The sequence below is a fragment of the Ictidomys tridecemlineatus genome, chromosome 5 (assembly GCF_052094955.1).
Source record: "Ictidomys tridecemlineatus isolate mIctTri1 chromosome 5, mIctTri1.hap1, whole genome shotgun sequence".
NCBI classification, from domain to species: domain Eukaryota; kingdom Metazoa; phylum Chordata; class Mammalia; order Rodentia; family Sciuridae; genus Ictidomys; species Ictidomys tridecemlineatus.
In genome coordinates, this window is record NC_135481.1 from 112,653,574 (window position 1) to 112,775,984 (window position 122,411).

Here is a 122,411-nt window from a genome sequence, read left to right on the forward strand (position 1 = left end):
AGTCAGGAATCACCGCGCCGGGGCTAATTCCTGTCCTCTGACCACTAGTTGGAGAAAGAAGGGAGGTCCCGCTCCTGGACCTTTCCTTACACCAGTCCCCCCTCCCCTAACTAGGATCCTACCCATTAGAATCCTACTCCAGGTTTTCCGACTCCAGGAAAACCTCCAGATAACAGTGGCTGAGACGGGTAGGACTTTATTTCTCCCTCTCAGAGAAGATGAGAATGCTCAGTCCAGGGCTGGGGCCGCGCTCCAGGGCGCAGTGACCCGCCTCCTCTGCTGCTCTGCCTTCCTCAGCAAATAGCTTCTGCCTCATGGTCCACAAGAGCTACCTAGTTTCATTTTGGCTGCAACCTCAGGACGGACCCTGAACCAGGAATGCTATCAGTTTCTGACCCACAGAAACTTAATATTAAACAAGAAAGAAAAAAAAGAAGAAGAAGAAGAAGAAAAAAGAAAGAAAACCTCATTGTTATTTAAAGTTGTTAAGTTAGAGGTCTTTGTTATGCATCATTGTGAGCTAATGCTGTGTGTGCAGTTTTGCTTTTTTCCACTTATTCAAGAGTCCTGAGCCCCAACCTAGGCATTCATGGATGGATCCCTATTGTTAAAGATCGCCTATCCGGATCCCGGTTCCTATGGAAACGTCCGTACTCTTGCAATGGGCAAGGCTCACAGTAGGACAGTGGTCCTGTTACACAGCTGGAGTTCTGCTTCCAGAGAAAAGCCCGGCCTCTGGCTCTCCTGGTGGACAAGCCGGCTTACAGATGATGAGCTGCTAATGCTTAATCACTGGCCTCTCGTCAAAAATGTGGCTGTTTCCCAGAGGTCACTGTTGCAAAGCCTCTTTCCATTCCCTCACTCCCAGTCCTGCCAAGAGCAAGGACCACGGCCAACCCAGCCAGCAGGGCCTGTCTGAGCCCCTGCCTTCTGCCTGCAGGGCACTGGTGGGGTGCCTTCAGGGGGCAAAGAAAGGAAACTTCCAGAAAGGTATCTCCTTGTACCCAACCTTTACGAACATGTTGTCAGAGCAACTTGAGTTACACCTCTAACTCATGGCCTCAATTTTTTTTTAAATAATAAAATAAATAATATCCTTTACTATAATTTGCCAATCTTGAGTTTTTCTTGTTGGTTTTTTTTTTCCATTTGTTTGTTTATTTGTTTTGTACTAGAAATTGAACCCAGGGGCATTTTACCCCTGCGCCAGTCTTATTTATTTAGCTATTTATTTTTGGTGCCAGGGATTGAACCCAGGGGTACTTAACCACTGAGCAACATCCCCAACCCTTTTTATTTTTTATTTTATTTTTTAACTTTGAGACAGGGTCTTGATAAGTTGCTGAGGCTGGCCTCAAACTTGCGAGCCCCCTGCCTCGGCCTCCCAAGTGGCTGGGATCACAGGCGTGCACCACCATGCCAAGTTCCGCAAGGACTTTTTAAATCCCCACTCAGAAACGTATTTATATGCATCTTACAAAAGCCGACACACCCTGCACCAGTCATTCCTATATGCGGTGGGCCATTTTTGTCAGAGACTGTTCTAGAAAATGTGGACCAAGAGGTTGACCAGCAGCACCTGGAGGGGTCAGGAGAGGAAGCCGCCTGCGGTTGCCCTCCGAGGCAGCCAGGCCCCCTCCTGGGGCCCGTGAGCTTGGTGTTCCTAGGCCTAGTTCATAGGAAGGAGCGTCAGAACCCCGAGGTTTAGACACAGGAGCATGAGCAGAGCCAGGGGGGTCACGCAGCTGGCCACCGCAAGACCCCTTCCAGGACGGCCCTGCCCTCTCACTCTCTCCTCAGCCTGTCACCTCACAAACAGAACTAAAGTGGGTCAGAGAAGAGAGTAACTGTCGCTGGAACCTCTTTTCCTTGCCAAAGTCCAAACTCCTATTAAGACTAGAAGTTCCTACTGTCCGGCGCAGGACGGGAAGCTCATCGCAAGGGAAACCAGTGTCCAGGAGAAGAGTGCTGGGAGAAAGAAAAAGATTATTCAGAGACCAGAGAAGAGAGAAGAGGGGGCTTCTCCACTCGGGGTGGGGGGCTTTAGATGCAGGCTGGGCTCAGTGACGGGGAACGGAGGCTGATGGAGGAGGAGCATTCGCACTCTTCTGGGATTGGCGAAGACCTTCCGGGAACCCAGGCCACCTCTCTTGGTTCCTCCCAGGTCTGTTGATTCTGGTCATGATGGCTGGCATGTGTCTTCAGCCTTAAGAGCCCCGGGTGGGGGCCAGGGGAGACTAGGCATGTCTAGGTCAAGCGAAGCCTAGGGTATAGCTGAGTAGACTCTGACCCAAAGGTTAAGGCAGCCAAGGAGAAAGGCACAACATGGAGACAGAGAGGCCAAGCCTCCGCTCCTGTATTCCAGTCACCCACAGATGTCTGCAGGCCTGAGTGAATCAGCGACTCCAGGAGAAGCCCCCCCAGGTCCCTGCAGCCGGGTCATCATGGCCACACCTCGGTCCTTTCGCCTTCCTCTCTGCATTTCCTGATGCTCCCAGGCTGCTGCAGACATCCCTGTCTCTTGGGGGCATGGCAGAGGACACGAGTTAATATGCCACAAAGCCTAGCTGTGCCTTTGAAAGGCCTTCACCCTGAGGCTACATCCTTCCTCCTTTCCTTGGTTTTTAAACAATTCTTTTCTGAAATTATAGTGAAAATAAACAGGTGGGTGTGTCTTCTAACATTCTCATTGAAGAAATCAAAGCCCTCCACCTCGCCTGGCCTGGGATACTCCGGAGTTTGGAGACGGCTGTCCTACAGGGTGAAGGTGAAGTTCCCAGGGGTCATGCTGCCTGCCTGGCCTGAGCCAGCAGAGGTTCCTGGGGCTGAGGCTTCTGGGGTGGCCTCCAAGCAGCTCTGCTGTCCCAAGGTACTGCCACTGGCCTCACCCTCTCTCCCAGTCCTCTGAGGTCCTTGCCCACACTGGAGGCCACCTTCGAGGTGCATGGCAGGCTGCTGCACTGCCCATGACCTGGGCTGTGGTACCCACCACTAGCCGGCCCATCGCACTGTAGCAGCCAGGCACCAGACTCCTGCACCCACTTTTGATTGTTGAATGAATAAATAAACCACATGCCCTGGAAGTGCCCTCCCAGAGGCCCTCCCAGCTCTGCTCCTCGGGGTCTCCACCAAGACAGAACCTGAGTTGAGGACATTACATCAGCAGGTACAGGTCTAACCCGTGCTGTGCAGGCCACTGGCTGCATAAATCTCACAGAAGCTCCTCATCAGTAGCCTCCTCCCCCACGCCCATGGGAGACCTTGATGGTATGAGATCCAACATGGAAGGCTCTGAGGTCTTGGGGAAACCCGCAGATAATGAAAAATGACTTCTGCAAGGGGACGCAGGAACACTCCACAGGGTGCTGGAATGGAGTGTGGGGACAAGGACAGTGCAGTGGTGCAGCTGGCCCCAGGCAGTGGTGCTGGGGTCTCCATCCAGCAACTGCAGGCCCAGGCCTCCTGCCACACTCACGTGTAACCAAGGCCTGGTTGCCGTTGAGGAAGACACAGGTAAATGAACACATTCTCATTTCCACGCGATGGGTCTGACCCCAGCAAAATGATAAAGACATAAGTCAGAACTTGACCCACTCATCCGTGATGGGAACGACTTTGCTGCAGATTCAGATATGTTTTTGGAAACTGGATTGTTTAGGTTTTGTGCTTTGAAATCATAATGGCTACAGCGATGGCAGGACAGCTTTGCTGAAGTATAATGGACAAACAGGAAGGGGACAAGTTGAAAGCATACACTTTGAGAAGCCTTGATGTCCATACGTGGACACACAGGAGCCCACCGCCATCATCAACACGAGGAACCTATCTGCCAACCCCACGTCTCCTCGTGTGGCTTTGAGTTTGTGGTCATTTCTACACAGAGGTAATGGGAGAATGTTCTATTCTCATTTCCATATCCATTCTTTTCTTCCTTCCTGAAAGATTCTTGATTTTTTGATCAGGTTTTAATCCCCCCTCCAACATGATCCAGGAGAAAGGCACCCCAGAACCCTAAGGCCAAGTTTGAATCCTCATTAACCTAAGCCGGTAAGTGCATGATATTCTCTTGTTGACCAGGGCAGGCCTGTGACTCAAAGTGACCAGTCATACTCCACAACTTCTATTCCCTGGGCAGGAGGGAGGCTTTCCCCCTTCCCTGCAGAATGAACCCAGGGAGTAGGATCCCAATTGCCAGTAGAAGCTACCTTGGAACTATAGGAAAACTGGGATGAAGAAGGAGTCAGCTCTGAGGTCAGAGCAGAGATTGGAGCCCACCTCAGTGACCAGTGACTACACAAAGTCCCTGATTATTTAGCACACAAGCCTGCCCATAGCAGACAGCATCCCAGATGGCTACTCAGGATTCCTGCCTCCTGCTCTCCATGCCAGTTAGACACCCTTCCCTTGGGCGTGAACAGCATCAGTGATTTGCTTCTAACCAACAGAACAGGGCCAGGGTGAGGTGGTGTCATTTCTGTGATTTGGTTCTACAAGGCAGAGACTTCTGTCTTGCAATGAAATGCATTGTCTCAATTGGCTTCTCGGCTGCCCACTCTGAGGAATCCAGGGGCCTTGTTGGAGAGGCTCTGAGGATGGCCTCCAGTCACCAACCAGGAAGCAATGGAGGCCCCCTCTCCAACAGCCCTCAAGGAACTGAACCCTGCAACAACCATGTTTGGAAGCACAGTGTCCCCCAGCTGGGCATTCAGATGAGACCCCAGCCCTGGCCAGCAGTTTGATCACAGCCTGTGAGAGACCACCAGATGGTTACTGGGGCAACTATCCATCCTGTGCCAACACTCACAACACAGGGACTGTGATGCCTATCACCGTCTATCCTATCCTCATCCCCATGGATAGGTGCCAGCAAGAACAGGGAAGAAGCTGCTCCTTCTGCCAGAGTGAGCCCCGGCTCACCCCAGACCCTGCTCAAGACAGGCAGACATTTTTGTTCCTGCCTGATTTTGCAACAATAGCACTCTCTTGTTCTCTGTTTCTCCAAATACTCAGGCAATGGAGAGGTGGGAGCTTGCTGGGAATCAGAAGAACATGGAAAAGCCCCGGAGAAGCTGTTTTCCGCTGATCTAGTTTTGCAAAACAAAATATCCCAAACAGTAACCTTTTTATTATAATTTACAATTTTACCAGTCAGGAATTCAGGAAGGGCTCATCAGATTATTCTTCTATCCCACGCAACATTGACAGCCGGGACTGAGGTGCCCTTTCCTCCCTATTGAGGAAGGGCAATCTCTGCTGTCCTTCTGGGTCTGGTCACCACCTCACTCCTCATCCTTTGGGCTGAGGACAGTCACAATTTCAGGGTCATGGCAGTCTCTCAGATATAACTGCCTACACGTTTCTTTTCTTTTCTTTTTTTTCCTTTCATGGTGCTGGGGATTGAAGCCAGGGCCTCAAAAATGCTAGGCTAGCACTTTACTATTGAGCTACATCCCCAACCTGCTACCTGTACATTTCTTAAATCATCCTAATCAGAGGAGCTATTTGTTTCTTGGGAGACCTGACTGATACATCAAGGGCCTTTGCCATGGTACAAATCATAGCCAATATGTATTGAGCACTTACTATGTTCCAAGCACTGTCTAAAGCACCTCACCTCCACTTCATTAGCTCCTGTATAAGGTAGGCACAAAAGGGAAGGAGTTTGGGGGCCCCAGTAACACCAGATTCTCGCTTCTATACAGGAGTCCATGTATAGAACGTATGAGATCCATGGCTAGGGAAGAAGATGGGGGGTCGGGAACTTGGGAAGGAAAATGGGATTCAGGAAGTGGGGCAAGGACAAGCCTGGGTTGACATCACCCCAGGGTGCACCAGAGACCACACCTAACAGCACCTGCTCAGGTGTCTGTAATCTTGGCAGTTGTCAGTAACAGGGTTGCCTTGGGGCCTCATCTGGTGTGCACCTGAGGAACTTGGGCTTCTCAGAGGAAGGTGAGCAGTGAACTTCAGAAGGCCTCCGTGGTGACGTGATAAGAGCCTAGGGTTGGTTCCATGGGACCCACACTTTGAAGGACCTGCTCTGTTGACTCGGGGAGTGGAAGGAAATCTATTCCTGGAGAAGACCAGGTTACTCGTGTCTAGATCAGCCTAGAGGGCTTTCAAACCCATTCCAGGTGCGGTGGTTGGATACACCCCTTCTCTGGGGCACAAGGAGATCCAAGAGTGGCTTATAGGCTTGTCTTAGGAACAACAAAGGAATCATAATGGTGCCCACCTTATCTGTGCTCATCACTATTGCAGATGAGCACACTGAGGCTCTGGGAAGGGACTTGCCCAAGGCCACCCAGTTAGAAGGTCTTTGGGTTGGATATGAACATGGGCCTGTCCTCAAAACCCATTTCCAAATGGGAAGCTACAGGCCTGTTGAGGGATATGGTGCAGGGAGGAGTAGACAAGCCAATGGCATCTGGCCATGGCCCAGCCAGGGGTCTGAAGGGATCTGGGCTACAGAGGGGGCAGCGTTGTGGGCTTTCGCAGTCAGGGTGGTCTCCTGGAGACCATGCTTTTTGTGCCTTTTTAAAAGAAAATAGCTTTATTGGGTTGCATACCATACAATTTACCCACTTAGAGCGTATAATTCAATGGTTTTTAGTGTAGCCACAGAGTTGTGCAACCAACACCACAATCAATTTCAGGACATTTTCATCACCTCCCCCCAAACAACCCTGTAACCATGAACAGTCATTCCTCACTTTCTCTTCTGCTCCTAGTTTCTTTGCAACCACCAGTGACTGTCTCTGTGAATCTGCCTGTTCTGAGTATTTGCTTAGTCAGTTTTCAAGGGTCATCCATGTTGTAACATGTTATCAGTGCTTCTTTCCTTAGGGATGGCCAAATAATATCCTCTGACATAACGGCACCACCCTGTGCTCACTGCTCATCAACCAAGGGACCCTGTCACTTCCAGGCTTTGACTGCTGGGAACAATGCTGATATAAACACTTGTGTGCAAGTTTCTGTGTAGACGAGTTGTCATTTCTCTTGGGTATGGACCTGGGAGGGAGTCACTGGATCACAGGACAACTCTGTTTTGCCTTCTGAGGAACTACCAGGCTGTCCCCAAACCTCAAGGGCTGCACCATGTCACACTGCCACCAGAAGGCTCCATTTAACAGAGGGGTGGTGTGTTGCTGGCATCTAGTGGGTAGAGGTGAAGGGCACTGCTAAGCAACCCACCACAGTGCATCAAGTGGCCCAACAGCAAAACATTAACTTGCCCCTGCTGTCCATAGTGCTCAGGTGGAGAGAAACCCTGCTTTAGAGGGACTGGATTCCCTAAGGTCCGGTGCCACCCCATCACTCTGGGAGCACAGCAGACTCAAAAGGGGGCATTTTTTGAGTGCTTGAAGGGAAGTCTGGGGGGGGCACCTGGGTTGCTGAGGATGTCACCTGCTGGCCTTCTCCCTCTGCCAGCATCTAGGTGCCCCGTGGCACAGATGAGTCATTGCCAGCCTTGTTAGATAAGGAGCTCATAGAGGAGAAGGGATAAAGACAAGACAGAGGCCACCTGTCAGAGATGCCAAGGAGGCGCCCTGCCTCCGGTCTGAGGCTGTCCTTGAATGATTTCCAAACCCTTCAGACCGGAGGCAAAGCCCTGGCTTCCCGTGGGACCAAGGAACTCCGCTCCAGGCCTCCCCACCTGCCGGCAGAAGTGGGGCGGGTCGGAGGGGAGAGGGCCTCCTTTCCCAGCCCAGTTGGGTTCATTTAGGTTTCCCTCTCCGGAGCCCGCAGGCTGCCCGGGCTGCAGCCCCAGCGGGCGGAGGCGGCACCCCGAGACTGGGCGCCGGCGCTGGGCGCCTCTGCCCGGGCACCGCCCGCTGCCAGGCCCGGCCCCGGGGGCGCGGCCGCCCGGCTTCCGTGTGCCCCAGGGGGCCGCGAGCCGCCGCCGAATGGCTTTTGACAAAAAACCCTTGACCACCAAGGCCAGCCTCTTCCTGAAAGCCCCGCTCGCTGCGATACAGGAAGTGGAAGGGAGCGAAAGCCCCAGAGCGCGGCGGCGGCGGCTTCCCGACTCGGCGCGGGGCTGGCGGCGGCGCCGGCCGGGGCCCATCCCGAGGGCCAGCGCCAGGGACATGTGGGCACCGGGGCCACCGCGTTCCGCGCCTCGCGGCGCCTGAGCCCTTCCCAGCACCGTGCCCGAGCTGCCGGCGGCATGATCCGACGCGCCGGGGCGCCCGCGCGCGGGGACCCCCAGGGGTAAGTCGGGGCGGGCGCCGCTCTCCCGGCGGGCTGCTCGGCCTCCCCACTCCACTTCTCCGTCCCCGGGAGTCCTCGGGCTCCGAGAGCCTGCACCGCGCACCTCGGACCGTGTGGGAACCCAGCCGCGGCCGAGGCCAGCCCGCGGTTCCTCGGGGAAGGGTGACTCTGCAGCAACCGACGACTTGGCTGAACTTTTCAGCCGGGACACCGGGAGATCAGCACACGCTCGCGGCCGGGCGCCGGGCTTTCTAGGGTTGCGCCTCTACCTGCCAGAACCCCGGCGCCGGTGTAGACGCGGCTGTCCCCTCCGACTCCTGCCTGGTCTGAACTTTGCGTGCGAGTGTGCGCGGCCAGGGCCCCTCCAGCCTGCAGCACCGCAGCTCCGCCTGAGCCCCGGGGCGCGCCCTTGGTCCTGGGGTCCCTCCGAGCGCGGGATAGGGGCCCCAAGGCCCCCGCAATTTCAGGCGATCCTCAATTTCAACTGATCCGCTTGCCGGGACAGAGGGCCCCCCATGATCCCCTCCCCCGCTGAACTGGCCGGGCCTGGGGCAATGACCTTTGGACGGGACTTTGCCGAGCCTAGTGGTTGGGGAGGGTCCAGGGTGCACCGGGTGGGTATGATCTTGCAGGGCCCTGGAGCGGGGGACACAGCTTTGAGCGCATAAAGCTGAAAGGTTTGGGAACCGACTTCCCAGAGGGCTCCCTAGCGTCTGATTTCACCTCCCCCTCGCCTGCCCCCACCTTGCAATCTCATGCATTAGGGTTGCGCTCCGCAGAGAAACCTGTCGCCTGATCCATCCCAGAGGGCGCCCGGGAAGCTTCAAGTTTGTTAAGGCAGATTCCTGGGAGAGCCTTTTGGAATCTTTTTGGGTGCCATGGTCCATGAGCGCGTCTCGGTTTGAAAGTCCCGGGTCTGTTTCATGATGGACACCCTGCCGCTGCCTCCTCTAGCCTTGTGACCTCATCTCCCAGGGCCTCAGTTCTAAGCCCAACAGAAGAGTTGGGCGGATCTTGTGCATTCCTAGATTCCGGGGACAGCTGGAGGTGCGGACCCCTTGGGTGGGAGGGACTGGGAGTGCCTTGGAGGGGTCCTTAATCTCTTCTGGAAGCCTCCCTTCTTCTAAACTCCTTCCCTTCCTCCACTGCAGCCCCAGCCCACAAATTCTGGACCCTGAATGCTTGCTTTTCCTTGGAAGCCACCCTGCAAAGACAATACCATCTTGTGGGAAGGACTGGGGATTCCAATGGGGAAGGGGCCCCCAGAGGCAAGTGTCTGCCACACCCCAGATTGCAGGGTGGAATTGGCCAGGATCTGGGAGGAGGGAGGACAAGTGGCTGGGGCCTGACCTTACCTACTTCCCATTTTTCCCAGGGATGACTTAGCCTGACCCATTTCCTCTTACCTTTCATTGCTCTTTACCTATTCAGTTATTTAGCCTGTCTGTGCTTCAGTTTACTTCATGAGACTATGCAGTATTAACTCCTCTTTGCTGTTGTTTTAAGTATTAAATCCAGAGAAATGGTGTAGCACATTGGCCTATTGGGAAAACCCTCAAAAGTTATTGTAATAAAAAGGTGTGATCCTCCTTTTGCTCACTTGGACTAGAGAGCTTGCCTTTCCCTCTCTGTAAATCCAACACCACCTGCTGCATAGGATTGCTTCCTGGACTGGATGAGTTGTATTTAAGCAGCTGCCCACAGGCAGCATGAGGTTATTGTGCCATTTCAGAATGCACCTGCTCAGAGCTCTGCCTGGTCCATCCTAAACACTCTTGAGTTTTGGTTTGCTGCTAACCATGCGGCTCTATTGCAGAGGGATCTTTTGGGTTGGAAGGGTTCATAGGCAGCATCTTCTTTAACCTTGCCCCAGGCAAAGGAATGCCCTTGACAACCTTCTTGAAATGCACTTGCTTAGCTCTAGTGACAGAGGGACAGCCTTTCCAACTGACAGAAGTCTAGGAAACTTGAGCAGTGCAATCTGTCTCGTCTGATTTCTACCCTGTTCTTCTGATAGGAGCCTGATCCTTCTTGACCCTCAAGTACTACAGTGCAGTTTGGGGGTATGACCCCCACATTCATTGCTCCTTATTGGCATACCCCAGACGTTACAGTACCCAAAGATCAGGAGGCAAAAACTCAAAGGCCCTTCCCCTCAAGCCACTCAAGGTGGTATCCTGAGTCCTTGGTGGCATGTGTCCTTCCACCCTGCTGTTCCAGAGCCCCTCCTTCCTTCTGGGGGGAGGATGCTCGGATAACTAGGGAATGCATCCTGCCTCACCTCCACGGGGCTAGGAAGCTGCCACTTAAGTGTTGGTCCCTGGAGGATCTTTGCAAGTCAACCCTTCCTACTTCTTTTTTAAAACATTGGCTAGGCAGAGAGAAAATGCAGACAGGTTGCCTAGTGCCCTGGGTGCAGAGACTTCCTCTCACCTTTCAGACTCTGCCATTCATTCAATATTCATTTAGCAGTCTGCACTGGGCAGGGCTGGGCCCAGGCTTCAACCATGCCCCTGCCCCTGCAAGGCTGGTGTTCTACCAAGAAGAGACAGAAAGTCAGCCTAGGAGGTGTGGGGAGCCCAGGGGGACATTCTGGACACGTGGGCAGGAGCGGCCACAGCGTGGACAGGACATTTAGCAGAGGCCTTAAAGCAAGAGCAGTCCCGGGGGGATGTGGCTGGCTGGGGAGCAGAGAGTCAGGACAGAGGGAGGTGGGGCCCCAGAGGGCCGGAAAGGCTTTGGTGGGTTCTCTGAGTAAGCCAGGGCCACAGGACAGTTTGCATAGAGGGTGACAGACTGTAGGTGGAACGGAAACAGAAGCGGAGAGACCTGTGATAGGCCTTGAAGGGCCAGGAGAGGCCAGGACGAGGTGGGCAGTGGTGACACCAGACAACAGAGCCTCTGGATTTGCCGATGGATTCCAGGTGACATGGAGGGACAGAAGAGCTGGGAATGACAAGCGAGGCTGAGATGGCTAAGGGACCGGGGCTTCAGGGCTCAGATGCCCAATGGAGTGGAGAAGTCACCTGAGACCGTCTTCTCATAGAGGGCATTAGGGCCAGTGGTTTGGGGCTCAGGGGCGACCTGGCTGTCACCCCACGCTGCCCCGCCATGGCAGGCACCAGGTGCGTTTCCACAGGTTTGCTGTTGGAGTGTCTGTGTGAAGTTTCATCTGCAAAAGGACCCGCCTTGGGAAGAAATGTGCCCGTCACAGCCCTAATCCAAGCCCCCAGTGTCACAACCAGGGAATGGAGACCCCGCAGAGAAGAGTGGAACTCAGGTCCGGGCCTGAGATGGTAGGGGGGTCCTGCCAAAGCCCTCCGGAGCCCTCCCATCACTCCAGGCGCCCAGATGGGGCTCTCCCCGGGCAGGGCCAGCGATGATTCAGTCTGAGCCATTGGCTCAGCTCTGCGCCCTGACCTGGGCCTCCTTGCTTTTAAGGTCTGGTGTTCCCACGTGTCCTTCCAGACCCTGAAGGAGACTCTGGCCATAGCAGCGAAGGCTTCTCACCAGCCTTGGCCCCGAGAAGCTCCAGTACATCCCCCGAGAAGCAGCTGAGAGGACAGGGGAGGCGGGCAGGTCTGCTTGTGATGAGGGGACCCAGCCCCTCTCCCCCTGAGGCCCTCCTCCCCCGTACCCTGACCTGGGCCTGGAGCCCTATGCAGTGATCGTCACTGAAGCCACAAGTGTTAAAAGCTGAAAATCCCCCCACCCCCTGCAGCCCCAGGATGCCCTCCCGTTAACCCAGGAGATCCCCAGATCCACAGTGGAGGCCCCCAGGACCTGGTCTCCAGGAAGCAGAAGGAGGCACCAGGAGCCTTCAACCTCCTCCCCTGGAGCTCCATGTGGCAGACAGGGTCCCAGCCCCGCTGCAGGGCCTCCCGGCCACAGGCCAGAGCAGCGAGGAGTAAGAAATGAGTGACAAATGACCACAGATTCTTCCCTCTGACACTGTCGTGGCTAGTGAGTCATCCCTCTGCGCCTGTCATCTAGACAGTGACTACTGAGGTGGGCAGCCGGCAAGGAGGGAGGGGGAAGGCAGGAGAGAAAGGCCCAGCAAAGGCCCGGAGGTGGGGCAGTGGGGGACAGGGCCGGGCAGGGAGGGCACCTGGGTTGTGGACCCGGAGCTGGGTGACAGGTTGCTTCCCAGAGGGCCTGACACCAGTCAGCTGGAAAGTAAAAGCTGGCTGGGGAGATGGGTGAGCGCGGCAGGGCATGTGAGGGCCGCCCACGGCGGGGTCCTGGGCACTCTAGGGACGGGGCTCTGTGCCAGAGAGATCCCAGGGAGGGAAGTGACCCAGACAACCCCTTGCCCTCTGGTTTGCCTCCTCTGCCAGCCCCCTGCCCCCTGTTGGGAGGGTCATCTTTAGGAAGAAGGGGCCACAAGTCATCTTGTTCTTGGGGGCCACTCCATGCTGATCTGGTGGCCAATTCTAGAGTGTTTGGTGATGTCCTATTACCCCGAGCCTGCTATTTGATCTGAGAACCAGGAAATGGCACTGCTCCTGTCCCCAGGGGCATCTAAAATGTGGAGGGTCCCCAAGAGCCACCGAAGACAAGAGGGGTCACTTCCACGCATGCACCACACTGCTGGTCCCCACCCGCTCCCTGCAATGAGCCCTTTTGGTGGCAAGGTTCCCGCTGGTGAAGACAGAAGGTGCTCATGCCAGGCAGCGGGGGGAAGCCTGTCCCCCGAGGCCCCCTGGTCACCCTGAGGTCTTATTGAGAGGCCTTTGGGGAGCCCAGTCTAGCTCGAAGCCACCCACAGCTCACCTCCTCTGTCCTCCCCAGTTCGCCACCTCACGCCTTTGCCCATGAAGGTCCTGCAGGCCAGGGTGACCTCTGCACTCCTTCTGCCCCTTTTAAAGGGCCCACCTCCTCCGGGAAGCCCTCCACCTGGGCAGGCTCATGGGATTCCTCTTTGGGGAACCTGCATAACTTCTTTGGCACGAACCTCTTTTTTCCTAGCAAATTTAAAGAAGCCAAAACCCATTCAATATCACATCTTCCTACTCAGAATGTAAAATTCTACACACGAGTCAGATCTCCCGTGTTCATATCCTGTGTCCTGCACACAGTCGGCACTCAGTAAGTGCCTGTGGGCTGTGATATCCTGAGTGGAGTCTGAAAAATCTCCGAGCCAGTTTCTCTTTTGTGCCTCAAGTCCCCTGAACTCTGGAGGGATTTGTAAAGCTGCCCAGACCTGGGGGTGGGGAGCCCAGCAGCTCCCCTCTCCAGCAGGTGGTGACCCTCCAAGGCCACTGCACCCCCTCCCCCAACCCAGAAGGAGGAGGAGGATGGCTGGTCACCCAGGGAATTGAGTGGGGACCCTGCTTAGCCCCTTCTTCCTCTCCCAAATGCAGGTCTCTGGGCCACTGAGGAACCAGGAATCTAAGGGCGTGTGTGTGTGTGTGTGTGTGTGTGTGTGTGTGTGTGTGTGTGTGTACACAAGGTGCCCACACTGTCCTTTCCTGGAACTGTCCTTTGCTGATTAGGAAGATGCTTGGGGAGCTGGGTGCTGGAGGACTGTCAGTAGGGACTGGAGGAGATTCCAGGGTCCTGTGCCCTGTGGTGTTGGGGATTCTTTTCCTAGGCAGTCTGTCCCTCTTCTCTCTGGCCTCAGTTTCCCACGTGAGGACTGAGCTCGAGATCTCGGGGTCCCTGCTCTGTCTGACGTTCAGGGATTCCCTGCAGGACCAGCCCCCAGGCAGGCGAAGGGTCAGGGGTTGAAGTGCCGCTGCAGACGGGCAGCCTCTTCCCACCATGCTGGAAGGGCAGCCTGAGGAACAGTCCAGAACACCTAGGTACACTTTTCTCAGAAACAGAGACCCGGGAAGGAGACTTCTGGGTCATCTCCCTGACCCAGGACCTGGAAGGACACATCTTTTCACTGCTGTGGGTTTATTTTGAAGACTCTTTTTGGAAAGCCTGTTTGTTTGGTAGCCCCCTACCTTGGGACAAGGCCCAGGGCTTCCTGGGACAACCTGCTGACGGGACGTGGGTCGGGGTGTCTCCCGGGAGGGGGGCCTTGGTCTGGCATTGAGGAGGCCTGGAGCAGTGAGTGGAGCCCCATGGGGACATGGAGACGGGGGACTCGGTGGTCGCCTCGGGGCCTCCTCTGGTCCCCCCCGGAGGCTATGCAGAGGCGAGGTGCTGCCAGGCTGAGGGAATGGGCTCCCTGCAGCTGTAGCCTCCCTCCAGCTGCCCCTGTGCAGGTGGGGCTGGTGACCCTGACCTCTTCACAGTGTCACCGGGTGAAACCCAGGGTGGCCGCTGAGGAGGGGAGCCTGCCCCCAGAGCAGAAAGGAGGCTAGTGTTCAGGAGAGCCCCGCGTCCCACCTGGCCAGCGGTTCCCGGGGGCTCACGAACCCCACTCAGCAGAATTTGAAAGAATGAACGGATCTCCTGCAGAATGTCAGCTCCTTCTAGACTAAACGGCCTGGGGAGCAGCTGGGGTGGAAGCTTGGGTACTTTGGAAGCGGTGGCACACTCCCTTAGGACCCAGCCTCCAGGACACGGCCCCAGCCTCCCGTCCAGGGACCAGGCCAGGCCAGAGGTCCCCAGCGCTGGCTCCATCCACAAGCCTGGAGCCCGTCAGCAAGGATTCGAGGAGAGGGTGGCAGGAGTGGGGACCCTGAACCCACCAGGAGGGGACACACAAGAGGGGCCCTTCTGCAGGACGTGCTCCCCGTCCTACCACTGATTCTGAGCAAAGCCAAGAGCTTTTGATTCTGTTGTTAAGAGATGAGACTTCAAACGCCCAGCTCCTGACCGTCGTGGACAGGCGGTGTCTGGACGGATGGAGGAGCCTGTTCCAAAAGACCAGGGAGGGGAAGAGGAGAGGGGAGCCCGGGGGAAGGACAGGGGACAACAGTGGCGGAGAAGCCCTGCCCTCCTCCACAGGCTTCCCAGGGCTCCATGACTGGGTCACCAAAGGTCTTCCCCATTGTTCCAAGGGACCTTGCGTCTTAATTCACAACCTGATGGCCTCTGGCTAAAGGTTAGGCTGCCAAGAAAGAATTCACTGAGGACCTCTTTCCCCAACCTCCAGGTCCCCGGTTTCCTTACTCTCAGTGTCACAGGCGGATCTTGTAGATGTCTCTAGGATGTTGCAGTTCAAAGCAAGGACAGTTCAAAGCCGATGGCATCTGAAGGTCACATTGATTATGTTTGGATCTTTCTGATCTGGACATTTTGGACAGAGCATCAATCTGAAATGAATGCAGGCATTTTTTTTCCCTTGGTGAATGTCTTCCTCACCTAAACTCCTACCCATCTGTCCATCCATCCACCAATCTACCAACCCTCCACCCATCCATCTACCTGTCCATCCATCCACCCATCCATCCACCCCTTTCCTGAACACTTGGACTTTCAGGAGTTGGCTCTTTAGAGGGAGGTAGGAGAGAGGTGCACATAATCAAAGGCAAGGGCCCCCTGCAGAGGTGCAGAGCTCTATCACACGTGGCTGTGGTGATGGGGAGGACTCCCTGGCAGAGGTGGCATTCACAGAGACATCGGGCAGGTGCAGAGGAGGGAATTCGGGGAGGAGGAGGGCCCTGAGTGGGAAAGTGGGTGGGACAAGTGGGTGGGGCCCTGCTGAGCCTGCCCCGGGGTAGGGAAGGGTGCTGAGTGTGAAGGGCCTGGCCACACGGGGAAGAGTGACCTACTTACCTTGGTGACGGAGCCCACAGGCCCACGCCTCACTTGGAAGCTCAGTGACCCTGGGCAAGACGCTGCACTTGAACCTGCCGTGAACCCTTGTCCTCTCCTAGGCAGGGGGTGGCCACTGCCTCCCCCGGGTGTTGTCAGAGCACCTGAGATGGTTGCTCTTAGCTCTTTAGGCTCTGAGGCTGCTGAGGCCTGTGTGTGTGTGTGTGTGTGTGTGTGTGTGTGTGTGTGTGTGTGTGGACACTATTGATTTTAAAAATGAGGCGTCTGTTCTACACTTGAAAAGAGTTCAAACACAGAGACACAAAGTGGAACTGAAAGCACTGAGCACGTTTTATCTCTTGGGATCTGTGCCTGGTCCAGGGTGCTCTGTTCGCCTGGTTCTCTGCCACCTTGCCCCGTGTGCGCTGTGGACATGCACTGCCCACCCCCGTCGCCACAGCCATCGTGAGTGATCCCGTCAGTGGGTGGAGCTGCCTAGTCCTGTGCCTGCGTGGACTCCTTGGTTTCCTTCCAAGTCTCCTGTCTTAAATGAAGATCCTGAATATCTCTGTGGGTCTAGGGTTTGGGGACCACTTCCTTGAGATGGGTCACCATCATGGAGTCTTTGAGCTGGAGGGTGGTGCAGAGCCTGTGCATTGGCCCCTGAATCTTAGCTAGGTATAAGTTTTAGCCAAACATTTCCTGATTTCCTTAAAGCGAGATGTGGCCTGATGAGCTATCGGTGGGGAGTGCAGTTTGCTTGAAGATGCCTTAAAGTGGAAGGGAATGTCCTTCTCTTTCCTGTTGACTTGAATGCAGAGATAATGGTGGGAGCTAAAGCAGCCATATTAGACTCTGAGGTAAACTTAAGAGTAGAATCTGTACAGCGTGGGATAACAGTACAGTAAAGGTCCCAAATACGTCGGAGCATCATTTTACCAAGAGTTTTATATAGGAGAGGAATACATTTGTATCTTGCTTAAGTCACTGTTATTTTAGATTTTCTGTCACTTCCAGACAAACTTAATTCTAACTAACAGAATGTTCTCTCGTCCAGAGCACCAGACACGCCTATCCATACGTTCTCATTTCCTAGTGGAGGTGGGAAGGAGGAAGAGAGCAGAGAGGTAGTTTTGCACTGACAGGCTCACGTTTCAGGGATTAGTTTGCAAATCTTTTTTTTCATGTTGCATGTTTGTGAGTTTTAGATTTCACTAGAAACTTCCGCCTGTTCATTCCGCGTGTTTGTGACTCCCAGATCCTGTGCTTTGATGATCAAGTAGCCCTGCTCTCGCCCAGCCTTGGCTTCCCTGTCGGTGCTCTGGGTCCAGAGCTCTCCTGGGCAGACCGTCCCTGTGTGGATGTTCTGCGGCTCCTGGGAGCAGGTCTCGGACACACCTGGGGTCTGCGCTGTGGCTGTGTCCTTGCCGGCTGCCCCCTTGTGCTCAGGACCCTCTCTTCGCTGAGTATTACTGGGGGCCAGGCCAGGCTTAGGCTGACCTTCAGTGGCCACCTCCCTTTGGCCCGGACTTGGGAGAGGCTTGTCCTGACCTGGCTGGGCCTTGACCCCCCTTTCCGGGTAGAGCAGTCTCATTCTGAGCCCGGAAGAGCTGCTGAGGTCCGGGAAGGGCTGGGGTTGTGTGTGAGAGGCCCAGTGTGGCCTGGGATTAGGCAGGGTGGGCTGTGTCCACAGGCTGGGCCAGGGCCTTCAACAGGGCTTGAAGGACAGGCGGGGGTCCTGTTTCCGATGGCTGGAGCAACGCCCGCCCTTGCTTACCTCGACAAGCAAGGGTTGATGGGAAATTGAGAAAAGACAAACGGACACACAGAGAGGAAGAGCTGGGGCCAGGTGGGACCTCGTCCCCCGAGGGAGGAGCAGGACCAGAGCTGGCTCAGCACGTTATTCTATAGGTTTTGCCATCGAAGCTTACTTATGACAAAATTTCAGTAAAGCAGAATTCTCTGTCCCCGGGACCTGGTGTCTGGGCTCAAGGTCCCGACTGGTACAGCTCCGCACCGGGCCTCACCCTAGCAGCTGGGCCATCTTGACCTGCACCTTTGCACAGGAAGTTCCTGGCACAAACGCAGCCATGAGTCATGAGAAAGCACGGCTCAAGTCACGGCCCTCCACTCCTGCTCCAGCAAGAGTTCATTGTCCCAGAGGCCCCCGACCCCCGGACCCCCAGGCCCCCTGCTACAGATGAGTCTGTGGCTCAGAGACGGGAAGTGGTTTCCCCGAGGCAGGCCTGGGTAGGCCAGTCCTTTATGAGGCCCCAGGGATGAGAGCCTTCACTGGCTGCCACTCTCCAGCCTGTGGAAGGGGCTGAGCTCTTTCCTTTCTCAGGCCTCACCTCCACCTCCTGCAAGAAGCCTCCTAGGCTATATGTCAGGCCTCTGGGCTGTCATATACCATGGTTCAGGTTGTTCACTGCTCAGATGTACCTGGCTGAGAAAAAGGCAGGTGGGAGCAAAATTTCATGCTTCTGCAGAGCCATGTGACATGACAGCTGTTGGAAGAGGGTCAGGGGCTGACCTACACCACGGCGGAGTAAAGAGCATATTTCTCTAATCTATGCAGAGGTGCCATTGGGTGGTCAGGGACGCTGGCCCTTGGGAGACCCACCAGCACACTCTGCCTGGCCACTGGTCCTGCAGCAGCCAGCTCGCCCGCTGTGGCTGGTGAGACCGTGAGGCCCCTCGGCAGGGCAGTGACTCCTGGTGGAGAGTGGGCTGTGGCTGCCGGATCAGCACCCTGCAGGGGCAGATGCTGACCCCAAGGACACTGTGATGAGTGGCAGTCGCTAGGGCCGGTAAGGAACACCCAGAGCAGGGCGGGCAGGTGCTCATTGGGTAAGCATGTTGCAGGTTGGCGCCCAGGAGAGGGCTGAGGAGGGGCTGCCTCAGGCCAGAGGGACCCAGGAGAAGGGCAGGAACCCACCGGTGGCCTGAGAAGCAGGGTGGGCCCCAGAGGCCTGTGAGCAGGGGCTGTGGCTGGAGAGGCCCTCTGCAGGGCCAGGGCGGAGCCAAGCACCACGAGGCGTGGCCGAGCCGTTCCTCCAGCCCTCGGCACCATGTCCCGGAGAGAGGCGCCCCTCTGCCTCCAGGGTGCTGCCAACAATGACCGGGGACCCTCAGTCCCCTGGGATTCTCGCCATTCAGAGTGACGAGGCACCGACTGTCTGAGGTCACTTCACCAGGAGCTCTTAGTTCACCATCCCAGGTCCCTGGGGGGTGGATGGCAGTGCCCAGCTGACAGGCAAGGAAACCGAGGTCAGCAAGTGGCTGGACGGAAGAGCTCAGGTGGAGTGACAGAGCCAGGCCCTGAATCCAGGTCTGTCCAAGGCCAGAGCCTCTGCTTAGCCGCCTGCGGGCATCTCAGTGCTACTCCCTGAGGCTCTGGGGCTGCTGCAGAGCCCTGAGATTTGGGGGTGCCTGGACCCTGAAAGGCCGCTGCTGGGACCTACACAGGCTCCCTGGCCTCCCCAGCCTCCCCGGCCTCCCCAGCCTCCCCAGCCTCCCCAGCCTCCCCAGCCTCCCCAAGCTGACCTGATGCAAACAGGCACCAGGAAGAACCTGGGAGGTGCAGAAAGGTGGGGCAGGCCCGACCTTGACCTCTGCTGGCAGCCCTGACCTTGGAGTCCCTGGAGGACATGTAGCTGGGTGGTGTGCAGTGTGCCCTGCAGGCCCCAGGACTCCTCCTCATAGCTGGGCAGCTTTACCACCATGGACGTGCCCTTCTCCCAGCCCCAGGGCAGGAAGTCCAAGATCAAGGTGAAGGTGGGTTCAGTGTCTGGAGAGGCCACTTCCTGGTTCAGGGACAGCCCTCTTCCTGCACAAGGGGTGCTCTGGGCCTCTGTCCTAAGGGCACCACCCTCATGACCTGGCCCCCCGAGGGCCCCACCTCCTAACTCCGTCACGCTGGGGGACATACGTGCACATTAGGGGACACAGACCTTCAGTCTGCAGCAGCCAGGGTCCTCAGCTTCTCCTGCCTCCCAAACCCCACCGAGGTTGACGCCAGGCCTCACCATGGAGGGCCCAGCCGACTGGCGGGGGCAGTGGGCCGCAGGTTGATGGGGAACGGGAGCCCAGTGGTGGGTTTCAGGCCAGGGGAGGCGGCCTGCCGGGGGCTGTGCCAGGTGGGCCTGGGCCAGGAGGCGCCCACCATCAGCCTGAGGCACACACGTCACCCTGATCCCCCAGAAGAGGAAATGTGGTCACAGCAGCAGTTAGGTGGGCCGCGGGTGGCTCAGCGTCACGGGGTCGGGGGGAGGCATCACACCTACAGGGTCAGGTCAGGGCTGTGTCCCTGCTCCTACCTCCTGATGCTGGCAGTATCCCCTGGGAGGGTGGCCTTGGAGAGCCAGGCTGACCCCCCTCACGTCCTGCCCTACGCGGTCATTTTCACCCTCCTGGCAGCCCGTGAAGCAGGTGGGGCCAAGTAACCTTTCTCTTATTTTACTGCTGAGAAGATGAGGCCCAGAGAGAGAGGGAGACTTGCCCGAGGTCACACAGCAGCCTGTGCTGTGCGTGCTCCTGGTGGGGACTGAGGACTCACCCAGCTGTCTGAGCCCCAGAGCTTCTGGCTCCTGTTTTCCCAGCCTGGTTCATCCTGGGGAGGAGGCCACCAAAGCAAGGCTGGCCTAGGATCTGGGTCTCTAGAAGCCAGGGGACTGTAGGGGACAAGCCTAGGAAGGACAGGGTCTGTGCAGAGCCAGGCTGTGACTTGTAGCTAGCCTGGTGGAGCCACTCCCAAGAGCAGGGGCCATCAGACACCAGGACAAATGACCCAGGGCTGGAATTTCCTTTCCAAAGAATGTTCCGAATATAGCGACGGTAATGGCCATAACACCCGGCATGCGTGGAGCCTTAAAGCCATTTCTTTTCTTTCTAGTTGAAAACAAACCTGGCAAGTACACACACACACACACACACACACACACACACACACTGAAGAGATTGGAACAATCGAAAAGTCCAGGCTTGCCACGTCCAGTGTGGAAGCCAGCAGCCAGGGGTAGCTATTTTACACATCGCATGACATCGATTTCAGTAAGATGACTTTGTCGTGTTCCGTGGGCTCAGTGGCCACATGTGACCGAAGGTGACTGTTGGACGGTGCACATACAGAACGTTTCCATCGTCGCTCAGATTCTGTTCGGCGCACTGGCTAGAGTGTGAACTAGGGAAACCCACCACCCCCAGAAATGAAGTCTGGAGTCAGTCTAATTCCTTCAGCCTGCGTGGTGTCTACCTGAGAGATGGCCTTCCTCTGCTTATACATCCTCTCCATTTAGAGGATCCTGTCGGATCTGCGCTGCTTCTTGAGCCTGTGATCACGAGAATATTTCAGGAAACTGAGGCACAGGGAAAGCCAACAGGCCCCAGTTGGGGCAGGCGGCCGGTTTGCTCCCTGGGTGAGGCCTGCTTGTCCAGGGGGCTGGGGTGCAGCCAGGCAGCGGGGCTCCCTCCCCATCCCTGCTCATCCCTCTGTATCGTCGGGGAGGCCCCGGCAGAGCCATGAGTCTCGCTCCTGGGTCACTGGTCTCCCATTTTTATTGTGTCCCTGAAATTTTCCCCTGTTGTTTTCTGATAACAGTAATTAATGATCATAAGAGCAGGCTGGTTGTTCAAGTTCGGTGTGTTGCGAAAAATGTAAAAGAGGAAGGAATCTCACTCTTGGCCCTCTGAGCTGCCATCGCGCCGGCCTCTGCTGCCACGCAGAGCCACGGTGGGCACCGCGGTTCCTGCATGTCCTCGAGGTCCACGGGGTCTTCCTTCCCATGACCCCTCCCCCGGGCTCTCACGGGAGTGTTGAGATCCCCCAATTCCCTGAGCTGCTGAGAGTCTTTCGGGGGTTTGGTGGCCTTTGGACACCCTCTGGGTGACGGACCGCTCGCCCACTTTCCTATTGCAGTGCTGCCTTCCCCTTAGCGATGGGGACGAGTCGCGCATGTGACCAGGTGCGGAACTGGGCTCCTTGGTGGCCAGACGGCGCTCCACACCTTCCAGGGGGTCCTGCTTGACCCATTCACGCTTTGGGTCCAGGTCGGGATGTGTGGATGTGTGAGTGTGTGCATGTATGTGAGTGTGTGCATGTCGGTGTGTGAGTGTGTGCATGTGTGTGAGTGTGCATGTGAGTGTGTGCATGTGTGTGAGTGTGCGTGTGTGTGCATCTGGGTGTGCATGTGTGTGAGTGTGCATGTGTGTGTGCACTGTTATAAGTCTCTCCATCATCAGGTGATGTTGGTGTCCCTCTGTATCTTCTGGAAGCTTCTTTGTTTGGTCTCCGCCTTTCTCTGCACAAGCTGCTAGAGATGCCGTGGGTCTCGTGTTCCCCACGTGGGCACCCCGTCACCCTGGTTCACACCCAGGCCGGCTGCCTGCTACCTCTGCAGACTCAGTGCTTATGTCCCTAGCTCGGTTTCCCCCTCTGTGGAATGGGGCTGATACCAGGGTTGCCCTCTGGGTTCCTTCTACAGGGCTAACTTATTCCTGTGTGAGAGCAGTTAGAGTGATGCGTGGCCGCAGGACACAGTAAGCCATGGGAACATAACCAAGTTCTTTTTGAGTAGGTAATATGTTCATAGGATTCAGAATAAAAATATATAAAGAAAAAGATGTACAGGAAAAATGTATTCCCACCTTTGCCGCCTCCCCTGCCTCACTAATGGTTTCCTGTGTCTTCATCCAGTTGTTGTTGTTTTTTTTTTCTCAATGCAGATGCAAACAATTCTTTTTATTTTTTTCCGAAAAGGGAGTATGAACTTCATACAGGTCTGCACTTTGCTTTTGCCACTCACACACCCTGGAAGTCTTTCCATATCCATGCACAGAGCTTTCTCATTTTTTGCAGTTGCATAATCTTCCATTTGTTTACCTGGTCCCCAGCTGATGGACATTTAGGTTGTTTCCAATCACTTCTTCTTTACCGACAATGCTCCAGTGAATCCAATGAGCACCACGTGTCGTCCTCATGCGGGGTTCTGTTTATAAAGACAAGTCTCCACAATCGCAGGGTCAAAGGGCTTGTGTGTTTGCAGTCCTGGTTAGAAGTTACTGATTAGCCTTCCATGAAGGCTGTGCCCTGAGCATGTGTGACAGTGACATTATTTCCGTACTTTTTAGTCAGTTGAATATCTAAAGTTGCTTCCTCCAGTGGTACTAATATTTCCTAACCACTCAGTGGTTAAACGTCTTTCTCTTGAACTCCCGGCCTGCACCAGGCCGAGCACACGATTGCAGAGGAGCCAGGCGCTAGAACACAGAGCGCAGGGAGGTGGGCCAGCACTGGGCGGGTTCTAGTTTTTCACAGTGTAAGTCGCACTGCAGGGGACAGCTCTGCCCATTAAGCTTTATTTGCATTTTTGCAATATCTCCTTGCGGCAGGGTCTAGGAGGAAATTGGCCTTCCTCCTGGAGTCCTCACTGAAAGGGGCCCAGAGTCCTCTGAATCGTTCCCCCACCACCACCCCCCAGCCGGCTCGTCGGCACCCTGAGATCCTGCTACGGAGAACTTTTCTTTTTCAGAGTTTTAAGTCATTTTAATTGTCCTTTGAGCAGGCAGCATAGTTACAAGGTTCAAATTCCTACAAACAGGTATGAGGGAGGATTCTCGGTCCCACCTGTTGCCCTGCCCCCCTGGGACACCCCTCGTCCTTGCCCATCCCAACAGGCCTGCGTGACAGATGTGCACAGGGCCTCTCGTTGCCCTTGGTGGTTCCTGGGCCCTGAGCCTCCAGCTTCAGTTCTGGCCATGTTTGTCCCCCACATTCTGTCTTCTCTAGTAACTTCTTCACGTTCAGTGACATTTGGGGGGTCTTGGGGGAGCGTGGACAGGATGATGAGTTCAACGGGCATCTGCCCCGTGGTGGGTGCCCTAATTGCACTCAAGTCATTGAACATTGCTAGGCACAAGGGTCCTGAGCCCTTTACAGCAGCCACATTAGGTCCCCACTGAAGATGTATGCAGATTGAGGCTGAGAGGTAAGATCACCTGCAAAGGCCACCAAGCTGACACTCATTCAGGCTTCCTGGTTTTCAAGCCCTCACTGAAACCACTAGGCCACACAGCTGTTGTCATACTGGAGTCCTCACTGCACACAGCACTGGGGACAGAACTGATACCATCATCTGTGAGCTGGGCCCCAACATGAGTGGACTGTCTGATCGAAGCCTTGCAGGGTGGGTGGTCAGCAGGCCTGGCTGAACTAGCCAGGTGTGGGCTTTTAGAAGCTGGGACCTGTGAGCCAAAGGAGGCTCTAGAGGGAGGTAGAAGGACTCAGCTCAGGTCCCCAGGATGCTACGGGTGCCCAGGCTGTCCAGCAGAGACCCAGGTGAAGACAGAGCAGCCAGGTCAGAGGCCACAAAGAGCCTGAGGCTGTGCGCCCTTAGTCAGGGCATCTGAGAAACAGGTCCGGGGACAGGTGAGGCACAGTGGAGCAGCTGCCAGAGGGCTCCACGCTGAACCAGCGCTGCAGGCAGGACTCAGGGAAGAGCAGAGCACCTGGCTGGGTCAGGAAGGCCAGGCCGGGGCAGGCAGTGCCCAGCAGCCACTCCGAGCAGCAGAAGGCCTGTGGCACACAGATGTGGAAAATTTGGAAGCCTTTGACCTGCGAGGCCCCTTGATGTGGGCTGTGACGTGTGAACCCAGAGAGCCTGACCCGGCCTCAGCACTTCCGGGCCCAGAAGACCTGTTCAGAGTGATTTCCGCTGAGAGGCTGTGGGCAGGGCGCAGAGCCGTCCAGGTTCCTGGGCTAACCCACCAAGGACCAGGCCTCCAGGTGCCCCTGGGCCCACCTCGTCATGGAAGGCATTTTGTTTTTCTGCGTAAGGAGAAACCCCGGGAACCATCTCAGAACAGGGTTTTCCGAGCGCTGTACAAAGAGGCCAAGCGCCTGTGGAGCGGCCGAGGCCTCGTGCCGTCGTTCAGCTCCTGGAACCAGGCTGCAGGCACTTGCCAGGCGTTTGTGAGGAGGTTTCTCAAGTGGCTACTTTTCCTTCACCCCCATGGACCTCTGGTCAGCCTGTAGCCGCGGTATGGATCCTGTATGTACCCAAGCCTGGCCAGGGGTGGGAGGGGACAGCAGCCAGGGCTCAGCGTCACACTCGTTCAGGAAAAAGGATCTGGCAGAGAGGAAGCCACAGAGGCTGGCCTGGCCGCCCGCCCTCTCCGGCTCTGCCCTGGGGCAGGGCCAGCCTGGCTTGGAACAGGAGCCTCGGGTGGCCCCTGGCCAAGGGTCTGCTGAGTCAGAAAGTCGTGGAATTTTTAGTGCTGGAGGGAGCCTCAGCCCGGCCCTGACGCTGCCCTCCCTGCAGAGCCCTGCGGCCATCTCTGGCAGGTCCCCAATCCTCTGTCTCCAGGGCGACCGTCTCAGCAATACCACCAAGAAACGGGAGTCCACGCGGAAATTCACCCTCCTCGCATCCTGGATCCGGTTCAACCCTCTCATCTTACAGACCAGGCTGCGTGCGGAGAGTTGCGCAGGGGCACGTGGAGAGCAAGAGCGGCCTGTGGTCTCCTGACTGCAGCCACAGCGCCCCTTGCTCTGTGCCACCCCTTCCTCTGTGCCACCCCTTCCTCTGTGTCACCCCTTCCTCTGCAGCGCCCCTGCTCTCCCAAGGAGCTCAGCATTGGCGCTGCTCATCTCAGACACCTGCCTTACCTCCCTTTGTCTCCACAGTGTGATCCCATCCTCCAATCCAAAGCATTGTGTAGCTAGGGCTGAGGGTGTAGCTCAGTAGTAGGGGGGTGGCCTAGCATGTGAAGACCCTGGGTTCAAACCCCAACACTGCCAAAAAAAAAAGAAAAAGAAAGAAAGAAAGAAAGAAAAGAAAAATGCCCCAAGTATTGTAGCTGTAGAAAGCCCAACACTTTTGTAGAGGATGAGTGTCCAGAAGAGATGGCTACATGCCCGTCAGTGTGACAGGTCATCGCCCTGCCACGCTTCAGAGACGCAGAGTCAGAAGGATGCACAGCATGGTCAGAAGCACAGCAATAGTATGACAAGAGGACCCAAAACTACTCCGTAACTTGTAGTCAGTTGATATTTAAAAATCTGACAAGAAAATTCGATAGAAAAAGAATTGTCTTTTCCACACATGGAGCTGGAACTACTTGATATCCATATGCAAAAGAATGGAGTTGGAGCCCTACCTCACACCACACACAGATTAACTCAGAATGGAACGCAGACCCAAAGGCAAGAGCTAAAGCCAAAAAACTCTTAGTAAATTTTCATGGCCTTGGAGTAGGTAATGGATTCTTACGTGTGCACCCAAACTATAAGCCACCGAAGGAAAAAGACACAAATGGGACTTGACTGAGATTTAAAACTTCTGTGTTTCAAAAGACACTCCCAGGAAAGTGAAAGGACAAACCACCATGGTGGCCCACGCCTGTAATTCCAGTCACTCTGGAGGCCGAGACAGGAGGATCAGAAGATCAAGGCTAGGCTCAGTAAGTTAGTGAGACCCTGAGCAACTTTAGGAGATAGAATCTAAAAATAAAAAAATACCACTGGGGATGTGGCTCAGTGGTTCCATACTGAGTTCAATCCTCAGTACCCCCCCCCAAAAAAAATAAGAGTGGAACAAATATTTGTAAATTAAAGGCACTCAACATTGATAGCCATCAGGGAATTGCAAATCAAAGCTGCAAGGAGATGCTGCATCACACCCACTGGAGTGCCGACCATAAAAAAAGACAGATATAACAAGGGTTGGAACGGTATGGGGGTGTTAGAACCCTTATCTGTGGCTGGTGGCAGTGTCAGGTGGCACAGCTGCTGTGGAAAACAGGAAGTCAGTTCCCAGATGTCCTGGCAACTCCATGCTGGATATATTCCCAAGGGCACTGAAGACATCTTCCATGCAGAAACTTGCACATGAATGTCACCAGCATTATTCGTAAAGTCCCCAAAGTGGAAACAACCCACATGTCCATCAACAGCTGAATGGACAACTTAAATGTAGTATGATTTGTCAACTAAACATTGATATGGAAGCCCTGATCAATTCTGCTGGCCCCTCCAACACGGATGGGCCTCGAAAACACTCTGCCGAGTGAAAGAAACCGCACATGAAAGACCACGTATGTATGATCCCGTGTAGAGGAAATACCCAGAGCAGGCGGATCCGTAAAGACAGACGGTAGATTCCAGGCCTGGGGTGGGGTGGGGGATCGGCCAGCAGGAGGAAAGGGGGGGGTCACTTCCCGTGAGGAAGGAGTTTCTTTCTGGAGTGACGAGATTGTCCTAAATTCCCTGTGGTCATGGCTGCACAACTCCACAGCTGTATTAAACATCACCGAAGTAGACATTGGCCGATTGCTGGGGACCGTGTGTCCACATCCAGTCCAGTGTCCCTCAGGAAGGTGGTTGGTGAACCTTACCTGTGTGGGAGAAGGGGCTGTTCCACCTGGTGGCCCGAGACCCCGGGGTGGGAGGTGCCCATGCCCTCTCTACCTGGGCGAGGAGCTTTGTGGGGACAGCAGATTGTCCTCAGTAACCAATAAAGTGTAGAAAAGCACACGAAGCAAGATTTCAGGGGAACTGGCTTCATCTCAGAATCGATTCTGAGAATTGCTTCTCCGAGTGGTGGCCCTGCAGGCCACAGGCTTGTGTCCCTAGAGGCCTTCAGTCAGATGACGGGGCGTTTCCGCCATGGGACCCGGCGAGCCTCGGCCACAGGGCTTTGGCTTTCACTCGAGGGTCCAAATGATGGGTTTTCCCGACAGGTGCCTTCGCACACCCTCATCCAAGCCAGGTGCTCCACGAGTCTCTCTGGGAGCGTCCCCTCTACCTCCATTCCCAGGGAATTCCTGCCCTGCTCTGCCCCGAGTCCCTTCAGCCTTGCCCTCCTCCTAGAGCTGTCCCCAGGCCTGCTGTCCTGCTTGGCATTTGTCCCTGTGGTGAGCCAAGTTCTTCATTTGCTTTATCCCGTTTGACCCCCACACCACCCTTGAAGCAGGTGGCATGTTCCCCCCATTTCCCAAAGGACACTGAGGCTCATGGGGGAGCATAGTTCCCTGGGACCCTGGGTCCCCCAACCCAGAACGCGGATGCATCGTTCATCACTTCGCGGTTTTGGAATGGGGGGGGGCTGGCCCTCCCTGCGTGCCAGCAGCCCACGGGTGCCCTCCTCTGGCATCTTTGGCTGGAACCAGGAACTTCAGGGTACAGTGGCCCCTGGCATAGCTGCTGCTCTTTGGCCTGAGCACCACGGCTGCCACAGAGGAGAAGCCGTCCCCAGGGACCTCCCCTGGCTTCTGCCCTAGAGCACTGTGGCAGCATCAAGATTTCCCTAAAAGTCTCTTGGAGACCAAGTGACCAGGCGGGTCTGTCACAGGGCGGGAGGTCCCAACGCAGGCCTCTGGGCTTCTCAGCTGGGAAGCTCCAGTGTGCTGGAGACGGTCCCGGCAGAAGCAATAGGCCCAGGTGACGCGCTCCGGGCCTTGGGAGGATGTGCGTGTGCGGCTTTCTGTTTTATTCTTTGGTTGAATATTTCCAGCGGAGAGAAGTCCAGAGGAAATCGGAGAACGCCCTGGGCAGCTTGGCCCAGCCAGTCTTGCAGAGCTGGGTGGGGCCTCCCATCCTGTGCTCCCCTCCGCCCCAGGAAAGCACTGAGTGTTTTTACACATTATATAAATGTTTTCATTCCTTCTTGAACTTGCTTGTTGCACTGCACATTATGGTTTTTGTGTTTGTTTGATTTTAGGACTTTTAAACTTTCTCTTTTGACATGTTTTCAAACTCCTAAGAAAGTTCAGGAGCAGAATAAGGAATCCCTCTGTGCATTTCTCACCGCCTCACACCGGGTAACATTGAGTCCAGTTTGCTCCTGCCCTGCTCTCCCTCTTCCTCTCTCTAGTTTTTTTCTGAACCATTAGAGAGTAAGTTGCAGACATGGTGCCTGTGTGCCTGCCCCCGCGCGCTTCTCAACCCCAAGGCCGTTCTCATCTCAGCACAATGGAAATCAGAATCCACACCATCAGCAGGATTTTGAGATTTAGTCGGATAGGTTTGTCACAGCTGTGTGATGTGACCATCCAGGGATGACTGGTCACAACTTCCTTGTGCACTCCCTCACTGATGCTCGCCGGCTCTCCCCATCTTCTCCTTATGCACATGTGTGTCAAGCAGGGGTATCGCTGGGATGTGACCCTGGCATCTCCCTCCTTTTAGAATTTTTTTTTGGTACCCCAGGGATTGAACCCAGGGGCGCTTAACCACTGAGCCACATCCCCAGCCCTGTTTCTCCACGTCTTTGTGTATGTTTGCATCGATTCCCAAATAGGATTTAAAAAACAAACAACAACAAAAAAAGTTATTGAACCTTGTTTGCTGGATACTACTAGGATACGTAAACATGGAAACTTTTTTAAAACAACTTTCTGATCTTAAAAGCTTAAACCTTTGAAACTTTTCTAGAGCTGTGGTTCGGAGAAGATTCTAGAGACAGCTTACCCAGATTTGAATCCCAGCTCTGCCCCTTACTGACTGTGTGACTTTGGATGAGTTTATTCACCTCTCTGTGCCTTGCTGACCTTGACTTTACATGGGACTATGAGGTGTACTCGTTTCGTAGGGCTGCAGTAGCAAGTTACCACCAACTTTGCAACGGAAAACACTAGGCACTTATTTTCTCACAGTTCTAAATGCCAGAAGTCCAAAAAATCAAGGTGTCAGCAGTGGGTTCCCCCAGAGGCTCTGGGGAGGATGCATACCACACCTCTTCCCTGGCTCTGGGTGGGGCATCAACCCTTGGCATTCATGGCCTGGGGGCATCCTGACTCGGCCTCCCCTGCTTCACATGGACATGGTCTGTTCTGGTCTGTCTCCCCTCTGCAAGGACACCTCACATTGGCTTCACAGCCCACCCGAACCCCAGGATGACCTCGTCTTGGCATCCTTGACTTCATTACATCTGCAAAGATCCTTTTCCAAGTCATAGTCCAGGGATTAGTCTGCATCATTGGGGGGACCCAGTCCGACCTACTACAGATGTGGGGATGGCCAAGCTCCCAAGAGTAGGCCTGGGACAGACACAAGCCTCCCTCCCAGAAGCCCAGCTGGTCTCCCCACCCCAGACCTGGGGAGAAAACCCCCTAAGCTAGACACCGAGTGCCAGGGGACGTGCTTCCTAGGCAGTTGTGGACGGGGAAGTCTCTGGGGATGGATCCGCTCGTGGTTCTGGGCCTCGTGTGTGGAATGGGAACCTGGTGGGAGAATTTCTGTGTGCAGCAGTTTGCCCTGGATCTCGGGGGTTCCCAGTTTGGCACTGACAGTGCTGTTGGTGACCCGGCCTCCCTGTCACCCTTTGCCTGGGCTGGGCTGAAGCTCGGCCAGGGAGAGGAGGCCGTGGATGTCGGAGTTCCTGCTCAGCCAGTGGACGACGAACCTGATGCCTTGTGGGCTCAGTGACAGTCCCTGGCAGTTGGAGCTGATGTGACTTGGCCCGTTGACAGCAGGAATCTCAGCCATAGAGCAAAGCCTGGTGCATGGGCCTGCTCAGTGGTTCTGCCCAGCTCCCGCCTTGGTGTGTCCTCAGGCGGCTGCCCGCCTTTACCCGATTCCTGCAGCCTGCGCAGAGCAGGTGTCCACCGGCTTGGTCACTGAAGGCTCTTGGAGTGCCAGGTCCCGCCCTCCCAGCCTCAGGAGCTCCTGCTCTGACTTCTGGACCTTGCTCAAGGGCAAGGGGCTGCAGCCTTTGGCCTCTTTCAGATTCCTGTTGGGTGGAGATTCTTGCTCTGCAGACCCCTCCCCCAGGGTCCTCCAGCCAGCCTCCCAGAGGGCCCCCTGCACTTTGCCTGCCTGGCCTCTCGGAAGGAGAGGGGGCCCTGGCAGGGCTGGAGTGTTCCTGGAAAGTAGCACTTTAGGAGCTTCTGCAGCCGAGGTGGCCCTTTGGTGCTCTTCACTGCCAGGCGTGTGGGAAGGACCGGCTCCTATTCGTCTTTTCACCGCCACTCGCTGGGCTCGGGCATGAGGGATCCTCCCTGTGGTTTGTCACTCTGCCAAGAAAATTGGGGTGTTTTTTTTGGCAATTGTGCCTGTGTTCATGTCAAGCCATGTGTTTCCCAAGCACTTGAACTTGTGGGTTGCCGCTGGGGACAGATGGTATCTTGGGCGCAGACCTAGACCCCAGCCACTCCATCCAGTGTGCTGGGTCCTGAGCTCACGGCTGCAGGGGGGAGGAAGGGAAGGCCACAAGCTGGAGAGTCGGAGGGTTGGGAAAACAACAGCCAAGCTTTATTGAATAATGTGCCAGGCACCAGGCTGAGCACCCCACAGGCATCTCATCGAGTTGTCACAGTAACTTACTAAACAGATTTCCCACTATCACCGACTGTTAATTTATTGCACAGGTAACAATTTCCCGTTATCACTGACTGTTAATTTATTGCACAGGGGTACTGCGGTCTCCCTGTCCCTGTTCCTTTGATGGACACCTGTACTGACTCTGAGCTCTTTTTATAAGTAAAGCTTCTATGGTCATCTACGCACAAGTCTCTCGTGGACACCTACTTTGATTTCTCTTGCAGACACCTCTAGGAGAGGGATGGCTGGGCCACACAGTAGGCGCGTGTTCAGGTTTATATAGAGATTGTTTTAAATGCCATATCTTCTCCCAAAGTGACCGGAGAGTGTCCATTTTCCCCAGGATCAGCAAGGCTCCCGGTGGGCTCCCAGCCGCTCCGACACATGGTGGTGTCGGTCTTGGATTCTACCTGCTCTAGTGGTCCAGCCCAGGCGTCCCCTGTCGCCTGTGGTTTTCATTGGCATGTCCCTGCTGACTGAGGGTGTGGGGCACTCTGTCACCTGCTTACTGGGCCATCTGTCTTTTTCTTTGAGGAATCTGTTCGCATCTCTTGTCAACCCCCTCCCCGTCTTTTTAAACCTATTTGCTGGTTCTCTGATGTGTGTTTTGCAAATATTTCCTCCCAATTTCACGGGAAGAAGCCGTGAGCGTCGGGGCAGCCTCTTACCTACTTTCCCTTCTGTGGTCATTGCTGTTTTGACCATCCCTTTGCCTACCTGGTGGACAGGATCTAGAGGCCCTGCCGGCCCTGCACGTGGACAGAGGAGTTGGAGGAGGGGCAGGTGGGGCAGCGCAGGCTTCGTGGGGGGGGGGTGGAGAGCAGCCCCTGGAGAGGGAGGGGTCTTAGAAAAAGAAAGCCTTAAGTATTAGGGGCCTGGCCTGGATTCCTGGCAGTGGAAGCTCTCTGTGCAGGGAGTGTGAAGGCCTAGCCCCCATGACTCACTTTGGAACCTGGGACAGGATTTCCATTTGGTCACCCTGAGAGCAGTGGCCTCCAGATGCAGATGGGGACCGCGGGGAGAGTGAGCAATTTCATCTCTGTGGGTCCTCCAAGACTCGCCAGGCCCCTGCACATCTCATTTCTTCTTCCCCAGGAAGCCCAAAGGCAGCGGCGACCCCAGCCCTTCCTTCCTTTGGCCCTGGGAAAATGGCTCCCGTGTGTGAACTCGGAGCCCGTGCTCCGGGGGGGGGGGGCCCAGCATCCCCAGGGGCCTGGCTCTGACTCACTCCAGCCTCTAGAAGAGGAGACTTCAGCCCGAGGGTTGGGAAAATAATAGCTAAATAAAATCACACCTGGTCCTCCGGGAGCAGCTCAAGGCAGGAGTGAATGAGAGGCCACCCTCATTTCTCCAGAGCCCATTTGATGGCAGTGGGCGCCCAACCAATGGGGGGACCATCCAGCCCACCTACCCAGATGAGGAAACTGAGGCTGTGAGAGGGCAGGACTGGGTCAGGGGCAGAGGGAGCGGGAGCAGCTTGGGCTGACTCCCAGGAGCATGGAGGGTCCTCCCTGGCCCCACCTGGATGTTCCAGGAGGATTGTCGAGTCTTCTGGTGCCAGAAGTCATGTTTCAAGTGGGTTGGAGGATCGTGTCAGCCCTGAATACTTCTTTGCTGAGTAATTTGGGCCCCACTATCCCCGCTTCCTTCCCAGAGAGGATGCTGGGACTGGAAAGTGACACCTCATTGTAAGTCAGCCTCCCTGGCCTGAGCTCCAGATGACACAGCTGGTCCCAATGCCACAGGCTGAGACGTCCACAGGGCTGCCCTCCCCACCCGCTCCTGGTCCCACTTCCTGCCACTTCCCAGGACATGTGGGCCCTCCTGGCAGCCTGGCCCAACTCTGCCCAGGCTGTAGGCGGGGAGCAGAAGGTGACCCACACACGGTGGCTGCACAGCAGCCCCTCGGGTCCTGGGAGGGGAGGCTGAGGAGGGAGCCCCATCACACTCTGCCGAGGCTGCTCCAGGACTTCGCCCTGAACCTCACACGTCTCTCCTCTCCACGCTCCTTCCCAGTCAGGTCCCGGCAAGACCTGGGTCCACACAGAGCCCAGCTGTAGAACCCAGCTCCCCACCTCCCCCCTGTGGGCACCTCCTCCCCCATCAGCCCTTCACCCTAACTCTGCCTCCCCTGCCCCCCAGGAGGGCTTCCACCTTCCTGGGTCCTTTAAAGGGCCCATCCTGGCCTCACCCTCTCCCCTTGCCAAATGGCTCCTCCCGGCAAATGTCCTGGATGCTTCCAGAAGGAATGCCAACGCTGCTCACCGCTACCCCTGAGCAACATGTCAGAGACACAGGGCAAACTGGGGGGCACCGCCCCCTCTTCCCAGCCTCGTGAGTGCCCTCCTCTGTCTGAGTGGGCTTTCCACCCTGGACGGTGCCCAGGAGACTCGGGTCCCTAGGTACAGTGTGCAGGAGCTCCCGGCCACCCGCCTCGGGGTTTGAAGCACCGATGTATGGCTCGTCCCTCCCTGGAGTCAAAACTGGCTGGGCACATTGGGCAGCGTGGGAGTGGGGTGCTGGGGCGGGTCTGGGGTCTCCTAAACCAGGCAGGATGACGGGCGTGGGCAGGGCCTGTTCCCCAGCAGGCCCCCTGTGTGGCTGGGCCATTTTGGGGGTCTGTGATCCTCTTCCTTTCCTGACCCTGTGTTAACACATCCTCATCCTGGAGGGGAGGACATGCTGATAGGGAGGAGCACAAAGGAACCTTCTAGAAATGTTCTGTATTGGCACTGTTCTACAGAAATATAATGCAAACCACATGGTAATTTAAAATTTTCTTGTACAAAAGAAACTGGTAAAATGAATGATGCTTTATCTAACCCAACATACCTAAAACATCATTTCAAGATGTAATAATATAAAATATTGTTAATGAGCTACTCTTTTCTGCACCTTAAGTCTTTGAATTTGTGCATATTTCATACTCACAGCCTGTCCCGCATGGACCGGCCACTTTCAAGAGCTCCATGACTACCTGTGTCTAGTGGCTGTGTCATTGGACAGCACGGGTCTCTCCCTGGTCTGCGGGAAGGACCGAGGTGGGGCGTGTGCCCAAAGCAGGCCAGCCATGTGCTATGCATTTTACTGCCCAGAAAGTTGCTCTTAGTTCAAGCATTTGAATGGGCTGGGCTGTCGCTCAGTGGCCGAGCCTGGCACCCCCAGCTCTGGGTTCTCAGACACCCCCCTGTGCTTTCCAGAGCCCACCTGGGTACGCTGAACTCCTGTCATGTTCCCCCACCTTGTGCCGGGGCCGGCTATCACAGGTGGAGTTCCACGGGTCATGTTTTCATATATGATCACAGGCCAGCTGTATGTCTCACCCACTTTGTCACAAGCTCCTGAGGTAGAGACCATGGTCTGCTCCTTTGGTAACTCCCCAAAGGTCCCCGGCCACGGCGATGCTAAATGAGCCCGTTTGCTGTCCGCCGCGTGGCTGGGCTGCTGGACCTTGACCGTTTGCTTCTCTTTCTCAGTCCTGCTGCAGAGGCCAGCAAAGGAGAGGACGAGGAGAAGGAGGACCACGTGGGGCTCGGTCTGCCAGCCGCCCCCAAGAACTGCCTTCCGCGCCGGGGCATCAGCGTCCTGGAGAAGCTGGTCAAGACGTGCCCCGTGTGGCTTCAGCTGGGGCTGGCCAGGTCAGAGGCAGCCAGGATCCTGCACCGGGAGGTGGCGGGGGTGAGTCTGGTCCCACCTCGTGGGCTGGTGGAGGGGACACCGGTGCCATGGCCCCGGAGGCCCTGCCTGGAAGCAGCTGGGCGAGTGGCTGCCCTCTGCTGCCCCTCAAGCTGCTGCGCCCAGACTCAGGGAGGGACTTGATTCTGCTCTGGGGAGCAGGGCCTGGTGCCCGGCCTGGCCTCTGGGCATTCAGAACCCGGGAGGCAGGGCCAGTGTGCACAGGAGGACCCCAACTGAGAGCTCACCCGGGGCCAGGGCCCAGAGCAAAGCCAGCTGCTGTAGACCCCTTAATTTACAGGAGAAAATAAGAGGCTGTGTGTGTGGGGGGGGGTCTGTGAATTGAGCAAATGGCTAAGTGATTTTTTTCCCTATTCTTTTTGGATACACATGACAGTAGTGCATTTTGACCCATCATACATACTCCATGTATGTATGACGTGATACATACATGGAGTGGGACTTCCCATTCTTGTGGTTGTACATGATGTGGAGTTCCACGGGTGGTGTTTTCATATATGATCACAGGAAAGTTTCCAGTTCGTTCTACCGTCCTCCCTGTGCCCATCCCCCTCCCTTTCCTCCATTCCCCTTTGTTTGCTCCAAAGTCCTCTATTCTCCACCCCCCCCTTATTGGAGTCAGCATCCACATATCAGAGAGACCATTCGGCCTTTGATTTGGGGAAACTGGCTTATTTCACTCAGAATGATAGTCTACAGTTCCATCCAATTACCAGCAAGTGCCATAATTCCATTCTTCTTTTTGGCTGGGTAATATTCCACGATGTATATGTGCCACATTTTCTTTATCAAATGGCTTAAGTTTCCTGAGCCCCATTTTAGTCACTCTGAAATGGGGGCATGGAACTCCCACCCAGAGGTGCTATTTCTATGATCTGGGAGGAGGACATAGATGATAGATGGATGGATGGGTAGATGGATTCTTTTAATTTAATTGAGTTGAAATTCTTATAAAATTTTTCTAAGTTCATGAGGCGGGTGTCCAGGGCGCGTGTGCAGATGGGGTGGTCCAGATGGTGAGGGACAGTCCCAGGAAAGCACAAGTGTGTTTCTAGGGCACGTTGGGGCAGGCGTATGTCGTGACCACTTTGACAAAAGATGCAGGGAGGGTAGCTCAGTGGTAGAGCTTGCGCCTAGCATGCCTGAGGCCCTGGGTTCAAAATCAAAAAGAACCAAAGGGGGTGGTCCTCTCTTCAGAAAGTTTGAAATAAACACAGCTGAAATGACAGAGGTGGTTTTCCCTGGGATCCTTATTAGCCTGTCCGTGTGCTCTGCCGATATCATCTTGCCATAATCCTGTGCCGGGGGCTCAGATAGTGAAACTGAGGCTAGGAGGGGCCTTAGTTCCGGGTCCCCAAGAAGCAGAATTCAGACAGGGATTGGAGGTGGCCCCACGAGCGGGCGAGGGGAAGAGGCCAGACCCAGAGGGCAGCGAGGGCACAGCAGTTATCCTGCCTGCTCCTCAGGGCCGCTGGATGAGAGTCTTGCTGGGGAGTCGTAGGGGCCAGGGTGGGACAGACGTCTCAGGTTCCCCCGCACGAGGGGCCGGAGCTCTGGCCGTTCAACTCCTGACATCCTGGTCGAAGGCTGCCAGGTTGAGGGCTCCCGTTCAGCCCCTGCTCTGGGCCCTGAGTGTGGACTGACTCAGCCAGCGATGGCCTTGGGGCAAAGGGATGCAGATCTGGCCACTGGGCAGTGGGGGACATGGGTGGGGCACCCACTGGCTCCAGCCGGGAGCACAGTAGCCTGCCCTGGCACCTGGCTAATGAGAGAAGCCGGCTGAGGTGTGAGCCCAGTTACAGTGAGGACGCAGCCCAGCCCTGCTCCCGGGAGCAGCAGGAGAGACAGAAACACAGCTGGGCTCTGCATCCCCGGCTCTGCGTCTGCAGATTTAGCCCAGTGTGGATGGCAAACAGGCGCGTGGGCGGCACCAGACCCGCACGTGTACAGCCGCGCTCCCCACACAGCACAGCAGGGTGAGTTGGCATGGTATTTACACCGTATCAGAGGTCCTACGTGCTCTAGAAAGGACTTAAAGTGTCCAGGAGGACGTGCACAGTTATGTGCAAATACAGTCGTGTGTCACCTGGTGACGGGGATATGTTCTGAGAAATGTCTTGGGGCTACTTGGTCATTGTCCTGCCAACACGATGGTGTGTTCTTGCACAGACCAAGAGGGCTGTTGGCAGTTTTATTTGGTCCTCACAGCAGTTTCCAGCAGGCAGTGTAATTAGTGTCCCCGTTTCCAAATGAGGAAACGGAGGCACAGAGATTTCGAGTCGCTGACTTGTGGCCACGCAGCTCTTACAACAGGGGCCAGGAAAGCCTTTGCTGCACAATAAGCCTCCCTCAGAGCGGGGACAGTCCATCACTGGGTGACTGCATCATTTTGAAAGGTGGTCCCCATGCTGTGATAGCTCTCAGGGGCCACCTGGGTCCACCCCTTGCAGGACCAGAGAGAGGACGTGCTCTGCCATGTCTGCAGCCGGTGCCCAGAGGCTGAGGAGCCAGGTCTCTTGTCCCCAGAATCTGGGGACCTTGACTGCATCCCACGGCCTTCCCCAGTCCCCCCCCCCTCCTTTCAGCCTGGTCTCTGATAAGGTGTGGAACATTGTTGTTTGTCTTTTGTGAATTCAGCAACAAGATAATCAAAAAGTTGCCTTTATTTATGCTGCAGATGGCTTTTCAAATCGTGGAGTCATTTTAGAGTGACAGAGAAGTTGCAAAGACGGTACAGAGAATTCCAGATACCTGGCACCCCTGGCATCTGCCCTTGGCCACAGCCGTCCCGGGAGCCCTGTCCATCAGTGCTGAGCCGGGCCCTCCTTCAGGTCCCCACTCCCATCCAGCGTCTGTCTGTCCCAGGTCCCACCCAGGACACCACAGGTTCCTCTCCCTGTGACAGTTTCTTGGACTTTGTTTTCCAGTGGGACTGGCCGGGTATTGGCGGAGGTCCCTCTGTTGGGATTGTCTAGAGGCTGGATGGGGCTTGGGGTTGGGGAGGAGGACCACAGAGGTCAAGGCCATTTGCATTGTCTCTTCAAGGGCACAACTGTCAGCATGACCTCCCCTGGAGATGCCGACCCTGACCACCTGCCGAGGCCGGTGCCAGGCTCCACTTCAGAGGACCTCCCCTCCCCCTCCTCTTCTGATGAGGTCCCCATGCCCCATCCTCTCCTGAGGACAGTTAGACTCTGCGTCCTTGACCCAGATCTGCGGGTGTCACCCTTCTGCAGAGACCGCTCGTCCCCTGCCTCTGTTTATCACACATCAACACGGGGACATGGATTCCTATTTTATACTCTGGGTCACCACACGGTTCCACTGTGGTGAATTTGTCCCTCAGGTTGTTCCAGCTCTGGCCACTGGGAATCCTTCTGTTGGTTCCCATGTCTGCTTGACACCTGCGTTACTCTGTGTGTGTGTCCGGGTGTCTGTCTGTCTGTCTGTTGGAGCCCTTCCTTACTGTCCAGCCATAAAAGAGGCCACAGCCTCACCCGGTACGAGCCTCGCCTCAGTCCTGGGGCCAGCATTTCCCTAAGAGCCCGGCCTCCCTTTATCAGAGAAGGAGCCTGGACGCCAAGCCCAGGGCGCGTGTGTTCGCTGCTGCCGGAGCATCAGGGCTCCCAGGCTGGAGGGGGCTTTAACCAGGGAGACCTCCTGTGACCTGCCTGTGGTTCCCGGGGCTGGTTCAGGAGCGGCAGGAGCCCAGGCTGTGATACGGACCAGCACGTAGGTGGCCGGGCACCTCCCCAGGCAGGGTCCAGGGACACTCAACCCATTCACTATTGGCTTGGCCAAAACCCGCGGACGCCCTCTTGTCCCTTCTGATGTCAGGGAACGGCTGTCCTCAGCTGTTCCAAGGCCACAACGGCAGAGACCGCTGAGCTGGGAGGAGCCTCTGTGGGCTGAGCCCGGGCTCCCAGTTCTCCCAGTTCTCCTAGAGCCTGTGGGTCAGGTCCTGATCTCTGCTCCACAGGGGGAATCTCAGCTCTGCCGCCCGAGGGCCCGTCCAGAGCAGCATGGCTTATTGAATCCAGGGCCTTAAACACAGCCCTGTCCCCACCAACCTGGAAGTGCCAGTTTCTCTGGTTTGGAGAGGGGCCTTGGCCACCGGTGGGTTTTTCCAAAAACAGGCCGATGGCTGAGCAATGCCGCCTGCGCCATGTGTGGTGTGGCACGCGACACGCAGAGGTGGGCCTCGGTTTCCCCGGATGTAAAACAGAAGCGCCAGGCCCTGGCCCTTCCTTCCTCCCAGTCCCTGGACATGTACATATCCCCCAGCTCTGTCGGGGCCAGGACCGGGACACGAGGCCCTTTGCTGCAGGTTTGCCCACCCATGTCCCCTGTGTCCAGGATGGACTCTGGCCACTGGACCGGCCTCCCCGTCATGGCAGCCTCTGCAGCTGTGGCCTCAGAAGAACCGGCCACTTCTGTTCCTGCCCTAATGGGCATGATTGGAAAATTTCCCCTCGCAACTGGAAAATAATCCTAAAATAACAAAAATGGAAAAGCAGACAGATGCGGCCTGGCAGCCAGGAACGACAGTGAAAAGGCCACGCATGGGATCCGGCTCCAGTCCAGGGCTGGGGGGCAGCCCAATGGCTGAGCACCTCTCGCCTCTGTGTGCCCGTCCCAGCACCAGCCACGCTACCCGAGGCACACGGGGTGGACACCCAGGCCAGCTGTGCCAGCCTCCTGGAGTGCATGAAGGTGTCAGGAAACTAACTCTCTGGCAAGTCTTTGGACTCTGGGGAAAACCCCAGGGGCACTGAAGGCTGGTAGAGCATTTCACAGAAGGAAGGAGTTCTGGGGTCCTTCACCTACCCCTAACTACAGACTGGAAAAGTCAGCTCAGAGAGGGCAAGCGACCTGCCAAAGGCTGCAGAGCAGACTCGCACCAAAACCAGGAAGGACACAAGTGTCCCAACTCACAGCCTGGGGCTCTGCTGGGCTGTGTGGAGAGGGTTCTGATGGAACCCACACTTTTCAAAGGAAATTGTGAGTCCCCAGAGTGGCAATCTGTACAGTTGAAGGAAGAGGAACTTCTGCTGTCAGAGTTCCTAATGCAGTGCGCTAGGGGAGTGAGCCAGGGAGAAAAAGGGAAGAGAGGGAACCGGTGGCTGGCTCAGACGTCAGCTCAACAGGGACGGCCAGGCGTGACCCGGAGGAGAGGTGGGTGAGGACGTGGCTGCTTCTTGGTCTCTCTGGAGCAGGCGGGGGTCCTGCCATGGACACTGTGAGCTGAGTGCTAACGACACCCCAGCGCTCTCCAGAAGTCACTCTCCAGAAGTCACCTGTGCCGCTGCGTCTTGATCCTCCGAGGCCTGGGCCAGGGGTTCGCTTTCCGCTTCAAGTGACATCATGCCTGCTTTAGCCATAAAGGCATGGTTATTTGTCTGATTGAGAAGTCTGGAGGTTGGGTCCAGGGCTAGTTACCAACTCACTGATATCTTCAGGTTCCCATTTCTTTCCACCTTCTTTCTCCCATCTTCAGGGTATTGGCTTTTGGGTCTGCAGATTTGTTACCTCATGGTTGCAAAACGGCAGCTACAGCTCCAGGCATCTCACTATTCAAATGCAGGAGGTTAGAGGCAAATGATTTTCCTCTCCTAGACTCTTTTTGTTAGAGTGCATCTTTTTTTTTTTTCTGTATGCCTTATTGGCCACCCCTCACTGTGAGGCAGGCTGGGGAAAAGAGTGAGCAGTATAACCATGATTAGTGCCACCCAATATGATGCACCGCCTGAGTCAGAGCGTATAGACCCAGATCAGAATTAGAGTCTGTGACTATCGCAGAGAGGATCTGACATGATCCCAGCCTGCAGGGGAAGAAGCAGCCTTGAAGGGCACTGAGTTTGGTGTGGCCCACGAAGCACCAGAGCCAGCAGGCCGAAGTCTTCCAAGAAAGGGCCCCAAGGCCTGACACTCGGGGCCTTCCCCATGGCCACCCACCCTGTCCCTGTCTCTACCCTGCAGTGGGCATGACCTTCTGTGCCTTGGGCCGGAGTGGTGCCATCTGTCCAGCTCAGCCTGGAGCCTGGCGTGGAGGACACACTCACGGAACACTGGCGGGCTGGTTGGGTGGGGGGATGTACTATGGTGTCACCACCCTGTCCTGCTGCTGCCACTAACAAGCCTTGGGACCTGAGGAGGTCTTTTTCCACCTCTGGCTGTAAAGGGAGGGGCTGGGCCACACTGAGCTGAGTCTCCCCAGCAGCCCCTTGCAGGAGGAAGAAAGGAGGGGATCCCCAGAGGCTGCACTCCGTGTCCACATGCCGTGGCAGGATCGTCACTGTGGCAACGTGCAGGGTCTTAAAACCGTCACATTTTGCTTGCTCACTGTTGTGTGGGTGGGCCGAGTTCCTCTGGTGTCCTGGGATCAGCTGAGCATCCTCAGTCCTCTGTCAGGTCCGCTGGGGCCAGACGGTCTCCGATGGCCTTGCTTACGAGTCGAGTCTTGTGGTGGCTGCTGGCTGCTGGCCCGGCGGCCCGTCTTCCCAGGACAACGCGGGCTTCTTCATATGACAGCCACGGTCCAAAAGGCCGAGCATGGGAGTGCGTGCCCCAGGCCCGGCTCAGAACCCGCTCCCTCTGCTGTGCTCTGGTCAGGTCAAGGCCACCCTCCCACAGCTGGGAAAATGCTCTCTCCCTGTTGAAGGAGCAGTGAGTTGGACTTGGGGGCCGTTTTCAGTCTGCCCTCCAGGTGACTGACATCTGAGTCCTTTGTCCTTTCTCCTTGTGGTCCAGCTTCACGGGCAGCAGTGATGTCACTGGTGCTGTCCTGGATTTACCCAGTGGGATCTCGCATTGAGACTCTCAGCCCGTGGCTGAAGCCCAGTGACTGGCCGCGGCCTGTAATCCTCGAGCTGTTGTATTAGGGAGTGCAAACAATGGCCCCGAGTTTTATCTACATGATCAGTGATCCTCTCACCCCAGATGATGGGTACTCCTATGCCCGGGTTCAAATGAGGAAAGTTGGACCCCAAGAAGTGGAAGGAACTTGCTGGTGGGGGGCGGGGCTGGAGTGCACGGTGAAGGGCATCTGTAAACAGTTGGCTTCAGGCAGAAGGAAGAACGGTGAAGGGGGCCAGAGGATCTGCATGCGGAAGCTTCGGGTGTGGGAGGAAGAGCCCTGGGTGTCCAGCCAGCTCCTGAGCACCCCGTGCACTCACCTGCAGCTACCGCGGTGACATCTCCTCTCCTTCCAGCGTAGTGGGAGCTCACCTGTGATGGGAGGCGGAGGTGCAAGGAGCTCACAAACATGGTTTGAATGGCACTGACTTTGGCTGAGCTGTGCCAGGTTTTCTGCATGATCTAGAACGTTCTTCAGAGTCTCTGCTGCACAGTGATGCTGTTTTCGAGGTGCTGCCAGGATGCCTTCCTGGAGGGCACAGAGCAGACCCTCGTGTTCCCGTTGGCTAGGGTGCACTGTGCCCAGGTTCTGCTCACAGAGGACATCTGACAGCCTGGGCCTAGCCCCCAGCACCTGGGCAGGAAGCCTCAGAGGACACACGCAGCCAGGCCACACGCAGACTCCCTCCCTCCCCACAGGCTCACAGCTTCCCTGCCCCCATCAGCACCTTATCATGGTTTTCAGATAAGAGCTGTGACTCAGCCTGGGCAGAAGAGACAGCGGAGCAAGAGCTCTGTGGCCGTGCTGCAGGGTGGGTGATGGGCGCCCAGAACTGGGCCTGCAGAGTCCAGCTGGGGAACTTTCCACTTCTTCTGACATCCCCGTCCCTCAGTGAGCAGATCTGGGCGCAGTGGCAGAGACCTGAGATGCCTCGCGGCGGTGGGGATGCCGGGCCTGAGTCCTCTTCTGCCCTTGCCCTCGGCATGACCTTGGGTTTCCATCCAGAGCCACAGACCCACCCCAAGGGCCGAGGGGAGAACCCAGAGGGCACGCTGGCACAGAGCCAGGGTGATGGCTGCTGTCACAGTGGGATGCTCCCCCCACCCCTGCTCCTTCTCTGTGGCTCCTACCGGTGGCTTGACCACCTCTTGCCCCAGATCTGTGAGTCTTGTCTTCCCAACTGCGTCCAGGAAACCTGACTCTTTTCCCACAATGAGCACATGCTGGTTCTAGATGGAGCCGAGCCTGGGGAGCAGAAGGAGCGGACGCAGGCGTGGAGGGGGCTAGTGGAGCTTGTGTCCTCGAGCGTGGGGTGGGGGGGGCGCTCTTGGCACCGTTCCCAAGTGTTTCCGGCAGGCAGGGCTTGGTTTCATTTTTCTTTCTGCTGGGTGGCCACAGGTGTTATGCCCATTTACAGATCAGAACACCGAGGCTCAGGGAGGTCACACTGTTACCAGGGTCACAAGGTGATGCCCAGCTGCTCGGGGCTGCCTGGGAGCTAAGAAGAAATGCAGATGGCGCCCTCCCGTCGGAGGAGCTCGCGACCTGTGCTGTCCCGTCCTGTCCCAGGCCCCCGTCTTCTTTCTCTCCCTCTGCACAACCTGAGGGTGCAGAGCAGGGGCCACGTCTGAGCAACGTGGAAAAGTCGAGAATGAGTTATGTCCTGGGTGTACTGCAGAGTGCAGGGGCGAGGTCCCCGTGGAGGCTGGCCACCACGATTTGTCATGAGTCACCCCGAGGAGAGCTGACTCCCTGTTCTTTGACCCCTCCGTAGAGGTGAAGTGCTGCATTGTGAACAGGTGACAGGCTTCCCCCCCTAACTCAAGCCCACCCTCATGATAAGCAAGGGTGTTCTGCTTAACATTCCTATTTTATTTTGGAAATCACAATCATCAGCGGCATCCCTGCCGACGGTCCTGCCCACCCGTTTGAGAAGCACTGGCTGGCGTCCTGCCGTTCCTCAGCAGGGCAGGGAGCTGCCAATTGCCCCTGTGTGGGGCAGGAGGCCCCCTCCACCGTGAACCTCAGCACACACTCACGGGGTGCACAGTCCCAGAAAGGCAGAAACTCTGGTTTGGTTTCAGCTCAGGAAGGCGCCAGCCTTAGCTCCCACCGGCTCAAGGTCAAGGGTCAAAGTTTGTTTGCTGGCCTTCGCAGGGGCCTGGCCGGCTCCTGTTCTGTCTCTTTTGGTGTCCGGCTCAGAGAGACCCTAGGGACACCCAGAGTTCACTTACTGCACACGTACACTCACACTCATTCACACATGCACACGCACACACACACACACATACACACTAATACCAGTTCTTCATCGCCCTGGATGTCCAACAACTCAACTTGGATTCTACCTACAATCACCACAGACCCTATAAGTTAAAGGACAAGGCCCCCGCCACACAGCCCCTCAGATGCCTGCCACAGGTGGGGTCCCTGAGCTACCCCCACTTCTGTCCAGTGTGATACAAATTTGGGGATTCCAACAACCGTGTTCAGGTCTGATGGAACCCCCCAGAACTCACTGGAATTCATAATTACAAGGACAGTCTCATCACAGGGGATAAAACTCAGGACCCACCGGGTGGAAGAGGCACGTGGTCAGATCTGGGGCTGGTGGGGCGCTGAGCTCCCGTGCCACTCCCTGCGGGCCAGGCGCATGGCTCGCCTGTGCGTTTCCCAGCCCCACGCGCCTGCGCTCCCAGCCCAGAGGTCCATGAAGGCTTCTCTTCATAGGCCTGATCGGCTCCATCACTGGTCTGGGGCGGGGGACACCTCCAGTCTGCTCCCCTCCCCAGACAGAGGCGGCCAGAAGAGCTGACCCTCTAGCCCAGTGCTGGGTCTTTCTGTGGTGGCCATTGCTCAAAACCAAGACCTCTGGAGTCACCTGTGGGCTCAATGTCAGGTGTGAACAGAGGGCTCCTTAGGCGTGATGGACTCCCCTATCAAGAAATTCCAGGGTCTTCAGAGCTCTGTGCCAGGACTCAGGAACCATGACGTGTTCTCTTGTGCGGCCTGCTCACCCACACGCTCATTCACACTCCCGCTGCCTTGCACACTCAGGTTCCCTGGGCCTGGGGGCGAGAGGCAGCTTGAACCTCTGAGGAAGAGGCACAGCCATCTCTTCTTGAAAGACGAGTCCCGGGTCAGCAGGGGAACACTCAGGGTGCCGTGGTGGGAGCCCCAGCATTGCCCCTGAGCAGAGAGCAAGGGCCACTGAGGCACCTAGGACTGAGCCCAGCCTCTGCCAGGCCCCCTTCCACCTGGCAGCCCCCAGGAGCAACCCTCTCGCCTCCCTCCGCCCTGGGCCCGTCTCTCCTCCTGCTCTGCTTATGGAAGGGTCTGTGGAGCCTCTTCCCACCGCAGTTCAGTGACTGACAGATTCACCATGTCACCTCTCAGGAAGGGCCTTGCACACTCTTAGACAGCAAGCCTTGAGCGATGGTGAGGCTGGGGGACATCGAGTGTCTACTTTAGAGTCCAAAGGGCCTGGGCTCATCCTCAGCACCTCCTGCCCTGTGACCTTGAACATTACCTGCCTCTCGCTGCCCTCAATTTCTTCACCTGTGAATGGGGACATGGCCTTCCCCATAGATTTCATAAGAAATTAGTGAGACTGGGCTTGGGGAGAGTAGGGAGGCACACACGTCAGCTGCTACGAATCAATAGTAGTAATATTATTACTATGTTTTATTAATAATTGCAGTAGCGGTTATAATGCTAGCAATATAGTAAGAAGATCAGTAACCAGTACCGACGGCAGAGGACCTGGAGCCTCGCGGGAAGTGCTCCTCCAGAGCCTCCCAGGCTTGAGGCCATGTGCTTGCCCTCTGGGGTGTCCCATGGCCTTACACCCAGCCTGACTCAGCAAGGTGGGCCATAGTCCTGGCTGGGGTCCTGGGGCCCGAGTGCAGGAGACTTAGACTCCAGGGCAGGGGAGGGGGGAGGGGGCCCTCTCCTTCCCTGGAGGCTGTGCCCCAGGAGTCAGGGTGGTTCCCAAAGGTGTCACCTGGGAAGGAGGTATGAGCTTGGGCAGGGCCAGCTGAGTCTGAAATGGACATTGTAAGGCAGCAGTTTGTGACAGACAGCAGAGAGGCCTCTCCCCTTGATCGCCCCACGGAGACCACTGCCCGTGGGGACCCTCCTGGAGTGGAACCATGGCCTGAGCCAGAGATGTCAATAAATCCACTGGCTATGTTCAGGCCTCAGCTCACAGTTCCACCCCCGGGTCAAAGCACAGGCAGGTTCCGGTCCAGGGGAGAGACTCCGTGGCAAGACAGAGTCAGGTCTGCCGGCCCTGGGGTCTGCATGGAGAAGCCCATGTCAGGGGGTCCTGGGCACCAGTGCCTGTGTCGGGGCTGGATGCCAGTTCTGTGCCCACAGCTGGGAGTCCTTGGCAGGCTAAGCTTCCTGCGCGTCCTGTGGCTCAGTCAGCTGTCACCCAGCCTGAGGGAGCAGGTCCTGGGTGAGCAGGGACAGCCGTGTCTCTTCACCTGTAAAGGGGGGACAATAAGGAGAGTGTCACCATGGAACCAGTTGAGAAGATAGAATCTGTTACTCTATGCCAAGTGTAGTGCCAATTCCTGTCACCACGAGAGTTCCTCGTAAATACCAGCTGTCTTTGGGCATAGAAAAAGAGAAAGTGTGAATGGATGATGCCTTGACTGTCCCCCAAGCCCACGCCTCCAGATCTGCGGGCTGGGGGTGGGGGTGGACATTCACCCTGACTCCCGTGCTACAGGGCACATCAGAGTGGCCACGGCCCCCCTTGCAGAGCTGCATGGCAGGGTTCAGGGTTTCAACCCCTGGACCCCGAGACCGAGTCTCTCACACCCTGAAGGAACATCCGCTTGGTGGGCAAATGAGAAACTGGGACTAAGGAGACTCCATGGGGACGTGGGCCAGAGCCCAGATCCTGGGAGGGGTGACTGACCGCCTCACCTGCCTCCTGCCCTGGGAACCTGCGGATGACGGCGGCTCCCTGATGTCCTTCTGGCCTCCCCCAACTGTGGTTCATGGAGCTGCCTCTTCTTGGTTCCAGATGTTCCTGGTCCGCAGGGACAGCAGCTTGAAGCGCCTGGTGCTCTGTGTGCACTTCCCTTCCCCGAGCGACGGCTCCTCCGAGGTGCTCGAGTACACCATCAAAGAAGAAAAGTCGCGTGAGTACCCGGCTCCTTGCTCTCCTGGGACCTCGCGGGGCTGCAGCAGCAGCAGCAGACGTGGCACCTGCTAACCACAGCTCTCCTGTCTGCGCCCACAGGGTCTAAAATTAGAAGGGGACAAACTGTCAGCCTGCTGATGTTACCTGGCCAGGCTGGCTCTGAACTCAGCTTGTCACACACAAGTCAATGTTAGTTTCCAGTCACCCTCATCGGGGCTGTTGGCTTTGCTCCTCGTGGCCACAGAGAAGCCTCCCTGGTTCACTTAGCACAGGATGCTGGGGCTGGGGGGAAGGCGGGAAAGAAACTGCCTGGGCCCTCAGAATCAGCTGGACATGCCCTCAAGCCATGTTCTGGGACCAGCTCTTTAACCTCTCCAAGCCTCTGAGGTCTCTTCTATTAAATGGACATAAGAATCGTTTCCTGCTTGGATCACAGAACTTCCCGAGGGTCAAGTGGGCAAGCCCTTTGAAAGTCAAAAACCCAAAGCAGGCGTGGGCCTCCTCAGAGAGCTGGTTGGGGGTCCAGTTCAGGGTAGGTTTGTACTGATAGAAAACATTTTGGACCCCTCTTGACCTCTGGCTCAGTTACCTGAAAGGGCTTGCCCCTCATCTATGGGTCACGTGCGCACACTCCAGGCATTAAACTCCAAAAAATGTTTATTAAAAGAACCCGTGGAGGCTGGGATGGTGGCTCAGTGGTAGAGCACTTGCCTAGCATGTATAAGTAAGGCACTGGGCTCGTTTCTCAGCACCACATATAAATAAATAATAAATAATCCCATCAACAACTAATAAAAATATTTTTAAAAAAAGAACCCGTGGAATATTCCAGGCTCTGGTTTGGTTTACATCATCTCAGAAATGGGACCTTTTTACCCTTCATCAGCCACTGACTGCAAAGAAGGGCCCTTGAATATTCTCGAGCGCTTGTTTCTCAAGAAACATTTGTACGGACAGAAAGAAATGCAAAGAGGAATAAGAGGGAGTCCCAGCCCAGGGGTCCCAGGTTAGGTTGAGGGGGGGACTTCCCAGGGTGGGAGGGACAGCCCTCACCTGCTGTGTGGTGAGGCAGGTGGTACTGCAAAGGGGCCCCTGGGAGGGCCGTGGCAGGGGCAGATCACTGTGGGGAGGACTCAGAGAGGGTGTCTGCTAGAAGGACTGAGGTGCGTCAAGAAATCAAAGGCATGCTTGGAATAGGTCGGCAAGGCAAGGCTGTACTTCTGCAGAAAGGTGCCCCCAGAGCCAATCCGGCCAGTGAGCACACCTGTGCAGACTGGCCACCTGCTTTTGTCCCTAGTGTAGTACTGCCCCTTGCTCCAATAGGAGGAGTTCATGGTTACAATATATGTGATTAGCTAATTAAAATTGAGGAGGGCACAGGAAACAGACTACAGTGGTGATTAGGTACCTGTTAGGGAATTTCAAAATGACTTCATTCCTCAGGACACGGTGGCACACACTTGTAATCCCAGTGGCTCAGGAGGCTGAGGCAGGAGGATCCTGAGTTCAAAGCCAGCCTCAGCAGCTTAGCGAGGCCCTGACCAACTTAGTGAGACCCTGTCTCCTAAATAAAATACAAAAGAGGCCTGGGGACATGGCTCAGTGGTTAAGCATCCCTGGGTTCAATCTCTGATACAAAAAAAACAAAAAAGGCTACATTCTTCTCCACAAGGTTTCCTAATTTAAATGGTTCCATTATACATTGTAAAATTTAAGTTATAGTAAACATGTTTGTGTGTTACATTACAGGTTTAACTTTGATAGAAGAGAAAACATTAATTTTACAGTGTCCAAGACAAGGGAGGATTCGGGCTGGGTCCCAAAGGTTTATTAGTTCAATTAAAGTCTAATTTTCTAGAAAGCAAAAGAAGTGGGTCGCTTTTCCTGTTGGGGAGGGTCTTTCCACAGAGACCCAGGCCACGCAGCATGGGTAAGGCACATCTCATTCAGCGCGTTTGACACCTGGTTATGGGGGTGAGGCGCTGCTCCCTGCTGGGGACACAGCAGAAACAAGAACTCCTTGCCTCTCGGCATGTGGTTCACATGGAGGGAGAAGACAGTAAGCGGTAAGGGCACAGGGTGACTGTCAGGTGGAGTCACAAGTGGACCTGGAGGGATCCCATTTCCGTCACACACGCAAGAGTGCTTGTCGTTCAGGGACCCTAGCTGAGTGGCTCTGTCACCTTTGGCAGACAGCTTAAGTTTCTCAGGGTTGGGTCCAGGGTCCCCGTCAGGCTAGAAAGGGAAAAAGCTTGTGGGAGGGTCTTACAACCAAGGCCCTGTGACTGCATTTCATTGGCTAGAATTTAGTCATATGACTATACCTAACTGCAAAGGAGCTTGGGAAATGTAGTCCAACCGTGAATCCCAAAATGTAGTCCAACCATGGGGTCCCCAGGAAAAAGAACCCTGGATGAAGTGCTGGAATCCTGCTCCCTGGGTCAGGGAATAGGAGTGTGGGGCTGGGGAAAAGGCAGTTCATTTATGTAGATGACCTAAATGACGGTCCCTCCTGTGGAGTCCAGGAGGGGGGAAAGTGTGGGGTGTTATGGTCTTTCCTGACTAAGTATACACACAGCCCCCCGTGACTGCAGAAGGGTGGAGTCACTCTCTTACTGAGAGAAACCAGGCTTTCTGGGACGAGGCTTCCAAATGTTAGGTACCTACCGTCCTTTTGGAACCCAAGAACCTCCGGGGCCTTGAACTTCAGCAGCAACATTGGAAAGGTGGCTGAGAGTGGGGCGTGGTGCTGTACTCCAGGAGCCTGGTGAGAGAGAGTTGTTCAAGAGCAGGGGACAGAAGGCCTCTCTCCAGGGGAATCGAGCTGGACCCGCAGCCTGGCTGGAGTTCTGCTCGTCTCTGCCCACCCAGCAGTCCAGGTCCGGGTCTGTCCAACCCAGATGCAGTAAGCTCCCTGGAAACCAGGACGTCAGATCTGATTCAGTGTCTCACTTTCAGTGAGGAACCTGTCCAAGGAGAATCAGAGCTGGGCTGTTACAGGGGTGGTGACAGCTTTTGTTGAGAACCATGGCAACAGGGGAGAAGAGACCTCAGTAGTGGACTGGCCCAATTCTGAGTTCAGCATGGGCAAGTGGGCATTTATAACCAAGGAACAGGGTAGGGGTCAGTGGATGCAAAGTCAGGAAGGGCAAAGATTGATTCTGGCTAACCTGACCTACCAGGAGTCTCCATTCTTCAAGCTGTCGCCCGAGGAATGGTGAAGGGTGAGGAGCCTGCTCAGATATTGAGGGTTATTGGTGAGTGGGGGCGGAGGCGCTGGCTCAGTTGACCTAGCAGAGTTCTGGCTAAAACTGGATTTTCCAAGGAAGTACACAGATGGGCCTAGAGAAGGTCCAGGAGCCCCATTCAAGTTTGGTGGAGTAAAGAAGTTTTGCGTGTCACCCCAGAGACAAACCAGGGCATTCGGGATGGGAAGAGCTTACTTCCCATAAGGTAAGACCCAATCTCCTTGGTTTCTGTCTGTCTCCCAGGGCTTGCAGTAGAATCTCATTTTTCATTTTAAAACTTTTAAAAATGCAGTGCACAACTTTTCTGGGAAGACAGTGCCAGAAGCCCCCCAGGCAGCCTGACTCTCCCCGTCCTTCTCCTGGGTGTTCACCCCGACACACGGGTGTCCAGGACCTGGCGTGTGTTGTTTTCCGCTCTGTCCCTGCACGGCATCTTCCCAGGCTGGCCACCAGGGCAAACCCGACGAGGGCACAAGAACAGCACCGGGGGTGTCCTTTGCTTTGTTGGTTCATGTCCCCCCTCTGCTCCCTCCTCCCGCTGCCCTCCTGAGCCCTGGGCTGTAGCCTGGGCCATCGAAGCCACATAGCCTGATTGAATCCCAGCTCTGCCTCCTCCTCTCCAGGCCCCAGTGTCCTTGCTGTGACACCGGGATGCCGACGGGACCCCCCACAGGGTCCTGGGAGGAGCGAGCCTGTGCAGAATGCCTTGAACTCTAGACGCTGTGGCTGTGGTGGCAGAGGAGGAAGTGGGCGAGGGAAAGACCCAGGCCTAGAACTGGCGCTGGTGTTGGGGTTCCCCACCCAGAGCAGAGGCGAGGGGAGGAGACAGGGGCTGCCCCGAAAGTGAGTGGCCAGCAACCTCTGTGATCAAAATACTCTGTTTTCTTGGAACATCTGTTTTGGCCACTTCTGTGCTTCTGTGGGCTCAGAGTGTCCCCTAGTGTCTTGTGAAGAGTGTCTTTGAAAAACCCGGAGCCAGTAGGCTTGGGCCAGTGTTGCTGTGGTGACTGACAGATGGCCCTAAACCCCATGGCCTTGCATAAAGTAGCATCCCGTCCAACTGTGCTGACATGTATGTTCTTGTGCTGTCCCTCACTGGGGTGGCTGCTGGGTCTTTCGGGCACATTTCCTCACTGGTGCAACACCCATCGGGGCAGTGGGAGGGGCAGAAGACAGCATCCCAGGATGGCTCTGGAAGCCCACAGAGGACAGGCACCACTTCCTAGAATAGCTTTTCCACCAGAACAGGTCACATGGCCCGGCCAGACCTATCGGACGAGCAGAGGAATCCTCCCGTGCACGTGTGAATGGCAGGGGCAACTCTTTGGAAAAGTCATGCTTGGGGAGGGGCCAGAGAAGCAGCAGGAGAGATCGGGGCAGGAGCTGTACAGGAAGGCCTAGAAGATTCTGGGATGGGTAGGGGCTGGGCCAGCTGCTGGCTAGCAACCCTGCCCTTGATGGCCGAAATGAAGCACCTAGTCAGAATCGCTACATGTTGAGTATCCCTTCTCCAAAAGGCTTGGGACCAGAAGTGTCTGAGGCTTTGGATTTCTTTTTCTTTCTTTTTTTCTTTTCTTTTCTTTCTTTTTTTTTTTTTTTTTGCAAGGTTTGGAATATTTGCATATATGAAATGAGATGTCTTGGGGATGGGATCCAAGTCTAAATACAAAGCTATTTGTTTCCGATTCACCTGTGAACATAGCCTAAAGATCATTCTACTCCGTGTTTTCAGTCTGTCTGCGTTTTGGCTGTGACACATCCCAAGGGGCCAAGCGTGGGATTTTCCGGCTATGGCATCAAGTCATCATTCCAAAAGTTTTGGATTTGGAGCATTTTGGATTTTTAGGTTAGGGATGCTCGACCTGGACCTACTTTTTCATTAATGGGCTTTAAAGATGGTGACAACACATGCCTACAATCCCAGTAGGTCAGGAGGCTGAGGCAGGAGGATTGCAAGTTCAAAGCCAGCCTCAGCCACTGTGAGGCGCTAAGCAACTCAGCGAGACCCTGTCTCTAAATAAAATACAAAACAGGGCTGGAACATGGCTCAGTGTTCGAGTGCTTTGGAATTCAATCCCCAATACACAGCCCCCCCTTAAAAAAAAAAAGATGGCAACAATGACAATCATGGGATATTGATTTTCTGTTGACTGAGAAAAGCAAAAAGAAAACCAATCTGCCTGTCCCTGGAAGAGGAACCATGAGGCCGCGGGCGGTGTGGTCTGGCCTGTACTGCAGGGAGCCGCCCAGCGCTCAGCCGGAGCTGAGCCTTGGCCCCTGTCACCTGCTCCTTCCTCCCTCCTGCACAGCTGACCCTGGCTTAGAGAGGCCCGCCTGTCTAGCTCCGTCGATCTCCCACTCAGAGGCGTGCAGTTTAGTGGATAGATACCCGTGTCGCTGGGGAGGCACCGTGTCCCCAGCCAGTGTGGTGGTGAGGCTCGTGCTGAGTGTACTGGTGATCCTCACCACTGCACTGGGGCACCTTTGAAACCAAGGGAGGGAGAGAGTCTAGGTCAGTCTTCCTGGGCAGCAGAGATCTGAACACCTGGGCAGGACAGAGCCCCGACTCTTTGACTTCTCCCAGTGCTCCAGGATTTGACTGTGTCACCAACTGACCCTTTATCCTAGAATGAGATTCAATCTGTATTTGAAGCAAGATAGGCTAAGGCCATTAAAAGAGGGAAATGATCAAGGTTATTCAAGGAGAACGAGTGTGGAGAAGGCAGCCTCGTCATGGTATTTCCATGGGGAGGTGGTACTCTGCATCATGGAGGGGTCTTGTTTTCTTGTCTCTGACGACCTCTTTTGAGAGCATGACATTAGAAAGGCTGTCAGTTCTAGGTTTTATGCTTGTGACATCAGGCAAGTGGAGTTACTCAACCTCCCTTGCTTCAGTTTCCCCAACGGTCAAGAGAGAACACCTCCAACACCCCCGTTGGAGGCTGGAGGAGAGATCCCATCCGTAAGCACACCGGGGGCTTGGGATGGTGTGGCCCAGCAAGCAGGAAGCACGCAACAGCCTCATGTCCAGTAAAGACCCTTGTGGGAAACAGCTGTCACGGTGCCCACGGTGATCAGCACACGTGATGAGCCCTCAGGGCCCCCGTGGCAACACTCAACAAGGCCCAGCAGACATGTCTGCTCTGGGGCTGGAGCAGCTCACACCTCAACCCTTCATTTCCTGGTGCCTGGACCCAGGAGGGCTCCTCCCAGGAGCCGGTACTTCTCACTTAAGTTAGTACCCACGGAGGTTTGGGCTAAAATAACCACAGTTTGTTTCTGTTTTCTACTGTCCTCTTCAGCATCAAACCTGGGGTTTGTCTTAAAAAAAAAGAAAAAAAAAGACAGGACAATTTAACTCCAAGAACTTTTTGTCAACTTTGGTGAATTTCTTGGTTTTTGAATCCTGGGCTGTTTGGGGCATATGATCATAGGTTTTCTCTGTGTTAGTAAACATTTCAAAGACTTTGCAACTACTGCAATATGTGCTGAATGGCTTCTGAGGGGAGACACTTGCCACCGGCTAAGACAGAGCCCCTGAGGTTGGACCAGCAGGGAGACAGGCACACCCTTGTCACCAAGGGTACAACCAGACAGCCCCAAGAGCCAGAACGTCAGTGTGCATCGAAGCTGATTCCTGTTGACGGAGGGGAATCAACCCAGGCCTCACTGGAGCCTTGGAGGCTGAGAAATAATTAGGAGAAAGAGCAGAGAGGGTCCAGGTTGGGGAAGTTGCGGTCGCAGTCTGCCTCGGAGCTCAGAGCGGGAAAGACACGCAGGACAAGGTGAAGCTCGGCTGGGTCAGGTGACTGGAAGGGGGCAGCAAAGGACCGTGAGGACCACACCAAGGTGTGAGGGATTTGGTTCGTAGTGTTCTAAAAAGCCACACAAAGATTTTGAGCAGGAAGTGGCCCTAGGAGATCGACACTGCAGAAGTGCTTGGCTTCTGTGTGGGAGCTGGAAGGGGCGGTGACCTGGCCAGGCCAGAGGAAGACGGGGGAGGAGCGGCAGCCTTGGTGGCTGCCCAGGAAAGAGGCTGGGGAGCTAAGACTAGGGGGCACCCTGAAGCAGAGATGGCAAGGCCCAGCTGCAGCAGTATCTCCAGGAAATGCAACCCCAGGGACTGTGCCTGAGTTGGTTTTGCACTGAGAAAATTGGATACAGTGAGAGGTTTGGACAGAGATGGAGAAGGATCCAGAGCATAGAGCCTCAGAGGCAAGAGAAGGCAGAAAGACAAGAGGCCTGAAGGTTGCGTGAAGTCTCTTCTATAAGGGACGGAGGCTGGGCTGGAGCTCAGAGGTGGAGTGCTGGCCCAGCGTGCACAAGGCCACAAATATAAACCAATAACTCGCCTCAGTGCACAAGGAGGAGCCCATGGACGGACAACCTCTAAAGACCCCTCCTTTCATTATGTCACATTGGTCATTAAGTTTCAACCCCTGAATCTGGGAGGGGACACATTCAAAGCATAGATCTTTTTATTTTTTTAGTTGTCTGTAGACACAATACCTTTATTTATTTATTTATTTTTATGTGGTGCAGAGGATGGAACCCAGGGCCTCGTGCATGCTAGGCAGCGCTCCACTGCTGAGCCACAACCCCAGCCCCGTAGCAGTTTTATAAGGACTCTAGTCCGTTCATGGGGGTGGCCCTCATGAGTAGACCCTGCCTCCTGACACTATTGCACTGGGGCTTAGGTTCCCACATATGCATGTTGGGGTGATGCCCATATTCAGACCATAGCAACATGTGCATCTGGGCACCCCTGCCTTTCAGGCTCCCTCCGCACCCTCCCTCCATTCCCTCCCTGAAAACCTGCACTGTGGAAATCCTCTACTTGGTAAACAGGTTTATACCAACACGTGAAAGACTAACACCATAGAACAGTAGTGTCCCCGGCCAGGGGAGAGTGCCTCTCCACGGGAATGAAAGAGAGTTCCCGTGTTAAGCGCGGGAATGTCGGGCAGGGCGGGGGCACCTGTCCTGGGTAAGCCTCAGTCTGACTGACAGCACCCTCCCCACACCCACCATGCACCCACACTCCCTGGGGGCCCTTGGAGGAGCAATAATCTCCCTCATCTGGAGTCATGGGCTTTCTTTCCCCGCTCCTTTGGATGAATAATTTTTTAAAATATATATATATATATTTTTAGCTGTAGATGGACACAGTCCCTTTATTTTATTTGTTTTTTAAGGGGTGTGGGGGATTGATACCAGGGCCTCACGCATGTTAGGCAAGCCCTCTACTGCTGAGCCCCAGCCCCGGCCCTGCGTGTGACATCATTCCAGCCTCTGTGCCTTTCACAGGCCAGTTTGTCTGCCTGGGCTTCCTCGCCCTTCACAGTGTGTTCTGTGTTTCCCAGGGTGGGCTGGAGGTTTCTGGGTGGGTTTGTGTCTGACAACACCTGTGGCCCCCACAGCCCAGGGAGAGTGAAGCATGTTGTGGGCGTGCAGCAAGCACTGGGTGTTTGATCAGCTGGTTAATGACACCTCACTCCTGTGCAGAGACAGCCTGGAAGGACTGAGAGGGTAGATGTCAGTACCCAGTGGACCCAAATTCGAATCCTACTCCTTTGTTTTCATCTGTTGGAAGATGTTGGTAGTTAATGCTCAGTCCTCTGTCTCAGCCTTGCCTTTCCCACCTGTGAAATGGACTTCAAATCAGAGTCATAATTAAGCGGACCTATATTCCATAGTGCCTGGCACATAATAGGTGCTCAGATAACATTTGTATGGACGGGGGTGGAGCTCAGTGGTGGAGTATGCGTTTAGCTTGTGCAAGACTCAGATCTCCATGTCCCCAGCATGTGATCCCCCCACTAGTTACTTGTCTCTCCTCCATCCCTAACCTCCCTCTTCCCATGTGGCATGAGTCTCAGGGTAGAAAAACCTGGGTTTGGCCCTGTGTGGCATACATGAGGCTGAAACTAGCCATTCTCTCCTAATAAGAAGTAAACATCTGAACATGCAGAAAAACCAACAATTCTAGATTTCTCAGGGCTGGGATCACAGGGTGGGACCACTGCCCCCAGGACGGGACAGACAACGAGCAGATGCAGAGTCACCACTTCCCAGAGCAGAAACCAGCAAGCAACACACTGGCTCTGGAATCCAAGCAGTGCCAGGTCACAGGAGGCTCTGAGAGGTGGACCTGTCCTCAGGGGGCCCTCGCTGTGGAGCTGTTTTTAAGTGAATCCGAGCATTCCGTTCCTTCAAAGAGACAGTTTTTCAGTAGAGCCTGACCTCCCTGTTTTATCAGAGAGCAACCGACCTGAGGATGAAAGGTCCCGTCCTGGCCATGCTGGCCCACAGAAAGGAGGAAGGCACTGGGCAGCACTTTGGTGCTCACCGTCCAGGGGCACAGGCTCACTGAAGGATGGATACTCCTGGGACACAGACTCTCCCGCCCCACAGCAGAGCAGGTCTGTCCACAGTTCTTCTGTCCACGGTTCCTTTATCCTGTTATCTAGTGCAGCATGTTAGCCATCAGGAAAAAAATCACAACAGTTTGAAGAGACAGAGTAAGACTTGGAATACACTCAAATATGGCAGAGAGGCAGGACTTATCAGAACTAGAATTTAAAACAAGGAAGATTAAGATGCTCAGGGCTCTGGTGGATGAAGCAGGCAACTGTAGAATAAATGGGCAGCATCAGTGGAGAAATGAGGCTCTAAGAGAGAACCAAAAGGAGATGCTGGGGGTCAAAACAGCCCGGCAGGCGAAGGACGTCTCGGGCAGGTTTAGACACAGCGAGGAAAGAGTCGGAGTTTGAGAATGTCACATTAGAGGCCACCTGCATTGAAAAGCAGAGAGAACAAGACCGAAAAACTACAACAGCGTACTTAAGACCTGAGGACAGTCATAACACACACCTGGGAATACCAGGAGACGACAGTGAGAAAGGTCGGAGGAGCTACTGAATGGCTGGGAATTCACTCAAGTTAATATCAGACACCAAACCACAGATCCTAGAAGTTCAGAGAATGCTGAGCAGGACACATCCCCCATGCCCCATCCCCCCCAAAAAACCCAAACAGACCTTGCCATATCATCTTCAAACTGTGGAAAATCAAATAAAGAAAAAATCCTGAAAGAAGCAATATAGGAAAAAAAAATATATATATATAAGGATTAAAACTAACTTCTCAGAAACAATGCAATAAATAAGAAAGTGGAAAGAAATATTTACACTGATTGGGGGGGACACCGAATGAGAATTCTGAACCCTGTGAAATCATCCTCCAAAAGTAAAGAAGAAATACTTGCTCAGACGAGAGAGAGAGAGAGAGAGAGAGAGAGAGAGAGAGAGAGAGAGAGAGAGAGAGAGAGAGAATTTGTTGCCAGTAGACATGACTTGCAAATGTTAGGATTTCTCTAGGGAGAGGAAAATGATAGAGGTTGGAAACTCAGATCTACAAGAAGAAAGAAAAGTCATCAGAGAAGGAATAAATGAAGGTGAGATTAAAATTTTTATTTTTTTTTACTTTTAAAAAAAATCTAACAGTTTATCCAAAATAATATCAGCAATAATATACATGACTGTAGGTGCATGTGTGTTTATGTATAAGCAAAATGAATGGCAGCAATAAGGGGTGGCAAGGAGGAACTAGGATTATTTTATTTATACCTGTGAAGCAGCATAGTTGTTTCAAAGTGGACTTGGCTTACTTGTAAATTGCAAGCTCTAGGGTGAAAACTAAAAAATAAAATAAATAAATAAATAAATAAATTTTATTGCTGATACCAATAAAGAAGATAAGATGGAATCATATGAACTGCTCAGTTAAAATTACAAAGGCAGAAAAGGAGTGGAAGACAAAAATTGGACCAAAAACAAGGACAATAAATAGAAAACAGTTACAGATAGTGTAGATGTTAATCCAGCTCTTTCATTAATGACTTTGAATGTCAATGGTCCAAATTACCAACTAAAAGATTGTCAGAATGGATCAAGAAACAAGGCCCAACTGTATGTTGTCTACAAGAAACCCACTTTGATTATAAACATGCCTATACATTAAAAGTAAATGGCTGGAGGGGCTGGGGTTGTGGCTCAGTGGTAGAGCGCTCGCCTCGCATGTGCAAGGCCCTGGGTTCCACCCTCAGCGCCACATAAAAATAAACAAATAAAATAAAGGTATTGTGTCCAACTACAACTAAAAAATATATTTTTTAAAAGTAAATGGCTGGAGAAAGGTATACCACACTAACACCAATCAAAAGAAAGCAGGAGTAGCTCTATCAATTTTGGACAGAGCAGATTTCAGACCAAGGAATGTTATTCCAGACCAAGGGATACAGAGGGATAGTTTATAATGATAAAGGTCAGTTCTCCAAGAAGACACAACAATCCTTAATGTGCATGTGACCAACAACAGAACATCTCTCAAGGCAAAACTGATGAACTGCAAAGAAAAATCAATCCACTTTCACAGTTGGAAACCCCAACACCCTGTATCAGATGTGGGCAGATCCAGAAGGCTGAAAGTCAGTAGGGACATAGTTGGGCTCCACACCACCATTTATCCACCCGATGTGATTGACATCTATGGACCACTTCACTCAGTGAGAGCAGTGTGCACATCCTCCTCAAGTTTATGTGGAACATTCACGAAAAGAGGCCACTTTCTGGGTTGTAAGAAGTGCCTTAACCAATTTGAAAGACAGAAATCATACCATGTGTGCTCTTAGGCTACAGTGGAATTTAACTAGAAATCAAAAAGTACTTGGAGATTAAGCAACAGGTTTCCAAATCACTTGTGGATCAAAGAAGAAATCTAAAGGGAATTTAAAAACACTTCCAAGTAAATGAAAATGAAGACACTGTTGATCAAAAAGTGTAGGATAGAGAGAAAGCAGCACCCAGAGGGAAATTTACAGCATCGAGTTTGTGTGTTAGAAAAAAATAAAACCTGGCATCATAGTTAGTTCTCTCCCCTAACTAGCTCTGGGAACTAAAGCCAGTGATTTGACTTCTGATCCTCATTTCCATCACCACGCTGTGGGATGCAGGGTACCTCCAGGGAAGTTGTTAGGAAGGACAGGAAAAAGAAATATGTGCACATGTTTTTGCATTCAGAAATGCAAGAGTGTGCTGAACCGCGCCGGGGGCGCGTGTGTGCATTCATTTGTGAATCTACGCGCCCAGCGTCCACGGAGCCCTGATTCGTGATAAGACAGGGTTCCCTGTATTCAGATGCTCAAGTCTGGCCAGTGAGGCAGAGCAGACCCTCGCAGCACAATGTGATCGGGGTCTTGTGATCAAGATGGATAAGAGAGGGCTGTAGGGGTAGCTCCACAGGCAGAGGTCCCTGCCTGGGCACACGTGTGGCGCTGGGCCTGAGTCTGCTCATAGGAGGTTCTCCTGGCATCTGAGTGGATGGGCAAGAGTGGAAGAAGGAGGTAAAGTGCCTCTGTGAGTCTCACAGCTTCCCTGTGTGGGGGCTCAGCGTGCACTGGAGATCGCCCTACATGGAGAACCCAGGAGGTGTTCCTGGGTGACTCAGCTCTGGGGAAGTTGTCCCGAAAGGGAAGTGGATTGGTTACCTCTGAGCAGTTGCTGGCCCACTTCCCAGATTTGCTTTGCTCTGGGAATTCCCAGGCAGCTTCAGTAGGGACTGGGTTAGAGCCAGTGTGTTCTTCAGCCAAGCCCTGGGTGGGTGTCAGTGAACTGGGTTTTCATGGTAACTTGCTGTGTGACCTTAGCAAGTCACTCAATGTCTCAGGACCTCCCGAGAGAAGGCGGCACCCCTGACCTTACCTGGCAAGAGAAAGATACAAAACACTTGGAAGGATAATGCCCACGCATTGGCTTGACCCCCAGTGTCCCGTACACTGAGATCAGAAAGTCTCCCCACAGCCTAGGAGAATATATGTCGCTCCGTGTCCAGGCAGCCCAGCTGAGCTCACGGGAAGTTGTCGCGTTGTTGTGCCTGTTCTACCAGCTTCTCCTTTCTGCGCAAACTTTAAGAAAGGAGTTGAAGCTGAAACCTTCTGGAAAGTTCCACAGAATTGGACTGTGGTGTCCCCGGGCCCTCTGTGTCTCTCCCCCTGGGCCATCCCAGCTTGTTGAGTCCTGGGCACTGATTCATCAGCAGGCCCAATCCCCCTGCGAGTGCTCAGGGTGCTCTTGGGGTCTCCTCTTGGTTTTCACAGAAGAAGCTTTTAGAGAACTTGCCCCAGAGAGATTTCCCCGTCTGGAATTTTCCTTTAATATAGTTCCCTGTCTGAGGCTGCCCTCAGCACCACAGAGGTAGATCTTCAGGTGAAACCCGGCTCTGCCATTGCCAGGCCCTGACCTCTCGGGGACCTGCTGCCGGGCAGGGACAGGGTGGCCTCGGCCCTCCGTCTTCACCACCTGGGAGCAGGTCCTGTTTTGCAGCTGAGAAAAATGACACCCAAGGAATAGCAGGGATTCAGCGCAGGTCTGCGGATGCCACCGGCAAAGCTCTTTCACTTGCACCAGGTGTTTGGGGTCTTAGCGTCCACATTCCTCATCCAGGGCCTCTCCAGGGTGGGGGGCGAGAGGGGAAGGACAACAGGAGAGAAGAGCAGATAATAATCAAGTCATTAAACTTGTTGCATGGTTTTGTCTTATCCTTGTCTTGTGTTTTTGTTCTGGTACCAGGGATTGAACCCAGGGGTGCTTAACCATTGAGCCACATCCCCAGCTTTTTTTTTTTTTAATTTTTATTTTTTGAGACAGGATCTCACTGACTTTGCTAAGTTGCTAAGACTGGCCTCCAACTGGTGATCCTCCTGCCTCGGCCTCCTGAGCTTCTGGGATGCCCCATCTCTTTTAGCAGGGGGTTTATTTAACAGAAACTTCGAATGACCTCAGAGCGTGGAGCTGAAGCTTGGAGGATATTCGTTGCAGACAGGTGTTGGTCAGAAAAGGGGGCAGGTGGGACTAGATGGCTTCAACGAGGACAGCCATGGGGAAGAGGTGGCCCAGGTTCCCTGGCTCTGCCTCTTGATGGCTGAGTGAAGGTGACTTTGTCTTTGGGCTGTGGTCTTGGTGGGTCCTGGAGTCAACTCCAACCCAGCAGTGAGAACCACCTGCCGGTGGTCTCTTCTGGCTTGGGAGTGAATGCCCTAGGGAATGGGCAGGGCTGTGAGTCAGGGTTGTGTGGGTTTCTGTTCTCGAGACTAAAAGGCTCAGGGGTCACTCCAGTTGAACTGGGCTGACTGGGCTGCGCAAAATAACCACACAAAAGACACAAATACCTTTTTCTTTGGGGTCGCTGTGACGGCTCCTCTGACCTTAAGGGTCTGCAGGAAGAAAGCGAGAGCACGTGCTGACCCCTTTTTATTGAGGAGAAGCTATTCAAATGAGGCAAGGGGCCAGGTTTCAGGGGGCTGAGTCTATCTTCATGATGTCCACTGTCAGCAGGTTGACTGACACCTGGGTGGGCCACACCCAAGGACACAGTAAGAGGAGGGGACACACACAAGGAAGATTCTATCCTAAACAGGGCAAGGGGTTATATTACAAAGGAACAGGTGAGCATAGCTTCACCCAAGGGGCTGCAGCAAGACACACTCATGCATGAGACACGGACCCTCGCATCCAGGAAGGGTGCCACATTTCTGTGACTGAGCGCCTCAGCACCCAGCCGGAGAGTGTAACTCAGTCACGTGTAAGGTTGGCCTCCCACAGGATTGGTTCCCTGGGGAGCTGTTGGTAAGCTCTGCCGGCACACTGTGCCCAGATGCCTCGTCTGTAACCAGGGATGGAAACACCCACCTGATAGAACCCATGGGAGGTGACATGTGAGAGCATTTTGTAAACCAAAGCATGACATGTGTGTGCATGTGAGATAGGAGGGGGTGCCTGTAACTTTTTACATTTCTTACATGAAGAAACAGGAAATAAGTTGGAATCTGAGTATGATACAGTAGAATCATAGGTCCCCAGGCCACCGGACGGATAATGTGAGAGCGCAGGCTGACCTGGGCGACACTTGGGATTGCTCACTGCTTCCTAGTGGAAGTCCCCGGGATTCTCCCTGGCTACAGCACCCTGAGGACCAGGGAGCCCTGTCACTCACTGAGAGGATGCTGTGGGGCATGCGCCATGGTTTTCTGTGGGAAGCAGCATGGCAGGGCTGTGGTGGGAAGAACCAGCAGACAAGCTGACTGAGAGTAGAAGTCCCATGTGTCCCGTCCCATGTGTCCCTTCCCACCTGGGTGAACGTGGACGGTCTCCTGAGCTTTTCCAGGCTCCGTGTCCTCATCTGTAAAATATGGGACCTCCCTAAGGGGGCTTGAGGGAGACCACCTCCAAGGGTAGACTGCCTGTTAGGTGAGCGTGATCTCTGCGTGCGCTCTCTCTCTCTCTCTCTCTCTCTCTCTCTCTCTCTCTCTCTCTCTCTCTCTCTCTCTCTATCTATCTCTCTCTCTCTCTGGGCCTCTCAGAACTTCACGTTTATACCAGGGACTTAGGACCCCAGCTGGACCCCTAGTCTGCCGCATCTGGCTCAGGGGGGGAGTACCAGAAACTCCCTCTGTGTAACCCAACCTAGAACATTCTCCCCCTGCTCTTCCTTCTCTGAGTTATGACACAGCCTCTTTATGGAAGCTCCTGGGTGCCGGGCTTTTGCTGGGCAGAGTGAGAGAGACCAGGGACCTGGAGTAAGAAGAGGTAAGCCTTGTGTATGAATCAACCTGATCTGCATGGCAACCCTCAGGTACCGACACCAGAGCGTTAAAGGTGACTGCCTTCTTCCAGACTTCCCCCTCGGGAGGTGGAGTCTGCGGCAGCCCCCTGAGTCTAGCTAGTCTGCGACCTCTTTGACCAACAGAATAAGGCACAAGTGACACTCTGCCAGTTCCATATGTAGCTTGGAGGAGAACTGGAATCTCCTGTTTGGGCTCTGGAAACTGAGACCCCCTGTCTTGGTCCCGGAGAGAGAGGCCTAGAGACCCTCAGGAAGACCCAAGAGGGAGTCAGGCCTGGCTGAATCCAGCCTTCCAGCTGTCCTGCCAGACACCAGGCACGAGCAAAGGCATCTCAGACTCTCCAGACCAGACCAAGTGACACGGCCAGTGCTCTATGGAGTGGTGCGATATTTGAGCTCTGCCCAAATTCCTGACCATAGATCAAGAGCTGTGGAATGGCTGTTATTTTAGGGCACTGAATTTTTCAAGTAAATTATGCAGCCATAGATAACCAGGACAATCATGACCCCATTTTACAGAAACGCAGGCACAGAGAGGCCCCGTGGCTGGCTCAGAGTCCCATGGTAGACAGCAGCCAGGCCAGGATTAACCACCTGGCCCCCACCAGCTCATGTGCCAAGCTCTGTGTGGCACTGATGGTGAGTTGAAAACATGCTTCTGCTCTCAGGGAAACCTCTGTCCGATTTCGAGATGCAAGAATCATGCATCCTGTGTAACTAAAGAATCAAATAAGATGTCCACTTATTGACTTAGTCGATTTCAGGCCACCAGGGATACAGAGGTGATTACCCTAGAACAATGTTAGCACTAGTGCACTCAGAGAAAGACCCCCCCCCCAAACACTGGCAGGGGTGAAACTCAGGGGAGCAGCTCTCAGGGGTGAGGAGGCTTTGGGGCTGCATCCTGAAGGATGGGGAGATACGTCCTGTTTGGGTGCAGAAGGAAGAGCACACGAGGCCGTGTGCTCAGCTGAGGTGCAGAGGGCAGGAAGCGGGCGTGTCCAGGTGGAGTTGGGGTGACTGGAATAGAGGGTGCACAGAAGGGGGGGTCGAGCAGAGATTGGGGGTCAGCCCGCCTTCTCGATGGCACTTTCGCAGTGCAGGGAGGGTGTGAGGCTGGACACAGGGGAGGCCAAAGACCCGAGGGAGTCCATGACTGCCACTGGGGTACCCTGGAAGAGATGGACCTAGTAATTATGGTGAGCGCTGGAAAGAGGGGACATTCTCCAGAGATTCTTAGGAGGAGAACTAACAGGCCTGGTCAGCAGAAATGGCTGAGGAGGGAAGAGGTGGCAGCACCACCCTAAGTGCAGGGAGGAGTCATGGGAGGGACATCGGCAAGGAGCACTGCCAACTTCAGTGTCTGGAGAGAGCCCACAGCACCCCCAACCTGGAGAGGACGGGCGCGTAGTAGTAGGTGCTCAGCAAAGAGTTGACAAATGAGGGCTGAGTGGGTCCCTAGGTCTGCGTCCAGGAACAGACGTAATGCCTTGAGCAAGGGGAGGCTGCAGAGCTGAGATACCGGCTCGACGCCCCTGCATCATGTTCTTCTTTGGGTGAAGAGACCCATGTCCACCCGTGTGCTTAGTCACCTGTCGGCTCTGGGTGGTAAACCTGCCATCTGGTGGCTAAAGGGAGTTGGAACTAAGTGCCCTGCCAGAGAAAGGGAGACCCCGGGCTTCTATCCGAGAACCTGGAGCCCTCATCCCCTGCAGCCACAAGGAACTTCCCACTGAGAGCTTTTTGCAGCAATAGTGGCATCCCCACCCTGGCCAGGGGCATTTAGAGTGACTTGGGACCATGCCTGGCCCTGTGCCTGCAGGGGTTTTGGTGGTGGAAGGGTTCTGCTCTGAATAACTCCTCTTTCTTCCCCACCTGCACTCGGAACCAGAGGGGAGAGGGGAGGAAGGTGGAGATGGGCCAGGTCAACCCTAACCCTATCGCCCCAAGCCAGTGTCCTAATTGAGCCCAGTGACTTTGCTCCTGGAGCTGCAGACTCCTGGCCGAGCAATGGCCGAGCAATGGCCCAGCCTGCCCCGGGTCCTAAGGCGGCCTCCTGAGCTGGGTATCCAGCATCATATGCATCTCCAAGCAAATTAGCCGTAGGTTGTCCTGAGACTGGCCCTTGTTCTTGGTCTCATGACTCATTCTGTGGCTCTCAGCAGCTCTGCATTGCTGGTCTGGAGGATGGAGTGTAATCCCTCTGAGGCTGAGGTCATGGTTTGGGGCCGGGTGAGCTTTGCCGTCTTCCACTGAATCCAGTTCCCAGCCTGATGTTGGCAGCCGGCAAGGCGCTGCATCCACGGCACTCCGGGCTCTGCCCGTGTCTCCAGGCACAGACTGCTTCCTCCTCCAGAGAAGCTCTGTGCACTTGAAGCAGGTCTCTCCTTGACCGCCCTGGCACTGTAGAATGTGGGCAGCCACCCTGGCCCCCGCCCACAAGGTGCCAGGAGCACTATCTCCTGGGTTTCGACACCTAACACCTAAGTATCCCTTGGGGGATCAATTTGCTCCTGATTGAGAGCTGCGGCTTTAGGGCTACCCTTCCAAAGTGCTGGCCATGAGCACGCAGCCACCAAGCACTTGAAATGTGGCTTGTCTGTTTGAAGTGGATTTTGGTCAAATACACCCCAGGCTCTGAGCACTTGGATGACAAAAAGAATGCAAAATATCTCAAGAGCAACTTCTTGGCATTTATGGTATTTGCCACACTGCTATCTGGGATAGGTAGATATGTGCATTGGGGTATACACATTCAGTGTTTTGGTCAGTGACGTCCACCCGCAGGATGGTACACACATAGAGCCCAGGTGTGCACTGGCTACCCCGTCTAGATTCACTGTAGCATTTATACAAAAGAATGGACTAAGGACACGTCTCTCAGAATGTACTCATTGTTAAGCACAACACAACCGCATTGGTAGAATATATTATTAGGATTAATTTTACCTGCTTTCCCTTACTATTCCTAATGATGTTATGAGATTTTTTTTTTTTCTGGGCTGTTCGTGGAATCCAGGGTCTCATGTGTGCTAGGCAAGTGCTCTGCCACTGAATTTACAGCCACGGCCTGAGAAATGGTCCTATTGTACGTGCACCTCACATTCTATTCCTCTTGGGTGGCGGCTCCAGCCCAGGGCACATGCTGGCTGGGGAGTTGGTCTTAGCTCTAGGCCACATCCTGGCACTCTTACTTCCTAGCTTAGTGACCCTCAGCAAGCCACAGAACCTCTCTGGGTCTCACAGATCTTCCTGGGGGTCAGTTCTTCTAGACCTTGGATCTGCGTTCCCCAGTCCTGGGCTGGGATGAACTTTGTAAGATCCTGAAGTTGAAGGTGGTGTTTTATGGGTGTTCTTGATGGGTCCTTCTGTGGCACGCAGTTCTGTTCTTCCTGTCAGGGTTGTGCCCAGGGCCACCTCCCTGCCCTCCCACCCCATCTCTCCCAGAGGGAGCAAATTGTTCTTTCTTAATGGGTGCAGTCAAAGACATCCCCGTGTCCCTGCGGTGTGCGCGGGGAGCAGGGGAGACTGCTTTCCCAGGTTTGCAGTTCACCTGGGACAACTGCTTCCACTCAGCATCTCCCGTCCACCCTCCACCTCCCTCCTCCCAAAGACCTCCCTGTCTCTCCTCTTGGTTTACTCTTCCCTGACACTTGGCAACTTGCAAATCTGTCCAATGTCCCTCTTGGGTTTTGGCATCTGAACTTATAAATGGAGCCTAGATGAAATCCCGCCTGCCCTGGGCAGCTTCCAAGAGGAGGGATCTTTTATTTTGGCATGAACAGCGTAGTGAGGGTCACCACAGTGCAGCGGCCCACGGGGGCTCGGCGACAGTGCTTTCAGTAAACACAAACCCTGTGAATCATAGGATATGGTACAAAACTGCCCTGGACCCAGGACGATAAAAAGAAATAAGTTCTGGGCCAGAGCCAGGCCTGTGAGCTCACCATGGTGTGGTGGCATCGTGCTCTGGGTGCAGGGTATACCCAGCCAAAGGGAGGGCCGGCAGCACTGCCCAGATAGGTCTCACCAGGGATAGCTGGAAGCCTATCAGGTGTCAGGGGAGGAGATCTGGCCCACAGGACAGGTGTCTCACTGACAGTGCGGCCGGGACAGTGAATTGCATTCCAGCGGGGCCTCTAGACACCCTCCCCCAGCTCCACACCACTCCTGAACAACAGCACCTACTGTGCTGGCTGATGGCACCTGGTCACGACTGGGGCACACGGTTGGGCCAGACAACCTCTGGGAGCCTCAGTTTCATCACCTATAAAATGTTGACAATGGAATCTCGATGATGATAAGAATACGGAGGCTGACCCAGCAGGAACCTAATAAGTGGCAGATGGAATCATCAGCATCCACCTGGAACACGTAACCCTCCATCGCTACCCAGGAGGAGCAAATCTACACTACCCAGGGCTGGGAAGTTGGGAGAAGAGGTCAAATAGTAGCAGACTGTGGAATTAGAATCCGGACTCCAGAAAGGACCAGAATTGAACCAGAAAGCGCCCAGGCTAACCCCCTCCTCACTAGCCAAGGCTGTATCTTCTCTGGGCCTCAGTTTCCCCCTCGGTGCAGGGGTGGAAGAGCTGGATCAGAGCTGCCTCTAAGGGCCCTTCCTTTCTGACTTTCAGTGCTTCCCTGTCCCTTGGTGAGCTGGGGCATTTGGAAGGGCCCTACTTGGACCCCTGGCCAGTGCTGGGTTCTCCCTGTCCCTTTCTCACCAGCCAATACATTCTTGAACCAGCGTCCTCTCCCAGCTGCCTGAGCCCTCACCACCTCCCACCCTCACCCCAAGTGTCCTATGTGGGGTGCAGCTACCCACGGGGACTTGGTAACTGTGCTCCCCCCAGAGCCCCTGTTGGGCACCACTCGGGCCTTTGCACCATGACAAACTGGGCCCAGGTGAGCCTCGCTTGCTCTCCCCGTCACCTGGCAGGTAGAGAAAGTAGGTCTTAGAGCGTCAAGACTCTGGCCTCATGGTGGGTGGTTGGTGGAATCAGGAACCCACACCTGGTCAGTACTGTCCAGATTTGGGCTCCCCCATGCTCCAGTCCTCACCTGGTCCTGTTTTCCCAAAGGACAGAGTTGAGGCACTGGGCAGCCCGGGAGTAAGTGTCCTGCTGATGGCCCTGGCAGCCTCTGCCTTCTGCTGGTTCCAGCAACACCCGCAGCTTGGTCTCTGGTCATCTTCTCTCAGGTAGAAAGAGGGCTGTCCTCCCAGCTCACAGGTGAGGTGGCTGCCAGAGCTGGACCTGAGCCCAGGGATCCCCAGGATTCCAGGGAGGTCACTGGCCTCCCCTTCCACTCCTGGGGAAGCTGTCTCCATTTGTTTCAGAAAACTGGGCCCGTGGGTGGACCTGGTGACAGCAGCACAGTGCTTTCTCCACCTCAGCTGCAAGCTGTCCAAGTGCTGGTTCCCAAGGCAACTGCAGTACCACTGGGCACAGCGGCCCCCACCAAAAGGCAACCGTGACCTTCAGAATGAGGAAGGAGTCTGCTCCTTGCAGTGGCCTGTAGGGGCCCCATGCTGGCCAGGGTTGGGAACAGTCCCTGGAAGAGCGCGCACTTCCTCCTTCCCCACCGCAGGCCGCTGACCGCAGCCTCCCTGGCGATTCAAGCCACGGTGACTTTATCCTCAGGGTTGGCTCTCGGCCTTTCCTGTCAGGACCCAGCGCAGTATCCAGGGCCCCTTTTAGGAAAGTGGGGGCTGGGGATGTGGCTCAAGCGGTGGCGCGCTCGCCTGGCATGCGTGCAGCCGGGTTCGATCCTCAGCACCACATACCAACAAAGACGTTGTGTCCGCCGAGAACTAAAAAATAAACATTAAAAAAAAAAAAAAGGAAGTGGGTCGGCAGCCATCAGGACAGAGAGGTGGGAGGATCAGGGGAGGTTGGTGCAGTGATGTCACATAAGGACCTTTGGGTAAGGCACGTCTCAGGCCCACCCCAAGCTCCCCCACCCCGATGTGATGGGGTCTCTTCCTCCTGCCTGCCCTCTGAGAGGTCAGCGGCACCACTAGCCCTGCAGGAGTGGCACCAGCCCTTCCCTGAGGCCCTCTGGTGACAGTTTCCTCCTGGGGCAGTTGTCAACCATCCCGTGCTCATCCCGTAGACGGGCACCGTGAGGCTGGTGACAGGCAGCAAACATGCCCCCTCCCCACCCAAAAGAGTCTTCGACTTTCCAGAGAGAACGAGTGGATTGTTCTGAATCTCTACCCTTAGGAAGCAGTTTCATATAGGTCCCCTGGACCAAGCCATTAGCAAAGTCCCTGCCACCCTTCTAACTATGACACCTCTTAAAGGGCCAGGTGGATGATTCCATTTACTTGAGATGCCCAGAAGAGATAAACACAGAAAGACCAAACAGAAGATAAGAGGAAGGGGGAACGGGGTGATGACTAATGGGTCCAGGGTTTCTTTGGGGGATGATGAAAACTGATTGTGGAGATGGTTCACACGGCTGTGAATTAGACTGAAAAACCTCTAAACCGTACGCTGTAAGTTGGAACAGTGTGTGGCATGTGAATTACGTCTTACTAGTAACTGAAAAAAAAGAGAAAAACCCTCAACATTAAAAACAAAGAACAATCCAATTCATAAATGAGCAAAGGATAGGAAAGACAGTAGGATGAATTGGACGTGACTTTCCTAGCTTCGTGAATGAAGGCACGAACAGTGAAACTCCCCATCATGTTCAACCACAAGAATGGGACATTCTACTCCATGCGTGTAGACTACGTCAAAATGCACTCTACTGTCATGTGTAACTAAACAGAACAACACTCCAAAAAATTAATGACAATATATGTCCTCATACATTAAAAAAAAAAAAGAATCAGACATTTTACCAAAGAGGATATACAGGTGGCAAGTTACCATATCAAAAGAGGTTCACTATCATCTGCCACCAGAGAGTGCAGATTAAAACCACAATGAGCTCTCCCTCATACCTACAGGATTGGCTAAAACAGAACAGGAACATGGGAGAGACGACCACCCACACACACTGGTGGGATGTGAATGGTCTGGACCCCCCAGAGAGCAGACTGGGGACTCAGACCAAAGATGGGCTCACCTTCTACCCAGCAGCCCCACTTCGGGGCACATATCCCAGGGAAATGGGACACACTGTCACACACAACACTACACACACGTGTCATGGCAGCTTTACAATAGGGACTAAAAACCAGACATGACCCAAGCGTTCTTCAGCTGAAGGAGACTAACCAAGCCAGGACGTGCGCACTGTGGAATATTCAGCAAAGACTGGAGCCGGCTGCCTGACACAGCAACTCAGAGGAAACTTAAGGAAATTATTCTGAGTGGGGAAAAAAAATCTCAAATGATATATACTTTGAGATTCCATTTAGCTGATGTTCATAAAATGACACAGCTCCATAGATGGCGAACACCGGAGAAGTGGCCTGGTGCTATGATTTGAATATGGCGTGTCCCCTTGAAGCTCAAGTTTGAATTTGGTCCCCACGGGGAGTTATGAAGAAGGTGGGAACTTCTGACGCATGGGGGAGTGGGGCGCTGCGGGAGGCGATGGATTAGAGGAGGTCATCAGGCGGAGCCCGTGATTGAATCCTGGGTGGCTTATCGGGAGACACATCCGTGTGCTCCCTGTCTCTCACCAGGGGAGACGGTGCACTGCCTGGGACCCTTCCAACAGGAAGGCGCTCACTAAGTGCCACCCCTTGCCCTTGACCTCCAGAGCCACGCACCACAATAAGCCTCTTTATAACGTACCCAGTCTGAGGTGTTGTGTTATTAGCTGAAAATGGATCAGGGTACTGGGGCTGGCAGTGGCAGGAGGGCAGACGTGGTACAGAGGGGAGGCATGCTGGAGCCTTGTGTGATGGTACTGGTAGATGTGTTGGTTGTGGTGGTTCATGTGATAAAACTGCACAGGAGTACATGCACGTGTGCAATTGTGTGCATGCTAAATTGGTGATGTCTGAATAAGCTCTGTGGATTGTACCAAGGCCGGTTTCCTGGGTTGGTACTCTCAATTATTTTCAATTATACACAATTACTCACCACTGGGAGGAACCCGGGGACAGCGCACAGGACTTCCCTGTACACTGAGGCTCCATAAGCATTTCAAAGTGAGGCATTTTATTCATAAAGAATGATGTAAGGATTTGAGAACTGGCGATGGGCCAGCACCATGCTAGGTGTTGGAGGTGCCCTGGAGAAAGAGACACAGGCTGTATCTGTCCTGGTCAGGATGTTGGTATTACTGAGCGACAAAACAATTTCTAAAAAGCAAAAAAAAAAAAAAAAACCAACTTCTCATAGCCGTCAGTTTTTCAGGAATGTTTCGTTTTGATGTTGAGGTTGTAAGTCCAGGAGCCAGCCTGCTTCTCTCCCATCCTCGGCTCAGCCTCGATGGTGAGCCCCAGGGTGACAGGTCAGGGTCACCTTCCCTGTGGGTGGAGCTAGGGTCTCAGTGTGATCCCCTCTGAGTGCACCAGCCTCAGCTGGCTGGTGCCCACGCTTGAGCCTTGCCCTTGGAAATGGATTAGATGGTGTCTGGCGCGTCCCCACCCAGGCTCTTCTGTGCCCCAGGGATTATACATAGTGTGGCCAACATGGAGACCTGCTGCCACTGGCACCTTGGTTGGGAGGGGCAGCTGGCTGCCTCTGCCGCAGGCTGTTGGCAAGGGCACAAGTGGGTACTGGCCATCCCTCAGACATGGCCAAAAGGTAATCTGACAAGGCAAGGGGTGACATGGTCCCCTTGGTGACAGGTGGCACAGGGAGCTTGTGAGGCTGAGCTCCTCCAGAGAGGACTCTGGAAACCACTCAGCTCTAGAGAAATCTGCAGACAGTGCGTGCACATTATAAAAATCCCAGAAAAACCTAATGCAGGAAGTAAAATTGGTCCGATCTTTGCAGGTGTGTGTGTGTGTGTGTGTGTGTGTGTGTGTGTGTATGTTCTCTTTTTAGATAATAGTTTTTTTTCAGAAGTGTTTACTGAATGTGTTTAATACCATGCATTTTGCTTATTTGAAGTATGCAGTTTGGTGGCTTTTAGTGTATTCACAGAGTTATGTGACCATCGCCAGACAATTTAAGAACATTTTTATCACCCAAAGAAGGAGACCGCGTGCCACACAATGGCATGAGTACACCTAATGCCACTGAACTGTACGCTTTAAATTGGCCCAAATGCTAAACGTCATTCATAGTTTACCATAATTTTAAAAACCCTTTAGCTATCACCCCTTATCTCTCCTCCCCAACCCTAAGCAACCCCAAAGTCCCTTCTTTGCCTTAGATGGGGTCCCCCTTTGGCTTCAACACCAGAGGCCCATTCACCCCTCTGTCCTTTGCAGGCCCATGCTGAGCTCTGCACAGGGGATGGGAAAAGTGAGACCCTAGTCCCACCCTCTGCCGGTCCCCAGCCTGGTAGTCTGAGGAGCCCTGCCCCTCCCTCTTGAGGTACACACGCACTGTGGGACCGTGCTGTGGGGACAACGCCCTGTGGGTGGCTTTCCAGAGAGGGCGGGATCAGGAAACAGGTCTGTGGGGCAGAAAGGCCTGGAACTGAGCCCTAACACAGAGAAGGGCAGAGAAACGGTGGGAGTAAAGGCCAAGGAGGCAGCATCCAGAGGGAGGGAGGGGGAGGTCCAGCCCAGGGACAAGGTGCTGAGCCAGAGCCAGATGTGAGGCCACGTGAGGCAATGACGCCCACCTCCAATCTGCTGTCACCACCATGTCCTACTGGCTGCCGTTTCCCCTGATGGAAGTGTGGCTGCCATTCGCAGAAGCTCCGGGGATGCTTTGTTTCATGCTGACGAGGTGGCCTGTTAGTTTCCCATGACCGCTGTGACAAAGACCACAACTACTTAAAACGGGGGACATATATGGTTTTGCAGCTCTGGAAGCCAGAAATCTGAAATCAAGGTGCGAGCAGTGTTGCTTCCCTCCGGACCCCAGAGGGAAGGCCCATGGGCCACATGGTGGGAGGGCTAAGACCCTGGCCAAGGCCCCTGTGCTCCTCTGGGGTCTCCCTCCCAGACACTCTTATTGTAAGCGTCCTCCAGTCTCTCAGACGATGCCCCATGCACACACTGCTGGGTGCCTAGTGGTGCAAGAGGCCCACCCCAGTGTGCAGGTGCTGGTGTGGCGTGGCCTGATGTGAAGGATACTGTCGGCGTGGTCAGGCAGGGGTGGGGGGGTGGAGGGACGGGGCGTGGCCAGGGAGAGGGGTAGGGGGTTGGGGCTGGGGGCAGGGACAGGGGGCAGATGGTGGGGGCAGGGGACAGGAACTTGGGGTAGGGACAAGGGCAGGGGACAGGGGCAGGGGCTGGGGGTAAGGGGCAGGACAGGGGGTGGGGGGTCGGGGGCAGAGGCAGGGGACAGGAGTAGGGGACTGGGACGGAGAGCGGGGACAGGGCCTGGGGCCTAGGGCTGGGGGCAGGGGCAGGGGCTGGGGAAAAGGAAGTCCGGCTGACAGAGAGGAGCAGGAGCCACGCCCACTGCTGTGGATCTACAATCTACAGTTTTCACAGTGACACTGCGAGCCAGCCTCTGTGCCCAGGACCGTGCCAGGCTACAGAACCCAGGGAGGCCTGGTCTCTGTGTGAGAGCAGAGGCTGGGGAACCAAGTCTAAAGCCACGGGCACTGCTGGTGGAGACAGGGGGCAGGCTCTGTGTGAAGTGCCAGGGGTCCCAGCAGCGGGTGGCTACCCTGGTCCTGGAGGAATCCGTCCTATAAGGTCAGCCCTTGGCCCCTGGCCAGGGAGAGCTGCTAACTGTGGGGCACCCAGGGCACGTGAGATGGGACTCTGTGCCCCCTCGAGGGGTCCGTGAGGAGGAGCCATCTCATCTGTTTTCCAGATGCAGCAGCCTCTCTACCTCCTGCCGTCACAGGGGTCTTTTGGGCCCTGCCTCCCTTGACCACTCTGGAGAGGATTGGTGACATACCAGAGGCAGGCACTAGGTGGTGCTGGGCGCCCTGAGGCCACCCCCACATCCCCACCAGTGAGAATCCACCAAACGTGGAAACACCGTGAGCTGGAGTTTCTCAGACTTGGGTCATTTGCAGGCATTCTCCAAATCCTTCCTGTGCTGGCAGCTCTTGAAACTGTCTTGTCGAATGTTTTTATCTGATCTAATGGAAAAATATGGTCTCTTCACCATAAATAGATAAATGTACATTTTTTTCATTATGTGAACTTACATACCTGTAAGCTCAGCAGCTTGGAAGGCTGAGGCAGTAAGATAGCAAATTTGAGGCCAGTCTCAGCAACTAAGTGAGGCCCTAAGCAACTTAGTGAGACCTCAACTCAAAAAAAAAAAGGGCTAAAGATGTGGCACCCCTAGGTTCTATCCCCAGTACCCCCCCCCACCAAAGTCATGTGAACTGTTGAGAACAGTGTTTAGTATATAGCAGGAAAGCAAATACAGAAGTGAAGCCATTCAAACAGAATATGTTGGTGTGTGCAGCCCTTCACCATCTCCAGACCTCCAGCATATGACAGTGCTGTCCCAGGCTTTGAGAACTGGCATCACCTAGATGTGTGTGTCTTTGGAAGGGCTCTGTCCCTTTGCAGGAAGAGGAGCCGAGGCACTGAGAGGTAAAGGGACATGCTTGGAGGCCACGTTGCCAGGCCCAGAAGCTGGCTCCTGCCTTCCCCCTGCCTCTCACGGAAGCTGGAAGGATCTCGGAATTGTAACTCGTCTGTGATATTCACGTGTTCCTTCAACCCCACGATTGTCCAGAGAAGTTCAAATCACCCATGGAGCCTGTGGGACACCGGTGTGAGAGTTAGGTGTCACGGGGTGGTGCTGCTGGCACCACCAGTGGCCCAGGAGAACTCCGACAATCCACTGAGCTTCTCTGGGTCCCTTGGCCTGTGGCTTGGAAGCAGGGCACAACAGGGTCCCTTGTTCTCCACCAGTCAGTCCATCCCCAGCCTCAGGCACCCTCTGCCATACCCTAGCACCTTGCACCTGCACAGATGGGATCCCAGGCCAAGCGTTTCCATCCCTCTTGCCAGTCAGGGCTGTAAAATACCAGGGTCACCCTCACCCCAGGTGGGCAGTCCAATCAGGTTAGGTGGCAATAAGTCCTCGGGACTTTGGCCCCACCTCAGCACCCCTGGACCACGGCATCTCCCAGGTGCAGAACTGGGCAGCGTCCCTCCCCTCATGGTCCTCAGAGTTGCCAACTCTAGGCTATTCCTGGGGAGGACTCTCATTAATTACATGCTTCATTCATTCTGCTTTTGCAATGTAGAATCTTCTGTGTATTTTGCCAAAAATGATGGGTGTGTATTAGTCAACACCAGCTACGATAATAGGTATCTCCTGAACCCTTGAATCCCATTTCTCACTTAAGGTTCCGTGAGCAGCGCTGTGTGTGGGGCTGTCGGGGACAGGCATGTGGGAGTACCAGGGCCCACCATGAACATGGCAGGTGTGGGCCACCCCCGTCCACCTTCGAGGAGTCACCACTTCCTGCCCCCCTGGTCTTTGGTGGACACTCACCCGGGCCTTTCTCATCTCTCCCCAGTATTGTACCTGGAAGGCTCCGTTCTTGTGTTTGAGGACATCTTCAGACTGGTCGCATTCTACTGTGTCAGTAGGTGAGTAGACCCCGCCCCACAGGAGGGCCTGAGGAAGGTCTTTCCCTCCTCGTTTTAAGGGTGGACTGTCGCAGACGTCCACCTGCTGCAACCCCCATCTGGAGACAGCCCGGGCAGCCTTGGTGTCCATGTCAAGCAGAGGGGAGATCACAGAGAAGCCCCAGAGGCAAGGGTGTGGCCCAGAGGATGCAGAGAGAGGGGACAGTCCCTTGGCTTTGCCTGGATAAACACAAGGCAGAGGTGTTAGCTCTGGTGCTCTCTTGGACCAGCTGCTAAGAGTGCGCCTCACCACCCCTGCCCTCGGGCCCCCAACTCCCAGTGTCACCAGCGTCAGGGCAGCGTGGAGTCCTGCGTGGCCCTCATCTAATGAGAGGGACTGCAGCCTCTTCACGGAGGCCGTTTTGGTTACTACGCAGCTGCTGGGTGGAGCAGGTGTCACCACCCTCACTACAGCGCCATTCATTCAGAACTGGTTTCAGACCAACAAGATTTAAAAATACATTTGGGTGCAGAGGTGGGGCTGGTGTGTCGGTGTCCCAAAGCAGCCCAGGACTCCAAGCTGCCTCCCGTGAAACCTGTGCTCCACCTGCAACCTTCCCCACCCACCTGTCAGGACCCCCGGGCCCCATGGGCAGGCCCTGCCATAACAGCCAATGTCAACATCTGCCACATGGGGGCGCTCGCCAGGCCACCAGCCCTGGGCGAGCTCGTTCTAAACTCATCTTTGACATCCTGCCAGCAGTCCCCGAGGTTCCCCATGGAGCTCCCCATATCCCCATTTCACAGCAAGGCAACCCCAGCCTCAGCCTGACCCCGTGGGCAGCTCCACAGTAGACCTCGGACAGTCCCACCCGAGGACAACAGGACTGAGTGTCCTACTCCCCGGCCACCCTGCGGGCTCCTGGAGCCGCGGCTGCGGCTGTTCCCAGGCAAACATGAGGCTCCAGGATGCCAAAATGAGCCCCGAGGGTCCCATGTGCCAGCTCTCAGGAGAAGCCCCACGGTGGCTGGGCAGCAGGTGTGCAGAGGTAGTGAAAAGACCCAGGGCTGGGGGTGGGGGAGGCTAGCAGGACCCCACAACCAGCCCCCAGGGATTGGGCATCTGCATCGCATCTGGCTCTGTGTCGGGCACTGCCCACAGAGGTCTTCTAAGCCCTGCAACAGCAGTGTCCACAGCACAGGGACTCCTGCCCCTAGGATCTCTGGGAGGGGCAGCAGAGCAACTGGCACCAAGCACCCAGGAAACAATCGAGCAAGTTCTCATTGCTGTCGTAAGTGAGGGAACTGAGGCCGGGTGTGGCTGGCCCTGGGTGGCACAGAGTTCCGAGCTGGGTTTGAACTAAATCTGTATGACTCCTGCGTCCAACTGCTTCTGTGAACAGAACCTGCTGTACCAAGGTCACAGCTGAAAGGATGCATGTGCTGCCCCCTGCAGCCCCTCCCTCCATAGCTGGAGACGCGGGGTCCTCCTGTGGAGGAGGGGACATGGGAGGCAGCCAAGGATGGCAGGAAGAGGATTCCGGGCAGGGGAAATCAGCTCAGGAGAGCTCCACGGGGAGGGAGGGATATGTGGAGACCAGCTAGGGGCCACTGCAGCCATCCAGGCCCTACAGGGAGGCACTGCCCAAGAGGGGTGGGGGCAGCCACTGCAGAGCAGAGAGGAGGCGTGGGGGAGACCAGGAGATGTGGGGGTTCTGTCCTGATGACACCTTTGGCGAACACTACTGTCACTGCGCCTGGAAACCTCTGGTTGATGACCAGTTGCTCAGAAGTCTTGGTGGCCCAGGATTTGAGAATGGCATCAGAAATTGGGGCTGGGTCTTAACAGGACCAAACCCTGAAATCTGCAGAGTCTGACTTTAGCTCAGGTACTTAGCATCAGAATCAAACATACTGCCAGGCGCTCAGGTGGATGGTGCCGTAAACCCCTCTAAGGGGTTAGGAAGCCAGCCTGGTGGGTCTGCTCAGCTGCTTTTCTTTTAAGGAGAAAGGAAACTGGGCTAGAACACAGAGTGTGTCTCGCGGGGTTGAAACAGTCTGTGTTGCTAAACTTTTAGTTGTGAGAGTGTGCATGGGTGGAGGCACGCTGCTCTGTGATGTCAGAGGCACCCCTAACACAGTCCTGGTCGAAAGTGAGAGGCACCAGCTGCAACACGGGTCTCCACAGCTGGGTGTTGGCACCTGGAGGGTCCCCAGCCGACCCTCCACGGTGTGAGAGAAATGTTAGAGCGTTCATTCTGAAAATCCCATTTTTAATTTCTATTTTCATGAGTGCCTTTTAATAAACTTGATAGTTTAGGAGGAAACCCACGCACACACCTGGAAGTTTGCTTAGTGTTGATATTTCTTGATGCCTCTGCTTTAAGGTCCCTGATTCCCACCCATATCTTCCCCACCCAAGGCAGTGCCCCTTAGGACCCCCTTGTGAGCTGTTTACAAACATGGATTCAGTGGCTGATCAGTGGTCATGTTCTCACCTAGCATGTGCCAGGTCCTGGGTTCGAACCCTAGCACCACACACACACACACACACACACACACACACACACACATACTCACACTCGTGGCTTTGTCCCCAGACCTGACGCTGGGCACCCTCAGGCTCAGGTATGGGAATCCACAGTTCCCATAGCTCCCTGGGGAATTCCAACGCTGGCCGTCTGCAGAGTGTGGACAGGTGTCTAGGACACAGTGGCGTCCCTCCAAAGTGTCTAGGCCTTTGAGGTTTTCGCTTGTCGATGAGGGTTTAGCAGCTGCCCACTGCCCCTGCAGGGCTGTCCTGGCACTGTCCAAGGCCTGAGGACTTGGATTTGGGGTGACTGAGCCGAGCATCTCAGCCAGTTCTGAGCCTGCCTCCCCCTCACACCCTGCAACCTGGGCAATGTGATGCCACTGAGCAGAAGACACCACTAAGGCCCCCCGAGGGCAGGGCAGAGGAGTGGGTTTGGTCAGAACTGGGGAGGGAGAGCCAGCTGCCCTGTTAGCCTGGGACAGTCTTGAGGAATGGGGTCCATTTGGCAAACTCTGTCATTTCTCAAATGCATACGTGTGGCCAGCAGGCCTACCCCCAGGGAGCTACCCCATAGAAGCACTCACCTGGGCAGAAGGGTCACGTGTGGGGCTTGCTCTTCCCAGGGTTGTGTGATGCCATAAAAATTTAGAAATCACTTCTGTGCTAAAAGCCAGTGGAGTCTCGGGGCTGAGACCCTGGACCCTGGAGCCAGTCTGCCTGCGTTCAAGTTCAGGTTCTGACACTAACAGCTGTGGGATGGGGGCAAGCACTAAGCCTTTCTGTGCCTCAATCTTCTTAGCTATGAGATGGATATAGGAGCTACTTTGTGGAGCTGTTGAAAACATTTGAAAAGCTTGTCTATGTAAAGTGCTCAGAAGAGCACCAGGGTACAGAGCAAGTGCTGTGTTAGCATTAACGAGAGATTAAAAAAAAAAAAAGTTTAAATGTCCATCAAAAGAAGAAAATAGCGGTGACCATATTGGAATACTCCACAGCACAGAAAAAAAAAAAAAGGTCAGTATACATGTATGGACTTGTGAAATGTTCTCTTGCTGCAGCTTTACCATTGTGCAAGAGAGCTGCAGAGAATATGTATAACGTAATGCCATTTTGTGTGTGTGTAAATGCACAGAGAAGGACAAAGGAGGGTACACATGTACACCAAGGGTTGGTATTGAGACTCTGACGAGGGGAGGGCCTGCTCATTTTATTTGAAGCACTTTTGTATTGTTTAACTCCATTACAGTGAATATGTTTCTTTCCTAATTTAAATGAAATCTAGGTCTAAGGGTGTAGCTCAGTGATAGAGCATATGCTCGGCATGAGCAGGGCTCTGGGTTCTGTCCCCAGTGCTGCAAAGAAAAACAGAAATCTAACAGTTTAAAACTTGGAGATGAGCCAGGTGTGGCACACACACCTGTAATCCCAGCAACGTGGGGGCTGAGGCAGGAGGACTGCAAGTTAGAGGCCAGCCTCAGCATTTAACAAGATCCTGTCTCAAAAGAATAAAAAGGGCTGGGGAAGTAGGTCAGTGACTGAGCACCCCTGGGCTTCATCCCCAGTACTGACCAAAAAAAAAAAAATGATAATGGTTCTACCTCATGGATTGTTGTAAAGATGAAGTGGGATAACATCTGAAAAGCTCCATTAATGATAGTTCCTTTTCTCTTAAAAAAAAAATGTAAGTGGCTTGTGAATTGGCTGGGTGGGCTTGGGCAAGTCTCTTGACCTCTCGGAACCTCTGCATCCTCAACTGTAGCACAGGGGTTCCCACCTCCCCGTCTGGTCGCTGTGACATAGTAGAATGGTATCCTGGGGCATGAGGCTGGAAAGCGCCTGCCCACAGAGGCGCTCAGCAGACACCCACGCCTTGCACGTGCCCTTCCTGGATGGGAGGCGGTGACGGGTGGAGTGCCGAGCTGGTGGCGGAGGGGAAGCAGAGATGGATGAAACCCTCAGCAGCCACCGTGGGGGGAGGAAGAGGTCCTGGTGTGGCCTTGAGGGACTCGTAGAATCTAAGCACATGTGGGTGGAGGGGACGGGCTGCTGTCCCCACTCCATGCCAGCTCAGAAGTGGGAAGCGGGCCAGTGGCACTAGCTGTGGGACATTGAGCATGACCTCCTGGGAGGCAGCGGGAGGCCCTTGCAGATGTTGGGGGGTGAGCTGGAGAGATGGCACAGGGACCAGACCGGGAGGCCCTGGACGTGGGGTTTGAGGCACCCCTGCCTCTGCAGCAGGGGCTGAGGACAGAGAGAAGTGAAAAATGCCCAGCGTGGGGCGGGCAGCGCCAAGCTGGGTGACCTCTGCGGACCGTCGTACATACACTGTAGGTGATAGAGACGGGACGCCAGCATCGGGAACCCTGCGGGATCCAGAATGGGGCCCTTGACAGGGGGCCTAGGCGGCCTCTGGCTTCCGAGAGGGTCACACCACAATGACAGTGAAGGAGCTGAAAGGATCAGCTGGAGGCCTGTTCCATGGGACACAGCATGACCTTGAGAGCAGGCCTGGGACCTCCCGCCATGCTCCGCTCATCATTTCCATCCACAGAATGGACTCCCAGTGCAAGCACTTCCAGCCCCCCACCCCCACCCCAAAGCCGCATCCACACCTCAGGCTCAGGAGTGTCTGGGGACCTGCCAGCCCATCCCCCAGTCTGTGCCGCTCTCTCCCGGGCAGTACCTGTCTGCATGAGACCAATGACAAACAGTCTGCAGGGCATGGGGACCTGGGCCGTTGCCCCATCCAGCCAGGAGCCACCAGGGGAGGCTCTCCTTGGAGAAGGGTGGAGGGGATTTCAGTGTTGGAGGACAGGGCTTGAGCCAGGAGCGGGAGCAGAAGGCTGATCCTCATGGCAGCTGCTGGGTCTCCAGGTCCTGTCCTGCGTCCTCTCCTTCCTGTATGATTCCCATCCTCAGGGGGCAGGAAGTGGCCTTAGGGCAGCCGGAGAGCAGGATGAGCTGGAAAGGGGGCTGACAGCCCTGAGCCATGGAGTGGGCATAGAGGTGGGACCACCCAGCCTGGCCCCAGCAGTGCCACAGCACCCCCCACCCACCCAGAGGGACAGCCTTGGGCTGGAAGTCAGCAGTGTGGGGTCCGCCATGCGACCTTGACCTATCCTTTTCCCTCTCTGGGCCTCCGTTTCCGTCTGTCTGAATCTCCTCTGCAGATCTCAGGAGGGAGCCCTGACACCCCCCACACCCCACACCCCACCCCCACCCCCCCCACCCCCGTTCAGACCACAGGCCTGGGTAGAGCCAGCTGTTGCGTGCTGAGCAGGGCTCCTGGCTGCTCCTGCAGCGTGACCCCATGTGGAGCAGAGGGTCCGAGGGCAGCACAGAGTTGGGGGGGGGGATCAGCCCTTTCCCCTGGGTGGCACCTTTAGAGGAAACCTAGACCAGGGAAAGCAGGGAGGAGCCAGCCCCGCCCACCTGGGCTCTCCCACATCTCCAGGTTCCTGGGCTGGCAGGACCTGGACCTGCTGGAATGCCCCTTGGCCTCAGCCTCGCTCGGCTCAGGGAAGTTTCTGGTCTGAATGGAGAACCCAGCCGCTGAGATGCAGGGCTCCTCCCACGTGGGCTGCATCTTTGGCTGAGAAATCAGGGGGAGGGACACAAAGACCCCTCCCCAGACGTGACCTGTGGCCCCTCGTGTCTTCACAGAGATTTACTGCCCTTCACGCTGCGGCTGCCCCAGGCCATCCTTGAGGCCAGCAGCTTCACGGACCTCGAGACCATCTCCAACCTGGGCCTGGGTAAGTGCTCCCCATGGAACCAGGAAAGCAGGTGGCAGGTGAGGAAACAGGGCCCTAGCTCGGTGAGACCAAACTGGACCTGGAGTCCAGTCATGAGACCACCCCATCCTAGACAGCTGGCCAGGAAGACCCAGGGCACAGCCTCTCATGTCAGGCCATGTCCCTGGGACAGCTGGGCAACACCAAGGCCTTTCTGGGTGGTGGCCAGATAGTTGGCCACCAGACTCTGGCCTCTGACCACAGCATGTGCTGGCATCTCTTATACTGCTGTCCAGAGGCGTGGACAGTGGACGGCTGAGTGGTGGACAGCAGCCTGGCCTGGGAACCCAGGGAGGGTCTAGTCTGACCCCAGGTCTGGCCCCTCCTCCTGGATCTGCCCTCTCATTGGCTGTCTAACCTGGAGTTGACAGCCAATCAACATCAACTGTGTCCTCACCTCTTGAGCTGCAGTGACTCATCCCAGTTCCAAATGGCCTGGTCAAGACTGTTGTCATCCTCCCCATTTTGAGGCAGAGGAAACTAAGGCTCAAGAGGTCAAATAGCACATCCAATGTCACAGCACCTGGCAGAACAGAACTTGAACCCAGGCAGCTGAACGCAGGCACCTTCCTCCATCTCACACTGCCTGTGACCGCCCAGAAACTGCTGCTGGGCAGAGTCACCCGGTGTATAAACTCTGGGGCCAGCTTTCAGTTGACATTGGAAGTCAACCCTGAACTCCACACCTTCCCTGCCCCCACAGATATCTCAGTTGTTGGGCTTTTGCCCTCCCTGGAGCTTGGGTGTAGGACAGACGACAATTTTGCAATTAGCACAATCCAAATGACCTACCCCGAGGTCTAGAACAACATCATTGATACTTTCTAACCACGGCCAAGCACTAGCTTTGTGTGATCCTTGTGTATTTTAAAGACATAAAATACAATTTAAAAGTAGAAGGGCAAGTTTTAGCCCAGCTGAGGGGCTTGCCCAGGTGGCCTGGAAAGGACAGGCAGAGCTGGGTGGGACTGGCCCTGAGAGTCCTTCCCACAGTTCACTGCACACGTCACCACTCCCTCTGTGGCTGTTGGAAGCAGCAGTCGGTGGCCACATTGCAGTGGCATGACCTCCGTCAGGGTGGGTTTGCTGCACCCCTGACCCCACTTGTGGGTCAAGGCAAGTGTCCCTGGGCCTGCGTGTCTGGAGACCCCTGCAGGTTCCTCTCTGCCAGCAAGAGCCTGGTTGCCCCAAGACTTTGGAACACTCTGGATTTGAAACAAGCTGCTCCTCTTTGGAGGACCACATTCCTCTGGTACAGATGAGCATCTCCTGAGAGAACCTGTCCCCAGACACCTCGTGGGAGTGCAGAAAGGAGGCCCCAGTGGAGGCCCCGGTGGAGGTCCAGGGCAGCCCAGATGCACCCCCGGCTCTTGCTTCCTGGAGAATGGGAGTTACGTGAAACCCCAATGTGTTGCAGCTTAGGATCCGGAGGGCACTGTTCAGACCTAGTGTCCCCAAATGCTGAAGGACAGAGTGTCCCAGGTGCTGAAAGCTGGCCCAGATTCAGAGCCAAGGAAAGGCTGATATTCCAGTCTGTGCCCTGAGTGGAAGGGGACCTAGAACTGAAGGGGTCCTTTGTGTCAGGACTGGCCCTGGCCCTGGCCTTCACAGGCTTGAGCCTCAGCAGCCCTCGAATGTGGCCCAGGGGTGGCCCAGGTGTTAAATAAGCAGAGCATGCCACCTGCAAGGGCCAGGCACCCTGGGGTTGTGCTAAGCATGTCACGTGCTGTTCTAGGCAAGGAACTCTTGCAGCAGAGAACCAAAACCCCTCAAAGTAGCATGGATAAAAAGAGAGAAGAGTACCATGCCATCTCCCAGAAGGGAAGGTGGACAGTCTCTGGGCTTGGGGCAACAGTCACTGCCTTTGCTCTCTGCCTGTGGCCCCCTGGCCTGCTCAAGTCCTGCTCCCTCTCTCCTCTGACTGGCCAGGCCCTGACCCCAGCCCCTCTGGCTACTGCTGTTCATGCAGGTTCTCCAGGGAAAATTCATATGACCAGTGGCCAGCCACATAATGTGGAGGGGGAGAGGGGGACAGTTCCCCGGTATAGTCAGTGTTTCAGGGAAAACCAAGAGGACTTTTGGAGGACGATTCCTGGACACAGGTGCGCACATTTGTTATTTCATGTATCCACATAAAACCCATTTTACTGAGGAGGCAAATGGAAACCCAGAGAGTCTAAAGGGCTTATTCATCTGGAAAAAGAAGCGAAACCCTGACGCAGGACGGGCGCAGCATGGATGAACCTTGGCGACACATGCTGGGTGAAGGGAGCGGACACAGGTGGCCCGGGTCTGTCCTCATGAAGTGTTCAGAACCAGCAGATCCACAGAGACAGGAGCAGGTCAATGGCTGCCAGGGGATGGGGACATGTGCTCATCCGTATGGAGGCTCCCTGGGGGATGGTTAAGATGCTCTAAAATGGATTGTGGTGACAATGCACGGCCCTGTGGATAGACTAAAAGCCACTGGGGTGTTTTTTTAAGTGGGTAGTTATGTGAGTGACACTTCAGGAAAGCTCTTCAGGAGACACAAAAATCCACAAAAGCTTTCCACACTAGGGCGAGGCAGGGGCTGGACTCACCCTCGGGCTTTCTGAGCGGGAACTCAGCTGTGTCTGACCCCTGCCACCAGTCTTCTGCCAGGCCTGGTCACCCGCAGCCCCTCAGCACTGCCCTCCCTGGCCTTTCCCCAGTGGAAATCAACGTGGTGGCCTTTGGCTGTAGGGCCAGGATGTGGCGTTGGGAGAGGGATGACAGACAGCCCTGCCCTCTGCGTCAGACCCTGTCCACACCGCTGTTTTCCCCCATAGCTTTCCCATAAATGTCCAGCATGCCGCTGGGCACAGTGGCGCACGCCTATAGTCCCAGCAGCTCTGGAGGCTGAGGCAGGAGGATCGAGAGTTCAAAGCCAGCCTCAGCAAAAGCAAGGTGCTAAGCAACTCAGTGAGACCCTGTCTCTAAATAAAATATAAAAAAGGGCTTGGGATGTGGCTCAGGGCCTCTGAGTTCAATCCCTGGTACCAAAAAAAAAAAAAAAAAAAAAAAGCCTAGCTTGCTGTGTTTGCTTTTAACTGGCAACCCCAGATAAACATGAAAATGGAAACCATACATAACCTTTGCAGAAAGTACGGTTTTGTGACTTGCCTTTTGATTTTGTTCTGTTTGAACTTGAACGTACTTTGTGATCTTCGGGTTTGTTTTGCCCTAGACCCAATGTGAAGGGGTGTTTAGTTCAGCATAAAGATCTGTCAGACTTTCAGCCCATCTGACGATCTTGGGATGGTAAGTGTTTTGAGGCACATGTCTTCCTTATCTTTAGTATCAGTTATTTTCTTTCTCTGACGTTCAACTCATTTTCTTAGGTGGGTAAAATAAGCCCTGCTGTTCAGACAGGGATGATGTTGCTGAAACAGAGCCATTTGCTTGCAGGTTCGGCTTCATGTGACGGCTCAGAATGTTCATTCCTGAGCTGACGTCAGGAAGTCCAAGTTTGGACTGGGAAAAGCCAGCGATCGACAGTGCAGGCTATATAAGGTGTAATCTTGGACTTCTAGAGTTTCGGTTAGCTGGGGCTACAAAACCCGCCTAGGGAGTAATTCAGCTCTGAACTGCACACAGTCGATTCTAAGTGCAGAAGGAACTCAGGGAATAAGGGTTTCAGGCAGTGGTTCTCAAACATATTTGCAATATATATGTTTAATATTTTTAAAGTACATTCAGGAAAAGCATTATGTTCTCTAGCTCACCCATGTTTGCTTGTAATTTGCTTTTTCCTTATGATACAATGAGAATTTTCCTAGTTATTAAATATTCTTTGGAAACTTGAACGACTAGTCAACAACCCACCTTTGGGAGGCCCCCAAAATATATGTTCCCTGAACTCCCTGGGCTTCAGGGCTGTTTTGATGGCATTTGGGGCACATTGCTGTGTTCATTCATCTCCTTCTGTCCTGCTGCTGGCTCAGGTGTCCCCAAGGGTGGAGCCTCATTTTGCTGTCAGGACCTCAGCCTGGCCCTCTGAGGACTGTAGGAACGGACACTTCACAAGAGACATCCCCCACTGAGGCTCAGGAGGCTCAGGCCAGCAAAATGGCGGCCTTGGCTGGAGGGATGAAGAGAGGCAGCAAAGGGATGGGCCCTTTCTGGGAACTTCCACAGCTTGGCACGGTGCCCAGGGCACTGGCACACGCAGCGCTGCCAACCACTAGGATTGCATGACACTATGTTCCTCTTCTCTGGCCTTGGCATTTTGCAGGTTGCAGAGAAAGTTACTACTCCTTTTTTTTGAGCATAAAACCCTGTGCTGCGGCTGCGCTTCCCTCACAGGGCCCAGACTCTACAGTGCAGCTCCCAACTTCCCCTCTCCCCTGGAGCGGCAATGGCTTGGAGGTCTGTGCCTTGCCACTTGCAACCACCAGGGATAGGAAAGCAGCATCATGGGCCCTAAGACCCTCCCCTGAAACCCAGCATCTGCTCTGCTCCTGCGGGAATCCAGATGAACCGAGGGAAGCGTGTTCTTATTCTGCATAGGGCAGCCCACCCTGCTCTCCTGGGCAGGCCATGCTGTGGACGGTCCACCCACGTAGAGCTCGGATGCCCTCCTTTTGGCCTCCCTCGCCCACTGTCTCATCTCCTCATCCCCTTTGCCTCAGGCTGTCCCACCTTACCATCAGAGCTGACCCTTCCTGTATCCCCTCCCCTGGACCCTGCCTCCACACTGGCTGAGCTAGTCCGGGGCTGGGCCCCTGCTCTGCTCTATGCTGAGCCCTGCCCTGGCCACTAAAGATGTGCAGGTGGGCCAGGCACAGGTGTTGTCTGTGCCTGGTGGGGCATCAGACAAGAGAAGAACTGTAGCTCAGTGGTCACTGCAGAGCACACTCAGAGCTGGGGGACACAGGAGCCAGGTGAATGCATCCAGAAGCCTCCACCAGATAGGTACCATGTGACCTGAACCATAAAGGATGAGCAAGAGCTTATCAAGTAGAAAGGGTGGCCAAAGAATCCCAAGCAGCACAGGAACAGAGTCAGGCAGCACGTGGCCTGTCCATGACACCCCAGCACAAGGAGTGGGATGAAGACTCAGCAGACGATTTTAGAAAGGAGATACAGGGGCCAGAACTGCAACCCACCATAGGCTTGAAGGATGTAGGAAGCAATGATGGGAAGGTCCTGGTCCTGGCCAGCAGTTCTGGGCATTTTCTAGCCAACATCCACCTTCAACAAAGGAAGGGTCTTGGGGGAACTTGGGCTGCTGCCCCAGTTACCTTTGAGTCAGGCTGGCCACCTGCTGCTTTGTGCTCTGGAAAGTTCCAAAGAGACACCTGTATTGGCCTTGTGCAGAAGTGCTCACCTCATAGGGCCAGAGCATTTTAGTCTCAACACAAAGCTCCCAGGGAGTGAGTCCACCCTGGAGGGGCCAGCAGCTGCCCAGGAAAGCAGAGCAAGGACTGGCAATCATGGAGAGTAGCTGGCCCCGACACAGGGCAGCCTGCCTTGGATAGACGTATCCTGTGGCTGTGATGTACAGAGCTTTGCATGCTGGAGGGACACATGGACGTCTGTCATCTTGTTATGGTGGTGACTGCTGGCCTTCTTGGCTGGTGGCCAGATACAGGGTCTCTGCCCAGGGCAGGGCTGAGCAGTGAACCCCACTCCCCTCCAGTAAGGGGTACCCACACCTGGCGGAGGCAGCTGACTTTGTGTCCTGGAGTGCACGCTGCTCACCTTGACCCTGGCCAGCAGGATTGTCAAGGACCAAGTCCCTGAACGTGCCCATGTCTTAGAGTGGGCACACACTGTTGCCCTGGCCCCCACCCACCATCCAGCCATATGTCCCTACTATCAATGCCAAGAGGCCGTTGTGTTCTTACCACAACCCCAGCTCTGGGGTGCAAGCCACCTGCCACTCACCAGCACTCGGAGAGCAACCGAGAGGGGAAGTGTCGCAAGTTCCTATGAAGAAAGGCTGCGTGACATGGAGGCTAAACAGAAGCTTCAGAGCTGGTCTGCCCCTTCCAATCCCAGCTCCCTCACTCACCAACTCTGTGACCTCGAGCAAGAGCTTTGGTCCAGTTTCTTATCTTCATCTGTAAAATGGGAACAAGGCCTGCCGGCAGGGTGTGGACATAATCCAGGGAAAGCCAGCCACCCACCCGCTGGACACGCCAACAACTCCCTGGGTGTTGTGATGCATGGTCTTCTTTTTCCTTTTTTAACATTAAGTTTATTTAACTGATACATAAAAGCATAAAGTTGTACATATCGATGGGTCACCGAGTGAGGCTTTGGTTACACAGCGATACACTGTAAGGTTTAATTCAGATCAAACACACCAGTTTCCTTATTTATCGTTTCTTTATGGTGAAAACTCAAATTCCTTGTTAGCTTTGTGAAATTCACGGCACGTTGTCGTTATCTGCGACCATCCTGTTCTACAGTCGCACACCAGAACCTCCTTGTGTGGCTTTCTTATGAATGAATCTCACCCAGGTGGCAGAAGCCCAGTGCCAGGCCGGGCCAGCTCCAGCTCTCACGGGAATCCTGGTCGGCCTGGCCAGCCCCTCTCTGCTCCTACAATCTGCAGGTTGAGCAGGACCTGGGTCCCTCTGAAGGAGGAACTGCTTGAGTGAGCTCAGGGTGGCTTGTCTGCCAACTGAAATTGTTTTCAAGATGTGTCCCCATGCCCTTCTGGGGAGAGTCCCGAGCATTCCTGGAAGCTTGACGGTGTGGCTCCCAAAGGTCAGGGACTCCCGAGCCAGGCCTGCCTCGCTGGCTGCAGGCACTTGCGGAACCCGCGGGGCTCAGCCTGTCGGCAGTGCTGGGCCCCACCCAGCACCAGAGCCGCTGCTGGCCGAGCTGCTCCCCACGGGGCCTGGTCCCAGCCTCTCAGTCAACTTCAAGAGCCCCGAGTGTGGTGGGTTTGCAGCATCAGGTACTCTCCATGGCTGGTCCCGTGGGCCACGATCCCTGGGTTCCTTCTTCCCGTATCAACTACGGTGGCCAAAACAGGCCGAGTCCCCTCCCAGGACCTAGTGTCCTCTCTTGCGTCCCAGTGATGTGGGCACTGCTGAGACCCACTTAGAGGTGACCAGGATGAGGCCTGGGAGAGCCAAGTGACCTGCCCCAGAGCACCCAACTGGGCAGCTGCAGGACTCCAGCCTCTGTCCCCTCCACCCCGTCTGCGCCATGCCTTCCCCACGGGAGCCTTCTGGTGGCCTGGCTCTGGAGCGTGGCCGTTGTCACCCCCACCCTGGGTCCCGCTGCCCTCTGTGTGGGCTGTCACATCAGGGGACGGAACTGAAGCTGGGCCTGTCACATCCCCCCAGCCCCACCCAGCTCTGCGGGGGAGGGTGGCCGGGGCTTCCCCTCGAGGCAGGAAGTGGGGAGAAGTTTAAGAGTCCAAGGTGGGAAACAGCCAGAACAGTGAAGCAGCCGCCTTGACGGGCCTCGGGGCCCTGCCCCCCAGCGCCCGCGAAGGCCACCCACCTGAGCACTCACGGCCTCCCCGTCTCTGCTTCCCACAGGCTTCTGGGACTCCTCGCTGAACCCCCAGCGAGGCCGCAGGAACTCAGCAGAGCCCCCAAGAGACCCCGGGCCCGGGGCCCCCGCAGCCTGCACCCCCCGGCCCCCCGCTCGCTATGAGAACTGCTCCTGCGAGATCGAGCTGTCCACGGGGAGCGACCGGCTCTGGCTGGTGAATCCCATGTTCATCGAGGACTGCGGCAGCACCCTGCCCCGCGACCTGCCGCCTCTGGGCAGCGGCCCCTCGCGGGCTTTGCCAGCCACCTCGGACACCGCCTCGCCCACCTCCAAGTGGGCCCCCTGCCGCCCGCCACCGCCACCCCCAGCGCATGCCCCACACCCCGCTGGCCCAGCCCGGCCCTTCACACTGGCAGGCCCGGCTTGTCCACTGCCCGGCTCTCCTGCAGCATCAGCCCCCCAGACCCCAGGGACCCCAAGGACCCCCGACCATCCGAGCCAGCCACCCATGACAGCCTGTGAGAGGCTCCCACGACCTGCCACCGGGCTGGGTCCCCTCAGGGAGGAGGAGCCGACGCCAAGGACCAGCCCCAGCCCCTCGCAGCCAGCCCAGGCCCCTCCACTGCCCCTGAAGAAGACTCTTCCAGCTGCTCCTCCCAGACGGCGCGTCTCCGACAGGGTGTCCCTGGAAGACCACGGTGCAGGGATGGTGGCAGAGGGGGACCCACCCGTGCTTTCGAGGGCAGCCCCACTCAGCCCACCTCCCCAGGGGACCTCAGGCAGCCCAGGGGACAGACTTCCAAGGACCACAGAGCAAGGCCCAGAGGCAGAGGCCAAAGCCAGTGATCTGGGCAGCAAGCCAGAACCTCCCAGGAAGGCCAGGCAACCCCCGGTCCCGCCCCCCAGGAAGAAGCGCGTCTCCAGGCAGCTGGCCCAAGGCCTGCCAAGTCCCTCGGAGAGCGCGGAGCACCCCCCGCAGGAGGTGGCCTCAGAGAAACCCACGCCCAGTGCCCCCAGAGAAGGCCAGAGTCCTGCTCCCCAGGCCGGGACTCAGCTCCTCTATGCTCCTGCCAGCGCCTGTCCCCAGAGCTCCGCGGGGTTCAAGGGCTCCCTGGCCTCGCTCTCAGAGAACCTGGGGCTGCCTGCCTCAGCCACGGACCAGGACTCCTACTCTACCAGCAGCGCCGAGGAGGAGCTGGAGTTCGGCAGCCCCAGCGTGAAGAAGAAGCCCTCCATGATCCTGGACAAGGCGCGGCACCGGCTGAGCTTCGTCAGCTTCACCAGCGTCTTCCACGCCTTCCTCTCCAGCGACCGCAAGCTGTACAAGAAGGTGGTGGAGCTGGCGCAGGACAAGGGCTCCTACTTCGGCAGCCTGGTGCAGGACTACAGGGTGTACAGCACGGAGATGATGGCGCGCCAGACGTCCAGCACCGAGATGCTGCAGGAGATCCGCACCATGATGACGCAGCTCAAGAGCTACCTGCTGCAGAGCACCGAGCTCAAGGCCCTAGTGGACCCCAGCCTGCACTCGGAGGAGCAGCTTGGTCAGTGCCTGGGCAGGGGCTGGCAGCTGGTGGGAGGCAGGGAAGGATGGCGTGGCACATAGACCCCACAGACCCTTAGGACAGAGGAGGCTTGTGCGGTGGGCACACTTGGTGTCCCCCACCCCCTTTCCTGGGTGCATGTCCCTGTCTGCAGCCACTGCAAGAGGTGGCTCCTAGTGGTGTATGCCCACCCTTTTCTAGAGCAGTGACTGCAGTTACGTAGGGGCCACCCTCCCTTTACCCCCTTCTGCCACCAACAGCCACCGTCCACCATGGGGGGCACACTGGGCCCTTCCCTCAGGTGGGACTACCATGTGGTGCTGTTGATGCTCCCAGGCACCCTGTGGGACCAGACTAGGGCTGAGACCTTGTCCTCACTGCCTCACTTCCCTGGTCACTTTCCCTCTGTCCCACAGAACCTCTGGGGTGCCCAGATCCCTCTCCTGGACTCTGTTTCTGGGGCACCAGCGCGAGGCGGCTCACTCCTCTGACCCCCCTGGCCTCCCAGCCTCACCAGCCTCTAGTCCAGTAGCTGTCAAACCCTCTGTCAATTGTGACTCACACTGAGAAACAGAGGGGTCGTTGCGATCAACCTCGCAGCCACATCAGCATTGGAACTACTCGGTCAGGTCACATTGCTGGGGCAAAGCAGCTGCCAAGACATCAAGTTGCTGATAAGCTACCTGGCAGCGGTCACTTCCCCAGCCCTCCAGGGTCCCCTCCCCCGGGCTCCCCAGCCCTCGCAGCCCCCTCCCGTAATGAGAGGGTCAGAACTGGGCACAGGAAGGGGCACGGGGCACTCCACGTCACAGGCGGTTCGTTGTGAGTGTTTCCTGATAACAAAGGGCCAAGCTGGAGGCCGCCCTGCAGAGGCTGGCCTTGCTGCCCACCTCCTGGGAATGGATACAGTCACCAGGCCACGGACTAGGCGCTGCCAGCGTGGGGGGTGGAAGTCTGAGGCTGGTGCCGTGTTTGCACTTGTGCGGGGGCCTGGGGAGCGGGGTCCCCTGGGCAGGAAGCTCTGGGCAGTCTGGGCGAGGCCCACCACTGCAGCCTCAGTGCAGGAGAGTGGAAAAGCCAGGAGCCCCTCCTGCCCTCAAAGAGCTTGCTGGCCAGCAGGGTGGCCGGCCACCAGTGGGAAACCTGAGCAATGGATAGAGGAAGTAGTAGGGGACTGGGCAGGCAGGAGGCACCTGGAAGGCAGGTCACACAGGACCTGGGCACCTCCCCGAGGACTCGGCTTCCCCTGCAGCAGGTCAAGCCTCGGGTAGGGGGGTGCGGGGGCGACGTGGCCTCAAATATGCACTGGGGGCATAGTGCCCAGTGGGAGCCGAGGCCAGCTCCGAGGCTACTGTCACTGTCCAGGCGCACATTGAAGGTGGCCAGGAGTGGGCAGGGCCTGGGCAGGAGGAGCCAGGACCTGGATTTGGGTCTGCTGGGGAAGCCAAGCAGGACAGGCTGACGTGGGATGTTGGGGAGAGAGGAGATAGGCCAAGGACAGGCGCTGGTGTCCCTGGGAGGCCACTTCCTGACAGGCACCAGGGAGAAGTCCAGGAGATCGGTGTTGGACATGTGACCTCGGAGATACTTATTGTCCTAGGGGGCCGTCGGGTAGGCCCCGGGGACCTGAGTCTGCAGTTCTGGGGAAGAGTGTGGGCTGGAGGTAGATGTTTAGGAACCGTCAGCATAAAAAGAGCCGCGAGGCTGTGAGATCATCCCAGGCCTGGGAACGGGGCTGGCCCGGAGGACGTGGAAGGGCATGGCAGGCTCCAGGTGGCCCGGAGCAAGCTGTGATCAGCCCTGCCTTCCAAAATAGGGGAGGAGGAGCTGGGCCCAAGGGAGGAGCAGGAGAAGGGTGCCCGGCCGTGGAGAGAGTGGTGGGCCTCCTTGCAGGGAGAAGGCAGTGTGGACACAGGTGGAGGCTGAGGCAGATGGACCCAGGGCTGCTCGGGCAAGGCTGCTCCTTTGGCTAAGAGTCCAGCCGAAATGAAGTGGGGACATGAGTCAGGGCTGACCCAGAGGCTGGGACGGGGCCAGCAGTCTGTGTGCCAGGCTCTGAGGGAACCACTAGGATATGAGGACCCTGGGACACTATTCCCCTCCTGAGCCACGGTGTCTGCAGTGTGGCTTTTGGCTGGATGCACTACACGTCCCCCCCGTCAGGACCATGGGGTCTACCTGCTGGGCTGAGAGGTGTCCCTCCCGGGACCCGGCTATGGAGGGCTGCAGGGCCGGTGGCAGGGTCCCTGCAGCCAGTGTGCTCACCCTCGCCCCCTGGCCACCCACAGAGGCCATCGTGGAGTCTGCCTTGTACAAGTGCGTGCTGAAGCCCCTGAAGGAGGCCATCGACGCCAGCCTGCTCGAGATCCACACCAGGGACGGCGCGCTGCAGCAGCTCAAGGACAACCAGCTGGTGATCCTGTCTACCACCACCACGGACCTGGGCGTGACCACCAGCGTGCCCGAGGTGCCCGTCATGGAGAAGATCCTGCAGAAGCTCTGCAGCATGCACAAGGCCTACTCACCCGAGAAGAAGATCTCCACCCTGCTCAAGACCTGCAAGCTCATCTACGACTCCATGGCCCTCGGCAGCCCAGGTAGGTCCGGCCAGGCCACCGGTCACAGGCCCCGGTGGGGGGAGGGCTGGGCATCCGGCACCTCCCAGGGGTGACCTGGGACAGGGAAGATGTGATGGGCTGCTGCCCTGGAGCGGGCGAGAGAGCCACCCTGGCAGGGCCTTCGCGGGCACTGGGGCTACTGGAGCATGGCCACAGCAGAGATGCGCTGTCCCCCCCAGCGCTGGGGCTGGGAGTTCAAGGTCATGGTTCCCTAGGCCGCGGAGCATGGGCACCCACCTGCCTCCTGCTTGCTCTGCCTTCTGCACTGGGTGTCCCCTGTGTGCGTGTCTGTGCCCAGGTTTCTCCTCTTTACCTGGACACAGGTCATGTTGAATGAGCGGCTGTCCCTGCTCCAGAGTGACCTCATTGAGCTAATTATATCTGCAACCAACAACCCCACGTCCACATAAGGTCCGGCTCTCGGTACCGAGTTAGTTCCTCGTGAGTTTGGAAGGGACACCATTCCTCCTAACAGCGATGCTGGCCACGCTCAGCTGGGCTGCCAGGTGGCCAGTCGAAGGCCTGCTGGTTGGGGACAGCAGTGCCCCTCTGGTGGTGGGCTGGTCTAGGATGGCCAACAGGTTACCCAGGCTTGCACCTGCGGCCATGGCCGGGGTCCAGGCGAGGCCCGTGGAGAGCCAGCCTGCACAGGCGCACTGACACATCTCTCCAGCTTGTTTACTCACAAGATGAGCCAGACTCAAGGGGTGAGGCACTTCCCCTCTCGATGACAGGATCTGCAAAACCACAGCGCTGGGGTGCAGAGGGGGAGGGGGATCACTGGGATGGTTCCTAATACCGTGGCCACAGCGCTCCTCCAGGCAGACCAGAGCAGGCGCCCGTGGTGTGCACCTCAGTGAACAGAGCACTGGGGGGGATCATCCCCTAGTCACCCCTTGTACAGTAAGCAACATGTCTAACTATACATGGCAGCCATGGTAATGGAGAATGCAAAAACTGTCACCTCTGCAGCCGGGTAGAACCGGGTTCAAATTCCTGGTCCCGAGCTGGGAAGTAGCTAGGAGGCAGAATGCTTGCTCAGAGTGCATCAGGCACTGGGTTCCATCCTTAGTACCAAAAAAAAAAAAGTCTGGTCTTCACTTGCTACCTGTGTGAATGGTCACCCTACCCCTTGGGGCCTGATTTCCTCCCCCTTCACAGACAGCTTTTCTGGGAGGGGAATGAGCCCTCATGGTTCAGAAGCCACTTCAGTCGCTTGGGAATACTGTCAGACGTTGGCCTCGGTGTGGGCAGCTGCTGGCTGATGGAGGACAGGGATGCGCTCTGTCTCCCAGGAGAGGGGCAGCCAGCTGGGCCATGGGCCAACAGAGAGCAGTTGTTGATAGAGGAGTGGGGAGGGGGACAAGGGCCCTTCACCCCGGGAAAGCTCCCTGAGGCCTGGCACAAGCTGGAGTCGCTCTTGAGTTGTGCTTGTCTGTGTCCCTTGCCCACTTGTGAGACGGAATCGTATCCCCAAGGGCGGACACCACACTGAGCGGGAGCTATACAGACACTTCACTGTGACCTCGGGAATGCGATAGAGAGAGAGGACCGTGGCAGAGCCGGGGTGTGGCCTAGAGTTTCGGGGAGTGGACTTGGCAGTCAAGGGTCTTGTGCAGTCTTCGGGCCAGAGAACAGGCCCAGCATGCCAGCTCAACTGGGGACCCTCCTAAAAACTGTACCAAAGAAGTCAGGCGGGGTCGGCGGGGGGCCTGCAGACCCCGAGCCCTCGGCGAGCTCCACGTGGCCAACCCTGGAGGCACAGAGCCCCAGGAAAACGTCGTGCCCGGGAAGGGCTGGCTGGAATGTTCCAGAGGCTCGGCAGACCTCCACAGGGCGGCAGTCCGGCTCTGCAGCAGCTGGGCGGGTGGGCTCGGGGTGCCCAGCGTGGCATGTAGGGACAGCCTCAGCAAGGGCCAAGCCAGGAAGGAGACAGACCCTGAGGTCCCTATGCTGGGGTCAGCGTCAGAGACCATAAGCTGCCCTGGGCTGGGGGGATGTGGAACAGCCTGACCCACTCCCCTCAGGTGGCACAGGTGCCCCCCTCGCCTCACGTCCTCCTGTGGGGGGCACAGCCACTCCCACAGCAGGTTCCCGCACTCAGCACTTAGAGTGCCACCTTCCCTGACGGGTGTCTCGTGAGGGACGTTGTCCACCCCTGGGCCTCGCAGCGTGAGGGGGGAGTCAAGGCCAAGGTACTGGGAGCCTCAGAGGCGGTCAGGGACCAGCTGCAGCGGGGAGGGGGCTGTTCCGTGCCCAGCGGGTCCTGGTTGATCAGAAGCCTGGGGCTTCCTGGGATTCTGTTTAAAACCCCGTCACGTGGTGTGACCTTCAAATGCCTCAGGTTTCTAACCAGGGAGAGCAGGTGGGGGGCATGAGGAGAAAGGGGACTGGGGCGGGAGCTGGGGGTGGTCAGGAGCTGGGGGGGCAGGAGCTGGGGGTCTGAAGCTGTGGGGGTCTCGGGAGCTGGGGGAGTGGGAGTTGGGGCACAGGTGGAGCAGCAGCCTGATGGGGAGGGAAGGCTGATCGGGGAGGCCCAGGACAGAGGCAGTGAGCCAGCAGGTGAGGCCAGGATCAGGCTGGTGGGAAGAGCCCCCACCGTGGGTTCCCTATCGGGGGACAGTGGGCTCCCTGCCCGCCGCTGGCTGAGTGCTGGACAGGGAATCCAGTGGTTCCCAATTTCATCTCCGCCCCGCTGGCCAGGGCCGCGCCCTCAGGCCTGAGGGCCACGGGCCTGGGCTTAAGCCCCCACTGCCATGTGCAGCCTTGGTGGCATCTCCCGGGTGGGACGAGACTCCTCAGCTGCTGCTTCAGGGCGGAGGGCGGGCAGCCGGGTAGCACCTGGGCACCAGGGCGCTGGGTACTGACCTCCCGGGCCTCAGTCTGCCCACCCACAAAATGGGCTCAGATCCCCTCTTGGGCATGTGTGTGAGTGCTAGGATGCAGGCACACTGCTCCCCACATTCCCAGACCGTGGAGGGGAACCGCTTCGTGGTTTCCAAGCCAGGCCCCACAAGGCACCCCAGGGAGGCCGCCTAAGGGACACAGACAGCTGGGCCCCAGGCCGGCCTCACCGCAGACAGCTCTGCTGGGACCTGTTTTACACGCGTGGGGTTTTGTCTGAAATAAATAGTTCTGAGGCTTTTTTTTTTTTAACCTTTGATTTGGAAATATTTTCAAACTTCAAGCTCTGCAAGAATGTAAATAACTCATGGAAAGAGGAACACCTACCTGTCCCTGGGAATCACCTCCTCACCCGCAGCTTCCCCCACCCCACTGCCCACCTCTCTGCAGACCTGACCTTTCCTGAATCACAGGGGGAAGTGACACCGCCTGGGGCCGTACCCCTGGGTGCTCTGCTGGGTGTCATGGAACCTCTGTCTCAGAGGCGGCGAGACCCCCGCGGGTGACCACTGTGGCGTTTTCCATTTCAGTAGTTTTCATCCACGGTGCGTTATCTGAAGCACCAAGTTGTCACCTGGCTCTGCGAGGTCCTTTCTGGCCTTTCTGGGTTCGGGACGCAGTGACAGACCAGCCAGGTGCTGCGTTTGCTCGGTGCCTGTGTCTGGCCTCCTTTAATGCCGGCTGTTTCCAGGGCCTGATCTTGGTGTTTTAGGACCTTGGCGTTTTTGAGATTGAAATGCAGGCTTCCTTCCCTGTCCCCACCTCCGTCCTTAAGGCAAAGCTCCGCCTCCGTGCCCGCAGATGTTTCCCGAGATTGGGTCGAGGTCCTGCGCCACATAGAGCTGACTCCTCCTGAGGCTTTGACATTGGGAGATCTTAAGTCCAGGCTCCGGGCACTCCACTCACACCCCTCTGCCAGCCCTGTCCCCACCCACCCCAGCAAGGCCTCCTGGAGGGTGCCCTCCCTCTCGCCTGCCCCACTGCCCAGGATGCTCGGTGCCACTTGCCAAGAATCAAACAGGGCCTGGCTGCTGGTGGGACCTGCTGGGACAGTGGGCGGAGGGGAACTTGGAGCCTGGAGCTCTGGGTTAAGTGGCCACCCTGTCCTCCAGGAAGGTGGCTGCTGTCACGCCCTTAATGCTGGTGGGCCAGGATCCACACCTAGAGTCACCTCGCTTCACGCCAGCCTGGAAACGAACCCCAAGTTTGAGAATCAAAACCAAGTCCCTTTTCCACGACAGCGGGTTGAGGGCCTGGGCCCAGCAGGTGAGGGAGCCCCCAGGGCCATGGCTCTGGGTCCACTCGGCCCACCTTCCCAGGAGCACACCCGGTTCCTGGGGCCCTCATGAGCGTGGAGAGAGTGGTAGGTCTCTAGGTTCATCTCGTCGTTCCCAGCCTGGGACGTCCTCGCCAGGCATTGAAAGCCGGCCCTGCCATAGAGAGAGAAGGGGACCCAAGCCCAGGAAGCCCCCTTGAAGGTGGGAGAGAGGTGGTGCCCACCCTGTCCTAGGAGGACGAAGAGCAGGAGACTCTGAGAGGCCGTAGAAGGCCCAAAGCTGCCTGTGGTTCCCTCAGGAACCTGATGCCACAGGTGTGACCTGGCTCTGGCCCTAGGGGACATGGAGCTCCCCCAGCTGGGTGGTGGACAGGCCAGCGGAGCCTACACCCCAAGATACCACCACCTGGCAGAGACCAGGGGCCCAGAGTCTGCAGCTGGTTCAGGTCGGGGCGGTAGCTGGGGAAGAGCACGGGACAGAAACTTGATGGGGACTCCAGAGGCCTGTGACGCGGAGGGGGGTGGGGACTCAGCATTAACATGGAGATGACAAGTGCTTACTGTTGAAAGGTGGGCCCAGTGTTTGGAAGCCTTTCTTCCCCCCGGCGTTTTGAGGGGACCTCCCAGGCAGGTGGGTAATTGCCAAGGACACCCCGGCTCCCTACCAGGCTGCTCCCAGAGAGGCAGGATGCTCCCTATGGTGGCTCAGGGAGGCATCTCGGTCCCCCTGGGCATTGTGGTCCATGTGACGAGAGAGCACAGGCCTGGAAGAGACTCCCAACCCCACTTTCCTCCCTCACAGAGTCCAGTCTGATGTCACATCCTGAGGGTCCTGGGACACCTCACGCTCCCATCTTTGATGACCGTTGGGTCAAAGGTCTCACCTCAGTGACGCAGCAGGCACCATGCCGAGACTTGCCTCTCTGCCACCTCGTGGGGGGAGACCCTATTATCACCCCCAGTTTAGAGTCCAGAAAACTGAGGCTCAGGGAGGCAGAGTGGCACGCTTAGGGTCACAGCTGAGTGGTGGACAAGGGACTTGGACTGTGGTCCTAAGCTCAGCCGCTGCCTCAAACCCAGGAAGACCCAGACCCGTCTTGAGGAGGGTCCCCATTTATGCCAAAAACAGCAGTAAATAGTCAGCGATCGTGTGGGGCGATAACTTATGTTCATTCATTCATTCAGCAAATACACATATTAAATACCCGCTGTGGGGCACTGGGGGCCAGGCACGGCCAAGGCATTGGTTATAAACTCTGAGCAAGGCACAGTTCCACTGAGTAATGATGACATTCTGCAGGGGACACAGAGAGCCAACAGGTAATGGAAACTCAAAGCATCATCAGATGAGAGACCAGGAGGAACAAAGCAGGGTGAGGGCTCTAGGCTGGTGGAGTTGCTCTCTGGGCCGGAGGAGGCCTCTCAGAGTCAATGTCTGCTAATTATTTTTCCACTCCACACTGACAGGACTCAGGAAACCCACCCTAAGGGCATGAAGCCTCATGGGTAGGGGTCTTAGGGAAGACTTCTGGGAGGAAGGGAATTGCATTAAGCTGGAAGCATGGTGCAGGGCAAAGGTCAAAGCAGCTCAGTCCTGCACCTGGTGCAGCCCCAGGACTGTTGCATCAGCCACCTGCATTCAGTGGGAGCCTTCAGCAAAGCCAGGGGCAGAGCTGGTTAGCCCAAGCCGATACACCCTCTCCTCTAGAGCAGGGGTCTGCTCACTCTGGCCCGCCTCTGACTTTATAAACACATTTTTATTGAAAAGCAGCCACATGTGTTCATTTACACAGTGTCTAGGGCTGTTTATGTGACATCAGCTCTGTTTTAACAATGGGGACCGAGACCGTGTGCTGGGCAGAACTAAAAATATTTATCTGGCCCTTTACAGAAAGCATTTGCTAACACTTCTTTAGATAATGCTTCCCAAGAGACCAGACCTGATTTCATCCTCTCAGTGATGCTCTAAGGCTCTATATGATGCCCTGAGTGTATTATTATGTGCCAGTTTTCAGATGGGGAAACTGAGGCTCCAGGTGGCTTGGTGAGAGACCCTCGGTCACCCAGCACATCCGCTGGCACAGTCAGGGCCTCTAATCTTCACGGTCTGCGTGACCCAGGTGAGCGCTCTCCAGCTCAAACATACCTGCAAGAGCGCTTTCCTTCTCCAGTATCTCCCAGCCCATGAGACCTGCAGAGGGGCCAGACAGCTCTTCCCAGCGTGATCCCCAGGCCGACAGCTGGCGACCAGATGGAACGTGGCAAAAAAGAAAGCAGAAACACCAGGAAATGCAGACTGCAGCCGGCAGGGTTTCAGATGCACAGCCAGGCAGGCGTGAGCCCAGATCCACAGGCGCAGATGTTCAGATCACAGGAGAAGTTTCCCACAACCTGCCCCAGCGTCCCCGGGTGCTGGCTGAGGACCCGCTGTGCACGGGTCAGCCAAGCCCTGAGCCTTGGGCTCCAGGCTTCCCAGGAGAATTCCCGGCTGCTCCCTGGGGGTGGGCTGGAGCCAGTGCGCTTCAGCTGTGCCTGAAGCTTGTGTTGGCCCAGAGTCTACAAGGTCCTAGGGGCCGTGTGGACGTCTCCCGCCTACGTCCGAGGGGGAGACCCAGATTCTAGTCCAGCTCCACCAGGGACCAGCTTGGGGCTCTGAGCAAACCCGGTCAGCCCTGAGCCTCAGCTCTCTGGTGGGGAGGTTGGCCCTGTGACCTGAGGCCACTGGTGGGCAGGAATGGACCGTACCGATTTATGGGAGCTAACTGCGTGCTTTTCCTTCCTCCATGTTCAAGGTGGTACCTTGCAACTGGCCATTGTGGAAACAGTTACGTGATGAAGGCTGGCAAACACGGCCGGCCAGAGAGGTTGTTTTGTCTTCTAAGAGCCAACTGTGAAGGTCTCCCGGCACAGCACTGTGGAAGGTCCACAGCAGACCCCAGTATCTGTGACGGTGACCCTAACCTGGGGCAGGACGAGTCGGGTCAGAGGACCCCCGAGGAAGAGGCAGGCCACCCAGCTCTGCATCTGGGGACAGAGGGAAGCGGGCTCCTTGATGGGCATGGGAGGTCCAGGAAGGGCTGCCCTTGGAGACGGTGGTGCACACCTTGGCGTGGCCGCTGGTGAGGGAGGGACCCCAGCCCTACAGAGGCCTGTCCAAGTCGGCTCTGGGTCCTGCTGGGAGCTTGGCATTCATTCACACACTGACCCTCTGCTACTCCCGTGCCCCTTCACGTGCTGGGCAGGCTGTGGGCCCGGGGGAGATGGGGTGCAATGCTCGTGGGTCACTGGAGGGACAGATGTGGGATGGGGGTGTCCCCCACGGTGGGCAGCTGAACACCCTGGGCAGAAACAAGGACACCGGCCCAAGCCCTGCAGGAGTCGAGCCGGAGTCCTCAAGGACTACGTGGAGAGCAGGTGAGGGCCAAGGACTTTCTGTCCCCATAGGCACAAAGCCAGTCTTGAGAGACTCCCTCCCCCTGTCTCCATGGTACCACATGGCCCAGCTGCTCTGTCCCCAGCCCTGGGACCTCGAATCCCTAGTCCTGGGGCCTCTCTGTCCCTAGGCCTCTCGGTCCCCGGCCCTGGGCCTCAGTTGGACCATCCTGGGGCTGAAAGTCCCACCCCCCGGGCAGGGCTTCTCACCCCAGGCACTGAGAGACTTGGGACGGGGTAACTCTGTGTTACGTGGCTGTCCTGTATGTTGGAGGATGTTTCCCTAACCTGGAAGCCAAGAGGTGGCTTGCCAGGTGTCCCCTAGAGGGCAAAACCACCTGGCTGAGAACCAGCAAAATCGCTTGCCTGGTCATGGAAAGTTCTTAAAGGCGCAGGACTGTCACGGCGGCACCATGGCACCCGCCTCGTCCCCCAACTCGTAACTCAAAACAGAAACAAGATCTGCACAGGCTAGTGACCAAATAAACCCAGGCACAAAACTGTCTTTCCCCAGGAGCTCCTCAGTCATGCCTCAGGCTCATAAAGGAGACGGGAGTCTCCCCCAAACTGACTCTGCGGGTTGGGAGGCCACAGAGGCCTGGAAGAAGGCAGGGCTGGCACACAGAGCTACAAGAACCAATGTTCCCCTCTAGCAGACGTCTCCATGGGAGCAGGGCGGGAACACCCCATGAACAACCTGCTGTAGAGTCCCCACCCAAACCCCACAGGATAGTCGTGTTCTCTGTGTCAGTTCACATAGGACTAGAAATGCAGGCTCAGAGAGGTAAAGCAATTGGCCAAGGCCACACAGCTGGAAGCTTTATGCTGAGACTTGAGCCCCAGGTCTGTCTGGCTGCTTTTCAGTGCTGCACACGGCCAATGCCTTCAGCCTGTGCATCTTACAGGTGGGAAAATTGAACCCACTGAGGGGGCAGAACACGGACGTCCCTTTGGGCAGCGCTTCACAGGTTCTGACGCACTTTCCCATCCTTTTTCTGATTGTATGCAACCTAAGCGCCATCAGGGCCCGTGATGCTGGCTCCATTTTGCAGATGTAGGAAAAGCATGGTCAGGAGGGCTGCGGCAGCACACTGTCCTCTGGAAAACCAGACTGGGCCCGTGGCGAGCACAGCCACGCTCCCTGGGCAGGCCGTCCGTCGCTCCTCGTGGCCAGCACTGCATGCTGTGCCCTGGAGGACCTGGCAGTGGGTGTGCTGGCTGGGCCCTGCCTGCCGAGGGGAAGCCTGGAGATGCTCCTGTCCACCCTGAACCCGCTGAGCAGTGCAGTGGGCTCCTGGGGTGTGACCCAGCCCCGGGGGGACACTGTCCACAGATGTTTGCAGCTCACATCCTGTAGAAGCTGAGCTGAAGCTTGGGCCACTGGCAACCCAGACACACACCCCAGGATTTAAACAGACCTTCACTCCCTCTCAGGCGCCCGTGCAGGGTTCATGTCCCCTACACCATCCCCAGGGACCCAAGCTCCTTCTACCTTGCTACTCCACCATCCTCCCGGCTTCTCTCCATCCACAGGCTCCTCCCACTTAAGGACATGACCTGGAAGTTGAAGGCGCCACCTCCCTCACGACCCCTTTAGCCAGAACCTAGGTGTATGGTTGCACCTAGCTGCAAGGGAAGCTGGGAAATGTAGTCTTTATTTCGGGGTCGCCCTGTCCCATTTAAGCCTGGATAGTCCAGGAGGAAGGGAGCAGCCGAATCTCCAGCTCTCTGGCCAGCCTGAGCAGGACTGAGCGGCGAGGAGCACAAAGCCCTCCTTGGCCAGTCATCCATGACCCCGATGTCACAGTCCCTGGCTTGAGACTTAGAAAGGCCTTGAAGGCAGGACCACAGGGCCCCACACCAGCACCCCTCATAATGGCTGCCAGGCACCAAGTGCTGGTCCTGCCAGCTCCTGCCCTGGGCCTCTCCCACTAGGCCAGGATTCCGGTGAAGGGGCTGAGATTCTCCTCTTAGGTACAGACTGTAAGGGTCCCCCAAAAGCTCAGCAGTCAGGATGCACTTTATGTGTGTGTGTGTGTGCGTATCCACAGGTGTTTTAAAGCAGGGCAGTGGTTTTTGGTGTCTGCCTGAGGTCGTGTGACCAAGACCACTGACGTGTACCCATCAGTGGTCACTCTCCCTTCCGGCCTCCCCCAGCCCGGCCCCTGGAAACCACAAATCTACTTTCTGTCTCTGTCAATCTGTCGAGGTCTTCACATCCTAGCATGGACCATTATTTGGTTCCTTTCTGTTTCCAAGTGGCGTCCACTGGACAGCTTCACCACATGTGATCTGTTCATCAACCAGCACTGAGCGCCCGGGCCATCTGCACTTTGGGGCTATTATAAATAATGCTGCTGTGGGCTTTTGTGTACAAGTCACTGGGTGGAAATAATGTTTTCATTTCTGTCAGGTGTGTAACTAACAATGGAATTTTGGGGTCATATGGCAAGATAAGTCATATTTCAATGCAATATTTTATCCTTTTTGTGTATGTGTGTGGGTGCTGGAAGGGAACCCAGGGCCTCATGCATGGTAGGCAAGCGCCCGACCACTGACTGCACCCCCGGCCCTTAATGCAATTATTTTAAAACATAAAACTTAATGCAAAAAAAAAATCCACAATGAGCAACAACGTATCAACTTTTAAATAAACACAGGCAGTTGTACGTGTTGTGCCACAGGAACAGTCATTTCTAGTCAGCCAGTGGCTTCCAGGGCACGCACGTGACTTTATGGGGGCGGGTGACGGTGTCGGACCAGTGAGAGACACAGAATTTTGCACTCAGTGTTTCGTTCTGTTTTGTTAAACTGTAGATCATTCATCTACTTTTTCTACTTGGTTCAAAGTATGAGAGGCCACTTTGGCCCAGGCCACCATGTCAACTTGGACCATGGTACGCTCTGGGCACCAAATCCCAACCTCTCTGCCAAGGTTAACTTTCCCTGGCCCACCACTAGTGAGTGGTACAGGTGGGATTCGAACCCAGACCCAAGGCCAGAGGCCAGCCCTTTACACTCAGAACCCTAGGGAGGGCCAAGGGACAGTCACTGGAGCTCTCTGAAGTCTTCTCCTTAAGGAGGCAAAGCAACGCCTTCTGTATATCATTGTTGTGAGGAGCAGATATGAACAAGCATCAGCAACTGTGAAATTTACTCTGCTTCCCGGAAGTGCTTGCCCTGAACATGACATCCCTGTGAAATGTCCCCATGTGTGCTGCAGGGACTTGCCAATCACAGCTCATGTCCCCCAAATGAAGCCCCATGTGAAATTTTTATTTTAGAGCTAAGGGTTAGAACAATAATTGGGTTCCCCCGAGTCTCAGCTCTATCTCCTCTTGAGCAATGAGAAAAACAGAACAGATGAGCTTTCCCTCCTCACTCTGGCCACTAGGAAACTCAAAGCCAGGTTTGGAATTCTAAAGAAGCAACTGCACAGGTTCTTGTTTATTTGAGTTTTGATTTTTCCTGGAATTCCTTTCATAATTTATATTAGTCTTGATGTTTACATTTTTATTTTAATTTTCCTGTCATAAGTTGTATTTCCCCAATGGTCACCTAAATCCTTTGCCAAACGTGTCAAGCGGAAATAAATCTTTTGAAAGAACTGTAAATTGTTTAGCAAGTGTTCAGGCTGTTTATTAGTCTCCCCAAAACACAGGAGGCAGCAGCACCGCTGAAGACCTGTCTGGGGTCACACACCACCCTGTGGCCTTGGCTGAGCCCAGGCCTGGGCCTTGACCTGCTTTTGTTAGAGGAAGTGGGAATTGGGATGGGGGACCAGCAAGGCTGCGCCCCACAGTGCAGAGCCTCGCTGCCAAGCTTCAGTCCCCAGGTGTGCTCCAGAGGCAGGCTGGACGCCAGGGGCATCCTGTCCCCGGGTGAATTCACGTCCAAACTCCAGTTTTGGGGTTGCCCAAGGAGGGTCTCAGAGCCAGCCCAGGGGCAAATTGGGGCGGCCCCTTTTGGTCCCAGCCTCCACCCTCCTTTCTGCCTCTGTCCCTCACTGGGGACCTTCCACCTGCCTTGCGAGGGATCCCTTGCCATTGGGATTCTCTGGGCCCCGGGGACCTGTCCCCCAAAGGCAGCGGGGTGCTTTGTTGCTCTCGGGGTTTGCAGGAACACCCCGCCTCAGGAAAGGCGGAAGCTCAGGGTCATGGTGAAGGTGAGATCCTGGCTGAGGCCTCTGGCTGAGGGAGGTTCCTGGTTTGCAGGTCGGCAGGGAGATGCATGGTCAGGGGGGACAGGGACCTTCCCAGAGGTCTTCGGTGTGAGGCAGACAGCTGCCCTGGGGTGGGTCTGTGAATAAGTGTGATGCGATTTTGGTGGCCAAGCAAGGACGTGGTGGGGGGGGGGGCTGAGAAAGGGGAAGGGGCTGGGTTCTTCTTCACCCCTGTCAAGAGCACTTTCTCACTTCCCCATTCCCAGACCTGCCCTGGGCCTCAGGACCTCCCCAGGAGGCTGATCCCAGGGACAAAGAGTGGGCATGTTCCTCTGCAGGGGTGACCACCCCGCCAGCAAACCACAACCCCCCACCCCGGCAGGGCGCAGCTCCCAGGGGCGCCCGGGTCTCACAGATTCCTTCTTGCCCCCCCAGGGAAGCCCTACGGGGCCGACGACTTCCTCCCGGTGCTCATGTACGTGCTGGCCCGCAGCAACCTGACCGAGATGCTGCTCAGCGTGGAGTACATGATGGAGCTCATGGACCCCGCCCTGCAGCTGGGGGAGGGTGAGTCGACCCCCGGCCCCCCACACCCCAGGCCAGATGGCACAGCAGTCAGGGAGCGCTTCCCGGAGGAGGTGATGCCTGAGCGAAGCGCTGGAGGAGAACAGGGCTCAGCAGATAAAGATGGGAAGGGGTTCCTCCCAGAGGGAAGAGCCGTGGCAGCAGCGTAGGAGATGAGACGTGACACGGGCAGTGTCCACGTGAGGAGTCTGACAGGGAGTGGTCAGTTCCCCGAGTGGCCCCAGGGACCCCCGGCCCTGCTCACCCAGCCCTGCTCAGGACCTCTGTTGGTGGGGCAGGTTATTGAGGTGGCAAGTCCCCGCTCCCCAGTAGGACGAGGGAGGGGTGTGGTTAGCTGCACCCACCCCCAGCCTCCCTTCCCCTGCCTCCTTCCCTCCACTTCCTCCCGCCCACAGCCTCAGCCACCCTGCCACCAAGAATCCCTTGAAGGGCAGATGGCCCCATACCAGCTCTGAGGAGCCCCGACCAGGCCCCCAGTGTCCCCTTTGGGCTTTGTGGTTCTTGAGATTAGCTGACTCTCTTTTGCATCTATTTGCATTTTTAGCATGTTTCTAGGGTGAGAGTTTCATGTGAGTGGTTCTGTGAGTTCTATTTTAAAGTGTTTTTATTATAATCATGCATAATAGTGGTTCATTTTGACATCATCATACATGCATGGAACATTATTTGCTCCATCTCAGTCTCCAGGAATTCCCTTTCCACCAAGTCTGTGAGTTCTTGAAAGATCAGGGGAGCTGTGAGCTTTACTGTCCTATGTAACCGTGGCTCGTGGCTCTGGTGTCTCTGCAGCTACTTTCCTCTTTAGTTAAATGTTTCCTGCAGGTGGGGCAACTTGTCATATATACATACATGAGGTCTAGGAGCTCAGAAGGAGCCAAATTTTCTTTAGTTCATCCATCCACCCACCATCCATCCATCCATTCATCAACTCATCCATCCATCCAGTCTTCCATCCATCCATCCATTCATTCAATCTTCCACCTATCCATTCATCCATCCATTCAACTCATCCACCACACATCCACCCATCCAATCACCCATTCATCCATCTATCCATCAACTCATCCATCTATCAGCTCATCCATCCACCCATCCATCCATCTACCCATCCAATCATCCATCCATCCAATCATCCATCCATCCATCCATCTACCCATCCAATCATCCATCCATTCACCCATCTATCAGCTTATCCATCCATCAACTCATCCATCCTTCAATCCATTCATCTACCCATCCAATCATCCATCCATCCATCCATCTGTCCATCCATTTATCTACCCATCCAATCACTCATCCATCCATTCACCCATCTATCAGCTTATCCATCCATCAACTCATCCATCTTCCAATCCATTCATCTACCCACCCAATCACCCACCCATCTATCCATCCATCAACTCATCCATTCCATCCTCCCATCCGTCCATCTACCCATCCAATCACCCACCCATCTATCCATCCATCAACTCATCCATTCCATCCTCCCATCCGTCCATCTACCCATCCAATCACCCATCCATCCATCCATCCATCAACTCATCCATTCCATCCTCCCATCCGTCCATCTACCCATCCAATCATCCATCCATCCATCAACTCATCCATTCTCACAGCCATTTGCCCATCCAGTCATCCATGCCAGGCTGGACTTCAGTGCCGAGCAGGACAGGCTGATAGGCTCACAGAATGAATGAACACTTCATTCATCCTACACCTGGGGACCTCCGCCTCCTCAGGTCATCCTCTTAGGGTTCAGCACCCCCAAGCAAGCGCACAGAAGCACTACAAGCTGAGGAGATGGGAGGGGGCTCCAGGCAACACTGACCTGTCCCTACAGGCCCCACAACTTGAGGGAAAGAATGGCAGGATGGGGGAGGCAGAAGGGTCAGGGACCGTGAGCCCAGCCGGCATTCTTCCTCAAACCCGGAGCACTGCTATCCTAGGATTTACCCCTATGAGGAACAGCAGCCTGCCTGGGGCTTTCAGCAGGAACCTTTTCCATGGTCTTGGGGCTGCCCTACATGTAACCCCTAGAGGTCAAAACTCTTAAATGTCAAAAATGACCCTAAGTAGAAGATAACAATAAACCAGGAGAAAGTGTCCCCACAAATCAGTAAACCAAGACTTAACAGCCTCCATATGTAAAAGACTCTTATACATCAACAAGAAAAGTGCTAAGACTCTTACGAAGGTCCCTGGGCTGGGGCCAGTGACTCATTCACTCAGCAGATGGTGCCGGGCTTCTGCCTCTGTGTGGGGTTTCTCAGAGTTTCCTTCCAGGGGAGGAATCAAACCTCAAGCAGGTTAAACCAATGAGCAAACAAGATGAGTTTGCACCCAATCCACGTGACAAACGCTGAGGAGAGGCTGATGGAGTGGCTGGGGGGCAGAGGGGCTGGGGGGAGGGGCACGGTGACCAAGGAAAGCCCTGAGTGCAGAGCCCGTGGCAGCTCCTCTTCACATTTTTTCCGTTCTCTAAATCTCCCACAGCAGCCACGTGCTGCTGACCGCCTCAGGAGAAATCATAAAGTCCTGCCAAAGGAAGGGCCCAGACCCTACGCGGGAGGGACTCAATGACCCTGGAGGTCACTGCAGGGTGGAAATGTGGAGGGGGCCCTGGGGCTCTGGGCAGATGTCTGGGTGGCTGGCTCTTTGGCAGTGGTGGCCCCATGACTCCTGCTCTGTCCTCATCCTGAATCCTTGTGGCCAAACAGGGCCCCAGGCCAGGCACCATGCTGAGCAGGGACAGCAGGAAGCCTTCCTCGTGGCTAGCAGCCCTCACCGTGGACCTGCATCTCCCTCCCCAGTCCTGCTGGGGCCTCCAGGGCTCCTTGTCCCTGTTCCCAGGAGCCCAGCGGGTTGGTGGGGAGCACGAGGCAGCTCAGGCAGGAGGTCTGGTCTGTTCTGGGCACTTTGGGCACTTCTGAGACCCAGCAGAGTCCACTTCCTCCATGAAGGTCTGAAACCGTCCACAGGTTCTGACCCGAGGCTCCTGAGGACCTGCAGCCTGCCTTTGCCAGACCTGGGTAGTCAGAGTCTCTGCCCACCTCGGGCCCTGCAGGCAGGTCTCCAGGGCACCTGCAAGGTGTCTGCCAAGATGACGGTGCCGCCATGGCACGGCCCCTCCCTCCTAGCAACCCTCGTCACCCACAGCAGTAGCAGACCCACCACGGCAGCTCCAAGGGCCAGAGGACAGAGTTCACGAGCACCTGGAGGATCCGCGGTGGCAGGGGCGCCTCCCTGACCCTCCCTTTGCCCTATTCCAAAAACCCGGGTGTGGGAGGTCACATCACCTAGGACAGGCCCAGCCTCACAGCTATTGGTCTCTGGTACCAAGATGGCCTTGGGGTCTCCAGCGTGGGCAGGGCCTTCCCTCACTCAACAGCCTCAACCCTCCATCTGGACGTGTCTGGGCCCAAGGACAGGAGGGCAGTGTGAGGCGGGAGGCACTTCTGAGTCCCCCTGCCTAGCCCCCATCTCGGCTGGGGGTGTGCCCAGGACCCCCATCACCTCAGCCCCGAGAAGCAGGAGAGACGACGGGTCCCACCTGTGAGCACTAGAAGAGGGTGAGGAGAGGGGACAGACCGAGCCCCCCACTGGCGCAGGTTCCGGTGCTGCTAGCTCCACGGAGGTCAGAGACGCTTGGGCTGGGGCAGGCCCTCCAGGGCCCAGGCCCGGAATTAAGTGGCTTGAACCTAAAAGAACTAAGAGGGTGGCGTCCAAAGAGCAGTCTGGGCCGCTCTGCCTCGGATTGCAGGACAACCTGGGCAGGTCACCTCAGCCCTCTGGCCGGCACAGTGAAGGTGTTGGCCAGACTGGGTGCTGCAGCATTCTCCGGGGTACCTGAGCGTCCGTGGCTTTGGGCTGCCATGACCAAAGCCACTAACTGGGCAACCTGTGAACCACAGAGATGGCTTCTTACAGTTCTGGAGGCTGACGTCCAAGATCAAGGGACGGGCAGATTCCGTGTCTGGTGAGGGCCCTTCCTCATAGGTGGCCCTCCTTGCTGTGTCCTCGCATGGTGAAAGGGACAGGGCCGCTCTCAGGGCCTCTTTTAGAAGGGCACTAACCTGATTCAGGAGGACTCCCCCTGGTGACCTAGTCACCTCTGAAAGGCCCCACCTCCTAATGCCACCCACTGCAGCTGGGTGACCACATGGGCATTGCCAATCCAGACCAGAGGCCCAAGGCAGGCTGAGGGCAGAGCCGGCTCCGCCGTCCTGCAAACAGTCTGCGTCCGTCCCACAGAGAGCCTGCCAGCCGACCCGTGTGCTCTGGAGGTTCCTCCAGGCCTGTGCCAGGTGACGTAATTTATTTAGCAAAGGCCAGCCACCCCCCCCCCCCTGCAGTAGGCCTTCAGGGCAGAAGAACTCAGAGGCTTCCTGGAAGCATGAGGGAGGGATGGTGGGACCCTGCCCCCCAGTGCTCCCACCACTCTGACCGACAGGAGGCCCAGGTACTGGCTAGAGCCTGTCCAGAATTCAAGCCTTTCCACAAATGCCCTCAGGGACTCCTTTGCTCAGGTCCCCTCTCCACCCTGAGTTTTTCCAACCAAGATATCACATCCCAGAGTCCCCAGACCTCACACTGGTGTCAGCCACCACCTAGTGGTCGCAGCAGGTACTGCATGGCTCGCCGCCCAGGGAAGGGAGTGCTCCAGCAGGCCGCCTGGAGGGGCTTGGAGTTCCTCCCCGGCCCCTAAAGGGCAAGGAGCCTCTGAACACTCTGAGGTCATGGAGCCACATGCATTGCCCACAGGTCACTAAATCTGTGCCTGCCCTGGCTCCTCCCGTTGACTCTTCACAATGTTATGGGATTTGCAGAAGAGAAACCAAGGCAGACAGAGCTCGCCCAGGACCACAGGACGGCTACTGCACGCCCTGTTTCCTGACTCCCGGACTGGACAGAGTGTCCCCAAGGGAAGCAGGGCTGCTACCTAGGGACATGGACTCAGGGCAGCAAGGGCTGGAGGCACCAGAGATCCTGGACACTCAGGCTTGGCATTCACCTAGGAAGTGGCTTCGTGGCTCTTCTCTGATCAGGGTCACCCAAGGGTGGGTGATCCTGTGGCCATAGACCCCTTTAGTGCCCCCACCCTCCCTGGCCCAGGGGTGGACCTGGCCTGCACTGGTTGTGGGACTCCTCCATCCAGCGTGGCCGTTGGGAGTGTAACTCATAATGGCTTAATCAGGGCGAGGGATTGGTCTGTGACCTTGATCAAGAAGTGCAGGCTCCAGCTGATGAGGGTGGAATCTGGGCCAGCTCTTTTCAGCTCTCCTTAGCAAGTGGGCCTCTGTCTTTGTGCCTACCACCTCTGATCACAAGACAGCTGCTGGGCCTCCAGGCTCATCTCTGTATTCCAGGAAGGAGGAATGGGGACAGGCAAAAACCCAAAGGGATATGTCAAATGAAGTCTGTCCCTTTCAAAGGCCTTCCTGGAAGCCTCACTCACATCCAAGGAGCCAGAACAGGGCTCCTGCCCATGCCACCCTGGGAGTCGGGAAATGAATATTTTCATTCCAGTGATAATTCCCCAAATAACAGTGGGACTCAGTTCATTAGGGAAGATGGGATTTGGGTCATTGGCACAATCAAAAATCACTGTCTTGGCACTAAAAGGGGCCAGGGAGAGAAGTCTGATGAAAGGCAGGGAAGCCAGCTCCTGGAAGTGACAGCACTGAAGATCCGGAGAGTTCTGAGAACTCCTTCCCCTCCAGGGAGGACCCTGACCACTGCGTGACCTTGGCCAAGTCACCCCCCCCACACACACTCTCTGGGGCTCAACAAGGTTAATATTTCTCAGATTTTTTTTTAGCCAAAAGCCCCTAATAAGCTAAGGACAATGAACCAAGCATCCATGCACGATATTGTCTTTTATCTTAAAACCGTTTGTAAATTCTGAGGTCTGAAGTATCTGGAAGCTTCCATTACTTCAGGAAACGTTAGGGATTAAGAATGCACGTGAAGTGACTTAAGAAGGTGAGAAGAAATGGGCAACTGGCTCATTCAAAATGCTTACTTATTCCAAACCATTAAAAACTGCACAGAATAATTAAAGTGTCCCCCACATCTTTTGAAGCTATTTTTAGAATAACAAGAGAGCCCCTGGCTCAGAAGGTGTGCGGTCCAGGAGAAGCTCCAGGCACTCCCAGCCCACTTTAAAGGCATCCACGTTTCTGTCTCTTGCGCATCCTTTACATTGTAATATACCTCTTTAAAAATAAGCAAGCGTTTTCATTCCGAAGGGAAAAACCATGACCGATGACCGGCTTTGAGCAGAGCTGGGCTTTGGGCCCTTGCCCGCCTGCGCGGTGGGCGTGGCCAGGGGCTCAGTCTTGGAGGCTGGGGACCGGGCTGCAGGCGCCCCCTGGCGGCGGCGGGGCGGAGCCTGGACACCTTGCTCGTGTCCTAGCTCAACCTCCGCACCCTCGACCCCGCAGGCTCCTACTATCTGACCACCACCTACGGGGCCCTGGAGCACATCAAGAACTACGACAAGATCACGGTGACCCGGCAGCTGAGTGTGGAGGTGCAGGACTCCATCCACCGCTGGGAGCGGAGGCGCACGCTCAACAAGGCCCGGGCCTCGCGCTCCTCGGTGCAGGTGAGCCTGGGCCAGTGATGGGAGCCGGTAGGAGGACCCTGCTGCCCAGCTGGCTCAATGACTGTGACAGCGACTGCCTGCTCTGTCTGGCCAGCCCTGCCCTTAGGGGATAGTGGGGCTCCCACCAGGGGAAGGGACCCCAGCCCTGGCCTGCTAGGTATGTCCAGCTCCTGACCAGGGACATGGGTGGGGCTAGAGAAGTCCTACCAGCCATGGGAGTTCTGATGGGGCAGATGAGATGACTCTAGCCCCTGTTGTGCACTTAGCCCCAGTAGGGCTGGAGATGGGGACACAAGCTGACCTACAGCCTTGCCCCTGGGTCCCTGGACAAATGCAGAGTTACCCTGATTCTGTTCCAACAGACCAGCCGCCCACCCCTGCATCTCTCCATCTATGCAGACAACATTCAGGCTGCATCCTCCCCCGTCACACCCAGGCTGCAATAAACCCAGTCACCCGCAGCTCCCCAACACCGAGCTCGGCTCCTGGCTGCTCAGCCTCTACCCAGGCTGCTGCCTCCCTTCACCAGCTGTCACGCCAGCCCTCGAGACAACACAGGGTCTCTAACAGCCAGAGACTTTCCTGATGCCCCCTCTTGCCCCGACTCTGTGCTTGCCACTGCCACCCCCATTATAGTGCATATCCCACCATGTTGTAACCCTCTGTGTATGAAGCCATTACCTCTAGGAGGGCAGCACCCATAGTTCACATGTCTCAGGGGTCCCAAGCCCAGGACCTAGGACAGAACAGACAGTAGAATGTGGAAAATGGAGAGAGTTATAACAAGCTATCGCTATGCAGACACCACCACTCCAGCTCCCAGAGCTCACCAGTCCTGAATCCCACTCCTGGCTTTCCAGATGGCCCATCTGTAACAGATGCAGCCCAGGCCTGGGAGGCCGGAAGCTCAGGTTCTGGACCCAGCTCTGAGCTAGCTCTCTGCATGACCCTGAGCAATCCCTGCCTCTCTGGGACTTAGTTTCTCTATTCACACAAGCTGACTGTGAACAGATGAGCTCCGCCAACCCAGCACCTGTGTAGGCTGCCAAGCTAATGTCCCTACTCCTTCCTCTAATCAACAGCACCTTGTAATGGCTCTCTCTGAAGAAGGAGGAGGGAAAAAAAAAAAACTCTGAATTTAGCTTCTGTCAATTTCCATGGTGTAAACTCCCAGTTTCAGCTCGTATCCCTGATCTTAGAGTTGGAAAGAGGCGTGCTCTCCCAAGCTGGTAGGAGCTCCAGCCCACCACTATCCCCATGCCCTCCTGGCATGCCTACACCCACCAGCTTGGGGATATGGATGCTCTTGGTCCAAGCCTGGCCCAGCCCTTCCTTCCTTCTTATTTGCAGCCGGTGGGTTCCTGATGCTGATCCAGAGGATTAGACAGACCCCCACCACCACTGAGAAGAGGGAAGCTTGGGAGAGAGGCCAGGAGCCCTCAACAGAGTTTCTGGAACCTGGGCAGCACACACTCTCTGCCCAGTCCCAGCACTTTGTCAACACCCAACTCCTTAAATCCTTTCCCTGGGGGATGAACACCCAGAGCCCCAAGGTCAGCAGTAGGAGGCAAGGGCCCTTAGGAGGCCTAACAAGGACAGCCCTGTGACACCAAGAGAGGGGGCGTGGCAGCAGCAGTGAAGCCCTTGACCCAGCCTGGGGCCTCATAAGCACTCACTACTGTAGTGGTCATTGTCATCTCCATGGTGTGGCTGCTGTGGAGCCATCTGCCCTGCTGTTACCACTTTGTCCAGCAGAGGGCAGTCACGGCCTCACACACGCTGCACACCTGCTTGGTCCTGGGTGAAGGAGAGGCTGACTTGGTGTAGTTCTCCCAGCCCTGTCATGACTGGTGTACTCAGTGGACAGTTGAGGAAACAGGCTTAAGTAGGTCAAGGTTACCCAGTAAATGGGAGAAGATTCAGAACCAGGCATGGGACTCAGGGGCCACACTGTCCTCTTTCTGGGGCTGGTGCAGGGTGATGAGTGTGCTGGCCAGGTACTTGGAAACCTTGCTCACACAATGCCCTTTCCACATGTCCTAATCCCTGTGTTCTTCCCCCAGCTCCCCGCCCTCTTTCCCCAGGCCTTCTCCCCCACCCTCCTGTCCCCACCTGGCCTCTGAGCCCAGAGGCAATTCCAGCCTTAAGGGCCTGAACTGTTCCACCTATCTGAGTTGTGGGATGTTGGGAGTAAGGTCCGCACCCCTGGTTTTATTTACACTGATCTCCAGCAGCATTGTTCCTGGGCACAGGGGAACTCTGGGAAAGAGAAGCCACGGAATGATGAGTGGATGGAGGAAGGAGGGCGAGCCTCTAGACTGGCCACCAGGGGGCACACTGGCTCCTCAATGCCAGGACTCAAAAATGACTCAATGATCCAGAATAGTCAGCCCAGTGACCGAGAGCGAAGGGTCACCCAGCAGGCTCAGTCGCAGGGTAAGGGAGGGCTGCAGGTGCCCAACCCCCAGCTTCACAACTGCTCCTGCGAGCCTGGGGACCAGAGAAGGCAATGATAGGTCCACAGTCGTCCAGCTCCTCACTGCTGGCCCCAGTTCCCAGCACCGGGGTGGGGGCCAACGAGATGCCCACTTGGCCCTGCAGGTAACTGGCGTGCCCTCTGTCTCGCCCCGCAGGACTTCATCTGTGTGTCCTATCTGGAGCCCGAGCAGCAGTCGCGGACGCTGGCGTCACGGGCAGACACGGTGGCCCAGGCACTGTGTGCGCAGTGCGCCGAGAAGTTCGAGGTGACCCAGCCCCAGGAGCACCGGCTCTTCGTGCTGGTGGATGGGCGCTGCTTCCAGCTGGCCGACGAGGCACTGCCACATCGCATCAAGGGCTATCTGCTGCGAAGTGAGCCCAAGCGCGACTTCCACTTCGTGTACCGGCCCCTGGATGGTGGTGGGGACAGCGGGAACCCGCCCTTCCTGGTGGTGCGGGAGCCCAACTTCCTGTGAGGCCCGGGCTACCGGGGTCCCTGCCATGGCAGTATGTCCTGAGACTGGTGGGACAGGAGAACAGGGACTGGGGCCTCACTCACTCACCCCACCACACTCAGCTGCACCCACTCATCCAGAAACGTGCCCCCACGTCTGAGCACACGTAGAGACTCCTGGCGGGTGCCCGCCTGTGCACATGTGTGCCACCCACTGAACATGGTAACCGAAGGGCACAAAATAATTGTGAGGATGACATGAAGCAGTGGCCAAGGGCACTTCCTGAGGTGGAGTCATAGCACTGAGAGGCCATGTTCTTCATCAGACAGAAAGGGAAACTGAGGCTCAGAGAGGGAAGAGGTTCTCCAGCCAGCTGCAGCTACTAAGCCACCCCTGCTCATGCACAGGGCCTCCTGCGGCCCTCCCCCTCCTTGCTGTTTCTAGGGCTCATTTTCCAGGGCTGACTGAAGAGGGAGTGCCTGGCCCTCTATTGCTCCTCTGCTACTCAGGATGGAGCTGGGAAGTTCCGGAAACACGCAGCATCTCAGGAGCATCTCTCAGGGTGTGTGTTGAAGGGACAGGCCCCCTGCCCCTGCCAGAGAGCCTGCCCACAACCCCCAGTGCCCACAGCCCCCTACAGCACCTGCACCCCTCCAGAGGCAGCCCGACACCAGGGCCACCAAGCCAGGCCACGGATACATGGACAAGCCCCACCTCCACCAGGGGAAACTGACAGGGCCATTCCCTGGTGGACACCCAGGGCTGTGGCAATTGTTGAAAGAGGCACTGGGGGGAGTTTAATAAAAGCCCTTGTGAAAGCGGCATTTCCTTCTCTGGAGAAGCTGGAGCTCTGTGGCCATCCCAGGCCACGGCCTGACTCTCCCAGTTGGGGCTCAGAGGGCCCCTGCCCTCTGCCAGAACCTGCAGTGTCCTCAGAGCCTGCAGCCCTCGGGGCCCTGGCCCCGTCTGACCCTCAGCCTGGTCATCTTCTACACCTCAGCACCCTTGGTTCTTTCCATCCCAGCTCTAGATGGCTTCCAGAACCATCTCTCGCCCCCCTGCAGCTGCTGCTCCCCCCACACCATTCCCTGCATCCTCACCTGATCAGCTCCTCTAGAGCCTTCAAAGCCCCTCTCCACAGGAGGCCTTTCTTGACACCCGGTTGAGCCAGACAGTGCTTACCATGGTCCGCAGCCCTGGACAGTCCCGTGACAGTCTGCCCATCCACTGGCAGCTGTCTGTCATCCTCCTCTTCCTCCAGCGTCCTGTACTGTCCCTGTTCCTGTACTGTCCCTGTCTGTCCTTGGCACTGATTAAAGATGGGTGTTCACTGCGGACCTGCTTAATGTCGGCACTCTTTGAGGTCCTGGGAACAGCAGAGGAAGCAGAGCTCCTGGGGACCCCAGTGTGAATGGGGGCATCAGGGAACAGCAGCCTGGGCTTAGCCTTATTGAACCCAGGCGCCAACCATCTCAGTGAGTCCTCGAGGCCGGGGTTGCCCCAGCATGAGCCCTGCCTGGAGGTCAGTGTACCAGACACCAAGGCTCCATCCCCGATTGCCTGTCCCCCCGCCCCCTGCCAGGTGCAGACACCGTCCTCATCCTCGGCTCCCAGCACCGCCCCTGGACTCAGGCCAGGCTGGGCTCTGGGACTTCATGCCCAGCTGGGAGGCACAGTGCCCACCGCCTGCCACCTGGCCTGAACCAGCTGGGGAGGTCAGAGGCTGCCATTCGCCCGAGCAGTAGGTGGAGTTCAGGGGGTGAATTGGGCACCAGGTCTGCCCTCAGGTCTTTTTACCCTGAGGCCATGAGTCCCAGAGAGCAGGAGGGACAGTCACCCAGAGCTTTGGTCATCAGGGAGGTGTGACGGATCCAGCTGAGCTCTGGGTGCCTGGCACCCGCTTGTGACTCCCCTGCATTATTTTATGTTCTCCACGCAGCCGCCCCAGGGAGAGCAATTCATGGACCACAGAGAAAGGGGACGTCCAGGTGGCCTGGGGTGGCAGAACAAAGCACCACGGCCTGGGGCCGTTCAGTGGGCTCCGAGCTGGGTGTCTAGGGTGAGGACGGTGGCTCCTGAGGCTCCTGTCCTCAGCTTGGCCTGGCTGGAGTCCCTCCATCACAGAACCTGGACTCTAACCTGACCCCAAAGATGCCTGGACCGGGTGGCCCCACCACACCTTGATGGAATGTGTGGAATCTGCTGCTCGATGGGGCCAGGCCAAGAGGAGCAGAAGCCCCGGGAGGGTCCTCTGGGTGCAGTGAGGACTCCGCACACAGGAGCCTGCCCTCCCACGGGGCAGCCCCAGGCCAGTCTGGAGAGCTGACACCGGTTCCCTGATGCGCTTGCTGTGTGCACTCAATGGCCGGAACCCAGCACCAGGTTGCCAGCTGCTGGGCAGGGTCATCTTAGGTGGGGAAGAGGGAACAGCAGGGACAGGAAGCAGCCCCTGCCTTCACATGGGGCAGCTCTTGGGGGAAAAAAGTGGCAACTCAGCGGTGGCTTCCCCTCATCCCTGTTGCCACACTATTTGCTGGAAAATGTTGAGTCCTGAGGAAACGCCTCTGCAGCCCACGCAGCCGGCCACAGGGAGCTAGACGTCTGGCTTCCATGCCACAAACCTACTCAGCAAGTGCCATGGTGGGCGGGGCCTGGGAGCAGGGCCTGAGCTCCAGGCTGGCGGTGGGGACGCAGCACGTACCTTAGCAGCTCTGTGCCTCGGTGCCCCGATTCTTATTACACCCCGATTTCCCAGGCTTGGTGCTAGATCACCCCGTTTCCTGGGTGAGGGCAGGCAGGAGACACCCCCAGGCTTTTTATAAGGGTAAATAGACATGGGGCTAGCACCGTCAGTCACTGGGTTGTTCACTGCCAAAGTCACACAGCTGGGAGGACGCGTGGGAAATGTGTGCTACACCTGTCGGGGCGGGCCTGTGTCAGCCCCCAGGAGGGGACAGCTTGCCAAAATCTACTCAGGAAGTAAATGTCTCCTGTGAGCAAGGGGCACACAGTCTGGAGCTGGCTAAACCTTGGGGATATTTTCAGTTTAAAGTGACCTGGGTGGGGACAGCGGTAGGCACAGCATGCTATGGGGGCCTGCAGCATGAAGGTACAGAGAGCTTCCTGCAGCCAGGGGTGTCTGAGCTGTGCTTGAAGGACAAGGACCTGGCCAGGGACAGAAGGGCCTCTCAGTCCCGTGAGGCTGCTGGGAGCCCACTCTCGGTGAAGCTCTTGCATTTCTGCGTCCTGGGGCAGAGTCCTTGATGGCTTCTCTCTCTCTCTCTCTCTCTCTCTCTCTCTCTCTCTCTCTCTCTCTCTCTCTCTCTCCTCCCTCCCTTCCCCCTCTCTCATTTTTATTTTTGGTATCAGGGATTGAACCCAGGGACACTTAACCACTGAGCCACATCCCAACCTTTTTCTTTATTTTTCAATTTTGAGACAGGGTCTTCCTAAGTTGCTTAGGGCCTTGTCAAGTTGCTGAGGCTGGCTTTGAACTTGTGATCCTCCTGCCTCAGCCTCCAGAGCCACTGGGGATTACAGGTATGAATCTCCAGGCCCAGCCAGACACACACACACACACACACACACACACACACACACACACTCTCTCTCTCTCTCTCTCTCTCTCTCTCTCTCTCTCTCTCTCTCTAGTTACAAATGGACACAATAGCTTTATTTTATTTATTTATTTTTTAATGTGGTACCATGGATCAAATCCAGAACACTCACATGTTCCAGGCAAGCGCTCTACCACTGAACTACAACTCCATCCCCCAGACTCCCTTTTTTAAGAGCATTTGAGTAACCTTGGAAGAGACAGATCATTTCTTCCTTTTGGAAAAGGGTAGATTCCCCCCCCCCCCATTCTCTCACCTTGGAGGATATCGTTTCCCTCCAGGGCAAACGTCTGTCAAGTTTGCTACTCATTTTCTTGAAAACATGGATCTTCCTAAGTTGAGGTTCCCAGGGTGCGGCGTATCCACTGTGTGCTTGGCATTCCCCTGGGCCCAGCTCGGCAGCACACTCGGGGCACACAACAGAAGAGAAGCGGCAGCAAACTTGAAGTCCTTGCCACCTGCCCTGCTGTGAATAAGTCCTTTGTCTCTGACCCAGGAGTCTCGGGTGTGCCGGCTCCTGCCAACCCGTGACAGGCCGTGGCAGCCTGAAGTGGGGTCAAACCTCAGCCTCTTGACAGTTCTGGACAAGGAAGAGGGAAGACAAGGGAAAAGCTCATAGAAAAAAAATGGATAAGAAGCTTCCGTTAGGGGAAGAGACCTTTTCAAGATGGCTTGAATGTGAATGGAGATGAGGCAAAACTGGAGATTCTCCACCCACGTGGAACCGGAGTGCACGGGCCAGCTGGAGGGGGAGGTTCTGCTGTCCCACTGTGACAACCCAGATGGGAGGAGGGGAGGTCTGAGAGGAAGAGCTACTGTTGGGAAAAGCTGGATGTAAAAGCAGCAGAACGTGGTAGGTGACTGGAAGGCGGGTGGGAGAGGACAGGTCCTAGGAACTGCAGTTCCCAACAGGCTGCTGTGGTGAAGGGCCTGGCCTCCGCTGAGGCTGGACATAGCTGCAAGCTTAAGAGGAAGCAGGGGACGCCAGCTCTGTGTGTTGTGGAGCGGGAGGTACATGCAGGTCACTAAGCAGTGGTGGAGGCACAGACTTGGGGGCCACCAGTCCCCCCCAGGCTGAGCCGGGCATGGCCTCAGTCCCTCCCAAGGACCACAGAGGGAAGGAGTTCTGCCCTTGGGAGGTCCTGGCCTGCCTTGTGGTGAGCACCCAGGCCACTTCCTGCCCCCCAGCTGGCCTGGGGACCTAGGCCGCAGCCACATCAGCTGACTTAATTACTCCTCAGAGCTGAAATGGGGTAACGGTTCTCCTGGGGACGATGAAAACACACAAGAAAAATGTGTCCCAGAACAGCTTTAGAAAATGTAACGCACTGTTTCAAAAAGAACTGATAAACATGAAAAAAAAAGTACCAGACTTGAAAGGATTACCCAAGCCAGGACTCGAAGAACTCAGAAGTGAGAGGACAGGTGTGTTAGCTAGCTCTGCACCACTGTAACCAGTGCCCGAGACAATCAACTCAGAAGAAGAAACGTTTACTTTGCTCACAGTTTGGGAGGCTCCAGTTCATTGACTGATGGGCACAGAAGGCCGTGGCAAGAGTGTGGTGGAGGAAGCCGGGGAGCTCTGTGGCCAGGTGGAAGAGAGAGAAAGATGAAGGGTTCCATTGTCCCCTTCAAGGGCGTGCCCCCCACAGTGACCTCAGATCCCCGTAGGCCTCACCTCTTAAATCCACCACCTCCTGAGAGGGCCCCTGGGGACCAAGCCTCTAACTCGTGGGCACATGGGGACACTCACAATTCAAGTGATAGCCGCACACCTATCAAAATGGCTAAAATCCAGGGCTGGGGAGATAGCTCAGTTGGCCGAGTGCTTGCCATACAGGCACACACACACAAAGCCCTGGGTTCAATCCCCCAGCACCGCAAAAAGAAATAAAAATAGATTTAAAAAGGCTAAAATCCAAACCGCCAAATGCTGGTGAGAAGGTGAAGCAAGAAAAGGCCCTGTGGTGTCTGGGCGAGCACAGAACAAGGCAGGCGCTCCCGAAGACGTTCCGTGTCTGCAAAGCTAAATGGCCTTATCACTGATCCTAAATTATGTTCCTATAATCAACACAACTTAATTTACAAGCTAAGCTCACACAAAGACCTACACTTGAATGTTTCTAGCAGTTTCATTTATAGCCACTGGAAACAACCAAGCTACCTCCAACAGGCGAATTAGCAAATTAGGGTCTATCCACCCATAGGACTCCGCGATGGGAAGAGCAACCAGCCATGAAGAAGACGGGGACGAAACCTACACGCATGTTGCTAATGAAAGAAGCCCATTTGAAAAGATCATACAATCCCAATTCCATGACATTCTGGAAAGGGCAGAAGTATAAGCAGTAAGATCAGTAGTTGCCCATGGGGTGGGGGAAAGGAAGGAGGAGTGGCTGAAACACAGGGACTTTCAGGGCAGTGAAACTGTTCTGTATGAAAATGTCATGGTGGGAACCTGTCATAGTGCCTTTATCACAACAGAAGTTTACAGCCACCAGGAGTGAATTTTAATGTATACAATCTCAAAATATCACTTCGGGTGGTCAGGAGACCCCAGAATGGACTGTAGTCTGCTACGAATAAATCTGACTATCGCCATCTATCCTAGCTGGTGACCTATGCTGGGCTCACAAAATCTGACTCTTCCAATAACTTAAGAAAACGTCAAAGACAGCACCCAAACACACAGAAGTACCTTTTCACATATCCAGGGTCGTCTCTCTGAACTTAGGGGTCTGTGGAAAGAGAGAGAGCCTCTGGAATTCTTTATTCTTATATAGGGGACACACAAGAGGAGGTTCCATGGGACATTCTATCCCCAAAAGGGTGAAGGGGTAGATTACAAAGGAACAGGTGAGTGAAACTCAGCCCCACTGGGTGAGGCCTCATTATCCGAGCAGAGGTAAAGCCCAAGTTATTGCGGGGTGCAATAACTGTTCAGTATCTCTTGCTGAGGACTTAAGGGCATGTATTTCCAGAGCATCTCCTGACATCTGACTATAGTACAGGGGAAGAGGCTGACCTGAGGAATTTTGGAAGTGAACCTGAAGGAGAAGAGGCCATTACTCAGCAGGAGATTGCACATAAGCGCTGTGCCCTAGTTGAAAAGGCTGTTCCCCAGGAGGGGGCCATTCTGACACTGCTACACGTGTGCACTCAAATCAGACAGGTAAATGGGTGGCACATGGAGAGGGCACGCTTCCCTGGCAGAGTGGGAGTTCATAGATAAGAAAGGGCAGGTGGCTAGAGCGGTCCACGTGGTGATGGAGTTGGAGACATCAGTAGAAACCATGTGCAGCTAATATAGGCCCACAGTCACCATGGACACTCAGGGATGCACACATGCTTCCTGCTCAGCCAGCCTCCAGGTGACACCCACCCCAGGAGCAACATGCACATCTAATACCCAGGTCTTAGTTTCTGGAAAGGTTTCCAGTAAGAAGAACCAGGGCTCTTTGGAGAAAAGGCTGATGCTAAGCCTGGAATCAGAAAATAGACAAGATAAGCCTAGAACAT

The 122,411-nt window shown here is 55.7% G+C and overlaps 1 protein-coding gene and 1 long non-coding RNA gene across 5 annotated transcripts; one reads left to right on the plus strand and one right to left on the minus strand.

Moving 5' to 3' along the window:
• Positions 1-7,633: 7,633 nt before the first annotated feature.
• Rin3 (Ras and Rab interactor 3) lies at positions 7,634-116,610 on the plus strand. 4 transcript variants are annotated; one of them, XM_078050741.1, is made up of 10 exons: positions 7,824-8,217; positions 34,663-34,864; positions 46,774-46,891; positions 75,357-75,429; positions 81,605-81,696; positions 89,259-90,758; positions 93,047-93,355; positions 105,586-105,717; positions 112,179-112,342; positions 113,693-114,483. In XM_078050741.1, exons 1-10 carry the CDS (start codon positions 8,174-8,176, stop codon positions 113,705-113,707), a joined length of 2,649 nt encoding a protein of 882 aa, XP_077906867.1. In that variant the 5' UTR covers positions 7,824-8,173; the 3' UTR covers positions 113,708-114,483. The 4 variants fall into 4 exon arrangements, with proteins under 4 accessions (XP_077906865.1, XP_077906867.1, XP_077906864.1 ...); XM_078050738.1 differs by lacking the exon at positions 113,693-114,483 and adding an exon at positions 114,976-116,610 and having other exon boundaries at positions 7,835-8,217; XM_078050739.1 differs by lacking the exons at positions 105,586-105,717; positions 113,693-114,483 and adding an exon at positions 114,976-116,610 and having other exon boundaries at positions 7,634-8,217.
• Positions 45,410-47,062, minus strand: LOC120886311 (uncharacterized). The gene is made up of 2 exons (XR_005729202.2): positions 46,674-47,062; positions 45,410-46,225 (listed from the first exon to the last, which is right to left on the minus strand). It is a non-coding gene; the product is annotated as an uncharacterized LOC120886311 (long non-coding RNA).
• Positions 116,611-122,411: the final 5,801 nt, after the last annotated feature.

What these genes read in the sequence shown, in the direction of transcription:
- Rin3 (XM_078050738.1), top strand. Translation starts at nt 8,174, where the DNA reads ATGATCCGACGCGCCGGGGCGCCCGCGCGCGGGGACCCCCAGGG. An exon ending in GCGCGCGGGGACCCCCAGGG is followed by an intron (nt 8,218 to 34,662) that starts GTAAGTCGGGGC and finishes TCTCTTTCTCAG; the next exon opens with TCCTGCTGCAGAGGCCAGCA. An exon ending in CATGGCCCTCGGCAGCCCAG is followed by an intron (nt 93,356 to 105,585) that starts GTAGGTCCGGCC and finishes TTGCCCCCCCAG; the next exon opens with GGAAGCCCTACGGGGCCGAC.